The 125284-nt window shown below is 44.9% G+C and overlaps 1 protein-coding gene across 11 annotated transcripts; it reads left to right on the forward strand.

The window, feature by feature from the left end:
• Positions 1–14767: 14767 nt before the first annotated feature.
• Positions 14768–106432, forward strand: LRRC9 (leucine rich repeat containing 9). Of its 11 annotated transcripts, none has more exons than XR_014788038.1 (33): positions 14768–14829; positions 17151–17245; positions 21264–21482; positions 23314–23454; positions 24224–24287; positions 25379–25449; positions 27048–27230; positions 35256–35411; positions 37238–37446; positions 39155–39286; positions 44078–44254; positions 45843–45954; positions 47128–47251; positions 48386–48562; positions 52716–52843; positions 55320–55532; positions 57348–57467; positions 60929–61120; positions 62633–62758; positions 64526–64657; positions 69875–70052; positions 71582–71802; positions 72571–72693; positions 75317–75447; positions 76807–76915; positions 77219–77630; positions 88118–88254; positions 89771–89988; positions 90876–90944; positions 93747–93872; positions 100467–100650; positions 101805–101978; positions 103992–104204. XR_014788038.1 is itself a non-coding variant. In XM_084836161.1 (33 exons), exons 2-32 carry the CDS (start codon positions 17189–17191, stop codon positions 101948–101950), a joined length of 4515 nt encoding a protein of 1504 aa, XP_084692287.1. In that variant the 5' UTR covers positions 14768–14829; positions 17151–17188; the 3' UTR covers positions 101951–101978; positions 103992–106432. The 11 variants fall into 11 exon arrangements, 10 of the variants coding, with proteins under 10 accessions (XP_084692287.1, XP_084692297.1, XP_084692306.1 ...); XM_084836161.1 differs by having other exon boundaries at positions 77491–77630; positions 103992–106432; XM_084836171.1 differs by lacking the exon at positions 72571–72693 and having other exon boundaries at positions 77491–77630; positions 103992–106432.
• Positions 106433–125284: the final 18852 nt, after the last annotated feature.

The following is a 125284-nucleotide window of genomic DNA, read 5'->3' on the forward strand; positions in this document are numbered from 1 at the left end:
TTGCTCTTTAGGGAGGTGAGGTGAAACAGACGAAAGGGCTCCTGCACCTTTAATAGTTGCGCAGGAGAGAGAATTTTAGCAGGTGTAGATTGCAGAATACAGCTATTAAAGGTGCAGGAGCCCTGTTCTCTTTTGCATCCAGCTACCCTTGATGGTATGCCATTGCCCGCATATATGAGCCCTAGGTATATAAACCTGAAGTTTTGTGTTGCTGTCCATTTAAATATTTATGCTCTTAACAGCTGAGCAAAGAAACAAAAACATGCAGCTGATCTGTGTCTTAATTTATGCTAAGAGCCACTAAAACAGCCTTTTCAGTTAGGGCTAATCCATTATCTGGTTTTTAAAATGGAGCTATTGTACTATTCCGTTAGATCCCATCGTTATCTAGTAAAGTACATCAAGGCTGAAGACTAAAAAGTTATCTCACAGCAGTGATAGTAAACAAAGTTGATTTTCATTGATCCATAGTCACAAATTGCTCCCATCCCCTTCAATAAAATTATATTCGTAACAAAGATATGAATTCACAGAGCAATGTAATGGGCTTGGTAGTACCAAGGTCTGAGGATGTGGAATGTTGGTGAGAGGGGTTGGGGTTGTAGTCATGTAGTTGATGTAGTCATATACAGTCAGGGCCAGAAATATTGGAACAAGGATAACTGTTTTGGCAGTTGGCCTCTGTACAACACCACATTGAAGTTGAAAGGAAACACACCCAGATGGGAGCGAAGTCAGGACTTTCAGCTGTAATTCAAGGGGTGTGACAAAAGTGGGGCACTAACCATTCAGGAAGTACAGCCAGTGGCATACACACACACCCATCGTTGGTGGCTCATAAGTAATGGAATGAATGGCTGACAAGCAGCTCTGCATGGCCAGGTGTGGCCTGTTTCCTGGGGATCCCATGACCAATCAATCAGATAAAAGGCCTGGAGGTGGTTCTGAGTGTTACATTTGCATTTGGTAGCTGTTCACTGGAACTCCCAACATGGGGTCCAAAGAGGTGTCCATGTGAGTGAAGGAGGCCATCATTAGGCTGAGGAAACAACATAGGCTCATCAGAGAGATAGCAAAAACAGTGGGAGTGGCCAACACAACGGTTTGGAACATCCTGAAAAAGAGGGAATTAACTGGCAAGCTCAGCAACAGCAAAAGGCCTGGCAGACCACGGAAGACAACTACATTTATTTATTTATTAAAGTGGATGACTGCAGAATGCTGCTCATGGTGAAGAGGAACCCTTTCACAACATCTAGCCAGGTCAAGAACACTCTTGAGGAGGTAGGCATGTCATTGTCAACTTCTGCCTGGGCATGGTAATGGACTGGATGAGGGCTAATAAACTGAAACTCAATCCAGACAAGATGGAGGTACTGTTAGTGGGTGGTTCGTCTGCCCGGCTAGGTGATATTCAACCTGTTCTGGAGGGGGTTGCACTCCCCCTAAAGGATCAGGTTCGTAGTTTGGGGGTGCTCTAGGATCCAGAACTGTCACTTGAGGCACAGGTGAACTCAGTGGCACGGAGCACTTTTTATCAGCTTAGGCTGGTATACCAACTACACCCTTATCTGGACATTATATGTGGCCTAGCTACAGTTATCCATGCTCCGATAACTTCTTGTCTGGATTACTGCAATGCGTTATACGTGGGGCTGCCTTTGAAAACGGTCCGGAAACTTTAGCTGGTCCAAAATAGGGCAGCAAGATTTTTAACAGGGACTGGCCTGCGAGCTCATATTACGCCAGTACTTTTCCAGCTGCACTGGCTGCCAGTCCATTTCCGGGCCCGATTCAAAGTGCTGGTGTTAACATTCAAAGCCCTTAACGGCTTGGGACCAGGTTACCTGAAGGATCTCCTCCTCCCATATGTGCCTGCCTGGACCTTAAGATCATCATCAGCGGCCCTTCTCCATGAGCCCCTGCCAAAGGAAGTGAGGCGAGTGGCTACTAGGAGGAGGGCTTTTTCTGTTGTGGCACCCCAGCTCTGGAATGAGCTCCCTAGTGAGGTTCGCCTGGCGCCTACATTGTACTCCTTTAGGCACCAGGTGAAGACCTTTTTGTTTTCCCAGGCATTTTAGCATTCTAAATTTTTATCTTTGCTGTTTTAAATCTGTATTTTAAACTCCTGTACTGCTGCTAGGTTTTATTGTGGTTGTATTGTTATATTGTGGTTTTAATGTTCTATATATTTTAAATTGTTTTATTGTGTGTTGTTTGGTTTTAATTTTTGTGAACCGCCCAGAGAGCTTCGGCTATTGGGCGGTATAGCTATTGCTAATAGCAATAGCTATTCGGTTATTGGGCAGTATAGAAATAAATAAATAAATAAATAAATAAATTCTACAGTCAAGAGACGGCTATATGAATGTAAATACAGAAGCTTCACAACAAGGTGCAAACCACTGGTAACGCTCAAGAACAGACAGGCCAGATTAGCCTTCTCCAGCGAAAACCTTAGAAAGCCTGCCCAGTTCTGGAATAAGGTTCTTTGGACTGATGAAACCAAGTTTAACTTTTACCAGAATGATGGGAAGAGAAAAGTATGGAGAAGGAAAGGAACAGCTCATGAGCCAAAGCATACCACATCATCTGTCAAACATGGTGGAGGCAGTGTTATGGCATGGGCATGTATGGCTGCCAATGGAACCGGGTCACTGGTGCTTATTGATGACCTGACTGCTGATCAAAGCAGCAGGATGAATTCTGAAGTATATAGGGCTATACTTTCTGCACAGATTCAGCCGAATGCTGCCAAACTGATAGGATGCCGCTTCATATTGCAGATGGATAATGACCCCAAACATACAGCAAAAGCTACCCAAGAGTTTCTCAAGGCAAAGAAGTGGGATGTTCTTCAATGGCCAAGTCAGTCACCTGATCTCCACCCAATAGAGCATGCTTTTCACTTACTGAAGACAAGACTGAAGGCAGAAAGACCCACAAACAAGCAGCAGCTGAAGGCAGCAGCAGTAAAGGCCTGGCAAAGCATCTCGAGGGAGGAAACACAGCATTTGGTCATTTCCATGGGTTCTAGACTTCAGGCAGTCATTGACTGCAAAGGATTTTCATCCAGGTATTAAAGGCGATCCTTAAGTTTGAAATGATGTTGGTTTGTTCCATTACTTATGAGCCACCAACGATGGGGGTGTGTGTATGCCACTGGCTGTCCTTCCTGAATGGTTAGTGCCCCACTTTTGTCAAACCCCTTGCATTACATCTGAAAGTCCTGACTTCGCTCCTATCTGGGTATGTTTCCGTTCAACTTCCATGTGGTGGTGTACAGAGGCCAACTGACAAAACAGTTATCCTTGCTCCAATATTTCTGGCCCTGACTGTAGTTGGTTACCAACTTCTTTTTCTGGCAAGGCTCCATCACTTCTGACAGCTGCCTGATATGAGGAAATGTTAGCAGAGGAAGCATCTCTCACTGCTGTATCTCCATGTGAGAAAAAGCTTCACCTGCTGTCTGCATGTAAACCAGCTGCTAAAACCAACAATTGGTGGTTGGGGAAAAGGGGCTGGAGCCGGGGGAAGAGGGTAGAGCCAGGGAAGGGGTGGGGCCATCTGTAGACCCCTGGAAGGCCAGATTGGGACCCCAGGAGGGCCAGCTTTTGCCCATGGGCCTGATGTTCAACACCACTGGTATAGGACATCCCTGCTGCAGCTGGCAAAGACAGCAGCATTACAGTATTAATCACAAGCTCGAATGGTCATGAAGCAGGAATGACCCCAATCTGTCGCCTTTAGATTCCGCAGGTTTACATCAGCTTTGCAAAGGAGTCCACAAAAGTTACTAGCTCAGAATCATTTTTACTTGCCAGCCTGCCCACATATGTGTTAGTCATTCACACCATATTGATAGTCAACGTTTTTTATTTATTTATCCTTTATTTTAAAAATCCGAACCCACCTTTCATCCTGATGGATTCCAGGGCAGTGTAGTATACTATTTAATAAAAATAATGCAGCACAACACATCAACTGGCATATAATGGTAAGACTGAGAAGCAATAAGGCCATAAACATGGCAAGTAATGGCAAGAGTGTTGGACTGGGAGCTGGGAGATCCAGGTTCTAGTCCTCACTCGGCCATGGAAGCTCACTGGGTGACTTTGGTCCAGTCACACACCTTCAGCCCAACCCACCTCACAGGGTTGTTGTTGTGAGGATAAAATGGAGAGGAGGAGGATAATGTAAGCCGCCTTGGGTGCCTTGCAAGAGAAAAAAAGGCGGGATATAAATGCAATAATAAATAAATAAACATACAAAACTAAACCCGAGGCAAGACAGCCAACTTAAAATGCCTGGGCAACTAGAAATACTTTGACCTGGCACAAAAAAAGATTATATGGCTGGTACCAAAGCAGCTTCCTTAGGGAGGGTGTTAAAATTTTAACAGAATCAGGTCGCTTCCAATTGACAAAAGTGTCACAGCTTAGTCACCTGGAAGCTATTTCTACTCACCATTGGCGATCAGATGAGCAGCTATTTACAAACCTAGTTTATCGCACTTAAGCTGCAATCCTAAACAGACCTACTAGGGAGTAAGCCTAACTGGACACAGGGGGACTTACCTCTGAGTGAACTTGCATAGGGTTGTGCTGTTATGGAATAGTGCCATACCAGCTGAGGCTGCTGGCTCCACGTTTGGTAGAAAAAATACCAGGAAGGAAAAGATCCCAAAGCGCTGAGTATGCTCTATAATAATTGTTCAATTCATTGTGCAAATCTCTAAAATGTTCTCTATGCATTTCGAGATGAAGTCTCTTCTTCAGGAGCAATTCATTCAAAATATATAAAATACATATTTTTGTTGTATGGTAAAATTAACATGCACAATTCCTAAAAATCTAAAAAGCTGATTCTCAAACAAGATATTTAGAGCTCCCCCCCAACACATACACTTAATAAAAACCATACTTGTACCATGTAATAATAGGGAGTGGGACATTTAATATTTACAAACATAACAAATCCTTACTGTACTGACTAGTTTATGCAAATTGTGCTGTTTAACACATTTGTTTCTTGCTGTGTTTTTAAACTATCAATATTTTGCTAGATTTTATTTCCAAACAAACTTATAATATACCATATGTATGCTATATTAACAAAAAAGAAAATCAAATTAGCCTTTGTCAAATTGTCTTCTATGATTGTAAAACTTGTCTTTGACAACACCTGTGAATTATCCAATTAAGAGTGAGCTTTTTTTAATAAAATATCTTATTTGAAATAATGCTATCTTATTTGAAATCTAAAGGAGCTATCAAAGGTACTGTATCCTAGCCCCAAAATAGGTTCAGCAACTTGGATAGTTTCTTTAGAGTTCTGACTGGTTCTGACTAAAACTCAGGAAGGGTTCACAGCCCCACTGAAATTGGAGCCACCAGCCTCCACTGTTCTGTACACAACTGTAGCAGTAGCTTACTACACAAAAGCTGCAGCAGAGATAAGCAATCTTTTTGGGCCGTGGGCACATTTGGCAATTTGAGAGAGTGCTGTGGGCACCACTACAAAATGGTTGCCATGGGAGGCGTGGCAAAGGACCAGTCACCTGCCTTAAAGGCTGAGTACAAACCACAGGTGGGCTCTGAGTCACAATACACTAAACAACTCCTTTGAGCCTATAGTTTTCAGCACCAACAGAAACCTATTTCACAGCAATCCCACCTGCTGGTAAAAAAAAGACGCCTTCTCTTTCTCTCCGTCCTAATACTAGAATTTGGGGTCACCCAAGTTGATTGGCATTAGCAGCAGGTTCAAGGGCAAATAAAAGGAAGCACTTTTTGACTCAGTCCATAATTAACTTAGGGGATTGCTTGCACCAAGTGTGCTGATGGTCACTAGCTTAGATACGCTTTTAAAACAGGATTGGAGAAATTCAGCAAGGATAGCTCTAGCTGTTAGCCATACAGCTAAATGGAGCCCCCCACACAGAGTGAGAGAATAACTCTGAGAGCCAGATGATGGGGACAGAAGAAAATGAGAAGCACCCACTTCATATGTTGCTTGTGAGTCTCCAGAAGCACCTGGCTGAGCAGTAGAGTTGCTGGGTTTTTTTAATGCAGGAGTCCCCAAACTTTTGGGCTGGTGGGCACTTCTGGAATTTTGAGAGTGTCATGGGTGCTTTCACAAAATGACTGCCATGGAGGGGTGTGTGCGCTTGCCCATTCACAACACGGCTGTCATGGTGGGGGTCCTGTATGCCCCGGCTGTGGGCTGCCAAGATTTTGAGGTGCCGAGAAAGTGATAAGTCAGATCCAGGTTTACTTACAAGGAGACTATTGAGTACTTAGTGCACAGACATACCCAATGATTGGATCAGACAGCTTCTCTGAACCAAGAGCTGTAGTGCATGATGGGTTTTATATCCTACATGTTATCCAGGCATAGCAGTGAGGCAGTATGACAGGAGCAAGAGTTAATTAGGGTTCATCTACAACTTTCTCAGCATAGCCTAACATTGCTTAGTAACATATGTGGCAGAAGCAGGGCTTTCATAATATTCCCAGCACAGCCACCTGTAGCTTTAAGATAAACATAGCTTCCCTTCTCAGGCACATCCAAGACTCTGATAAGATAAACATACCAGAGCTTGTTAGCATGGAATGTGCTGCGGGGGTGGTATCGACCTTTGATTCATCTTAGAAGCCAAGAGTCCCACCTGCAAGGGAAATGCAACTAATAATGAACCAAAGCAGAGAGCATTATGGATCTCTAAGCCTCTCTAAACTATTAGCTTGCTTACAGGCCTGGGGCCTTACAGGTCCCCAGTCACAAAATGCCATTTCGCAGAAGGCAAAGCGGTGATGCTTAGAGAGCAGCACACACTGCCAATCCCAGCATAGGCAAAACACTGCCTCTGTGCTCCCTCTAGCCCCTTAGGGCAGGGATGGCAAACCTCTTTCAGCCAGAGGGCCAAATTCCATTTTAGAGAGGTTAGCAGGGGCTGCAAGCAGGGGCTGCATGCGGGGGACGGGGGACGGGGCAGAGTCTGAAGGCAAAAGGGTCAGGGCCAAAATACCAGCGTATTTTAACATAAAGCTTTCACTGCCAGTAAGTAAGCCTCAGGAGAGGCATTTCAACCTTTCAGAGCAGGGGAAACCCACGTGTAACACCTTTCTTCTGGGGTTCGAAAGAGACTCACAGCAAAGGCCTTGTACAGGGACAATTAACATATCATTTTAATATCTTAATTAAAAGCAATAATAATGCACATGTAATAATTTTACATGCATAACAATACACTTATCACCAAAACAATACAACAGAGCACAGCCGTCCCAAAGTTCTGTCTTTCAGCTTGAGTCCACAACAAAAATATAAATAAAACTTCTCTCTGAAGCTTGATTTTTCTGCTGGCTGAAGAAGGAAAAGAGTCTCTTCACAGTTTACTCCAGCTCTGCAGCAATCTTCTCAAAAATGGATCAGGATCCAGCAACACAGGAACAACTTTGTAAACAGCCCCTTATATAATATAAATGACCATAAACAAGGAACTCATAGTGTTTGTAAAAAAAAATCATGACTTTTTAAAAAAAAATTCAAAAGGAAACCTCCGTACTACCCTGTCTCAAGGGTTCAGGGTCTTACAGAGAAGAGAAAGCAAGCTCCTTCCACACTGCATTTTGGTAACTGCCTAAAATGGCCACTCCCTATCTCATTCCTTTACTGAGCATGTGCAGGAATATTCCCACTCAAAATTCTTCAAGAAAAATATACCAGTGCGTTACACATGCAAAAATTGGAAAACCACCCAATGATCGGTGGTCGGGGGAAAGGGGTGTGGCCATCGGGGGAAACCTGTAGAGCTCGATTAGGACTCCAAGAGGGCCGGATTTGGCCCATGGGCCTGAGGGTCTCCACTCCTGCCTGGCTCCCTGTTGATGTTCCCTACCATCCTACAGCTTATTCTTGGGAATAAAGATGGTGCTGCAGGCCAGCAGCCCACTTTGAAGCATACGAGCCTCCCAGGTTTTAAAAAAAACAAACTTAAAAATTAAAAATGAATCAGGAGGGGCAGGGAGCCAGGCAGACACCAATGGAGCAGTCTGCGGGCACCACGTAGCAGACCCCAGATTTAAGAGCAGTGCTTCATTGGCAGATATTCACGAGTTAGCATTTCTCTCTCCATACCATTAAAAGCTACATCTGCTGGTTCTTTTGCAGATCAAGGTGCTGCTAAACACATAAACGTAGGCCAGGCTATGCTTTTGAGGGGGGGCAGGCGTATTTGATCAGTTGTCAATTTTGTGGGACAGTGATGAAATCAGCATTAATTTTGGTCTGACCCAGCAAGGTAATTCTTACGTTCATATGTCTGCTTCTTTATCAGGGAAGTTTTGGGGTTTTTTTTAATATTCTGTATTGATATAAAGAACACTTCCAGAGTTCTGGAGAAGGCAATCATTTGCATTCTGTTGGGGACATCCTGCTCCAATCCCGCTAAAAGCATCTTTTATGGACTAATGGGAAACTCATTTTCCAAGTGTGGATTATACAGCCAAAATGGCATCACACACACACAAGGGGGAGGTATGAATAGGTTTGGAAGAACCCCAAGATTTGCAGAAGTACACAAAATCTTTAGTGGGGGGCTGGGGGGGGACCCTAAGGGAATGAAACCTGCAAGGAGGACTGAGCATGCTCAGAGGCCACAGAAAGCTGGTAGAGTGCTGTGATGGGGGACTCAGGAAATGTGGGTGGGCAGGAGTTAATGGAATGGCATATCCAGAAAGAAGGCCTGGCTGGCTGGAACCCAGAACAGGAGCACAGGGCTTCTGTGTCTTTAACTGTTGTGAAACAGAAGTTAGATGGCATTTCTCCCAACAAAAAGATGCAGTGATGGCAGCACAGGAGGAGACCTTCTAGAACAAAAGTTGACAACCCTACAGCTGCCTGTCTCCTAAATTCTTTCTCCCAACAAGGATTGCCAACTTGGTTGCCCTTTGCTTCAGTGCCTTTAACAGTAGTATGGTGGTCTGCAGATATTCACAGATCTAATGTCATGACACTGTTATGTTTTGTGACACTGCCACAAAAGCTTATGCCAGAATAAATTCGTTAGTCTTTAAGGTGCCACAAGACTCTTTGCTTCAACAGACTAACATGGCCACCCCTCTGGAAATTATTCCAATAGAAGGCATCAAATTTAGCAGCATGGAGTGGAAATCCATTGACCTCATGGCCAATTTGAGGTTAACACTTCATCATGCATCTGATGAAGAGGACAGTGTCCACAAAAACGTATGCCAGAAAAAAATCGTTAATCTTTAAGGTGCCACAAGACTCTGTGTTGTTTATTGTATGAAAAGCTTTTCCTGTTAAATTCTGTAGTTAAAAATCCTGCCAGCCTTGGAGATAGGGGTTCAGGTGGAAATTCTCTTCCCCAGTGCCCACACTTCTGGCCCTCTTCCCAAACTTTCATGCTGCCCGAGGAAATCACCAGCAGCATTTTATTCATTATTTATTACATTATTTATTTATATACTCCATCTTTCTATCCCTTAGGATCCGTAAGGCAGTACAAGGTTATTATTAAAAGCACAACAAAAATGACACCATAAAAATAGCGAGAGAGAAAGAGAAAGACGCAACAGACAGGATAAATCGAGACCTGATTATCCACCCACTTCACCTCTAAGGTAGCAGTCTGCAGATGAATGTTGCACTCACTGTTGGCATGCACCCCCACCCCACCCCCAGACCTCCGCCAAGACAGTGGAGCCTGGCGCAGGTGTGATGTTGGGGGCCCTGCTGCTGCCCCCTAGAAGGACCTATGCACATGTTTACAAAGTTTCCTCTTTTAATGAAAACTGTAAATAAAATACCAAGAATTCTGGTGAGCAATGTGGCAGCATCAGGACAGGGGCCAACGGTACGGACAGAACTGAGGCGCGGGGGGGAACCTTGCTGGGGAAAATTGCCCCAGCCCCCCCACCACACACACACACACATTCTGGGCAGCCCTGCAGCTTTGCAGTGTTACTAAGTCACATGGCTTGTGTATGGCAAATGTTATCAAAGTTGAAATTGAAAAAGAAAATACTTTAAAGCTAACTGAAGATCATTTTTGTATTTAGTACCCAGAGAAGCTGTAGAACCTTGAAGGAAAGGTTACAGACACTTGCTTTTGCTACCGTAGTTCACTACAGACAGTACATTAAAAAAAACCCAACAGCCTTGGCTCCCCCTTCAGCTCAGCTGGGCTCCCCCTCAGCTCAGTGCCTCAGGCAACCGCCCGCCCCTAAAGCTGGCCCTGCTGATAAGCGGGGGATACAGGAACCCGCTAGAAAAATCTTTAATGGCCTTTTTAAAACTGGATGGGAGATGCAACATGGGAATAACAGTGACACCTGGTGACGTGTAAGAGCAGTGCCGTGCCATGAAAGAGTTTCGTGTTGGTTAGCATTGCATCATACACCTGAATGAAAGGGAAGTCCAAGGGGCTCTTCGTAGCCCTGATGGGCTGTTTTGTTACTGGGACATTTTGAGAAGGGAATGGTGGCTTACGGCCAAGTTTAATTTTCATTGATGCTTCTCACGCATACCCCGTTTTATCTCTGCCGTTAGATGGTCAGATTAAGTTTGGGGCTGCCAGCTACTAACCCCTATTTTATAAGCTCAAGGAAGAGGGTAGTGGAGACTTACACTGTCTTTCTAATAATTTGCTTATTTACAAATGCACAGGTTCAGTGAACTGCGGAGTGGGGAGTGTAGCAATGAATAAATAGGTAATTAAAGGAAATTATGCTCTTCCTTAAATATTCTCTAAAAGAAACCTATTGTCAGGATGGAAACTGAGCCGATAGAACCCCAGAGCAGTTCTGATTCTGAGGAGGAACAGCAATCCGTGGGAGAGGAGTGCGCTCATCTCTCACAGGCACAGCAGCTGGCAGAGATTCCTCCTGCCAGCATTCCTGGGATAGATAATGACCCTGGCAGCGAGAGAGTGCAGGAGGGGGGCTTGCTGGACGCTCGACGCCGGGAGTGACGACAGCTGGAGGGTGCGGAAAGGAGTCGTAGCGCTCGTTTGGTGCGCAAGCAACGGTCGCGTCCCGAGGACCCAAGGGAAAGAGGGAGGATCTCTCCCTAGCCCGTAAGTTCAGGGTCTTCCCATAATTCTCCTTCAGTTGGGGACCAACTGCCTAACCTGGAGCATAGGCTACTCTCCTGTTCCTTGCTTAGTCCCTGGTGATTAGCATCTGAAAGAGTCATTAATTAATGACTTAATTTTTGTGAACCGCCCAGAGAGCTTCGGCCATTGGGTGGTATAGAAATGAAATAAATAAATAAAATTAAGTTGTAAAAGGATTAAAGCCTTGAAAAGAATCCTTTTGTCTGTGTCTTGAGTTAGCTATTGGAGTAGACTGACAGAGGCCGCCAGGGTGCTCCTGACACCTGTATTGAGAGTTTTGATAATAGACAAATCAGTTTGGCTGATGGCTGCCACAGCCTGACTCACAATGACTAATCCACATTACAGGATCTTGAGTATGTGCCTCCTAAACAGACACGTTACAGTAGCCAGGTTAAAATATGTGAAATATCAGAAAATGAAGGAAATTCCACAGTTGAGGGAATGGTTAGTCAAATTATGAGATCTTGCAATTACTTAGATTACTTAATACAGCCATACTAAATATGGGGAAATATTGAATAGTTTGGGGGAGGAATAGAAACAGTAGTGTTCCAAACTACTGTGCTAAGTAAAATGTAATAGTGGGTAATCCATTTCCTCTCTCACAACTGTTCCTAATATTATAGATTTTGCATTCTATCTGCCTTTTGCGACTTCTCGTTATCTATCGGTTTTATTATGTGTTCACTTTCTATTGATCAGTAGTATACTGATTTATTAACTGTTTTATTATTTTTGTTGATAATGATTAATATATTGAGTTAATGTGTTCGTATGTTACATTAAATATCTTTACATAACTGATCTATTAGTTGAAATGTTTGGCTATCATTTAACTATTTTTGTCATGGATAGTGCATAGGTTTAATAAACTTTACTTTAGTTTTAAAAAGCAGGTCACATTTTGTTCTTCTGAATCTTTAAAACTGGAATGGGGAACGTGTGTGTACAGTATTGTGGTAGGTGAATTACATGTTGGGAGTTGCAGTAGAAGTATGAAAAGGAGCAGCGATGAAGAAGTGAATGGGAGAATAAATCAGCATTTCAGTAAGCTGTCTCTGGTGTCTTGCAATGCTTGCAATAGAACTGTGTGTTCCTCCAGATGTTGCTGGACTGCAACTCGTATCATCCCTCACCATTGGCTTTGCTGCTTAGGACTGATGGGAGTTGCAGTCCAATAACAGCCGAGGACCCTCCCATTCCAAAGGTTTAAAAGAATGTTAATGTTTGTTTTAGTAAGGCAGACAAAACAAAATATTGATGGAGGGTTGATATTCCACACCCCGCCCCATATTTGAGGTATCTGTCTTTTCTGTATAGAGCCTGACCCTATGCATGGTTACTTAGAATTAAAGCCAATTAAATTCAATGGGACCTGCTCTCAGGTAAGAAGTTAATGTTTCAGCCTTACAGTCCAAACCTATCCATGCTTTTGTTGTTGTTGTTCAGTCATTAAGTCGGGGCCGACTCTTCGTGACCCCTTGGACCATAGCACGCCAGGCCTTCCCGTCCTCCGCTCTCTCCTGGAGCGTGCTCAAGTTCATATTCATTGCATCGGTGATGCTATCTAGCCATCTCATCCTCGGCCGTCCCCTTCTCCTTTTGCCTTCAGTCTTTCCCAGCATCAGGGTCTTTTCCAGGGAGTTTTCTCTTCGCGTTAGGTGGCCAAAATATTTGAGCTTCAGCTTCAGTATCTGTCCTTCCAATGAGCACTTAGGGTTGATTTTGTTTAGGATGGTTTGACCTCCTTGCAGTCCAGGGGACTCATAAGTCTTCTCCAGCACCACAGTTCGAAAGCATCAGTTCTTTGGTGCTCAGCCTTCTAGTCCAGCTCTCACAGCCATACGTTATTACTGGGAAAACCATAGCTTTGATTATACGAACCTTTGTCAGCAAGGTGATGTCTCTGCTTCTCACTATGCTGTCTAGGTTTGCCATAGCTTTCCTCCCAAGGAGCAAGCGTCTCTTAATTTCATGGCTACAGTCACTCTCTGCGGTGATCTTGGAGCCCAAGAAAATAAAATCTGTCACTGCTTCCATTTCTTCCCCTTCTATATGCCAGGAAGTGATGGGGCCACATGCCATGATCGTAGTTTTTTTTTAATGTTGAGTTTCAAACCAGCTTTTGCACTCTCCACTTCCACCCTCAACAAGAGGCTCTTTAGATCCTCTTCGCTTTCTGCCATTAGGGTGGAATCATCTGCGTATCTGAGGTTGTTGATAATTCTCCCGGCAATCTTAATTCCAACCTGTGATTCATCCAACCCGGTGTTTCTCGTGATGTACTCTGCATATAAGTTAAATAAGGAGGGTGACAATATGCAGCCTTGTCATACTCCTTTCCCAATTTTGAACCAATCGGTTGTTCCATGTCCGGTTCTTACTGTTGCTTCTTGACCCTCGTACAGGTTTCTCAGGAAGTAAACCCCACTGAGTGAAATGGGACTTAATCCCAAGTAAATGTGCAAAGAACTATATAGCATGCAGACATTTTCTTGGCATACATTTACCCACCACCTTGAGAGAGCTCCACCCTTAAAGGTGGCTTAAAATAATTTTAGATACATATACAATCTCAAAGGTCCATCTAATCAAAGCTATGGTTTTCCCAGTAGCAACGTATGGCTGTGAGAGCTGGACTGTAAGGAAGGCTGAGCGCCGAAGAATTGATGCTTTCGGACTGTGGTGCTGGAGAAGTCTCTTACGAGTCCCCTGGACTGCAAGGAGGTCAAATCAGTCCATCCTAAAGGAAATCAACCCTGAGTGCTCCTTGGAAGGACAGATACGGAAGCTGAAGCTCAAATATTTTGGCCACCTAATGCGAAGAGAAAACTCCCTGGAAAAGACCCTGATGCTGGGAAAGACCGAAGGCAAAAGGAGAAGGGGACGGCAGAGGATGAGATGGCTAGATAGCATCACGGATGCAATGAATATGAACTTGAGCACGCTCCGGGAGAGAGCGCAGGACAGGAAGGCCTGGCGTGCTATGGTCCATGGGGTCACGAAGAGTCGGACACGACTGAACAACAAATACAACCTCACTGAAATCAATGGGCCCTTCTTCCTTCCATACATATGCACGGAGCTACAATACTGCACACACCTGCCTGGATCTCAGTTCTATTGAACACACGCTGCCTGGGGGATGGTGGGAGTTGTAATCCAACACAGCTGGAGAAGCCCAGGCTGGGGAAGGCTGAACTAGGGAGCTCTGTGACCACCATCATAGGGGACACCATGGCTGGGGGATCGTGGGAGTTGTAGTCCAACTCAGCCGGAGGGCCCCAGGTTAGGGAAGGCCGAACCAGGGAGCCCTGGGACCGCAACGGGGCCTGCCACCCAGCCATTGTGACGCACCTCGCGTCATCACGCTCGGGCTGCGCTGAAAGGCTTCGCCTTTCAGCGCAGCCCGAGCGTGATGACGCGAGGTGCGTCACAATGGCTGGGTGGCAGGCCCCGTTGCGGTCCCAGGCGAGTTCAGGTCGCCGGAGAGCCCCGCCCAGCGCCCGCGCCCTGTTCAATTAGCGCCCGCGGCACCGCGTCACGTGCCGCCGCCTCCGCCTCCCCCTGCGCTGTTTGGCTGCCGCTTGGCAGGGGGCGGGAAGCGGCGGTTTCCTAGGCGACGACAGGGGCTGCTGCTGTACGCAGCCTGGGCCTTGCTTGGCCAGCTCCTCAGGCGCCAGGTAGGTGAGCGGCCGCCCGGATGGAGGGGTCACCTGCGGTTGCCTGGGAACCGCGCCTTGCCTCCCCTCTCCCTGTCTGTGGCATCCATCGCATCCTCACCTTGCCCCTCCCTTCCACAGGGACGGGGGGGAAACTACCCCGCTTTTATCCGCTTCCAAAGAAGAGTACCCACCTTCCCACTCCTTTGCCCCCTTCGTGGGGGATCTGCCGCCCACCGGCATTCCTGCCTACAGAAAAGCGGTGGTGGTTGTGTTGTGTTTCGTTTTGGTTTTTTTTGCGCTCAGGGGTTCATGCTCAAAGCCACTTAACTCGGATTAGTTACCCTGCTTCAGCCGCTCTTTCCTGTTTGGAATCACCGATGCTGGAGTGGTAGAAAGAGGGGCCGTTATTGCACGCTTGCCTGTGAGCGTGGGGTGCACGGGCAAGGCCCCTCAACACGGATTATTTATCCCTTTAAAGGTGTTTAGCAGCCACAAAATAAAAATAAACCTTTCACGTTTGAGGTAGCTCAAAAGTGGCGGAGGGGCGTGGAATGAATGAAGACTCTGACCTGTGTTGGTGACTATGAGCACGGAACTGTGGACTGTTGTTCTGGAATGCTGCTTACCTTGGCCGGCTTTAATGGGAGTTCTTTTGGAATATAGTGATTTTAATGTTCTTACCAGGTCTGCCTTTAGTTCTCATATACTGCAGTTATTATTTTATTATTAAGAACATACGGGCCATGCTGGATCAGACCAAAGGCCTATCTAGTCCTACTAACTCAGGAACTAGTAGAGCCATTGATAGCCTTCTCCTCCATGAATTTGTATAACTCCCTTTTAAAGCCATCCAAATTGGTGGCCATCACTATGTGGTAGCAAATTCCATAGTTCAACTATGCACTGTGTAAAGAAGTACTTGTATCTGCCCTGAATCTCCCACCAATCAACTTCATGGGATGACCCCAATGGGTTCTAGAATTAGGGGGTGGATGAACTTTTCCCTATCCACTTTCTCCACACCATGCATAATGGCACACCGCTGTTGCTTACCTTTTTCTAAGCTAAAAACACTTTGTGTTGTGTGTTCAAAGCATTTTTCCCTTACATGATCTCATTTCTATAACAGCCAGTAAGATAGGCTGATATCCCTGTATTGCAACCAGAAGGCTGAGCAAATGCCTGGTGGTCACCTGGTGATTTGGGGGCAGATGTAAGTTTTCAGTGGGGAACTTCACATTTCACAATCTCAGCCACTGTGCTTATGTGTTTTGCAGGGTTTTCTTTGAAACCTATCCTGCTTTTTATTGTTTTTTTTTTTGTTTGTATGCTGCTTTGGGAGCCAAGGAGTCCTCAAAGCAGTGAGCAACTTATTAAAATAGAATAAAAACATAAGAATAAAACAGAATCCAATTGTCTCTCAAAATCTCCAATATATAATAGCAAGGTCACAAAATAAGGAGACATACATAACAAGAAAAAGCAATATGAAAAAGAGTCATCTTTACTGATCATCAAAAGGCAGAGAGGGAAGGGCCAGGTGTTCTTCACGAGGCAGGGAATTTCAGATACTGGGCACTGCTATGGAGAAGGTCCTGTCCTGCATACTTACCAGCCTAAAATAGCTTAGATTTGCCACCTTTTCCTTCTTCTGTTAGGGCTCTTTTACCTTTAAAACCTCATCAGAATCATTAAAGTCTTAGGGGGATAGCATACTTACTCCTAAGTATGCTATACATACTTAGGAGTAAGTTAAGTCTAGAAGTAAGTTCCATTAAATTCAGTGGGACTTACTTCTTAGTAGACATGCATAGGGTTGGGCATTTAGTGCCTTACAGGCTAGGCTATTGTAATGCACTATACATGGGGCTTTAACTGAAAAGTGTTTGGAAAGGAAACCTCAGCTACTGCAATATGCTACCACCAGATAATCTGTGGGTGTGTGGAAGTTGCCTGATCAGATCATATTACTCTGGTTTTCTTTTATTTGAACTGGCTACTTATATATTTCAGGGCTCAATTTAAGGGCTTGTTTGGACTTTTAGAGCCCTAAACTGGAAGTGAAACCAAGTTAATGGAGGGAAACCAATTGGTGGTGCTGGGGAGGCATTTGTAGGGGAGTGCCCCTCCAAGCCATGGATTCCCTTTGCCAATTCTCTCCTTGCCCCCATAGTGTATATTTCCTCCCTTGGTTCTACATGCTGTTCCATGTGGGCTTCTGAAGCCTGCAGAAGTTACACAGTTTAGAATTGCCTTCCCAGTTTATTCCAAGGTCACTGGCTTTGAAATCATGTGTCTGGTTTCCTAGCGGATAAGTATATTGCCATTCTCCTCTCTAGGTCCTGTACTATGTCTATTAAGCTGAAATGCTCAGAAAATGATCCAAAGTGAGACTCAAAACCAAGTCCCTTCCGATGAAATAATTAAAGAGCTGGTAAGTTTTACTGTGCCTATGAAACCATCTTTGATAACCTAAATACCTGGAAATATATACAGTCATAAGGAAGCCATCTTAAGAAATGCAGAAGTGTGAAATGCTGGGAACTCTAGTCAGGGCTAAATTCATATAGTACAGGTCTATCAGTGGCCACTAGTCATGATGGCTATATGGAACCTGCACATTCAGAGGTAGTATGCCTCTGAATACCAGTTGCTGGGGAGCTACAATGAGCTGTTGCACTCCTCCCCAACCTGGTGCCCTCCAGATGTTTTGGACTTCAACTTCCATCAGTACCAGCTAGCATGGACAATGGTCGGGAATGCTGGGAGTTGAAGTCCAAAGCATCTGGAAGGCACTAGGTTTGGAAAGGCTGGGCTATAGCCTTCATGTTTTGCTTGTGGCCTTCCCAGAGGCATCTAGCTGGTCACAGTTGGAAGCAGGATGCTAGACTAGATGGACTTTTGGTTTTATCCAGTAGGGCTGCTCTTACATTAGAGAGCTATAATGTTCTCTCTGCATTATAGCTCACCCCACTGTCCCACCCACCCTGCAACTAGCATTCAGAAGTATACTGCCTCTAAACCCAGAGCTTCCACTGAGCTATCCTAGCTAACAACTGTTGATTGGCCTAACCTCCGTTAATTAATCAGTGCCCTCCCTTTAAAGCTCCAGCTGTTTCAGCTTAAAAGGGAAGGTACTACCATCGAAACACCAAGGCTCATTCCTGGGATCTTTGGCTGCTTACATATGATGTGGGGTGCCCAGCAGGTGGCAGTACAGGCCCCTAAGTCATGCTTACCCAGCTTTGGTTTCCTTTAGTAGGTAGTCACTGGAGTCCTTTGGTGTTTTGTAAGGAGAGACAAGAAGGCCTTCTTAAATGAACAATGCAAAGAAATCGAGGAAAACAACAGAATGGGAAAGACTAGAGATCTCTTCAAGAAAATTGGAGATCTCAAGGGAACGTTTTGTGCAAAGACGGGCATGATAAAGGACAAAGAAGGCAGGGACCTAACAGAAGCAGATGAGATTAAGAAGAGGTGGCAAGAATACACAGAAGAACTATACAGGAAAGATCTGAATGTCCCTGATAGCCATGATAGTGCGGTCACTGAACTTGAGCCGGACATCCTAGAGAGTGAAGTCAAGTGGGCCTTAGGAAGCATTAGTAACAACAAAGCTAGCGGAGATGACAGTATTCCAGCCGAGCTATTTAAAATCCTAAAAGATGATGCTGTTAAAGTGCTGCTTTCAATATGCCAACAAATCTGGAACACTCAACAGTGGCCACAAGACTGGAAAAGGTCAGTTTACATTCCAATTCCAAAGAAGGGCAACGCCAAAGAGTGTTCAAACTACCGCACAATTGCGCTCATTTCACATGCCAGCAAGGTGATGCTCAAAATCCTACAAGCTAGGCTTCAGCAGTATGCGAACCGAGAACTCCCGGAAGTACAAGCTGGGTTTAGAAGAGGCAGAGGAACTAGAGATCAAATCGCCAACATTCGCTGCATCATGGAGAAAGCAAGAGAATTCCAGAAAAACGTCTATTTCTGCTTCATTGACTACGCTAAAGCCTTTGATTGTGTGGATCACAACAAACTGTGGCAAATTCTGAAAGTGATGGGAGTACCAGACCACCTTACCTGTCTCCTGAGAAACCTGTACGAGGGTCAAGAAGCAACAGTAAGAACCAGAGATGGAACAACCGATTGGTTCAAAATTGGGAAAGGAGTACGACAAGGCTGCATATTGTCACCCTGCTTATTTAACTTATATGCAGAGTACATCATGAGAAATGCCGGGTTGGATGAATCACAGGTCGGAATTAAGATTGCCGGGAGAATTATCAACAACCTCCGATATGCAGACGATACCACCCTAATGGCAGAAAGCGAAGAGGATCTCAAGAGCCTCTTGTTGAGGGTGAAAGAGGAGAGTGCAAAAGCTGGTTTGAAACTCAACATTAAAAAAACTAAGATCTTGTCATCTGGCCCTATCACTTCCTGGCATATAGAAGGGGAAGAAATGGAAGCAGTGACAGATTTTACTTTCTTGGGCTCCAAGATCACTGCAGACGGTGACTGTAGCCATGAAATTAAAAGACGCTTGCTCCTTGGGAGGAAAGCTATGGCCAACCTAGACAGCATAGTAAGAAGCAGAGACATCACCTTGCCGACAAAGGTCCGTCTAATCAAAGCTATGGTTTTCCCAGTAGTAATGTATGGCTGTGAGAGCTGGACTATAAGGAAGACTGAGCGCCGAAGAATTGATGCTTTCGAACTGTGGTGCTGGAGAAGACTCTTACGAGTCCCCTGGACTGCAAGGAGGTCAAATCAGTCCATCCTAAAGGAAATCAACCCTGAGTGCTCATTGGAAGGACAGATAATGAAGCTGAAGCTCCAATATTTTGGCCACCTAATGCGAAGAGAAAACTCCCTGGAAAAGACCCTGATGCTGGGAAAGACTGAAGGCAAAAGGAGAAGGGGACGGCAGAGGATGAGATGGCTAGATAGCATCACGGATGCAATGAATATGAACTTGAGCACGCTCCGGGAGAGAGCGCAGGACAGGAAGGCCTGGCGTGCTCTGGTCCATGGGGTCACGAAGAGTCGGACACGACTGAACGACTGAACAACAACAACAATATTTGAGTTTATTTGCAAATATACAGGCTGAACACAGATCAGGCACAGCTTAAGCACTCCAACTGCCTGCGAAATCCACTGCCTCCACAGAGAGGCAGCTTCCCAAAAAGGCTTTCTGTCTGTGCTTGCAGAGCTCCCAAACTCCAGACTCCCTGTCTCATGCAAAAAGTGCAGACTGTTTTTTCCCCTTTCGCAGCCACCCGTGTTGCCCCCCTCCCTCTAGCAGCAGGGCAGGAGTGAACAACCATTTTGTCCCCCAGAATCACTTTCAGTGCTGGATGGCAGGTCAGGGGTTGGACACATACGCAAAAATACACACATGCACAAACATGCGTATGCCTGTGCACATGCGTACCTCATCCCCATCCCAGCAATTCTTCTCAAGTTTGCAGGAGTTCAGGGTCAAAGACTGCTTTGGGGTTGCTGAGGGAGGGAGGGAGGGGCTAAAGCTCCCTCCCTGCCACAGCAACCCCAGTCAGGATTGCTGCTTCCTACCCTCTGTTAGCAGTGTGGAAGCAGCAATCCCGGCTGCTCCAAGGTTGCTGAGGGAGGGGGAGCCTTTTGCCTCCTGCTCTACCCAGCAACCCTGATTGGGATTGCTGATTGGGATCACTGTGTTCTTTTCAGCTGGACTGGAACGAAAAGTGGGCGTGGCTCTCCCAGGCTCCTCAGGCCACGGGTTGTGCACTCCTGCTGTAGGGGCTGGTGGTAAGGATGAGATAACTTCCCCAACTATCTCTTATCCTTCCTGGGAAATTTAGCTGTAATTTCCCTTACAGAAAATGCACCTAGCAGCTTTGCCACACACAGAACATTTTCAGTCATTCTGGCCCCTTTAGGGTGCAATCTTATGCACGCTTAGACAGAAAAATATCCTACAATTCCCAGCATTCCCCAGCCAGCTATGCTGGCTGGGACTGCTGGGAATTGTAGGACATTTTTCTGTCTAAGCATGCATAGGATTGCACCCTTAATCCTTTCCTGTCCAAACCCCAGTCTTACAATATTATAAATAACAATTTTTCCAATTATGTATTACTTTGCTTATGTATTACTTGTATACTGCTTAATATAACATCTTTAAGCAGTTAACATAAAAAATATTAAAAGACTCTGTTAAAATACACTAGTAATAAACAATTTCAGCAGTTCTGATGCCTTTTATTGTAATAGTTCATTGAAACGACCCTTTAAAAAAAGTGCATCTGATGAAGTGGTCTATAGTCCATAAAAGCTTATGCCAGAGCCAGTGTGGTGTAGTGGTTAGGCTGGGAGTCCGTGTCTGCCCCAAAGTCAGACTGTTTGGGTTTGTTTGTTTTGAACATGTAGAAAAAGAGTGATAGTGGTTGTATTTTGTTTTCTTTCAGTGCACCTGCAATGGACTGTCTTATGACAGAATTGAGCAAGAAGGATCCTCAGCAAAAAGCCTGGAGATGTTTTTTTCAGGCTACCCCAAAATAGTAGGCCTGTCACATTTCCCCAATTTAACGAGGCTGACTCTTGTTAGACAGAGCATCCAACAGATTTCTGACCTGGAGAATTGTCCGCTACTTAAAGAGCTATGGGTGGCTGAGTGCTGCTTGACAGTAAGTGAATTTACTCCAGTTTGGCTTGGAACAACCCATTCTTCCTCAACCTTGTGTTTTTAAAGCAGAGGTGTTGAACCTCTGGCCCACATAACAAATCCGGCCTGCATCAGGTCCCAGTCTGGCTCTTGGGTTCCCCAGATAGACATGTCTCCTCCCACTGACTACCCCATTTCCTCCAGCCACTGATCATTTGGTGGTTTCCTGGCTTTTGTGCAGTTTTTTCCCCATTCTAAACGTTTGAAATACCTCTCCTAAGGCTTAGTCGCTGGCAGAAAAAGTTTTCAGCTAAAATGTGCTGGTGTCTTTGGGATTTTGGCCCTGCCTCCTTTTGTGCATCATGGCTGGCTGAGGAATGCTGGGAGTTGTAGGACTTCTTTCTGTCTAAACATGCATAGGATTGCACCCTTAGTGCCTTCAGTTTTGTAAAGTAAAATAATATTGATGTAGCATTTTCTACTTCAACACTGAAGATCTGGATTCCAATCAGCTGATCCTTGATGCTAATATAAAATGGGACTGCTAGGAACACCACCAAACAGGAGCGCGTGAAGATAATTAAATAATGGTTGTAAAGTGACACTCAGATACAAAACATTTTTTAAGGCACAATCCCTTGCATGTTTAGACAGAGAAAAGGCCTACAACTCCCAGCATTCCCCAGTCAGCAAGGCTGGCTGGAGAAAGCTGCAAATTGTAGGCCTTTTTTTCTGTCTAAACACACATGGGATTGCACCTGAAGTGCACAATCCTATCTAGATAGGCGGCCGCTTCCGAACTCAAGAGGCGAGCCGCCTATCCAAAGCAGGGTAGGAGAAGCGCAGGGGGGATTGTTCCCTCCACGCTTCTCCTGCCTGCATTTTCAGCTAGACAGCCGATTGCAGCTGTCTAGCTGTGGGAGGGCTGAGCAGGGAAGGAGGTTGCTGTACGACACATTGGATGTGTCGTACAGGCATTTCCGCCCTCCCTACCCCGGAACGCCCCCAGCCCCGCCCCTTTTCGGCTGCTCTGCACTCCTCTTGCCAGTGCGGAGGACAGGGCTGTTCCATGCTGCCTCTGAGGCAGCATGGAAGTGGGGGGAGGTCGGTTCTCTGGGAACCAACCTCAGAGCGCGGGCTCCAAGGTCAGTTCCTGGGAAACACAATATTCTGTGGCTGTCCACCACTGTCTAGCGGCCATAGGATTGCTCCCTAAAAGACAGTTCCTATAAATTAAACCAGTTGCTTCTTAACCAGCCCTCCGTGAACAAATTATTGAACAAATCTCTCTCTTCTGTCTTCATGCTACATGTTTTATAGATCTAAGACATGTAATCCACTTAGGGCACAACCCTATGCATGCTTAGATAGAAAAAAGTCCTACAATTTGCAGCTTTCTCCAGCCAGCCAAGCTGGCTGGGGAATGCTGGGAGTTGTAGGACATTTTTCTGTCTAAACATGCATAAGATTGTGCCCTCATGCACTTTCCAAATATTCATTGGGAGGAGCTACAGCAGTTATTTTGCAAGTAGATAAATAGGTACTGCTTTGGTGGGAAAGGTAGCAGCGTTCCATGCACCTCGGTGTTCAGTCATGCCAGCCACATGACCATGGAAGTGTCTTCGGACAGCGCTGGCTCTTCAGATTAGAAATGGAGATGAGCACCGCCCCCGAGAGTCGGACATGACTGGTTGGGGACACCTTTACCTTTTTACAGCAGTTATTAGTCTTTTGTGGGCCTGAGCTTAGCGGGATTTTTTCTGCCAAGGTTATTCTGTTTTTTTCTTTCAAGGTTGAGTAGAGAGTTCACTTTCATAGGTTGCTTAAAAATATGCATTTTCCCTTCTTTGCAGAAAATTGATGGTTTGCAAAAATGTGTACTTTTGCAAAAGCTTTACCTCTATTGCAATATGATTTTGGCTATTGAAAATCTGGAGAAGCTAACAAAACTGGAAGTTGTTTGGCTTAATGGGAACCAGATTAAAGAAATAGAGGTAAGGTTTTTTGGGTGACAGGAATGGGAGACATTTGGCTATTCGTTCCTGTCTGTCTCGTCTGTTTGAGGGGAGGGGAAGTTCCTATTTAAGGGTGCAATCCAATGCATGTTTAGACAGAAAAAAGTCCTACAATTCCCATGCTGGCTGGGGAATGCTGGGAGTTGTAGGACTTTTTCTGTCTAAACATGTGTTGGATTGCGCCTTAAACCTTTCAAACTGCTGCTGGTCAGGGTGCAACAGCCTGTTGCACCATAGTGTGGTGCATATTGTGGCATCTTGTTTAACTGATTGTAAGTTGCTCCGAGAGCCTTTTTGCCTGAGGAGTAGGATAAAAATATTTTAAATAAATAATAAATAACAATTTAAGCCTGAGAAACCCTGTTGTAGTTGGATGTGAACCGCTGGAGAACTAGAAAACTGTCAGAACTTATCTGATAACTTTCAGAGGGGTAACCCCATATTACTCTTCAGGGTGCCACAAAACAAGTTTACACTGCAATCCTATATGCATTTACCAGGGAGTAAGCCTCACTGAACACAGTTTGTCTTACTTCTAACGAAACATGAATAGGGTTGCACTGTTATTGTGGCATACTTGATGTGCAGTTTGATTTAGCAACACTTTCCTGTCTGAAGCACTGAAGTTAACTAATAAAAGCCTGATTATTCTTCAGCCAAGTCTGCCATCCTCCAGGAATAACCCTACATTTATTAAAGGTTTGTGATATTTCATGACCCTAAAGTCAGAATTGTATAATGTTTACAGGGGCTGAACACACTGCAAAAGTTGAAGGAGCTCAATCTTGCCGGGAATTTCATTAGTAAAATTGGTAGGTGGTACTACAAGATGTCAAGCGACGTTTCTGCACCAGGGTTGTTTTTTTTTAACAATTGTGTAAAGTATAGTGAAGACAACTTGTGGAGGAGCATTGGTAGTTTTCAGTGATGTAACATGAGATTGGGAAAAATGGGAACCATTGTGCTCTAGGTCCATTGAGGCAAAAATAAGAAGAGGCTAGAGACTCTCCAAAACCCTAGCCTGAGCATTTTCTGAAGGCAGCTCTCTGGCTTTCACTGCTCATGGTTAAGCTGGAATGAAGGGGCTTTAGTTTCTTTCAGTATGTACAGATTTTAAAAGGCTGTGTAATATTCTGCTTTTTAAAAAAATCTTAAGAGGTTGGGCAGCTGGTGAGCAAGGAGCACTTAATGTGCAAGAGGGAGGAAGAAGAGGAAGGGGAGCATGTCCTCCTCCCTTTCATGCGTCCCGTGACTCAGTCTCCCATGTCTGCTACTCACACCAGGAGCAGGAGTAGCTCTACAGATGGATCTCTGTTGCTCCAGCAGAGTTTATATTCATCAGGCACTAACGGGTGGCAGATAAGAGAGGAAATAAATTGGGGCACCCTCTGCCCTTCTTCCCCCCACAATTCTCTGTGCTTGCTGGTTTCATGTCCAGTGCGTGTGGAACTTCCGTGCCCCACCTTTTGAATACAGAAGGGCTGGATTGCAAGGCAGGATGCTTCTGGATATTAGTTGCAGAGGGACGAGAGTGGGAGAGGGCTACTGCCCTTATGTCCTGCTGGTGGGCTTTCCAGAGGCATCTGGTTAGGCATTGTAGGAGAGAGGATGCAGGCCTAGGGCTCCTTTGGTCTGATCCAGCATTCACAGGCATTCACACACTTAAGGTGAAGTCTTGTGTATGGCTGGCTAGGGAATGCTGGGAGTTGTAGGATTTCTTCTGTCTAAACGTGTATGGGATTGCACCCTTATTCTCCCATAGGTATTGTTCCATTGGATCAGGACAGGCCTTCATGTAGTGTTGTATTGTAACTGGCTGTAAGCCCTTGGAATAAAGCAGGGAAGAAAGTACATGAACAGAAACACATGCTGTTCACCACATTATTTCCCTCTTGTGTTTTAGGAAATCGTTTGGATCCCAGCAGTAAAATAGAAAAATTAAACCTGTCGGGTAACAGAATATGCTTCTTCAAGGTAAATGCTGGGTTCTCAGTGTCCTGGCTGCTGTGGCTGGTTCTCTTGCCGTTTCCTCCTTTGACCAGCTCTGGCTGGCTTTCCACAGGCTAAATCTCTCCCTGACATCCCTGGGGTCACCAGCTGAGACCTACCACAGGCTCAGCTGTTGATACTTGCTGTGGCAACTAATAGCAAACCTGTGAATAAGCCCACCACAGCCTCCAGGTGTATATTTAACGTTTAACATGCATCTGTCTTGCCTGTGTTGTAGCTCATTTCAGACTCGCTTGCATTGGAAACATGGGAATTATTAGGTGTGATGGATCATAGGAAGCTGCCTTACATCAGACTATTTGTCTACCTAGTACAGTTGCCCTAAACTGAGTCCTGGCTTTTGCTAGTCAGTCCAGGAAGTAAACAATAGAGTGGTCAATTAAGTGGGCCAGTGGTCAGATGCAGGCAAGTAGCCAGATACATGGGGTCAGGCTAAGGCAGCAGTGGTCAAAAGAGCAGGTACAGGCCAAAACACAGTGAGCAGTCAGATAATTCACACAGTCCAAGCGTCCAAGCGTATCATGGAGAATTATCACAGGGCAAGGTGTAAGACCCTGGAGCTGCTGAAACGATGTTGTTTCCAACACTGGGTTGCGTACACACTGAAGGGTTTTAACAGTAGAGCCTACTGCCCCACCCAGGGCTCAGCTGCAGTGCATTAGAGCTCTCTGGTCAAAGCCCTACTCATGAGGAGTCCTGTTGGTCCCGAATAGACCTCTGCTGCAGCCTGGCACATCGTGGAAGTTCTCTGAGGGGGGCCTGTTTCCTCTGGTGCTGTTGCTCCCTGGGACTTGTGGGGTACTCAGCCTCTCCCTCTGAAGCAGGAACCCCTGCTTCCTGAGCAGCTGGGGCCTCAGCAGGCTCCTCCATGGACTCAGGTCCCTGTTGCGGTGCAGGCCCTGGCAGGAACTGGGCATCATCCTCTGTTAGGGCCTGTAACTCTTCCTCCTCAGAGGAGGACAAGGGGCATGACAACATTATTGTTCACTTTGAGTGGGAGCAGCTCTCTGGGTTCTTAGGCAGGAGTCTTCCCAAGCTCCTGCGACCTGACCCTTTTTAACTGGAGATTCCAGGGATTGAACCTGCGGCCTTCTGCATGCAAAGCAGGTGACCTGTCACTGAGCTGAGGTCTCTCCACCACATTGCTGTGGTGAAAAATGTTCTTGATTGAGAAGATTTAATATGGAAGGGTTTTTTTCTTCCTTTCTTCAAGCTTTCTCTGAATGGTAAAAGAGAGAACAAAAGAGAGGGCCATCTTTATGGTGGCACCTCAGTTTTAGAAAGCTCTTCCAAGAGTGATAGGATTGGGACTGATTCTCTTTTGTTTTCAGTGCCAAATCCAGATGTTCCTGTTTGTTCAGGCATTTTTTTTTTATTGATTGATTGATAGTTTTCATGTCTCTTATCTTTTATTTTTTTATCATTGTTTTATCGTTTTATAATGTTATGTATACCATCCTGGGATCACATGTGGATGAAAGGTGGTTTATACATTTTTAAAATAAAGAAATATTTCTGGAAATTAAAATGTGGTATTGTTTCCCTCCACTTTTTCTTAAAAGGAAATTACCAATTTGGCAAGGCTACCTCATTTAACAGACCTGTGCCTGAATGACCCGCAATATGACGTCAACCCAGTTTGTCTTCTTTGCAATTATGCCACACATGTGCTCTATCATATTCCTCGGCTTCAAAGGCTTGACACTTACGATGTGTCCTCTAAACAGATCAAGGAGCTGGCAGAGGTGAGCACAAACATTGAACCATACAGTTGGGAGGGATATCAGTATAACGGATATATATAAGCAGGACCTGATTAAAGACGCCTTGGCCAATTTACTGTGTGAATGTGAATCAATTAATCATATGAATAAAAACAATCCTGAAGAAAAAAGCATGCTTCCTTTGTTTTTAGATTATGAATTCCTGTGTCATACCAGGTGCCACACGAAAAGAGGCATTCTCTCTTGCATGTGAGAAGAGAAGAAGGGGAATGCTTCTTCCAACATGGTGCCAGCTGCCCACTTTTTAAAGTGCTCTTATTAAAAATAATATAATTTTAAAATCTGAAGCCCAGTTAAAAAAAAGATAGATATATTTTTAAAGTGCCCCATTAATCATTAATATCGCTGATAAACTGATGGACAGAGCAATCCCAACTGCTGCTGAAGGTTAGTTGATGGGGAGTTAGCATGGGATGGAAGAGCCCCTCGGTCTGCTGAGAGCTCTGCTGGCAGGGCGTCCTGTCCACTCTGGAGGCCCTCAGTACTTCCGCAGAAAACTTTTTGTATGAGAACTGCCAGCAGTAGAGGCGAGATTGGGGTATTTGCAGGGTGGCCTTGGATATACCGGATCCAAAGCCCCCTTGCTTTCCTAGCATGGCCCTTAATTGGGCCCACAGTGTATGCCAATGTTGAGCTGGCAGAGGTATTCCCCCTTGCCCCCCACCATGGACCCAATGGGAGTGAAATGTTTAAAAATCAAAAACCATTTCGGTTTTTGTAATAGGAACAAAAACCAGTAAAAGGAACAAATGTGTGCCCTCCCCGCACCTCTTGCCCTGGTTGGTGCAAGCCAGCAAGGCTTTGGAAATGGTGGATCATCTGCCACCCACTCCTCTCCCCCGCCGCCTGCTTAGGATTGCTCTGAGGAACAGAAGGGGAGGTGGGGTTGCACTATATGTTAAAAGTACATATCTCTGCACAGAAATACAGGAGGATGAGCTTGGTAGCCCCATCAAAGGCATCTGGGTTAAAACAAATGTAGCAAAGAATACAAGGAACTTGGTGGTCGGAGTCTACTACTGGCCACATAATCAAGGAGAAGACGAGGATGAAATTTTTGAAAAGCAAATAGCCAATGGAATCATGATGTAGTAGTCATTTGTAGTTGTTCAGTCGTTAAGTCATGTCCGACTCTTCGTGACCCCATGGACCATAGCACGCCAGGCCTTCCTGTCCTCCGCTCTCTCCCAGAGTGTGCTCAAGTTCATATTCATTGCATCAGGGATGCTATCTAGCCATCTCATCCTCTGCCATCCCCTTCTCCTTTTGCCTTCAATCTTTCCCAGCATCAGGGTCTTTTCCAGGGAGTTTTGTCTTTGCATTAGGTGGCCAAACTATTTGAGCTTCAGCTTCAGTATCTGTCCTTCCAATGAGCAGTCAGGGTTGATTTCCTTTAGGATGGACTGATTTGACCTCCTTGCAGTCTAGGGGACTCGTAAGAGTCTTCTCCAGCACCACAGTTCAAAAGCATCAATTCTTCGGTGCTCAGCCTTCCTTATAGTCCAGCTCTCACAGCCATACGTTGCTACTGGGAAAACCATAGCTTTGATTATATGAATCTTTGTCGGCAAGGTGATGTCTCTGCTTCTTACTATGCTGTCTAGGTATGCCATAGCTTTCCTCCCAAGGAGCAAGCATCTTTTAATTTCATGGCTACAGTCACCGTCTGCGGTGATCTTGGAGCCCAAGAAAAAATCTGCCACTGCTTCCATTTCTTCCCCTTCTATATGCCAGGAAGTGATGGGGCCACATGCCATGATCGTAGTTTTTTTTTAATGTTGAGTTTCAAACCAGCTTTTGCACTCTCCACTTTCACCCTCAACAGAAGGCTCTTTAGATCCTCTTCGCTTTCTGCCATTAGGGTGGTATCGTCTGCATATCTGAGGTTGTTGATAATTCACCCGGCAATCTTAATTCTGATTTGTGATTCATCCTACCTGGCGTTTCTCATGATGTACTCTACATATAGGTTAAATAAGCAGAGCGACAATATACAGCCTTGTCGTACTCCTTTCCCAATTTTGAATCAATCGGTTGTTCCATGTCCGGTTCTTACTGTTGCTTCTTGTCCCTCGTACAGGTTTCTCAGGAGACAGGTAAGGTGGTCTGGTACTCCCATCTCCTTAAGAATTTGCCAGAGTTTGTTGTGATACACACAATCAAAGGCTTTAGTGTAGTCAATGAAGCAGAAATATACGCTTTTCTGGAATTCTCTTGCTTTCTCCATGATCCAGCGAATGTTGGCGATTTGATCTCTAGTTCCTCTGCCTCTTTGAAACCCAGCTTGTACTTCCGGTAGTTCTCGGTTCACATGCTGCTGAAGCCTAGCTTGTAGGATTTTGAGCATCACCTTGCTGGCATGTAAAATGAGCGCAGTTGTACGGTAGTTTGAACACTCTTTGGTGTTGCCCTTCTTTGGAATTGGAATGCAAACTGACCTTTTCCAGTCTTGTGGCCACTGTTGAGTGTTCCAAATTTGTTGGCATACTGAGCGCAACACTTTAACAGCATCATCTTTTAGGATCTTGAATAGCTCAGCTGGAATACTGTCATCTCCGCTAGCTTTGTTGTTAGTCATGCTTCCTAAGGCCCACTTGACTTCACTCTTGAGGATGTCCGGCTCAAGTTCAGTGACTGCACTACCATGGCTATCAGGGACATTCAGATCTTTCCTGTATAGTTCTTCTGTGTATTCTTGACACCTCTTCTTAATCTCATCTGCTTCTGTTAGGTCCCTGCCTTCTTTGTCCTATATCATGCCCGTCTTTGCACAAAACGTTCTCTTGAGATCTCCAATTTTCTTGAAGAGATCTCTAGTCTTTCCCATTCTGTTGTTTTCCTCGATTTCTTTGCATTGTTCATTTAAGAAGGCCTTCTTGTCTCTCCTTGCTATTCTCTGGAAGTCTGCATTCAGTTGGCTATATCTTCCCCTTTCTCCCTTGCTTTTTGCTTCCCTTCTTTCCTCAGCTACTTGTAAAGCCTCCTCAGACAGCCACTTGGCTTTCTTGCATTTCTTTTTCTTTGGGATGGATTGAGTTGCTGCCTCCTGAACATTGTTACGGACCTCCGTCCATAGTTCCTCAGGCACTCTGTCTATCAGATCTAATCCCTGAAATCTATTCATCACCTCCACTGTATATTCATAAGGGATACGATTTAGGTCATACCTGAATGGTTTAGTGGTTTTCCCTACGTTCTTCAATTTAAGCCGGAATTTTGCAAGAAGCAGCTCATGATCTGAGCCACAGTCAGCTCCAGGTCTTGTTTTTACTGACTGTATGGAGCTTCTCCATCTTTGACTGCAAAGGACATAATCAATCTGATTTCGATATTGACCATCTGGTGATGTGCATGTGTAGAGTCGCCTCTTGTGCTGTTGGAAAAGAGTGTTTGCTATGATCAGCGTGTTCTCTTGACAAAACTCTATTAGCCTTTGTCCTGCTTCATTTTGTACACCAAGGCCATGCTTGCCTGTTATCCCGGTGATTTCTTGACTTCCTACTTTAGCATTCCAATCCCCTATGATGAAGAGGACATCTTTTTTTGGTGTTAGTTCTAGAAGGTGTTGTAGATCTTCATAGAACCGATCAACCTCAGCTTCTTCAGCCTCAGTGGTTGGGGCATAGACTTGAATTACTGTGATGTTGAATGGTTTGCCTTGGATTCGTACTGAGATCATTCTGTCGTTTTTGAGATTGTACCCCAGTACTGCTTTTCCCACCCTTTTTTTTGACTATGAGTGCTACTCCATTTCTTCTACGGGATTCTTGCCCACAGTAGTAGATGTAATGGTTACTTGAATTAAATTTGCCCATGCATGTCCATTTTAGTTCGCTGATTCTCAAGATGTCGATGTTCAATCTTGGCATCTCATGTTTGACCACCTCCAGCTTACCTTGATTCAAGGTACCTGATTATACCTGATTACATTCCTGTAATATTCCTTACCTGATTACATTCCAGGTTCCTAAACAATATTGTTCTTTCCAGCATCGGACTTTCTTTTCACCACCAGACACGTCCACAGCTGAGTGTCCTTTCGGCTTTGGCCCAGCCGCTTCACTCTTTCTGGCGCTACTTGGAAATTCCCTCTGCTCTTCCCCAGTAGTATACTGGACACCTTCTGACCTGAGGGGCTCATCTTCCGGCGTCATATCTTTTAGCCTTGTGATACGTTCCATGGGGTTTTCTTGGCAAGAATACTGGAGTGGACCTTCTCCAGTGGACCACATTTTGTCAGAACTCTCTGCCATGACTTGTCCATCTTGGGTGGCCCTGCACGGCATAGCTTATGGCTTCACTGAGTTACGCAAGCCCATTCGCCACAACAAGGCAGTGATCCATGAAGGGGGTAGTAGTCATGGGGGACTTCAATTTCCCCGATATTTGTTGGGAGACAAATTCTGCAAAACATGGCCCCTCCAGGAAATTCCTGACTTGTGTGGTGGATAACTTCCTCCTACAGAAAGTAGAGGAAGGAACTAGAGGATTGACTATCCTTGACTTGATCCTAACCAACAGATACTTGAGTTCTTGGTTCTAAGGGAAGTAAAAGCCGAGTGTAGTCAAACGCATACCCTGGATTTTAGGAAAGCTGATTTTAATAAACTCAGAACAATGATAAGAATAGTCCCATGGCAAGCGACTCTAATGAGAAAAGGAGTCCAAGATGGGTGGGAGCTTTTAAAAAAGGAAATCCCCAGAGCACAATTAAGAACAATTCCAACAAGAAGAAAAGGTGGAAGACAACAGAAGAAGCCAATGTGGCTTTACAAAAAGCGTAGCGATGATCTGAAAACAAAAAAGGACACATATAGGAAGTGGAAGGAAGGCCAAGCGACAAAGGAAGAGTACAGGCAGTTAGCACAGAATTGCAGGGATGGCGTCAGGAAGGCTAAAGCTGTGAACGAGCTGAGGTTAGCGAGATGCTAAAAGCAACAAAAAGGCTTTCTTCAGCTACATTCATAGTAAAAGGCAGAGGAAAGAAATGGTGGTTCAGCTATTAAATAAGGATGGCAAAATGATAACAGATGACAAAGAAAAGGCAGAGGTGCTCAATTCCTACTTTCAGTCTTCTCCCAAAAGAGGGTCTATGAGCCCCCTGGCAAAGGCGAAGTACAGGCTGAAGGGGCAGGATTGCAGCTTGAGATCGATAGGCATATGGTCAAGGAACACCTAATGACTTTGAATGAGTTCACATCTCCAGGGCCAGATGAACTTCATCTTCAAGTAATAAAGGAACTGGCAGAAGAACTCTCAGAACCGCTGTCTATTCTCTTTGAGCAATCATGGAGGACAGGTGAAGTGCCAGATGACTGGAGGAGGGCTAACGTTGTCCCTATCTTCAAAAAGGGTAAAAAGGAGGAACCTGGCAACTACAGACCAGTCAGTCTGACATCAATCCCTGGGGAAATTCTGGAGCAGATGATAAAGCAATCAATCTGGAAGCACCTTGAAAACAATGCAGTGATTACTCAAAGCCAACATGGACTTGTCAAGAACAAATCCTGCCACACGAATCTGATCTCATTTTTTGATCAGGTAACCTTCCTTGTGGACTGTGGGAATGCTGTAGACATCATATACCTCGACTTCAGCAAAGCTTTCGACAAAGTGCCCCATGATATCCCGATGAGCAAACTAGCTAAAGTGGGCTAGATGAAACAACAATCCGGTGGATCCACAGTTGGCTACAGAATCGGACTCCAAGAGTGCTTATCAATGGGACCTTCTCAAACAGGGGAGAGGTAATGAGTGGGGTACCGCAGGGCTCAATCCTGGGCCCAGTGCTCTTCAACATTTTTATTAATGACTTGGAGGAGGAGGTGCAGGGAATGCTGATCAGATTTTCAGATGACACAAAATTGAGCGGAATAGCTAATACTTTGGAAGACAGAAACAAAATTCAAAGGGATCTGGATAGACTGGAGCTCTGGGCTGAAAACCACAGAATGAAATTTAATAGGGATAAATGCCAAGTTCTGCACCTAGGAAAAAGAAACCAAATGCACGATTACAAGTTGGGGGATACATGGCTCAACAACACTACAAGTGAGAAGGATCTTGGAATTGTTGTAGTTCACAAGCTGAATATGAGCCAACAATGTGATGTGGCTGCAAAAAAGGCCAATGCTCTTTTGGGCTGCATTAATAGAAGCATAGCTTCCAAATCCTGGGAAGTACTAGTTCCCCTCTACTCAGCACTGATTAGGCCTCATCTGGAGTACTGTGTCCAGTTCTGGGCACCACATTTTAAGATGTATGCAGACAAACTGGACAGGATTCAGAGGAGGTCAACAAAGATGATCAGGGGACTGGAAACAAAACATTGGCCCTATGAAGAGAGATTGAAAGAACTGGGCGTGTTTAGCCTTGAGAAGAGAAGACTGAGGGGAGATGTGATAGCGCTCTTCAAGTACTTGAAAGGTTGTCCCAGAGAGGAAGGCCAGGATCTCTTCTCGATCATCCCAGAGTGTAGGACACGGAATAATGGGCTCAAGTGACAGGAAGCCAGATTCCGGCTGAACATCAGGAGAAACTTCCTGACTGTTAGAGCAATACGACAATGGAACCAATGACCTAGGGAGGTGGTGGGCTCTCCCACCCTGGAGATATTCAAGATGAGGCTTTATAGCCATCTGTCAGGGATACTCTGACTTAGATTGAGTAGGGGATTGGACTCGATTTTCCAACCCTACTACTGAGCAGGGCGTTGGACTCGATGTTCCAACCCCACTATTCTATGATTCTATGATGATAAACCTTAGCTTACCATCTAATTAACAGTTTTTAAAAAACACACACCCAAGGAAGAAGAAACTGCAAAAAGTATCTTTGAAACTTGCGCAAAACATCAGCTGTCATTAGCTTCGCATCTTTGTGAGTGTATGGGTCATATCAAATAACCTAGAGAGCATTAGCTTTGCCATTTCTGTGTCTTTTCTTTAAATGGCCCTATTATACATCTCACTGAAATAGAAGGGACTTTTTATGTTAAACCAGAAGGAGGCTCACCTCCATGCTGACTGCCCCACTCATCTTCAAGAGCCCAGGAGCCTGTTCCTCTTCTAGCCTTCTATGTGCAGCTGTTCCCTGTAGAAGTGGGAGCAGAGCAGTGCATTCGAGGGGGAGTGGGCAGTTTGTACAAGAGAGCAGGTTGGTTAGTCCAGCAGGACACTGTTTTTAGTTGGGGGCCAGATTGCTCCTCACCAGGCCTGCTGCAGGCCGGATGAGGGCAGGGGTGTGTGTCCCGTCCCCTGATGTCATTCCCCCCATTTTTTTTATCTCTCAGTCCTGGGAGAGGCACAGAGTTCCATGCCTCCGCCCAGCACAGAGAAAGGAACCCGACTGGCACTGCCAAGTTCCCCGTTTTGTGTAGCACCAGGTGTCCACAGAGGTGTTGGGTGCTGTGCGAAGCTAGTCAGCCAGCACCAGGGAGAGTGGCTGCTCTTCCCACCACAGGCAGAGTCCCTGTCTTTGCCCGGTGCTCCTGTAGGCTATTTGGCCCATGCCAGGGAGACCAGCTGCTCTTCCCAGCATGGGCCGAGTCCCACTGCCCCTCCTCCCCACTGTTATCTCCAATCTCAGATAGGAGGTAACAGCGGGGATGCCCTCAGAGGGAATTCTTCCAGGGGGTGGGTCTCAGAGGCTAAATCCCTGGAGGAACTGTGGGAGGCTCTGTAGGCCAGATTGAGGTGCCTCATGGGACAGAGGTTCCCTCTGGCTTACGGAGAAGCATCTCACTCAATATGACAGCACCTCACTGAATGCATAAACTCTGTGGTGGCATAGGAGAAGGGGAGTTTACCCTGCCTTCCTGTGAGTGGCTGTCCCATTCTCCACAGCCTCAGCATCTACCACAGCCCAAGCATCTCCTTTAGTACGAGGGCATTTTTGAATTGCCACGATTTTATCACGTCATGTAATAACTGCTAATGTTTGGCTTCGTTCACATTTCCCCTTTGTTTTTCCTTTTGACCTTGGAAGACAACGGTGATGAAAAAAGTGATGTACTACAACATGCGTATCAAGAGTGCTCACAGACACCTTAACGAGGAGCTTGAAAAGCTGAAAGAAAGGAAGTGCAAGTTGCAGAAGTTGCCGGAAGATCGCATTAAGCATTTCAGCTGCAACATCAAGCACGTAAGCAAGGCGGCTCACAGCATCAGCTGAGTAAATTCTGACCAGGTCCCGGTGCTGGCGGGTCTCCAGGTCGTCTCCAGTTAACCCTGGTCCTGCAAGTGCCTGCTAACGTTCCCCTCTTACATTTCCAGGGATGGAGCTTCTCAGCTCCTCAGCTGTGCTAGTGATTGTGCTGGAGCCTTCTTTGTTAAACGGTTGTCACTCGGTGGGAGAGCACATGCATCGCATGTGGAAAGTCCCAGGTTCAGTCCCCGGCATCTTCAGTTAGAGGGACTGGCAAGGAGAGGGACAGGGGGAGCGTGACCTGATTTCTCAGCGGTTTTTGAGATCATCGCCCATGGTATTCTCCTGGACCGGCTCCATGAGGTTGGATTAGGGGGCACAGTGTTGCAGTGCTTCCGTTCCCACCCGCAGGGTCTGTTCCAGAGAGTGGCACTGGGAGATTGTGTCTTGGCGTCCTGGTAGTTGCGCTGTGGGGTGCCCCGGGTTTCAGTCCTGTCACCAGTGCTTTTTAACACCTATATGAAGGAGCTGAAAGCAGTCATTAGGGGATTTGGGGCATGGTGTCATCAATATGCAGATGACACCAAGCTCTGTTTCTCTGTTACATCTGAGTCAGGTGTGGCTGTGCATGACCTGGACCGGTTCTTGGATGCAGTGGTGGGCTGAATGAGGGCCAACCAACTGAGATTTAATCCTGGTAAGATGGAGGCTCGGTGGGTCCTGGGTCCAGGGGTTGGGTGACTTACCAGTCTTGGATGGGGTTGCACTTCCCCTACAGGGACAGGTATATAGGGGTGCTCTTGGATTCATCTCTGCCACTTGAAATCCAAAGTGGCTTTGGTGGCAAAGAGCACCTGTTACCAGCTTCTGCCGGTACGACAGCTACCACCATTCCTGGACAGCGATAGCCTGGCCATAGTGATCCATGCATTGACTGGACTGTTGTAATGCACTTTATGTGGGGCTGCCCTTGAGACTGGTCTGGAAGCTGCAGCTAGTGCAGAATGTGGCGAAGAGATTGCTCAGTGGAGTTTCTAACCATGCACATAGGCCCTTGCTCCTGGGCAGAAGGGCCCTCTGGCAGACAGATGGGTGCTCCAACAGCAGCTCCCACCTGGTCTGCTGGTGCTCGTGCTCTGGAGAGCCAGGATGAGGGAGGGGTGTTGGGAAGCCAGGCTGTGGGTCGAAGGGGTTCTTTGTGGCCTCAGGTGAGGCATCCCTGCAACAGGACTCCTCCAGTTGCCCTACATTGCCTGCGGGACTGGGGTTTGCTGTGGGATCCCAAAGCTCCTCCTCTGAAGTGTTCTTCCCTGGGCTTGGGGCAGCTGGGAGCATGACAAAAGGGTCAAACTGCATGTTACCTTAAGCATGCGATATTTGATGCAGGCTTAGCACCGGCCCTTTAATGTTTCAGAAGAAGCAGCCACATGGGCTGCAATTTAGATTAAGACTGCAGCACACAAGGAGAGGGGGGTGGGCCTCCCCACACTCTGTTCCCACTGAAGCACCCTTCCCCATTACAGTTTGCTTTCAAATGGTGTGGGGAGGAAAGATTAAACCCCTCTCCCTGTGGATGGTCATCCCAAGCCAGATCAGGGCCTCATGGTTTGCTTTTTCTGAAAAAAATTAAGTGGCCAGTGCGAAGTACCCTTTTTAAAAAGCTTGCTTAACTTAACATGTATTTTGGCCCGAAGTATTGAAATGTTTATACCTTTTGATTTTATTCATTCCAGTTGTATCCCCACCTTTTCATACAATATGTCCAAATTCTGTTTTGTAAGTTGTGGCTGGGCCTCAGTGCGTTTTGTCATTTTGTTTAAAAGCTGGAACGTGAACTCGCAGAACTGCAAGCATCCAGCAAAATACACGCTAGCAAAGCTGTTTCGAGCCGAAACCTTGAATGCGAAAAATCAGATGGGGAAGCTGAGAGTCCAGATGAGGCCCTGGAGGAATCCAGTCCTGAGCAGCAGTTTCAGCATAAATTGGATTCCCTCAAAAGGAGGATAAATTTCTGGAATAAAAAACTGGACGAGTATGTAAATTTTGTGAAATAGCTCAGTGTTGATTTGATTGCTGTAAATTAGACATTCAAGATTTTAGGGGAGGAGTGGAACAGGGAACTGGAATGTCCTATACATGCATAACAATGGAAAGCCGCCTTAGCTTGCATATGTTTTGCCTCCAAATTTACGACTGAGTCAACAAAAAATGATGTTTCGTGTCTACTGGACACCTCAGCGTCTTTTTAGGAAGAACAGGGTAGGTTCGGCTAAATGCTAGCGCTGACAGTACTTCACTGGTTCGTAGGATGTAGGCCCTGGGGTGGCACCCTTTTGGTTGGAAGGTATCTTAATGCATTAATTTTGTTTTACAAAATTAATTGAAGTTGTTCATGAGTTTTAAATTACATCCCTATGGTATGGAAGTTAATGTCAGTAGTTTCAGATCTGTCAATGGCAAGCAGCTTCTTAAGTGAGGCATTCCTTCTTCTCTCATGCACGGAAGTGAATGCCTCTTTTGAAATGGTTTCTGCCGTGAAACAAGCGTGCATCATTGAACAACACAGACAGGATGTCCTTTTCTTCCAAACTATTGTTTTATTCATGAGAACATACGCAATTGATGAATTAATAGCTTATAACTCATAGAAGTTATAAGCTGTCCTTTTTGGCAGGGAGAGACATTTATTCCGGCAGGCCTTTGGCAAAAAAGATGTTCTGCTGCTGAAGTGTTTTTTAAAATTGTTTGATGCTGCTTATTTATTTGATTGTGGTGTTTTTAATTGTGTCTTTACTTTATTTGTTTTTATGTTCTTTAATGAAGGTTTTGTTTTAATTCAGTTTCTATTGTAAGCTGCCTTGAGTGCCATTCTTTGGAACAAAGGCAGGACATAAATTGAATAAATAAAATTAATTGACCGAGGCGGCATTCCTGTATGCAGTTACGTGAGAGTAAGTCTGATCGCAGACTGCGCTGGAACTTACTTCTGAATAGACATGCGTAGGATTTCTTTAATTGAATGGCGGCCTTAATTTTTTTAATAAAATGTCAGAAAGAAGGGCCTCATGCTTATCATATATTACAGCACCTTTGCACCCGTTGGCCCAAACATTGGAAGGCAGGTGCAGGTTTACCTTCTATTGAGCAATTCAGTAGAAACTGAATATTGGCTGCATGCTTTCCAAATCTCTGTCAAATCTCTTCAAATAAAAGAGGATAGAAACTTAGGGTGTAATCTGATGCTTGTTTAGACTGTCTAAACAGGCATGGGATTGCACCTTTAGGACAGTATCCAACGCTGTATTGCGCTAATGAGAACAACCGCTAGTACAATGGGAAGCCAGCTGAAATTACTGTTTCCAGAATGGGACAACTCAGCGCAGCTCCCAGAAAGGAGTCCACTGACTTGTCCTGTTCTGGAAACACTAGTTTCAGCTGGTGTCCTGGATTGCACTAGTGGTCATCCCTACTAGCACAATGCGTTTAGCATGGGCAGATTGCCAGCATTGGATACTGCCATTTTTCTTTCGATGAAAGCTGAAAATTCAGGACGAAATTCAGGATTTTCCTGGGCTGCAGGCCAGCCCCCCACCTCAACCCCACACACACTGGTGACCCTGGCCCTGGGCCCCAGTAGGTGCACAAAGCTTGACATATGGCCCTTCAGATCAGTGCTGTTTCCTATGCTTTGTGATGGTTATTAATTATGGACCTTCCAACTGAGACATAACCTGTTGCAGGGTTGAAGCAATTTATCAAGTAGAAGTGAAGAAGAAGAAGAAAAACAGCAATTTGGCAGTGCAGTTTTTGCTTACTGAGCTGGAAACAGTGGGAAACACGCGCTTCGAAGAAGGCTCACCGAGCGATGTCTGGTACGGCTGCTTTGAGACATTTGGAAACATTAATATGTAGCATGTTGGTCTTTCTCCTCCATTTATTTTAATAGGTATATTACCCAAATATGGCATATCCAGTCTTATACTGTTAACAATGGTTTGCAATCGCGGTTTGTGGTGATCACACAAACCAGGATTGGAGGGGCTGTAGCTCAGTGGCTCAGTGCATTGCATGTGTTTTTCCATGTGTTTGAGAGGCGGAGACTGTGGCGAGCTTCAAACATCTCTTGTAAACGCCTCTGTTCACTCAAGCATTCCCTGACGTGTAATCAATCATGACACTGCTCTGTTTTGCTGCTTTTGTTGTAAGGTTTTAAGGTATTTATTGGTTTATACTGTTTTCATATTGGTTTTATATACCCTATGGTATGCGTTTTATGTAAACTGCTTGGAGTTCCTGTGAAGTGGTATAGAAGCAGCTTAAATAGTAAAATGAGGGCACCATCCTCTGCATGTTTAAACAGAAAAAATTCCTACAATTCCCAGCATTCTGGGAATTGTAGGACTTTTTTCTGTCTAAACATGCATAGGAGGGCACCCTAAAGATCCCAGATTTAATCCTCCCATCTCCAGGTAGGGCTGGCAAAGATCCCTGACTGAAACCCTGGCAATCCATCACCAGTTAGACTATGCTAAACCCGATGGACCAGGGGTCTGACTCCATATAAGGTGTAGCGATGGCCACCAATTTGGATGGCTTTAAAAGAGGGTTAGACAGATTCCTGGAGGAGAAGGCTACCGATGGCTCCTAGTCTGGGTGGTTATGTCCTACTTCCAGTATCAGAGGCAATAAGCCTATGTACACCAGTTGCTGGGGAACATGGGTGAGAGGGTGCTGTTGGACTCGTGTCCTGCTTGTGGATTTCCTGTCGACAGCCGGTTTACCAATGTCGAATCAGAATGCTGGACTACATGGACCCTTGGTCTGATCCAGCATGGCTCTTCTTAGGTTCTTATGTTGAAACAGAGGGAGATGAGAGAGGAAGCAGGGCCGTTCTACCAGCCCTGCTAAAAGACGATTTCATTTTTTCCCTCTTCCCTACCCATCCCTTTTTCCTTGTGTGTCACATGTTTTTAGATTTTATGGCTACGGGCAGGGACTGTCTTGTTTAACTGATCGTTTGCATGTTACTCCAAGAGTCTTTTTGGCTGAAGAGCAGGATAAAAATATTTTAAATACTTAATAAATAACAATTTTAACATGAGAAACCATGTTGTATTCTATGTCAAGAAGGGATGGTATGATCCTATATAGCTTCCATTGCTTGTTACAATCCGTCAAGCCAAACACAGCCATGTACAGAGGCCCATGAGGGACTCAAATCAAGCTCCTGTTTTGCTTCCTGCCCAGGCAAAACTACAAAAACCAGAGGAGTTGGCTGCTGTGGTATGGCTGGTCCTGAGTTGTGCAGGTCAGAATGGTCCGAGGCACATGACACAGTTCTTCTGTCCGAACTGGATCCAATGTACATATTTGCGAGCCATAGGATGAGCATTGTGTCATATTCAAAATAAGGGAATACAATTTTTTAACACTGAAAGGGAGCGAAGCCAATCCAATGAAGATTGAGGTTTCTGGTTCCTTCTGCTGCCACACTCCCCCGCCCCCCCCATTGCTTTTAGGGCAGGGGTACAGAACCTCTTTCTGCCCAAGGGCTGAATTCCTTTTCGGAGATTTCAGGGGCTGTATTCAAGTATCTTGGGAATCAGCAAACTAAAATGGACAAGCATGGGCGAATTTAATTCAGGTGACGATTATATCTACTACTGTGGGCAAGAATCCCTTAGAAGAAATGGAGTAGCACTCATAGTCAATAAAAGGGTGGGAAAAGCAGTACTGTGGTACAATCTCAAAAACGACAGTATGATCTCAGTACGAATCCAAGGCAAACCATTCAACATCACAGTAATTCAAGTCTATGCCCCAGGCACTGAGGCCGAAGAAGCTGAGGTTGATTGGTTCTATGAAGACCTACAACACCTTCTAGAACTAACACCAAAAAAAGATCTCTTTTTCATCATAGGGGATTGGAATGCTAAAGTAGGAAGTCAAGAAATCACCGGGATAACAGGCAAGCATGGCCTTGGTGTACAAAATGAAGCAGGACAAAGGCTAATAGAGTTTTGTCAAGAGAACACACTGATCATAGCAAACACTGTTTTCCAACAGCACAAGAGGTGACTCTACACATGGACATCACCAGATGGTCAATATTGAAATCAGATTGATTATGTACTTTGCAGCCAAAGATGGAAAAGCTCTTTTTACAGTCAGTAAAAAACAAGACCTGGAGCTGGCTCAGATCATGAGCTTCTTGTTGCAAAATTCCGGCTTAAATTGAAGAAAGTAGGGAAAACCACTCAACCATTCAGGTATGACCTAAATCATATCCCTTAAAGTAGAGGTGATGAATAGATTTAAGGGATTAGACCTGATAGACAGAGTGCCTGAGGAACTATGGACGGAGGTCCGTAACATTGTTCAGGAGGCAGCAACTCAATCCATCCCAAAGAAAAAGAAATGCAAGAAAGCAAAGTGGCTGTCTGATGAGGCCTTACAAGTAGCTGAAGAAAGAAGGGAAGCGAAGAGCAAGGGAGAAATGGGAAGATATATCCAACTGAGTGCAGAGTTCCAGAGAATAGCAAGGAGAGACAAGAAGGCCTTCTTAAATGAACAATGCAAAGAAATCAAGGAAAACCATAGAATGGGAAAGACTAGAGATCTTTTCAAGAAAATCGGAGATATCAAGGGAACATTTTGTGCAAAGACGAGCATGATAAAGGACAAAGAAGGCAGGGACCTAACAGAAGCAGATGAGATTAAGAAGAGGTGGAAAGAATACACAGAAGAACTATACAGGAAAGATCTGAATGTCCCTGATAGCCACGACAGTGCAGTCACTGAACTTGAGCTGGACATCCTAGAGAGTGAAGTCAAGTGGGCCTTAGGAAGCATGACTAACAACAAAGCTAGCGGAGATGACAGTATTCCAGCTGAGCTATTCAAGATCCTAAAAGATGATGCTGTTAAAGTGCTGCACTCAATATGCCAACAAATTTGGAACACTCAACAGTGGCCACAAGACTGGAAAAGGTCAGTTTACATTCCAGTTCCAAAGAAGGGCAACGCCAAAGAGTGTTCAAACTACCGTACAATTGCGCTCATTTTACATGCCAGCAAGGTGATGCTCAAAATCCTACAAGCTAGGCTTCAGCAGCATGTGAACCGAGAACTACCAGAAGTACAAGCTGGGTTTCGAAGAGGCAGAGGAACTAGAGATCAAATCGCCAACATTCGCTGGATCATGGAGAAAGCAAGAGAACTCCAGAAAAACATCTAATTCTGCTTCATTGACTATGCTAAAGCCTTTGATTGTGTGTATCACAACAAACTCTGGCAAATTCTTAAGGAGATGGGAGTACCAGACCACCTTACCTGTCTCCTGAGAAACCTGTACGAGGGTCAAGAAGCAACAGTAAGAACCGGACATGGAACAACCGATTGATTCAAAATTGGGAAACGAGTATGACAAGGCTGTTTATTGTCGCCCTGCTTATTTAATTTATATGCAGAGTACATCATGAGAAATGCCAGGTTGGATGAATCACAGGTCGGAATTAAAATTGCCGGGAGAATTATCAACAACCTCCGATATGCAGACGATACCACCCTAATGGCAGAAAGCGAAGAGGATCTAAAGAGCCTCTTGTTGAGGGTGAAAGTGGAGAATGCAAAAGCTGGTTTGAAACTCAACATTAACAAAACTCAGATCATGGCATGTGGCCCCATCACTTCCTGGCATATAGAAGGGGAAGAAATGGAAGCAGTGACAAATTTTATTTTCTTGGGCTCCAAGATCACCGCAGACGGTGACTGTAGCCATGAAATTAAAAGACACTTGCTCCTTGGGGGGAAAGCTATGGCAAACCTAGACAGCATAGTAAGAAGCAGAGACATCACCTTGCCGACAAAGGTCCATCTAATCAAAGCTATGGTTTTCCCAGTAGTACCGTATGGCTGTGAGAGCTGGACTATAAGGAAGGCTGAGCACCGAAGAATTGATGCTTTTGAACTGTGGTGCTGGAGAGGACTCTTACGAGTCCCCTAGACTGCAAGGAGGTCAGATCAGTCAATCCTAAAGGAAATCAACCCTGACTGCTCCTTCGAAGGACAGATACTGAAGCTGAAGCTCCAATATTTTGGCCACATAATGCGAAGAGAAAACTCCCTGGAAAAGACCCTGATGCTGGGAAGGACTGAAGGCAACAGGAGAAGGGGACGGCAGAGGATGAGATGGCTAGATAGCATCCCCGATGCAATGAATATGAACTTGAGCACACTCCGGGAGAGAGCGCAGGACAGGAAGGCCTGGCGTGCTATGGTCCATGGGGTCACGAAGAGTCGGACACGACTTAACGACTGAACAACAAATTCAAGTAGTGGGCGTGGCAGAACACAAAATGGGTGGGGCCAAAAACAAACAGTACCACCATATTTTAGCTTAAAGCTCTTCCTGCCAGTAACTCTGCTTTAGGAGAGGCATTTCAACCTTTTAGAACAGGGGAAAAACTGCACAAAAGCTGCAAAACCACCCAGCAATTGGTGGTTGGGGGAAAGCGGTGTGGCCTTCTAGAGAACCCCAGAGAGCCTGATTTGGACTCCTGGAGGGCTGGATTTCTCCCGTAGGTCTGAGGTTCTGCACCCCTGTTTTAGGTGGGAAAGGGGGAATCTTATTGACTCAAAGTCCTCTGTTTTCCTGACCACAGGTTTAATTCTTGCTATGAGTTAATTCTATCCCGATTTTGTGCCTGGGACTTCAAACCATATGGCATCACAGGAGTGAAAGTAAATCGTGTCATTAGGGTGCACAACCGGATTTTGAGGCTGAAATTCGAGGAGAAGTTCCAAATGTTTTTGGACAAGGAAGATTTAAATGAGTCAACGTAAGTGAGTGGATTTTAAAGAATATTCATGGAAGAATGATACGACAGCAAGATAATGGGTTGGATCCAGACTTAGAGGTGACCCATTGAAATCAATGGGACTTAAGTTAGTTATAACTAATTTCAGTTCCATTGATTTTAATAGGGTTACTCCAAGTCTGGATCCCAGCCACTGAACTTTGCAAAATGCAAACCAAGATTGCCCTTGTTAACCAGGGTTTGAACCAGAGTTTGAACTTCAGAAATCATGGCAGAACATTTCACTATGGTTAAAGCAAACCATGAAAAGGAAGGGAAATTTGCACAGGAGAAGGAGAGGGAGGGAATGAATGTGTAAGCCCGCTGCACATCCAGTTCTGCTCTTCTCACTACAGAATATACTTATCTGGCTATACTTAGCTGACAAGGGAGACACCATGGTCATGAAGGTGGTTTTCCCAGAGTGAGGCTCTGGGAAATTGCTGACCCCAGGAGTGCTGACCTGTGTGATTTCCCCAGATGCAGGAAACTCAGCTGCATAATTTGTCATACATATTCTTTAGTATAAAGTGGTTTGTATAGTTTGTACCGGTCCATTTATGTAGAACGGTTTTGCATATTTTGTTGTGTATGTTTGCACTTTCCTAAATACACTTTGGTATGATGTTGTGTCTTGTTACGATTGTTTGAGCTGTGGAGTGCCTTTTTGTTCAGCTGACTCAGTATAAGGCAGTTTCTTATGTTCCTATGGTGTCTGGAAGACATTTGCGTAGGCACTAGGTGGGCCTCTCTAGGAAGAGTCTTCCAAAGCTGGGGCATCACCACTGAAAAGGGCCTTTCCCTGGTAAGCTTCTGCCATCCCTCCGTTGGTGGGGGAACATGAAGAAAGGCCTCTGGGGTTGATTCCCAAGAAAGAATGCTTATGTGTCACATGCAAGCTTTTGTGATGGGGTTTAAAGAAGAAAAGAAAAAAGCTTTGGGAAGGGACAATATTGAGCAGAGCAGTGGTGGGGAAAGGGAGTGCTTGACCCTTTCCCCACGTGCTAAGCATCCCCCCAAGAGGCTTCTCCCTGATTCTGAGGGCTCCAGTTGTATGTTTGCTGTATTTTGAACTGCTGGAGGGGGGAGGGAGAGTGGGATCCATTTGGTGGGGGCAAGTTTGAGTGGAGAGATGATGGGTAGAGATGCTAGAGAAAACACCCACCTGCTGTTTCTCTGCTTGAAATCATCCCCTTCCAAAGTTGTTTTTAAAACAAAAAACAACACCTACATACAGAGTGTTCATGTTCAGTTATACATCTTTCCACATATGGACCTTGCTCTTCATTTAACTTATGGAATACGCTACCACAAGATGTGGTGCAGTTATCATGGCTATTAGCCATGATAACGAATAGTAACCTCAGGTTCAGATTAGTATAACTTTAGAGTACCAGATGCTGAGAACAAATAAGAGGGAAGGCCCTCAGGTGTGAGTTACTCAGGGGATCTGACTGTCCCCTGTTGGAGACAGGGTGGTGGGTTAGATGGACCTTGGTCCGATCCAGCATGATAATTCTTATGAGGCAGGGAATCCATACTAAAGTTACTTCTTTTTCTCTCTTTCCAGAAACTACAAGAAGATGCTGGACTATCTTTTCTATGTATCTCCTCCAGAAGTGTCCTTGAAGAAAAAACAATTGATCCAAATGCTAGAGGAAGGCTTCCAGGAAGCAAAAAAGGTAACTGGAAGCTTAAAAGTGACCTTTTCCTGCTTTTGACATCTTTGAGCATTTTGTCTGAATTATGATCTTCTTATTCAGGAATGTTCCATGGTATAGTGCTCCTAGGACTGTACTACTTCCTAATGCAGGTGAGGGGATCTCATGATTTGAGCCCCCGCCATGTTAAAAACAAAGCATCTCCCTGCATGCAGAAAACAGTCACCATAAATGTTATCCCTAACATGCTTGCTAGCAGCATTCCATGGGCAGAAGGCGGGTGTTTATTATTTGTTTGCTTTTAAACATTTAAATCTTGAAATCCCCCACCTACACTTTGAAGTGGTACAGTCCTAGGAAGGCTATGCCATATTATCTATGCATAAATTTCTAGGGGCTGCATGTATTCTGCACTACAAAAATTAAAGTTATGCACCAGGGCAATTCACCTACTGTGCTAAGAAAAGCTGAATTCTGTGAACTGTATACATTATGCAAATCAAGTACAAAATGTTACTGTTTTCCATAACTATGTTTAAGGAGGGTCAAGGAGCTGTGCAGGGCATTGAAGCGCTCCTCCCCTCTAACAACCACTGGAAGTCTTATTCAGCCATCCCTGCAATTGCCTCAGGCATATTTTCAGTTATAAGGGCTAGAAACCTGCACCTTTAAAATGGGGAAGAAAGAAAAAAAGCTGATTCTAAGGTAGCTAAATTCTGTGGCCAGGAACGCATCCCATGCTTTTCTTTGTTCCTACAGAACTGTGAAATGAACACAGAAAGGTCACTGCCCTAATGAAATCTCCAATATAAAATTTCTGATACTTTCCCTTCTCAGTGCTCCTTCCCATGTGCCCCACACTTGCATATTGTCAAACTATTTATTATATTTTATTTAAAGGTTTTTAGCTACCTGTTAGGGTAAACCCTTACAAGGCGGTATACAGCAAAATTTAATGCCACAAAACACAATAAAATGATTAAATATAATAAAATTAACAATTAAAACCAGATAGTACCATAAATGCAATGGTACCTGATAAGATCCTAACCCAGTTATAGGCCAAGGTAAAGAGGTATGTCCTTAGGGCTCACTTGAAGACCTGTCATGATGGGGCCTGGCATTTAGAGAGTGCCTTACGGGCCGGTGAATCTGCTCAACACATTCAGACTTGATTTTTTTTGTTCTTTTTAGGTATCTGGAGGCAAAGAAGCCATTCTGCTCTCAAACAGCTTAAGTATCTGTGAATGTCCAAGAATTGAATATTTGCAAAAACAAGCCAGAAGCAAAGGGGACTCTGAGGAGCCTTTCAGGCGTGGTAAAGAGAAGCTGCTCTAAGCACTCATGAATAGTTTTAAGAATCATTTTGCTAGTCAAGCAAAAGCATTCTCAGCTACAAAAGCAACAGGTTTGGCATATATAAATTGGTATGAGGGGTGCACAGGTTGATACTAGCGGAGTGTATTCCTGGTGGGAGGAATGGGATCCATTGCCAAGCCAAACTCTGAAGTAGGTGGGTTCTGTCTGTCAGGCTGGTGGTAGCTGAAGCTGAAATCTGTAGAGGATTTCTCTAATAAGGCAAGGAAGACGGGTTAAGGAAGGAAGACAGGTTAAGAAAGCCAAGTGCTAATAGCCATGCAGCCCAGTAGTCATTTTTGGTGGCACAGCAAGGGCTTGGTAAGCCTTCTGTTTTTGCTGCCTGTGTTGGGATAGTCAGAAAACCCAGCAACAACCAACATAAAAACCAGAGTGGGAGCTGACAGGCCATAATACATGACTGGCCATGCCGTGATCAGCTTGGTGGGTAGCATGTTGTACATGCAGGCTGATGCGTTCCAGCTGCCCCTATCCTTTGTAAGTCACCCTGTTGTCTCTACCCCAGGTCTGTAGAAGTTAAATCTCTGAGGATGACAGGGGACAGTTGGAGAATGTATCTTCTCTCTGGTGCACATGTTTGTGTAAATGCACTAATGCGCCAGGCAGTGAATGGCTGGCCATTTCGCACACTGCAGGCTGCTGAGGTATATTTTGAACTGTTGTAGGACAGTGACTCAGGGTGCCAGCACAGAAAAAGCCCTTTCCCTGGTCGCCACCCACCTAACCTCAGACTGGGTGGCACTCAGAGAAGGGCTTCTCATCATGACCTTAACACATGAGAAGATTCACACGGGAGTAGATGATCCTTTAGACCAGGGGTGGACTGAACGTAGATCTCCAGATGTTTTGGACCAACTCCCAGGAGCCCTTGCCAGAATGGCCAGTGGTCTGGAATTCTGGGAGTTAACATCCAAAACATCTGAAGTTCTACTTTCTGCCCAGCCCTGCTTCGTGTGTGTGTGACTTAGTGTGTGTGTGACTTCATTAGCTTGAGTTATCTGGAACTATCTGCTGGTGCTTAACTGGGATTTCAGTGTGTTGCATTTTTAAACAAGAGCCTCTTTTCCTTTCTCAGGGAAACTCATACTTGCTAAAGTCTTTCTTGGACACAGCGCTCAAGCTCATGAGATGGATCTGATCATCCAAAGCAAGTATCCTGGGGTCAATTCCATTTACAAGCCATGCAGGGCCTCCCAAAACGCTTCCTGCATAGCCAGCCCTGGAGCTCTGGATCAGCAAGAGAAACCAAAACGTGAGTTAGTGGCTCCAACTGGAGTTCCTTCTTTCATACTTCTAGACCTTTATCAGGGAAATTTGATCCTGGGAATTTAAGGAAACAAAACCAAAATGTGTTATTTATTTATTACATTTCTATACTGCCCCATAGCTAAAGTTCTCTGGGCAGTTACCATTGTTATCTCCCTGCAAGCACATCCACACGTGAATAAGTGGCAAGCGGGTACTTGCAAGTATTTCTGTGGGTGATCTCTGCATGTGTAGATGCAAACACACAAAGCTGTGAAGTAATATTGGGAAGGAAGGAAGGAAGGAAGGAAGGGAGAGAAAGAAAGAAAGAAAGAAAGAAAGAAAGAAAGAAAGAAAGAAAAGCGGTGCTAGTGCAGACACACCTTAGCTGTATATAATAAATTTGGGAGGAGTTGCTAGAAAAAAAAATGTGGCATAGTGGGGGACAGGCCAACGTTCTTCACTTTCACAAAATACCTTAACTTTCATTTAACCCACCCCACTCCCTGCACACACACACACACACACACGTACGAGCCATAATGGGCACTAAGATAGCCTTAAAAGCATGTGGATAAAGTTTGGGCTCAGTAAGATCTCCCTCCAGTGGCTTGCATTTGGTGTCTTCCATAGCCCTTTCTCCTTTGCATGACTGGCAGAAGTAGAACAAGGGGTGCTTCCAGATGGAGGGCTCCTTGTGCTAACAATCAACATACGTTGTGCAGTTATTCCATCTTTTCCTCTTTAATGGATTTTCTGTAGAAAGAAACAAGATATAAGAAACAGTGGGGAAACAGGGGAGTGTTACAAATGGAAGACAACAATGTCTGGACCCTCCCCCCCACCCCGCGTAAAATTCCATGCATGTGGCAGGATGATTGCACAACAGAAGATTTGTCTGGAAGCTCCTCAGATTATGCCAGATAAGAGAAATGTATTTAAATGTCTTAATTTGTACAGGTTACAGAACTCAGCTTTTATTGGTGCAGAATTAAGGTTACATACAGCTTTGCCTCTCACTGACCTGCTTTGCACTACATGATAACCCACCTACCACTCTGCCATGAAATCTGCGCATTTTTAGCTATCTGCCTCACTGCTCTCCCATTAAATTTGTGTTATTTTCCTCTCAGCTAGTTTTATCGATCTGCCTCACTGCTCTGTAACCCTTACCTATATCTGGCAGCTAACAACGGAGACCAGCGGAGGGAAGTGACAAGCACGAAGGAGGGTTGGGGGGAGCTGAAAGCAGCCAGCAGCTGCACGAGAAGGAGCTTTCGGGATGGGTGTAATTACTGCGGGAATATGTGTTTGCTAGCAAAGGAAGCACCTAAGGGAGAATGAATTGCCAGGGGGATATCAGTATACTGGACTAAATAGCGGACCAGCGGTCTGGCACTCTTGCGTACTTGTGCAAGACCCCTAGAAATATATTTTTTAAGGTTGCAAACGTGTTCCTGCATTCATAAGTACTTAAAATTATTTCCATTTGGTGATCTGATGCGGGGGGCGGAGGAGGGGAGTTACCCTTGGAATCCAGCAAGCTCAACAAACCTGTTGCAGAATGGGTGCTGACATAGGGAATGAGGAAACAAGTTCTGCTGCAAAACGCCTGGGATACATACCAGGAGTGTGGAAGGAGAATGAGGGGAAAAGCTCTGGCGAGCCACAGAAAGCCCGATCGTCTGTCAGGAGTAATATAGGTGAGCAAGTGAACAACCAAGCCATGGTGGCTTATTCTCAGGGTGGCTTAGTGTGATGTAGAAACTCACCCACTAAGTTCAAACCTGGAATTCAGTTGAGAGTATGTGTTTCCCTGCTTTCTGTCCCTCTCAGGTGGGCGTCGGTGAAGAACCGCAGGCATGTGCGCTAAAAGGATAAGATGGCATGAAGAGCACACCAGATCCCTGAAATCAGTCCTATGTTCTTCATGCACTTAGAGCAGGGGTGGGGAACCTTTTTCAGCCAGAGGGCCAAATTCCAGTCTGGGAGAGGTCTCAGGGGGGTGGGGGTCTATCTGTGGGCATGCCAAAGGCAAAGTGGGTAGGGCCAAAAGCAGAGTAGCTGGGCTGAAATGAAATTATTACTGATTTTAAGTCTAGCCAGAAGTAAGTAGAACAAGGCTTCTGCATGTCTACTCAGACGTAAGGAGGACTGAATCCCCCAGCAGCACTTACAAATAGCATCCCAAGTACCAAGTCCCTGGATGTCTGCTCAGAAGTAAGCATGAGCAGCACATCTACTCACAAGTAAGCAGGAGAACATGGCACAGAAGTAAGCAAGACTGATCATCCAACAGCTTCGTCCCCTCTCCTCTGCAGGGAAAATCTCTTATCTCTGTTCAGCAGCTGATCAGAGATAAGAGCTGGGAGAGGGCGCAAATGCTGGGGAAGAAGCTGATGGACTGGATGGGGAACTCTCACAGATTATATTTGGCCCATGCGCTGGAGGTTCCTCATCAACTACTGGATTTTATATTTTCAAAAATGCGGGCATCAAGCATTATATTTGTCCCAGCAGTTGTAAGTGTAATGTGAAACCAGCAAGACACCTAGTAGAGTCTATGATAAGTCTGTGTCTCATCCTCCATCCTCACTTAAGACTCTGTCCATTCAGACTTTATGACTTCAAAATCAAGTCAGTCAGGTTTTTTCTCCCTCCCACTCCCACTCTCCCTGCTTTTTGTAATAGTTTGCCTGATGAAGAGAACTGGACATCTCAAAAGCTTGCCCACAATTTTGTGCGTATTTGATTGCTTCTAATAAAGATTGCCTCGCCATGGATTTTTGAGTGTTTCATATGGACCAGCACAGTTTGCTTTGTTTTATGTGTAACTCTCCTACAGTTTCCCAGTTCTGATAGTAATAGATAACTCTTCCTCTGCTTGCCAGCTTCTGCACTTGGTTGTTAAAGACTTATTATCACAAGAATCTTGAGAACATCACTTGTATCACTACAAGTCTTAAATTCCCTGGAGACTCCAGTGCAGACATTTGCTTAAGCATAGAAAAGAGAACTTTTCCCCCACCCCAAAAGAAAGTAGCCACTAGAGGGAGCTCCAGTCACACACATGGAGCCTATTGCTCAAACCCTTGTGTTGGGAAAACTGCTGTTTCTCAGTTTGTGTGCATAAGGTTCTGTCCTGATGCTCCAGAAACTGGAAGGAGGGGAACTTAATACCACAAAAGCTAGAGTTTTTGCAGGCTGGCATATCCCAGGAGTAAGATCTGCCCCAGTCAGTGTCTGTATCAATGGACCCAGGGCTGGCCCTACCATCTGGCAGGGTTTAGGTGGATAGATGAAGGCAGGAGTTGATGTCTCAGTTGTGCAGCAGCACTTTTGAAAGTATTGGGCCTAGCATGGCATGGGGGGCAGACGTTTGGTTCTCCTCTTCAGGCAGCAAAATGTCTTGGGCTGGCCCTAGATGAACCTTCAGTGGCCAGATGCATCAGAGCTCCTCTTATGTTCTGGGTACTTCTTTTGATGATTTTCAGTGGATTGGCAAGGGGTTCTGACTCCCTAGTATTTAATGACAACTACAACAAAAAGGTGGGGATTTTCTGTAAACTAGGCTGCTGAAATGGAGCAGCAGTGGGCATCTTTGGGATCTCCGGGGCCCATTTTCATTCCCCCCAGCCCCCCCCATGGGTGCCAAAAGTTATTTCTTACTTAAATAAACAAAAAACCCGAAAATGGCATCTGTAGCCGCTACATGGTCCCTGAAGAGTCAAAAGTAGCTTGCAAACAAGCTAATTTTGACCCTTGTATCATTCTGTAGCAGCTCCAGATGCCATTTTGTTTGCCAAAAAATTAAAATAAATGGGGAAAGGCTTGAACTTCAGAGGGTGTCGGGGCTGTGGGGGCCACATGTTGCCTACACCTGGCTTAGGGGAAAATCAGGACTAGATTTATGTGATAAAGGACTATAAGCTCCATTTTGGTACTAAATCAAATTCCTAGGCTAAGCATGTGCTCAGAGGCACCCTGTTCCTTAATTCTAAGTGTATGTTCCCCACCAGCCACTATTTTGCACCCAGGGGTCTAGTAAAAAAACTAGTAGATCTAGGAATCCTGAAGTCTGCCCACCCGTGTTCTGCATTATGTTATCCACATCAGAGTAAACTCAATCAGAGAATCAGCATTCTTGTCCTTTTCTTTAGCTTCAGAAGTCTGTTCTTCCGCGGAGTCCAAGAACTGTGACTGCAGCCTCCGACAGTGTGAGTGGTTTGTGTTTGATCACGAGCTGGTCTTGCCAGAGTACGTCGTTGAGTTTGAGTACATCACATTGGTACGAACTTCCTGTTCGCTAGCAGCACGTTCAGTGCTAACAGCTCACGTAGACATTCACTTTTCCATTGCACTAACTGTGGCTTCACTTGTAGGGCTAGCCCGAGCCCAGCAGTGACGGCACATCAGCCGTTCAGATGAAACAGAGGTGCGGGGGGGGAACGTGCTACCAGGGGTCCTTGCCTTGGTGCTGGGGAAAATCACATTCACCCCTTCAAACTAAGAAGGGAATATTGATGATCTCCAAGGCTGGAGTCAGACCATAGTTTATTCAGAGCGCTGAAGGTGCTATGGCCAAAGCAACATTGCTCATGGTGTGAATACCCTTCCTGCTATCATCTATATCATAGGTTTTCAGGTTTTGTTGTCGTGCTTTAAAAACCTACAAAACCTGTTTGACCGGAGATGACCCATGTACAAGAGTAAAAAAAATATCTGTGGCAAAGGACACTGCTTCCATACCCCCCTCAACTATTTCAGGGGTGAGCAATTTCTGGTCTTCCAGATGTTTTGGCCTACAACTCCCATTAGCACAAGCCAGCATAGCTAATGATGTTTGGCCTACAAGTCCCAGCACCCCACATCTTTAGCTATGCTGGCTAGTGCTGATGGAAGTTGTAGGCCAAAACGTGGGGAGGGGCACAAGTTGCCCATCCCTGAACTATCTCTTAGAGACAGTAGTCTGCTTCCAGCTTAAAAACTTTATTGTTTGTATGATTTGTTTATTATTACTTTTATTATTACTGTTATTATTTCTTTTCTCAATTTATCTCTCGGCTTTTAAAATGCAAACTCAGGGCCACAAACAAGATCAAAGCAACAGCAAAACCACACATTTGGGTAGTTTTGTAGTGAATGGTTACTACGTGGTTAGTGGTGGCCTGGCATAAAGCCGTAGCTCAGTGACGGAGCACATCTTGCAAGCGGAAGGTCCCAGGTTCAATCCCCAGCAACTCCAGGTAGGGCTAGGAAGGACTCCTGCCTGAAACCCTGGAGAGCCGCTGCTGCCAGGCAGCGTCAGCCATACTGGACTAGATAGACCCAGGGCCTGACTCAGTGTGATGCAGCTTCCTGTGTTCCTATCCACCCTATGAGAATCCAAGCCCTGCACCAAAGGGAGATGCTGATTCTTGGCTTTTGATTTATAGGGCATTTGCAACTGTGTGGTTATAAATGGGCGGGAGGGGGGAAGAGAGAAATGAGCCACAAGGGTAGAAGAAAATCTGTCCTATGTAAAGCCAAGGTTGCATGGTTGAAAAAAGATGCTGGACTATTCAGGCTTCCCCAACCTGGCCTGCTCCAGATGTGTTGGGAGTGCAAGTCCCATCATTCCCAGCCAGTGAGAAGCTCCAGCTGCTGCCATCTTAATTTCCCATGAATGTCTCTGGGCCACATGTGGGGCTGAGAGACATTCTTAGGAAATAAAGATGATGGGCGGCTGTACATGGTGTCACAGCGGCGGCTCAGCTGGACTTTCAAGGACCACACTGACACGGCCTGCACTCGCAAAAGCTTTATTCAAGACAGAGCATTGACATCGCGATGGGTCACTCCTCTACAATTGGGTGACCCCGAGTGGAGCTTCCAGCTCCCTAATACAGGCAGTGGCAAATAACTTATGCCAAACTACATTCTTCCATGCTCCCCCCACCTGTATTTGCTATTCATCATTGTGGTTTCTCATAGAAGGCAATAATGTGTTATGCTTCTCTACTTGCAGCGTAGACATAAATTCATAATGGTCACAATGACAGACAGGACAATGCTAGCTTGACCACAAGCTCTATAGGAAACTGCAGAAGCCCACAAACTACATCTTGTTATTGTCTAACTTCTCTCGAAAAAGGGACTTTAAATGGCAGGGTCAAATGAGTGGTTAAATGCGTTGGGGCTCAGACCCCACCTGGGGCACAGTGCTCAGTCTTTGGGACAGGTTACCTGTCTTTTGTGATCAGCCGTGCCTCCCACTGCAGCCACAGTGTGGTAGTGCCCAGGACAGTTTCTCAAATTGCCAAATGTGCCTACAGGCCCCCAAAAGTGGCCTACCTCAGGCATAGTGGTTTGAAAATGCAGAATTAGGTATGTTCATATTAAAATGTGAACTGAACCATTTCTCCCCCATCCATAGCACTTCATACCCCAACAGCCAGAGAAGGGAAAGGGAAGGAAGAGGTGACAGTCATGGAAGAGCCAGCCAGCAACTGTAGCATAACAGCACTGGATTTGCTGCTGTGTTACAGACACATATACGTTAAAAGAGGGTTCAAAATGCCTTCATGGCATCTCTTTTTGGTGCACATCTGCCTTCGCCTTAAGCTAATTTGTGAACGGCTGCCCCGTCAAAAGTAAATCCAGGGTTTTTGATCCTGCTCAGTGTTGCAATGAAATATGCTTTTGATTTTTGTCTCTCATTCTATTTTAACAAACTATTGGGCGGGGTGGTGGATGGGGGAAATGTCCCTGGGTCTTCTGTGTAGGTCAAAGTGGAGGCTCTCTTCTCCTCACTCAGCAATGTGATCGGGGAGGAAGGAAGGAGAAACGTGGCAGGTTTTGTGTTGTCTCGGGATCTGCAACGCGATGATGAAGTTTTAAGCATGGAGCCTACAATTAAGCCCAAGCCCAAAATTGTTTGTTTGGATGAAAAAACTGTCTTAGCGGTTGCAAAGGCCAACATTTACAGTCAGATAATGGTGAGTAACTCCTCTTATGTGTTGTTATTACAGAATCAATGCAACGTAGTGCTGAGTGCCAAGGAAGTGACAAATTAATCTCGTCCCTTGAAGTTTGGCAAACTTGTTGGGGTGTTGTTGTTGTTTTTGCCTTGTCACATCGCAATTCATTTTGCCATAGTGGGAAAGACTGTGGCCAGGTGACCTGTGTGCCTGCTCAATCCGCTGTCCAGGTGCTCACTGTGGATGGGCAGGTTCACGGCCCCAGCAGCTCTTCCTGCCGATGGTTCAACCAGACTTGGACTGGACAGCCCTTCGAACAGAGGACACGTTCAAATGGAGGAATGTCCTCTGACAGCCCTCCAAAATAGGACTGGCCTCTGTGAAGCAGGACATCTGGCCACTCTAAACAGGGTGTGCCAGCGCCATGCTAGCGGTCGGCACAGAGATGCCACATCAAGACCCTTTCTTTCCCTGACATGCCCCAGAAGCCTGGGGCTGGCATAGGTAATTTCCTCCCATTATAGTCAGTGAACTCGGTCACACCATCGCTGCAGTGCACCGTGGCTTATTGAAGCCGCAGTGGGTTGTGGTGCCTGGTTGCTGATTCAAGCCCCTGCTGTGGCTTCTTATGTCGTCTGAACCCGGCGAGGGTGGCTTGTTGGTGTGGTTAACGAACCACCCTACAACAGGCCATGGGTTCTGGGTGGTTTGTTAACCACCCCAACAAGCCACCCTTGCCGGGCTCGGACAACATGAGAAGCCACACCCAGCGAGGATAATTAGGGCCGGCACGCGACCAGCATGTGCAGAGGAGGTTAAGATGCTACAGTGCCTTATTAACCACCCTCATGTTGTGTGAACTGGCCCAACAGGAGGGAGAAATAAAAAGCTGCACCCGCCCCCAATGTCCTGCACTGCCTACAGAGAAATGGCAAAGCACAGGATGTGGCAGTTGCATTGCAAGTAGGTGCAACTTGCAAGTAGGTGCAACTGCCCCACCACACTACTAGTATAAGGTCAGATTGCTCTGTGATTAACTGGGGACACCTTTTTATCTGATTGAAAGGTTTGTAATCCATTACTCTAAGCATTCAGTTGATTAAACATTGCAGCCTGGTTTTCACTGAAGTTCTTGTAAGAAGGAACTTGGAAGACAATTTCAGTCTACATTTGAGAAGTAAATGATATATATTTTCTGCTTTTTACTCTTTATGACTGCTGCTGTTTTTACAGATTGTTTTTTCTTCTTTTAGGGGGTTCTGCTTGTGTGTCCCCCCACCCTCAGTTTAATAGTTTTATTTATCTGCGCCTCTTGCTGTCTGGAATAGTTACGGGTGTTTTTTTTTAATTATTTATTGCATTTATATCCCGCCTTTTTTCCTCTTGCAAGGAACCCAAGGCGGCTTACATTATCCTCTTCCTCCTCTCCATTTTATCCTCACAACAACAACCCTGTGAGGTAGGTTGGGCTGAGAGTCTGTGACTGGGCCAAAGTCACCCAGTGAGCTTCCATGGCTGAGTGGGGACTAGAACCCAGATCTCCCGCCTTCCAGTCCAACACTCTCACCACTACACCACACTGGCTTCTGCATTGATACATCATAATTCTAAACAGATTTTAATGAACTTTCATATTTGGGGGGTGCATTTTATTTAATGAATGGTAGTGTTGTATTTGTATTTGAATGGTAGTGTTGTATCCCTAGAGTCGGACACGACTGGTTGGGGACACCTTTACCTTTAACGTTGTATTTTATGTTGTCCGTCTGTTCAGAGAGTTGACTCATAAATACTATGGACAAATGAGTGACCCCCACTTGTCTTTCAACATAGGTTCTGAACCTGCATGGGAATAGGCTGAGCAAACTCCGAGACATTTCCAAGCTTACTGGGCTTCGCAAGCTTATCATCAGTTTTAATGAATTCACTTGTTTAGACGATGTTTACCACTTGGTAAGTGAAGTACATCCATGTTTTGCTCTTTGGGAGGAGTACGTTCATGAAAAATAAATGTAAGGCTGAGCTGAAATGGCCCCACCCTCCATATTCATGGGTGGCAAAATGGATGGAACATTTCAACAAGTTTGCGGGGGGAAAGTGGGGGGCAAATTGAAGGACCTTACCAGTGGTAAGAGAAACGCGACCTTGTTTTGCTCTTTGGGCGAATAAATTTATGAAAATTTTAAGGTTGAGCTGAAATCCCCCTCCCCTTCCTGGCCACTATTCATCGTTGGCAAAATGGGCAGGGCATTTCAGTGTGTGTACTTTTTTTACGTGGGGGCAAACCTTACTAGTGGTGGTGGTGGAAACAGCAGCAAGGAACGTTCTCTGCAACAGCTCACTCCAAAATTCCATTGAGAATGCCACTACATCATCATGAAGCATCATTCCCATGTGACCTCTGGAGGAAAAAGAGTTGGTGACTAAGAAAGGCAGTTCTTGCCACTACTGTGAAACTGAAGGTGGAGGTGGCAGTGTTCAAAAATAAGAAGAAAGGTGAAGCATTTTGACCCCCATTTCACTCACACACACCTTCACGCCTCCCATTTCGAGCTGAAAGTTCGTCCTGTTGAATGTTCGGCTCAGCCGTAAAAATAGCTCTTTTGTTTCCTTCTAGAGTGCTTAGTTCTTTATAGTCCACCTTATGCAAAGAACTCAGGCTGGCTGGCATGTGCAAAATGAGGAAGGCAGGGAAAAAGATCTGAAAGGAGGTCTTTGTTGGTGGAGCATGGTAACTAGGTGGATGCACATCTTTTTTTACAAAAAGAAGAGCAGACTTTAAAATCCTCATAAAGGTAGAGGAAAAGACACAGGATCTTGGCTAGGAGAGAAAGGTAGTGAAATATTTGCCCAAACAGCTGCTGCTTGTGATGAAGGATATCGTGGTAAAGTTTTGCAAGGTGCTAATTTTAGGGGGGGGGGAGCGTTAAAGAAAAGGAGTAAGGCCTAAGGCTGGGTAAGAGCATCATGTTTGATGAAGGCAGCTCAAGGACTCGTGGTATGACAAAAACAAACCTAGCAAAAAAAAATGGCAGGAGTGGAACTACACTTTCAGGACTAGCTTTTCTCATTACAGAGCATAACAAGTTTTTAGTTGCATGCCTAATTCTTCATCAGATGCTCCATATAAGCCTATCAAGGCTACTAGTCCTGATGGCTTTATGCTACCTCCAGCTTCAGCTTCTGTGTACCAATTGCTGGGGAACACAGGTGGGAGGATTCTGTTGCACTCATGTCCTATTTGTAGGCTTCTCACAGATATCTGGTTAGCCACTGTGGGAACAGCATGCTGGATTAGATGGATCCTTGGTCTGTTCCAGCATGGCTCTTCTTATGTTCTTAAGTTACTCAAGCTCCTATACTTCTCCATAGCTCAATAGCAACAGAGCCAGTAAAAGTAACAGAACTTTATAATTCCTCTTTTAGTTTTTCTCTGTGAGAATTCCCAGCATAGCTCATTCATAGGGAGGGTTAGCACATGCCACTAAATCATGATTTAGCATTGTGGGGACAAGCTGCAGTGAGCCTCGGTCTTACCTGCTGCCCCCTCCTCTTTCTGTGCAGCTGCGGCGAGTTCGGAAACTTCCGCTTCCATTTTAGATTAACCACAGCGTACTGTGTCATTTGAACCTGGAGAATCTTGGTTTGGTTAGTGGAAACAAGCCAGCTTCATAAACCAGTTGACTGACTGACTGACTGACTGACTTATTTATTTATCGATCGCCCATCTGGCTGGTCACCCAGCCACTCTGGGTGATATACAACAAAAGAACAGTTTAAAACAATAAAATACTACATTAAAAACATATTTCTAAAAATACCCTAACCCACCCCAAATGTCTACCTGAACAACCATGTTTTTAATGCATGGCAAAAGCTCATTGAAGAGGGAGCATGGCGGAGTTCCCTAGGGAGGGAGTTCCACAGAGTGGGGGCCACCACAGAGAAGCCCCTCTCCCTCATCCTCACCAGCCTAGATGTCCCGGCTGATGGGACAGAGAGAAGGCCATCTGAGGCTGATCTTGTTGAGTGGCCTATCTGGTGTTGCTGGAGGCGCTCCTTGAGGTAGGCTGGAACCGTATAGGGTTTTAAAGGTCAAAACCAACACCTTGAATTTGGCCCGGAAAACAACTGGTAACCAGTGCAACTCCTTCAGCACTGTAGTGATGTGATCTCACCGGCAGCTGCCTTTAATCAGGTGAGCCACCGCGTTCTGTACCAGCTGCAGCTTCCAAACTGTCTTCAAGGGTAACCCCACATAGAGCGCATAACAGTAGTCTAAATGAGAGGAGACCAGGGCATGTACTACCGATGGGAGCAGATGGTCGGGAAGGTAGGGGTGCAGCCGCCATATCAGATGGAGTTGGTACAGCGCTGTCTGGCTCACAGCTGACACCGGAGCCTCCATGGACAGCTGGGAGTCCAAAATGACCTCCAGGCTGCGGACCTGGTCTTTCAAGGGTAGCCGTACCCCATTCAACACCAGGTCAACATCCCCCAGCCTCTTCTTGTCTCCCACCAAAAGTACCTCAGTCTTGTCAGGGTTCAGCTTCAGCTTATTCCTCCCCATCCAGCCACTCATCGTCTCCAGACATCTGGACAGGGATTCTACAGCCAGCCTTGGTGAGGATTTGAACAAGAGGTAGAGCTGCGTGTCAACTGCATGTTGATGATACTGCACCCCAAACGTCCTGATGATAGCCCCCAGCGGCTTCACATAGATGTTAAATAGCATCAGGTTGAGGCTGGAACCCTGTGGCACCCCACAAGTGAGCGGCCACGGGTCCGAAACCTCCTCTCCCAGTGCTACCCTCTGGAACCTGCTGGAGAGGAAGGACCGGAACCACCGCAATATGGTGTCTCCAATGCCCAACCCCTCTAGGCAGTCCAGAAGGATACAGTGGTCAACGGTATCAAAAGCCGCTGAGAGGTCGAGGAGAACAAGGAAGGAGCATTCGCCTCTCTCCAGAGCCCTCCTTGTTGCTACTAACCATAGGTAAGATTAACCACAGTTTGTCTGGGCTTGGATGATGTGGCAAACTGTGGTTAATCTAAAACCGAAGCTGACATGTCTGAACTCTTTGTGGTCATCCCAGAGGAAGAGTGGGGAGCACGCACCCTCAAGGTCTGCCTAGGCTCCTTCTCATAACACTAAGTTATGGTGCATTGTTAGGCCCAAACCAGCCCATAGAAGCCAACAAACCACTAAATTGTATAAAATGAATAATGCTATAACGATTTCCTCATGGGGAAACCTATGGAGGCGAAACCCTGCTGCACAGGAGGAATTGGGACTCATGGCTATAATCGTTCACCTTTTTAATACAGTTTCATGGTAATCCATAGTGTTCCAGATAATCTCTGCTGTCGCTTTTGTAAAAAAATTCACTCTCACATTTGATCTTGCATTGCAGCCAAACCTGGAATATTTTGATGCCAGCCATAACCATGTCATCACCCTAGAGGGCATTAGGGGACTAAACAAACTGAAGCATTTGGACTTGAGCTGGAATCAGTTGAAAAAGGCGGGGGAAGAAATCAACGTCTTACGGAAGCACACCCCAACAGTGCTCAGTTTGGATGTCAGACATAACCCATGGCATAAGGTACATCTCCAGCTGACCTTTAAAGGAAAAGGTTCATTTAAAAAAATGTTCTTGTCAACCTTCAAGTAAGCTGCTGCTGCTGCTCTTACTACTGCCATCAGTATACTTATTTTTCTGTTATTATATAGTCCAAGGCACCCAAAAAACAAAGGTACCCATGTTGACCATAAGAAAAATTCCTTATTAGCGTAATGCCTGTATTAGACCAAAGAAAAGATCACAAAAATGTGCAAGCTTTCCAGATCTCCAGATCTCTTCATCAGGCAAGATGGTACATAAGCTGGTAGCTCTACCACTTCTTGTACCACTGCCCCACTTCTACAACTACTATTACTACATACTACTACCACCACCACCAGCAACACTTAACTACCAATCCTGGGCCTGCTGTTTCTACAAGTAATAGGTATGGTGTGAAATGGACTACAAAAGGGCAATCTTTTGTAATCAGGAGTGGCCTGACTCCACCAGTGACCCAGGGGTGGCAATATCTTTGTGCATGCTCAGGAAGAGGCACAGAATCCCAGCATGCTTTGCAACATCGCCAAGGATTCTGAGTTCTTGCCTCTTGGGCACTTGGACAATGTCTTGAACCGGCCCTACCTGTGCTCTTATCGTGCCTTTGTACATTTATTTGCATCATATATAGGTTGCTTTTCCAGTGGAATTGCCCAAAGAGCCATACACTGTAAAATATATAAATGAATAAGAACAAAAAACTAAAACCAATATAAAGCTAATGCAGGGTTAAAAACAATCTCTTTCACACAATCACTGTGGCTTAAACAAGCCATGGTGGCTTGTTTAAGCCTCGGTGCTTGCAGGCACGTGCCGGGGGCCATTGGCTGTTGCTGGGTTATTTCAGGTTGCTTATTTTGTTGACCACTGTCTGTTATCTTAGAACCATGGAGTTGGAAGGGGTTATTTAGGCCATCGCATCCAACCCCCTGCTCAGTGCAGAAATCCAGTTTAAGGCGTCCCTGACAGGTGGCTCTCCAGTCTGTATTTGAATATCTCTAGCGACAGAGAGCCCACCACCTCCCTAGGCAGTTGGTTCCACTGTCAGACTACTCTGACAGTTAGAGTGTTTTTCTTGATGTTCCACCGAAATCTGCCTTCCCATAACAGAAGCCTGTTTATTGTGTCCTACAGTCTTGAATGACAGAACAGTTTGTGTCCCTCTTCTGTGCGACAACCCTTTAGGTACTTGAAAAGTGCTATCCTATCCCCCCTCACTCTTCTCTTCTCAAGGCTAAACATACCCAATTCCTTCAATCTTTCCTCATAGGACTTAGTTTCTAGTCCCCTGATCATCTTCGTTGTCCTCTGAATTCGTTCCAATTTATCTAAATCTTTCATAAAGTATGGTATCCAGAATTGGACACAGTATTCGAGGTGAGGTCTGACCAGCGCAGAGTGGAGTGGAACTATTACTTCCCATGATTTTGAAACTATACTTTTATTGATGCAACCTAAAATTGCATCACCCCATTCTGTTTTCCTCTCCCCAAGCCAGCCTCCGTGCGTTTAAGTGTAATAGGCCAGCTGAAGGCTCTGACGCACCTTGATGGAATTTTGATCACCGAAGACGAGGCAGCAGCAGCGATTCAGTATATGATGAACTCCAAAATCACTCAGGTTTGATGGTCTGGGTTCATTTTGTTTCTTAAGATGATGGTTTTACATTGATCGTGTATATGTGTTAAGGCAATTTGAAATCCACTCTCAGGTGTATCATTAGCGTTGCTGCTTTAAAAAAACACACGGTCTTTTTCCTGACTTCCTGGGAAACTTCACATACTGTAGTTGGAGCTACACCTTGTCAAGTAGCAGTTATATGCCATACCTTCCTTTGTCAGCATTGTTCGAAGGAGTTCATTTGTATCTCATCTTTCATTATTCTGTTATTCATTAAGAGCAGGATTGTTGAACCTCTTTGAGCCCGAGTGCTAAATTCAAGTTCGGAGAAGATTTTTGGGGGGCCCATTACAGTGGTGAGTGGGGCCGAAGGTAAAAACGACGGGGCCAGAAATACCAGCATATTGTATCTTAAAGCTCTTTCTGCTAGCAATTAAGCCTTAGACAAGGCATTGCTACCTTTTAGAATGGGAAAAGAACTGTACAAAAGCTGGGAATCCATAAAAAAAGATAGGTGGTTAGGGGAAAGGGGGTGGGGCCAGTGGAAGAGGGAGTAGCTATCTCAGGAACATTGGCGGGCTGGATTGGGGCCCCAAGCAGGAAGGATTTGGCCCACAGTCCTGAAGTTGCACAGTCCTTATCAAGAGGGAGTCACTCACATCACTTGTACAAGAAAGATTATTTAGGTAAGTTACTGTTTTATGGACAATCATGGAACTCTTATTGGAAGCTTGGGAAAGTGGCTGTGCTCAAGGCAGTGGCCCCTTTCAGACAATTAACATCCTCCCGCCACAATTTATTTATTCAAATGTCTTTTAGGAAGGCTTTTAGGGATTAGCCCTTGAGGCAGTTTCCATAAAAGCACTGAAACATAACACATAATCATAAAATCCAAAATCACAGTTTGCCAAAAGCCACCAGTTAAACAGCAGTATAGTTCAGTTACAAACAATAATATAACATCGGTAACAGGCCAGCATTATGCCATTAAAATCAGCTTAAAACACTTTAAAACCATTTCAGCATCATTTCAACCAGCAGCACTTTTTAAAGAGAAAGTGACATGGAATAATTGGATCTTTAAAGCCTGCTTAAGGGCCTGTATTGATGGGGCCATAGAATTCCACCAACATGGGGTGGCTGCCAAGAAGGCCCCGTGACTCATGCCTCCCAACTGAATTGATCTCATTGGCAGGCAGACATGCAAGACCTCCAAAGCTGTTCTTGGAGTACGAGCAGGTTTGGAGGGGTGAAGGCTGCCAGCAGGCTCGTGACTATGCAGGGGTTATATGAACTGGCAGTTCTATTTGGGCTCTATACACTTGACTGTCATGATTTGTGCAATCCCCAAACTCTGACCTACTCTATTATAGATTGCAGCAACCCTTTGAAATAACGAGAACTGGAACAATGGAGGGGTGAAGACGGCCCATAAAGCGAATACAGGAGAAATGAAAACAGCAATCAGTTCTGCAGAGGGCATTCTTTTAAGTAGAGTCTTATGGGTGGAGAGACATCCTTCTTCCACTTCTTGGATACTGTAGAAAGAAGAGTATTCCTTTGCACAGTTATTGCTAGGCAGTAATGGATGAAATGAGTGCACTCATTTCATGCATTACCGGATAGGGGTTTACATAAAGGGGTCTCTTTTCTCCTGACACAAATTACAAAATGTCTCCATGAACCATTTGATTGGGTTGTGATGTACAAAATGTACCTTCATTTGTAACGGTTGTGCTGTTTAATCTGGTGGTTTTGTTTCTCTAGGTATCTCTGGTGGAGCATTCTCGGACAGACCAAGAGAAGCTGCGCATACTTAGCGTCCTGCCATATGCCAAAATCCTGAGCCAGATTAGCAAGAACAAAGTGGATGTATTTCAGAACAACTGGTTTTCCTGGGTAAGGAGGGACCTCATCAAATACTGTCTGCTCATTTTTAAATTAGCATGCGTCACTTCTCAGTTTCATTGTGATAGCCTTGTGGGTGGTGTTTCCATAAACTTCTGGGCAATTCTTCTGCAACTTTTATCACTTGGGAGTATTTTGCACCTCCCCCACATCCTGGAAGCATCTGATTGGCCACTATGGGAAGTGGGAAGCTGAGTTAGATCCAGTAGGACTCTTCTTGTGATGGCCACCCATTTTTGCCTGCACCTTCATGTATATCCCAACCTTCCTCCAAGAAGCTCAGGGTAGTGTACATGGTTCATCCCTCCCCTTCCCCATTTTTATTCTCACAACAATCCTGTGAGGTAGATTAGGCTAAGATATGGTGAATAGCCCAGGGCTACCCAGTGGTTTTTATGGCTGAATGGGGATTTGCACCCAAGACTCTCTAGTCCTAGTCCAGCGTACTAATTACTACACCACACTGGCTGTTGTCTGCTCCTCCTCCTCTTCCTCTCATTTCCCTCCCTCCCTCGCTCAGCCCTGGCTCTTGATCCCCTCCTTCCTGCCCCACCCGCTGCCCTGTTCTGCGTGCCTGTCAGAGCTTCTCTACATAGGGCTTATATTGTGTGATCAAGATTGGTTGCTCATGGAAGTTTGCAGGTCCTTTACATGATGTTGTCAACCTCCAGGGCCCCTCCCATGGTTTATGACCTATATCCCGCTTTTTAAAAGATTGGAGATAACGCAGTAAGGGAAATTAATCTGATCTATCGACACGACTGAACGACTGAACAACAACAACAAATCGGCTGTGTGTAATGGTGGCATTTCGCTATAATCACAGCACCATCTAGTGGCTGTAAAATGATACATATAGAAACATAAAGAGCTTCCTGAGAAAGGAAGTTCTCGATTCAAAGCACGTGTCCGCCCGTGTAAAGGAGCTGATCTTAATCCCACAAAGAATCCAGAAGCAGAAAGCCCTGGTGCGGATGTGGGATTTCAGCCTTGTGTGATGAAGCCCAAAGATGCTGCTGCTTTTCTGCATCATCAAGCAACCTAGCCAGCATCCATCAGTTACCAGCTGCTTCCTTCTGTTAGCCCAGGGGCAAGTAATCATTTTGGGCCAGAAGGCCCTGGGGGGGTCACATTCCAGAGGTAGGCGGGGCTGAAAGTGAAGGGGCAGAGCTACTCTTACAGTGGGTGGAGGCAAAGGAGATAAGGGGTGCAAGTGGATAGGAAGAGTCTGCCTGACCAACAGGTCCAAGGAGCAGACGGCCAGGAGGGTCCAGACTGCTGCACCATGAGAGCTCTTGGGACACCATGGGGGCCTGGCACAAACTCCTCTTGCCCGGTGGCTTCAGGGAGCTGGCAGGCAGGAGGACCCATCATCCCTCCTCCCTGCCCCATTGTGCTCAACCCTGGGATCAGCTGAGCACACAGGCATTCTTGGCCTTGCAGAAAACGGTAGGGGGTTTCCCCAAGAGGAAAAGCTTACAACATTGGGGCATTTTAGTTTAAAAATAAAGGCGACTAAAGGGATTTAAGAGATGTATGCAACTATGCATGGTGTGTGGAGAGAGTGAGAGAGAGAAGATGTGGGGTAACTAATGAAGCTGTCTGGCAGGAGAGTCTGGACAGAGAGAGGGAAGTCCTTCACATAGTCCATAATTAATGAAATTACTGCCAGAAGACGTGGTGCTGGCTCATGGTTTAAAAGGGCATTCGATAACTTTATAGAGGAGAAGTGGGCCAGCGGTTACTAGTCATGATGGGTATGTGCAGCTTCCAGGTTCAGAGGCAGTGTGCTCCAAGCAGGGATGTGCGAGGATTTTGTTTGATCCGCATTTCGAATCCACCCCACCCTGTGTGATGCACATGGGCAACATTCATGGCCGTTGTCTGAAAGGGACCACTCACAATTTCTACTGCTTCCATAAAATAAGCCCATTGAACAACACAATCCAGAGAGATCCTCAGGCACCCTGACCTGTCATAATCCATGTTGTGACCCATCATCCAGAATCATGTTAATCTGCCAAGAAGAAAAGGTTAAAAGCTCCTCTGTCAGTTCGATTTGTAGTGTGGCGCAGAGCATAGCTAGAGGAAAACACATTTGCACAGATGAGCATAGCATTCTGCTCTTTGTACATTAAGAGAAGCACATTTATGGAAACCGCCAAGAGAAGCAAACATCTCAGCCAATGGTGTCAACATGACACTGTGTGACATCAATGCCAAAGGTGATTCTATTGAGTTAGGACATCGTTTTATAGGAACAAAGCTGCATCAAAGCAAGAGGCAAAAGGAGAAACCTTTGTGCAAGTCTTTGTGATTTTGTGATTTGTTTTGTAGAGAGGTGGGTTCAAACCCCACCACAGTTACCTGTTTACTGGATAATCTTTGCAAGTCACTGCCTCTCAGTCTCCACCCCTATAAAATGGGAATTCTGGAAAGGATTGCCATGTTAATTGAGGGAGAAATACTGAAAGCAGCTAACAAAATATAATTCAGCATCGCAACACTACATGTGACAGTAATTTTTTTAATGCAAACAATTTAAAAACACCAGCAGTCAATCAAAGTTTAAAACAGATAGTAGCCTCTGCACACTTATTATAACACAGCACCTAATACCACCCCCACCTCCCAACTGAAATCAGAATATACTCATATTTGTTGTTTGGAGCGAGGTAGCCTGTGCAGTATATAGAATATGCACTGATGACTCTCTTGCTTAAGACTTTGGCTTCATTATTCAGCATAGGTAGACAAAATACCCTCTGGTCATTTCCTCATAAACCTTTTTATTTATTTATTTTGAATTTTTATAAGTGCTTTTTAGGGAAAAACCTCCCAAGACAATGTAAAAAATTTAAAAACACAAAACACAATAAAACAATGATAAAAAATAACATTAACCATTGAAACCAACATTAGAAGAGATCAGCACAGGTTTCTGGAAGATTAAGTGCTCTGACTCCAGAGTACCAGTAGCCCACAATCCCCATATTCAAGAGGCAATTCCCATTCTGGATGGTGCTAGTCCACGTGGACTAGCAAGATTGGAATGGGAGACGGGGCTACCATCCTGCCAACATGGGAATGGCAGCACTGAACCTCCACAACAAGAAATGCCTCTTTAGTGTATTTCTTCCTGTTTGCTCACTATCGTTGCCAAGAAGAATACTGTGTAGAAGCACCATATGGATATATCAAAACATCCCCTAAAGCTGTCTAGGGCTGGTGGAGGCTGAAGACCAAAACATCTGGAGGGCCACCCTGATGGCTCATGTTTTAAACCATAAACCATGAGCCCATCCCTGCCCTAAAGAGTCCTGGAAATTCTCTGTTAGAGAGCTTTCCCTGTTCCCCGCCCCCAAAACTACAGTTGGCAGAGTTACTTCAGGAGAGGGGGAAAGGCCCCATGTTTTCAGATGTCCAGGCTCACATGTTATAAAAACATATTGCAATAACTATTCAGGATATTATTGCTAAACTAGTTCCTCTAACAGAGAGATCAGCAACCTAGTTGGGTCATCTACAGTCTTTCTCTTGTGCTGGCAATCCCAGGGGAAACTGCATTGTACAAAGGCTACATGGGGACAGTGGAAGCTGCCTTATATCAAGTTGGATTATTTGCCTAGTTAGCTCAGTGTTGTCTCCTCTGATTAGCAGCAGCTCTTAAGGGTCTTGGGCAGAGAGAGGTTCACTCTGATCACTTGCTACCTGATCACTTTTTAACCAAAGATGGCAGGGCAAGGATTGAACCTGGGGCCTTCTGCACGTGTTCTGTCACTGATAGTGAGCCAGCACAAATTTATCAAGCAGGTAAATATCAGGTTGGCTGCACTGGTTTTGGTTCACGGTCCCACTTAGGGATGTCAGAGAATTTTGCCACGAATCTCGAAATCGGTGGCGGAACGGTCTGCCACCCCCCCACCCCCTCCCGGGACGGGACTTACCTTGGGCAGATCTTCCTGGCGGCGGCGGCGGCTCCAGCGGCGGTTCGGCGGCACCGGCTACCGCCGCCGCCATTTCCAGTTAAAAAACAAAAATTTGATGGGCTATGTAAAGATTTACATGGGCGCCGCCATTTGCGTTCCTTATTTTGGCACGTCTTAGTCTACGTAAACATTTATGTAGACTAAGACGGTGAAAATAAGGGGAATGCAAATAGCGTAGCGTCTACGCTATTTGCGTTCCCCTTATTTTCGCCGTCTTAGTCTACGTAAACATTTATGTAGACTAAGACGGTGAAAATAAGGGGAATGCAAATAGCGTAGCGTCTACGCTATTTGCGTTCCCCTTATTTTTGCTATCTTAGTCTACATAAATGTTTACGTAGGCTAAGACGTGCCAAAATAAGGAACGCAAGTGGCGGCGCCCATGGGTGCCACCATTTGCGTATGCGCGCTTTTTTTTCTTTTAAATCAGCCGTGATAGGTTACGTAAACATTTATGTAGCCTATCACGGCTGACTGCAGGGACGCTACGGCTGCCGCCATTTGCGTCTCTGCTAGCCAGTGGCCGGATGTCCAGCCGTTGGCGGAGCCGGCCGGCGGCTCCGCAGAATCCCTGCAGAGCGGAGCCAGCCGGCCAGAATTTCGGGGGGGAGGGACGGAGCGCCTCCCCCCCGGCCAGAATTTCGGGGGGAGGGACGGAGCGCCTCCCCCCCCCTCGAATCAATTTCGCTAAAAGGTAAGTGACTTTCGTACATCCCTAGTCCCACTACGCTTTAAACCAGACCTGCACAATTTGTGACGCACCAAGCCATACACATGTCACCATCCTCCCCCTCTGTTTTTGCAGTCCCAGTCACACTCAGAAACAGGAGGAGTCTTGAGCCGTGCTAGGTTTCTGGACGCATTTGGCCAGATGGGTCACAGTTACGCAGGGCTGTTGTTAGGCCTTTCCCCAAGCTTTGTGCAGCATCTCATGGTGGGGAGCAAGCCATAGGTATTCATCTCTTCCTGTATCCCCAACCTGAAGCCCTCCAGATGTGTTGGACTACAACTCTCAGCAACCCCAGCCAGCCGTTTTGGGGAAGGCTGGCCTAGGCATTCCTACAGGCAGGAGTTTGAATCCCTTTATGCAATGGTAGGAGCATGCTGGGAATTGTAGTCCAACACATCTGGAGGGCACCAGGGTGGGGGAGGCTGGTGTATTGTATCTGCTGAATGTTAATAACAGTGGGGGGTGGGGGTTGTTTCCCCTCTCCGACAGATCACGGTGTTAGATCTGGATGGACAACATCTCTGCAAAATCAGCGGTCTGGAAAAACTGGAGAGTTTGCGGTGGGCGTCATTTAGCAACAATAATCTCACTAAAATAGAAGGGCTGGACCATTGCCGTAGTCTGGAGGAGCTGTCGCTAGATGGAAACTGCATTGCAACCCTCGATGGTAACGTATTTGCATGCTCCGTTCCCAATATTTGCAGCTTGGGGGTGCTCCTGGACCTGCCTGTGCCCCTAGGCGGTTGTGGCCAGGAGTACTTTTCTGCAGCTGCAAACTGCAGATGATACAAAAGGTGGCAGCTGGATTGTTTTCAGGGGCCCATTGTAAGGATCGTGTCACTCCATTGCTATTTCATCTGGGCTGGCTTCTGATTTGTTTCTGGGTACCATTCAAAGTCCTGGTGATTTACCTTTAAAGCCCTTTATTAGGAGTGCAGAGCTACCTTTAAAGCCCTTTATTAGGAGTGCAGAGCTACCTTTAAAGCCCTTTATTAGGAGTGCAGATCCTCAGGTCTGGGGGCCAAATCCAGCTCTCTGAGGTTCCCAGTCCAGCCCTCCAGGTGTCCCCCAGAAAGCCATACCGCCTTCCCTTGGCCCCACCTGCTTCTGCCCAACCACTGGTCGTTTTGTGGTTTCCTGGCTTTAGTGCCATTCTTTCCCCATTCTAAAGGGTTAAAATGCCTCTACTAAGCATTAGTTACGGGCAGTAAGAGCCTTAGGCCAAAAAAATGCTGGTATTTTGGCCCCGCCCCCTTTCCTTTGGCTCCACCCACCACTGGAACGCAGCGCCAAGAGCTTCTCTGAAATTGAATTTGTCCCTGGACAGAAAGGTATTCTGCACCCCTGCCCTATATGATTTGGACTCAGAGTATCTTAAGGACCACCTTCTCCCCTATGAACCTGCCTGTATATTGAGATCATCCTGCCAGCATTAGAGGAGGTGTGGTTGGCAATGACTTGGTGTTGTGTTCAGAGGCCTACGATTCTTAGAAATAAGACTCTGCATTCAGACTAAGCTGAACAGATGCAGAGTCTGACCACATCGTTCCATCCTTCCTTGCATACAGCCAGGCGTAAGCTCCTGTTCTTCCTTCCAGAATCCCCTTTGCTCTGCCAAGCTAGTGGACTCCTGGGGTGGACTAACGTGCAATTAACCCGGGGCATTGCGAAAACTGGCCTGCATCAAGCAATGGATCTGCCACAGACATTACATTCTTGACATGGGGTCTTTTCAGTAGTGGCACCCAGATTGTGAAACTCCCTCTCCCTAGAAGTTCATATAGGCCTCATACTGTGAGTCTTTCACTGAGCTGTAAAGGCTGTACTATTTTGTCGGTCATGTTGGCTTTGAATGATTTTTCCTGCCTGGTTCTTTATTATGGTTTTGTATTGCTGTATTGTATTTTGCAAAGATATCTTGCTGCTCTTTGTTTTCGTTTTACATTTTTATAGTGTATTATTGTGGGGTGGGTTTTATTTTTTTGCAGGGCAGGGTTACATGTTTTTAGTCTGTAAGCCACTTTGAAGGCTTTTGGCCTGTAAATAGAAGTAGAAAACAAGCAAGCATGTGCATTAATTGACCAACCTGCAGCAGCAGAATCAATGACTTGTAGTGGCAAGCCTGCACGATCCTATGCTTTTGCTTCGTGGTTCCTTGCCTATTCCTCATACGTGTTCTTACTTCATTTTCCCCAGGAGTTTCAAAACTCTCCAAACTCATGCGACTGAGCGCCAACAGCAATCACCTCACCAGCCTGGAGAGAAATGTTTTCGATAACCTAACGCACCTCCATTATCTCTCTCTTGAGAACAACCGGATCACATCACTGGTAGGCTTGCAAAAAGCCTATGCACTTGTTGAGCTGTACATAAGCAACAACTATGTGTCCTCCAACCAAGAAATATATCAACTAAAGGTAGGCATGGGGGTATGTTGCTGCTTTAAAAGCTTGAACAAAATCACTTGAGTGTAAAGTAATGCCTGATAAGAGATGGAGTGTTGAGCCAGGAGGAAGACCTGCCTGTGCACTCAGTGGAATCTAAATCTCCAAGCAGAGCAGTTCTGCCTACCTGGGCAAGGAAGAATCCATGGTGCCCTTTCCTTTTTCCTTTTCCCCCATCCTTTTGCTTTTCAGTAATTAAGACAGGGAACTTAACACACGTCAGTGACCTGAAGGGAAGGGGGTCGAGGGAGGGAAACCTGGGAAATGGAGGGTTGTTGTTATATGCCTTGTATCATCAAATGTGTAATTGAGAAGGAGGGTTCATGTTGCTATGAACCTGTCTGGTTATTAAAATCTACACGAAAAACCCTTTTCATCACACCATTGCTCGCAGAGGCCCATTTATGGCATACTTATGAAAGTGCTTTTCACTGTATCACCCCCAAATTGTGGAATTCTCTCCTTTTAGATTGTTTCCCACTCTGCTTTTTGGAAAGAAGTTAAGACACATCTTTTCAATTTGACCGTTTAAAGTGCTTGTAGCGATTTTAATGTTATTTGAATATGGTTTTATTGTTGATTTTTATGTTTTTATGTTACTGTTTTATTTGATTTGTTGTACACCACCTTGGTGAAAAGAAGTATAGAAATATTGCAAATTAATAAATTACCCAAGGATTTTGCTCTCTCTTTTTCTTAATTGTCAGTGTAACTAAGAGTTGGCTGTGTGTTGTTTACTAGGGGCTGAATAATCTGGTCATCCTGGACATGTATGGGAATCTGATTGTTTGGAAGCAAGAAAACTACCGGCTCTTTGTCATTTTCCATATCCCGTCTCTGAAAGCCTTGGATGGTGTGGCCGTAGTAAGCTCTGTCCTACAGATAGGCTTAAAAAAAAGTTTCTTTTTTAAGGAAAGGAGATGACTTGTGCCAAACAGAGAGTACAAAAACACTGCCAGATGTTCAGCACCCCAACATCATTAGTCACAGCAAATTCCAAACTGGGAATGTCACCGTAACTCTTAGGCTGTATCCATAGCAGCATTTCTTCTCCACCCACTTCATTTTCCCTTTGCGCTCTTAGCCCCAGTAAATTCTTGCTCTGTTCCTTGGGGTTTTGAAGTCCATGCTGCAAAGAGCAGCACAGAAATAACTTGTGCGTAAGTGTCTGAGCCTGCAGAAACAAGTGGCAGGCTGAAACGTTTACTCAAGTAGATAGGCTTGGGAGGGTTCTGGCCTGCAACTTGATAAAACAGGCTGGAATTAGGGATGTACGAAAGTGACTTACCTTTTGCGGATTATGTTGATGGTGGGGGGGGAGGCGTTCCGTCCCTCCCCCCGGAATCCTCGATGGGGGGGGAGGCGATCCGTTCCTCCCCCCCGGAATCTTCAAACGGCCGGCTGTGCTCCACGGTGGCTCCGCGGAGCAGCCGGCCAGGCCCAGTCAGGCCAGAGCCGTCCGCAGCCGGATTTCCGGCCGCGGAGGGCTCTGGGGGGAAAAAAACACCCGCGTACACAAATGACGGTGGCTACGGCTGCCGCCATTTGCGTTCCTTATTTTTGCCGTCTTAATCTACGTAAATATTTACGTAGACTACGACGGCGAAAATAAAGGGGAACGCAAATAGCGTAGCGGGTGCTATTTGCGTCCCCTTTTGATTCGCCGTTTTAGCCTACATAAAGATTTATGTAGGCTAAAATGGTGAATCAAAAAGGGACGCAAATAGCGCCTGTTACGCTATTTGCGTTCCCTTTTATTTTCGCCGTCGTAGTCTACGTAAATATTTACGTAGATTAAGAGAGCAAAAATAAGGAATGCAAATGGTGGCGGCCGTAGCCGCTGCCATTTGCGTATGCGTGTGTGTGTGTTTTTTAAACCCACCCAGCCATGACAGGCTACATAAATCTTTACGTAGCCTATCACATCTTTTTTTTTTTTAACCAAGACTGGAAATGGCGGCGGTGGCAGCCGGTTGGAAGACCAGCCGCAGCCGCCGCCACCCGGAAGATCCGCCCCAGGTAAGTCTCGTCCCGGGGGGGATCTGCGGGGGGGCAGGGGGGTGGCAGGCCGTTCCACGATGGAGTTCGGGGGGCTGAATGCGCTGACATTCGGCCTCACTGAGATCCGTGGCGGAATTCTCTGACATCCCTAGCTGGAATGCTTCTTGGCAAGCAAATGGTCTAGTCCAGCTTTCCCCAACCTGGTGCCTTCTAGATGTGTTGGGCTACAACTCCCAGCATATCTCATCCAGCGTGGCGCAGTTCCACTTCTAAGATGGGGAAGGAAGTAGAGATCAAGAGAAGCAAGTGTCTGCCATGAGCTGATTTACTCACAGGTGAGCAGCCCAGCCTGCTGCTTCAAACAGCAAACTTAGCTGGAAGCAACTCCTCCTGTGATGTCTGCCCGGACATAGCAAAGAAGTACACCGCTGTATTTGGAGGGAGGGCCGAACTGAGCATAATTTCCCGGCACCTTTTTTAAAACTTGAAAGCAGCTGGTCGTGCGTAAATTAACTTGGGACAATTTCACTGGAGAAGTGGGGACTTGACCCTTTCTCTTGCACCATTTTCCTTGTTCAAAATCACCCCTCCCAGCTGCTAATAGCCCCTTTTCAAAAAAAGACAGGTACAATACAGATACTTTTCTTCCCTCCCCCCACACCAGCAAAGCAAATAGTAGCAGGGGAGGGGCAATTTTGAGCAGAAAAATAATATGGGGAAAAGGTTCACCCTCTCCTCCAATGACCTATACCAATTTGTTTGTCCCCCTGCCCCCATTTTTAAGTTTTTAAAAAGATGTTGAGTTCTGATCACAAAACTCTTGCATGACATGTAGTTTGGACCTTGCTTTCCTGGGAGGCAGTGGAGGACTGCGGGGACCTTTAGAAGTGGAGCCCTATGACCACTGGGATAGGATGCAGAGTACCAGCTGATCCTGGGCCATATCCAGGAAAATACAGCTGGTTCAGAATGCCTCTGCGCCTCTGTAGGCTTTTAGCCAATAAAAGCTTTACATTTGCTTAACTGATGTGAGAGATGCAAATCATAATTTAAAGCCTCATGTATGAAGATGCTTGGCCACAGGTATTTTTCCAGACCAAACAAACTGGTTTTAGATCTTCCAAGCATGTGACTGTCAAGGTGGGATTGTCAGCTACCAGACTCCACCATGCTCCAGACAAGGGAACATCTCTACAGTTGGACAGGGCAGGACAGCTTATGACACCTCCGTTTCTTTTGATTGATCTCAATATTCTATTTTTGTATCCATTCTTATGACTTGGGGCCAAACCATATGTTACATATGTGTGTGTCTTCTGTTTTAAACAGCAGTCATGGGGTGGGGGCACGATTGCTAGGGTTTGGTTTTTTTATTCCGTGGTCAGTATTTAAAAGCATAACAGACACACACATATACATGCAAATACACCTGTGATGTAATATGTAGTTTGCCTCTCAGCTGACTTTTAAAATGTCCTCAATGTAGGAAGCAACTGAAGTTGAAAATGCTAAAGATTTATTTGGTGGCAAACTTAATGCTGATATGGTTGCGGAAAGGTTGGGACATTCAAACTTCAGCAAAATGCAAGAATTAAACTGGACAGCATCTATGATCAGGTCAGTAATTTTCTAACATTAAGGGTGCAATCCCATGCATATTTAGACAGAAAGACGTCCTACAATGCCCAGCATTCCCAAGCAAGCATGTTGTTGTTTGTTGTCCTGTTGTTTGTGTCAGCAGAGTTCCTAAAATCACACATCAGCTCTTAATGTAATAGATTCTAAAACTTCCCAGGAAAACATTTCCCATCGTCTTTGTGTTCTTTGGATGTGTTGACACCACCCAGTTATTTGTATGAATGGGACTTTTTTTTCTTAACCTAATTGCCATGCCGGCGAGGGGTGTATGTGTGTTCAGGGAACAGAATCAACCCTTCCCTCCCCATGCACTGCAGTCCCTCCTGAAACTCAACCCCCCCCCCCCCCCGGGGAAGTGAGAAGGGAGGCTGCAGTGGCTCAGTGGTAGAGCACAAACTGTCAAGTCTCGAGCCCTCCTGGTGTCTTTGTAGTCAAACAGAGAAGTTGATCTACAAGTAAGTAGGCTTTATTATGTGAATCAACCAGTCTAACAGCAATTCAGGTTACAGACCTGGTTGTCTTCTGGCAACCTAATGTTAAGATCCCTGGTTAAGCTGGCACAACACTGATTAGCTTACCTTTGAGGGATGCACAACAGTAGAAGAGAAAGTTGTCGCAAATCTCACACTATAGTCTGCAGCACAGAACCTGAAAGGCTTTCTCAGTCCTGCCCTCAGGGAGGCTTTTTCCCTGGAGACCTCTGGTGATGGGCCAACCTTGTAGAATGCCTTACTTCCTTACACTGCTCCTCCCTCTTGACCTTAAGTCTGATCGGTGCATCTGTCATGCCTACCTCCTCCCTCTGTGAGTTACTGTGTCTCCACAGAAGGAGAGGTTATGGTTGGGCTTTGATCTGACTGATTAGTCTGCACCTGGGAAGATTTTCCCCTGTCTCCGTCTCCTTGAGGCTCGGGATCCTCCCCTCCCCCTATGCACCGTTCTTCCTCAGTCTCGGAGCCCTCTTCCATGGCCTCTGCTGAGAGCCTGGGTCCAATCCTGATACGAGCTTTGCGTACAGAAGGCCCCAGGTTCCCAGCATCTCCAGTAAGTAAGTGAAAGTGATCTGCCGGGGACTTTGGAGAGCCACTGCCAGTCAGGGGTAGCCAATCCTGGGCTAGATGGGGAAGTTGTCTGACCCAGCAGGAGGCCCCTTCCTATGTTCCTTAACTAAAGCACTATGTTACATCTGCTAAAAAGAAAATAAGGGCAGGGACGGGGGGAGAAGCTTTATGTAGGTGCTTCCCTAGAGCCTGCCTCAGGGGGAAAAAAGTCGTCATGTTTAATTTACCATCCACTGAACCATCTTTCTCCTCTAAATGCCTTTTTTCTCTGACTCAGAATGGTAGATCTTGTGCCAGCAGACCAGTTTAAAAATATCACCAATGTAAATTTGCAGAACAATAATCTCACCTCTTTCAGTGGTTTGGTCTTCCTCCCCAATGTCAAGGTGAGTTGTTTTCTCATGTTTTCTCCTTTCCCATCATGCATAGCGAGTGTACTTGTAGTGCTGATATGGATGACTCTAGGATGTGTGAGGGCTGTTTCAGACTTATCCTTATTATTGTTACATCTTACTATTAATATGTTTTATTCATGTGTATAGTTGTAATGCTACATGGAGGGGGCAGGGAGGGGGAGAGACCCACCGAGGGAGCTCAAGCCTCCATGGGCCAGATGGGGAACCTGTGTGAGCTGATTTAGGCCCACGGGCCAGCGGTTCCTCACTCCTGATCTGTATCCTGATTTTCAGCCAAGAGCGGCTCCCAAAGCAGTTTTCAGTTCAAATCCACGAAAAGGCACATGGACTGGAGATAAGTGGAAGAGTTCATGGCACTTGCTTCTGGCTGTTGATGACACAGTCCAGTTTCCAGGCTTTTCTTTCCAGACCTCGGAGGCTGCCACCATGGGCTTAAATGGGCCAGAACCATGGATTCCCATTTCCACCACTTAAGACTCAGTAGATGTAGCTACTGGTCCTTTGGAGAATTCACTTGATGACCTCCAGCTCACTTGGTTATGCAGGTTCTGTGCCTAAACTACAATCACATTGAGTCGATCGTCCCCAGACAAAAGCCTCCAAACCACTTAACGAACAGGCAGCTGCTGTACCAGAAAGTGACATCCAGCGGCTACGGACAGCAAGGAGCTTCCAAAGGCAACAGGTACATATAATCTAATTCCAGCATGAACTGATTAAAGAGGAAGACAGACGTTGTGTCTGGAGAGTCAGGAGGCCAGTCTGGGAGCACCCTCACTCTGTTTAATTCCAACCTACCTTTTCTCAAGCTCAGAGGTGGCAGGATGGTTGTGCTACTATGTAGCAGAAGGTGGCTGTATGTAGCTCTGATTGGCTGGTCCTCATAATGTCTTCAAGAACATTCCTCCGCCCCTTCCTTCCCTGGAGCAGTATTATTCATTGTGTTTTATTGCATTTATATCAGGCACTTCCTCCAAGGAGGTCAGGGCGACATATATGTGTCAGGAGTGCCCTAGCTGCCTCTTGCAGTACCCACCAATAGCCAACTCAGGACACAGACGACGAGGAATTCTTTCCGAGACTTTATTCCTTTATTACTTTATGACTCTTTCAGAATACTAGTAGCTAGCACCAAAGCAAGGAACAGCACTGGGGAAAGATAGCTGAGTAGCCTAAGCTCCAGGTAAGGCAGTTGGTCCCCGTTTGAAGGAGAACCACGGGAAGACCCTGAACTTATGGGCTAAGGAGAGATCCTCCCTCTTTCCCCTGGGTCCTTGGGACGCGACCGTTGCTTGCGTGCCAAACGAGTGCTACGCCTCCTTTCCGTGCCCTCCATCTGTCGTCGCTCTGCGGTGAGCATCCAGCAAGCCCCCCTCCAGCGCTCTCTCACTGCCAGGGTCACCATCTATCCCAGGAATGCTGGCAGGAGGAATCTCTGCCAGCTGCTGTGCTTGTGAGTGATGAGTGAGCTCCTCTCCCACGGATTGCTGTTCCTCCTCAGAATCAGAACTGCTCTGGGACCTTATTGGCTCATAGAATCATAGAATAGTAGGGTTGGAAGGGGCCTACAAGGCCATCGAGTCCAACCCCCCGCTCAATGCAGGAACCCAAGTCAGAGCATCCCTGACAAATGGCTGTCCAGCCTCGTCTTGAAGGCCTCCAGTGTGGGAGAGCCCACCACCTCCCCAGGTAATTGGTTCCATTGCCGTATTGCTCTGACACTCAGGAAGTTTTTCCTGATGTTCAGTCGGAATCTGGCTTCCTGTAACTTGAGCCCATTATTCCGTGTCCTGCACTCTGGGATGATCGAGAAGAGATCCTGGCCTTCTTCTCTGTGACAACCTTTCAAGTACTTGAAGAGTGCTATCATATCTCCCCTCAGTCTTCTCTTCTCAAGGCTAAACATGCCCAGTTCTTTCAGTCTCTCTTCATAGGGCTTTGTTTCCAGTCCCCTGATCATCTTTGTTGCCCTCCTTTGAACCCTCTCCAGTTTGTCTGCATCCTTCTTAAAGTGTGGTGCCCAGAACTGGACACAGTACTCCAGATGAGGCCTAACCAGTGCTGAGTAGAGGGGAACTAGTACTTCCCGGGATTTGGAAGCGATGCTTCTATGAATGCAGCCCAAAATAGCATTTGCCTTTTTTGCAGCCACATCACATTGTTGGCTCATATTCAGCTTGTGATCGACGACAATTCCAAGATCCTTCTCGCTCGTAGTGTGGTTGAGCCACGTATCCCCCATCTTGTAACTGTGCATTTGGTTTCTTTTTCCTAGGTGCAGAACTTGGCATTTGTCCCTATTAAATGCCATTCTGTTGTTTTCTGCCCAGCACTCCAGTCTATCCAGATCACTTTGAATTTTGTTTCTGTCTTCCAAAGTATTAGCTATCCCTCCCAATTTTGTGTCATCTGCAAATTTGATCAGCATTCCCTGCACCTCCTCCTCCAAGTCATTAATAAAAATATTGAAGAGCACTGGGCCCAGGACTGAGCCCTGCGGTACCCCACTCGTTACCTCTCCCCAGCTTGAGAAGGTCCCATTGATAAGCACTCTTTGAGTCCGATTCTGTAGCCAACTGTGGATCCACCGGATCGTTGTTTCATCTAGCCCACTTCGAGCTAGTTTGCTCATCAGGATATCATGGGGCACTTTGTCGAAAGCTTTGCTGAAGTCGAGGTATATGATGTCTACAGCATTCCCACGGTCTACAAGGGAGGTGACTTGATCAAAAAATGAGATCAGATTTGTCTGGCAGGACTTGTTTTTGACAAATCCATGTTGGCTTCGAGTAATCACGGCATTGTTGTCAAGGTGCTTCCAGATGGATTCCTTTATCATCTGCTCCAGAATTTTCCCAGGGATTGATGTCAGACTGACTGGTCTGTAGTTCCCAGGTTCCTCCTTTTTACCCTTTTTGAAGATAGGGACAACGTTAGCCCTCCTCCAGTCATCTGGCACTTCCCCGGTCCTCCATGATTTCTCAAAGAGAATAGACAGCGGTTCTGAGAGTTCTTCTGCCAGTTCCTTTATGACTCTAGGATGCAGTTCATCTGGCCCTGGAGATTTGAACTCATTCAAAGTAATGAGGTGTTCCTTGACCATATGCCTGTCGATCTCAAGCTGCAATCCTGCCCCTTCAGCCTGTACTTCGCCTTTGCCAGGGGGGTCATAGACCCTCTTTTGGGAGAAGACTGAGCCAAAGTAGGAATTGAGCACCTCTGCCTTTTCTTTGTCCTCTGTTATCATTTTGCCATCCTTATTTAATAGCTGAACAACCATTTCTTTCCTCTGCCTTTTACTATGCACGTAGCTGAAGAAACCCTTTTTGTTGTTTTTAGCATCCCTCGCTAACCTCACCTCGTTGTCCGCTTTAGCCTTCCTGACGCCATCCCTGCAATTCTGTGCTACCTGCCTGTACTCTTCCTTTGTTACTTGGCCTTCTTTCCACTTCCTATATGTGTCCTTTTTTGTTTTCAGGTCATCCCTAAGCTTTTTGTGAAGCCACATTGGCTTCTTCTGTTGTCTTCCACCTTTTCTTCTTGTTGGAATTGTTTGTGATTGTGCCTTGAGAATTTCCTTTTTTAAAAGTTCCCACCCATCTTGGACTCCTTTTCTCGCTAGCATTGCTTGCCATGGGACCTTACTGATCATTGTTCTGAGTTTATTAAAATCAGCTTTCCTAAAATCCAGGGTACGCGTTTGAGTACACTCGGCTTTTGCTTCCCTTAGAACCAAGAACTCAAGTACAACATGGTCGCTTTCCCCCAGAGTTCCTGTAACTGCTACTTTATCCACTAAGTCATCTCTGTTGGTTAGGATCAAGTCAAGGATAGCCGATCCTCTAGTTCCTTCCTCTACTTTCTGTAGGAGGAAGTTATCCGCCACACAAGTCAGGAATTTCCTGGAGGGGCCATGTTTTGCAGAATTTGTCTCCCAACAAATATCGGGGAAATTGAAGTCCCCCATTACTACTACATCATGCTTCCTTAAAACATTGGCTATTTGCTTTTCAAAAGTTTCATCCTTGTCTTCTCCTTGATTGGGTGGCCGGTAGTAGACTCCGACCACCAGGTTCCTTTTATTCTTTGCTCCATTTATTTCAACCCAGATGCTCTCGATGGGGCTACCAAGCTCCTCCTCCTGTATTTCTGTGCAGAGATATGTATTTTTCACATACAGTGCAACCCCGCCTCCCTTTCTGTTCCTCCTGTTCTTTTTGAACAAGTTATATCCTTCAATTGCTGTATTCCAGTCATGAGAGTCATCCCACCAAGTCTCAGTTATACCTATCAAGTCATAATTTCCCTCCTGTATTAAGAGTTCAAGTTCGTTCTGTTTGTTTCCCATACTCTGGGCATTAGTATATAGACATCGAAGACCATGTGCTTCATAGTCTGGCTTTCTTCCTACCTGTGTCTGAAGACTATTATTGGACGCTATCAGAGCTGTTCTCTCCATTGCAGTGCATGCGCCTACGTCCATTGTTACCCCCAACATTACATCTCCCTTCCCCGTAGGATTCAGTTTAAAGCCCTCCTGATGAAGTTCTTCATGCTGTGGCCAAACACATTCTTCCCAGCCTTTGTGAGGTGCAACCCATCCCTAGCCAACAGCCCATCTTCCAGGAAGTATAGCCCGTGGTCCCAGAATCCAAATCTCTCTCGTCGGCACCACCTTCGTAGCCAGTCATTCACCCGGAGTATTTTTCGTTCCCTTTCTATCCCTCTTCTAACTACTGGAAGGATGGATGAGAAAACTATCTGGGCCCCAAAGTTCTTGAGTTTCCTTCCCAAAGCTTCAAAGTCTGACGTGATCTCTTCGTAGCTCCGCTTGGCGGTATCATTTGTTCCCACATGGATGAGAAGAAAGGGATACCTGTCAGTGGGCTTTATGAGTGCAGGCAACCTTTCAGTCACGTCTCTAATCTGTCCTCCCGGGAGACAACATACCTGGCGAGTCCACGGGTCTTCGCGACATACTTGGGTCTCGATCCCACGCAGCAAGGAGTCTCCCACTACTACCACTCTTCTCTTCTTCTTCTTGTAGGCCTGGGTTTCATCGCCTCTGTTTGACTGACCTTTAGCCTCTTGCTCACTCTCATGCAGGTTCCCCTGTGATTCTTCCTCTGCAGGCTGTCCTCCAGTCTCATCTGCAAGTACCTGGAATCGGTTCCACAGCTCCACCGCTTCCACTGGTGCAGAGTGGCGTCTAGTTCTTCTTCTCCTAACTGTCACCGTTTTCCAAGGAGTATCCTCTACTCCATTTTTTTTCACCTCAGCATTTCCCACTGCCTCATCTTGCTGTTGCTCTTCAAGCTTCTGGTCTGCCCTTTGCTGTTGTAGTTCTCCCATTCTGTCCAAGAACTCTTCGTGTTCTCTTATTCCCTGGAGGGTTGACAGTCGCCGCTCCAGTCCACTTACTTTCTCTTCCAGCAGCGTGATCAACTTGCACTTGTTGCAGGTGTAGGCCATGTTGTTCTCAGGCAAGAAAACAAACATTGCACACACCTTGCAGGTCACCACCACTGGAGAGTCTTGTTCTTCCATTGCCTCTTTTCCCTTTTTGTGTCTAGCTTTGTGATTGTTCTAGACTAGCCTGTGCCTGCTCCTCTACTCAGTAGAGGTTAAAAGCAGAGTCCCACTGGTGTGGAAGTGTGTGTTACAAGACAAATAAATGAAAAAAAGTTAGTAAAAAAAAAAAAAAATGTTAGGGGCCTCCCCCTTGACCTCCCCTGCCGAACTCCCCTGGCCAACTCCTGTTTGCTCCCCCTGTTTGCTCCCCCTGTTCGCTCCCCCTGTTCGCTCGCTCTCTGGGAGCTTGCCTGCTTCTGTAGTCCCTGGACCAGCTGGAGCAGCTTGCTCTGCTCTGCTCTGCTCTGCTCAGCTGGGAGGCGGGAAACAGACTCAGTTTCCACCCTGACAATATGGTTCCCCAAACTCCATTTTATCCTCTCAGCAACCTTGTGAGGTAGGTTAAGTGTGAGAGAGGTAGTGACTGACTCAAAGCCTTCGCAGCTGTGTGGACAGTTCAGCTTGCTTCTCCTTGGCCTTGTCCTGACATCCTAACCACTGCATCACACTGGTTTCTGTTTAATTAACAAGCTAATGAATGGATAAATGCCTTAAAATTCATGTTGTGCAGCACTTTAAGAAAAGAAATTTAAAAGTTAGACTGTCCACCTGAAGACTTGAAAAAGCTCCACCCTTAAAGGTGGCCCAAAAGTTAAATAACTAAATAAATAAGCCAGCCAGGCAGCAAGCGTGCATGTGGGGAGGCGGAGCAAGTCTGGAAGGAGCCAGCATTTGGTTCACTGATACGTATATCAGATTCCTGTTGTAAAGCTGGGCTTGCACAGCAGCAGCTGAAGAACTGGCTGTCAGTTCTGCTTTTATATTATGTTTGTCTTTGCCTGAAGAGGGGTCTTGAGACAAGTGGAAATGGAAAGATGCTGTTGGAGTTAAAAACCAATGAGAAGCCAGCTGTGAGCCCTCTTTCCTTCCACATTCTAATCTAAACTGTCCCCTGGACATCTCCACACATACAGGTCCTCCCCCTGTGCTTCCATCCCCACTTCTTTCCCCATGCCCCCCAGGCTGCCATTTTTGCCCACTGCCCATTGCTTGCACCCAGCACACACCTAAGAGTTACTACAAACTGCCCTGGGAATTTTTAAATTGAAGGTTGGGATAGAAATGTAACTTTTTGGTAAGCCACATTGGGAACCAGATGAAGGGTGGGGTATAAATAAAATAAACTCTTTAAATGAATTAATACCCTCTCCCTGTAAAACTAATTGTTTGAGTTTCCATCTTGATTTTCTATTTTCTTCCTTTGATTCTTTCCTTTCTTGTAGGTTTAATCATTCTACAGCTTTTACTTTGGCTCTTTTTGCCTCCTTGTCTTCCCCTGCTTTTCAGTGTCTCCCCCTTTTTCCATCTGAGTCCTCTCTCCTTTTGTCTCATGTATTTTAGACTGTGGGTACTTCCAGAGAGAGTTCTCTTAGTGCTAACAGTCAAAAGTGCAGATATTCTGTCTTTTCTTCCTTAATGGATTTATTCTGGTAAGAAAAAAGACAGGATAAGCAGTGGGAAAACACAGGAGGTTGCAAACGTAAGATGATGATATCTGACCTGCAAAATTTCATCAATGAGGTAGTGTGGTTGCACAATAAAAGTGTTGTCTGTGAACAGAGATTTCTTCATTTTTGTTTAGCACCTAGAACTTACCCAATTTTGCACTTTTGAACCAATGCGTGAACTGAAATTCAGTTATCCTTCAAAATTCGCATTTCTATGAATTTCACAGTGAAGTTCAATCAAGAAATGTGTACAAAAATGTGTATATTAGTTAAAATAATAGTGAGTAATATTCAAAATGCATTGTGTTAGGAAAATTGCTTGCAAAAATGTATACATTTGGCAAAATCGCATACAAAAATCCATGTATAAGGAGAAATGCAAGCAAAAATGTGTAGGCATTTTCATGTGAACTTCTAAAAAATCATCCCAACGTTTGGGACAACTCAAAGATTGGAAAAATGCTCAACATTTGGGATGAACCGATGTAAGAGTGAGAAACGAAAATGGAGAGATTTGCCCATCCTGACTCAGACCTAGCCTTTGTGCAGACCAGGAAGATTGTTTTTCCTGGCCATTGAGAGGCCTCTCAACCAGCTAACCCGCCTTGTCTCTCTTCCTGGAATGTTTTGCCGCTGCTGTTTCCAGCTGCGTTTTGCACCCGAAAAGAGTAGCAGGCCAGGCTCCATAATCATGAATAGAAGGGCTTTGACACCCCACTTCGAACTGAGCTCTCCCCAACCAACAGGTCTGTTGCTGCTCCTGACTGGAATGCAAGTCTTTTGGCTGGGGAGGATCCCATTTCAAGCAGGATGCTGGTGCCCTCCCAGCAGAAGATTTACTGGAGACTCAGTACCAAAGAGTATTTGCTCCAGTCTGTTGCTTGAAATGGAGACATTCCCAGAAGGCAGATCTATCTTTATAAACAGGCACAGCAGATCTGTCATCTGGAATGGTCTCCCTTTCAACTAGCAAGCAGAATCCCTTTCAGCGGCTAGATGTTCCTGCATTGTCTGTTCACATGTGGTGAGGAAGAGATGCTCTTCTTTAAAGAGGAATTGACTTCCCCACAATCAAACCACGGTGGTTGGTGGCTCCATCTAGAATCTGGAGACACGTCCCGAAGATGGGAGAGAAGCTGGTATGTCTGAATCCACCCAGATTGATAAATGAAGGCCGGGAGATAAACAGAGGCCAAGCACAAGCTGCTGGCAGAAATGTAAAAACCCAAGAGCTCCCTTCCTACTCATTCCTTTGCTCCAGACACACGACCTCTTGATAGCTTCTTAGTCTATGAAAGTCAGGCTTAGCTGCCCAGCCTTTCCCCCCACTCATTGGGTCCAGGTGCGCTGTGGGGCTTTTGTGCTTTCCACCAGCACATCTGGCAGAGATGACATGTGGTTGTGTAGGGCTCATATCTTTGAAGGACCCCAAACAGGCCAATCAGTCGGAGTATTAAGTCCTTGAGCCCTTTAATTAATTAAAAACTTTTTAATTCCATTGTCTGATACCCAGAACATAAGTATGATCTCCCCCATGCCCACCCCACCCCCTTTTAAAGCAATTAACGACTCCCTTTGAGCCTGCTTTAAGGCCTCTTCCGTGTGTGGGTATTTTCGTAACAACCACCACTGCAAATGTTTGTTCTGTGCACTTCATACTGAATTGCATTACAATTAAGGCTGCTGAGAGATGATAGTCTTTTCAAAGGATCATCCATGTTGTGCACATCATCTTATCTCTCCTATGAGCATCTCTGATCAAACAGGTTTTTGAAGTATGCCAAAAATGTGGAATCCTTGATTAGCCAGAGATAATAGGGGGTCAGGGGAAAAAATAGGAGTGTGTATTTATGTTTTATGCTGTACTTGTGGTTTTAGTTTTTGTGAACTGTCCAGAGAGCTTCAGATATTGGGTGGTATAGAAATGTAATAAAATAAAATATCCAGGGATGAAGGGAATTGTTGTCCAAACATGTCTAGGGGACACTAGGTTGGGGGATGCTGGTGTATACCATGACGTTGATAGAAGGATATCATACCACCCACTCATAATAAAAATGACTGACGGTATGAATTTCCCCTATACTGAGTTGGAACAATGGCTGCTAGCCCCGATGGCTATCTGCTACCTTCAGTATCAGAGGCAGCATGCCTATGTACACCAGTTGCTGGGGAACATGGGCAGAAGGGTGCTGTTGCACTCATGTCCTGCTTGTGGGTTTCCCATGGGCAGCTGGATGGCCACTGCGTGAACAGAACACTGGACTAGATGGACACTTGGTCTGATCCAGCAGGGGTCTTCTTATGTTCTTATGGACTGTTTGTCCATTTAGCCTGGCCTTCCCCGACCTGGTGCTCTCCAGATGTTTGGGCCCATTGGCCATGCTGGATAGGGCTGATGGGAGTTCAAGTCCAATACATCTGGAGGGCAGGAGGATGGGGAAGGCTGATTTCATCATTCATTCATTGCATTTATATCCCACCTTTTTTCCTCTTGCAAGGAACCCAAGGCAGCTTACGTTATCCTCCCGTCTCCATTTTATCCACAACAACCCTGTGAGGTAGGTTGGGCTGAGAGTCTGTGACTGGCCCAAAGTCACCCAGTGAGTTCCATGGCCAAGTGGCCAGATCTCTCAGCTCCCAGTCCAACACTCCCACCACTACACCACACTGGCTATTCAGTGTGGCTATTCACCACACTTGCTATCTATTCAGATTGACTGCAGCTCTCCAGGGTCTGGTGCAGGGCTTTCCCCCATCTCTGCTCCCTGAGATCTTCCAGCTGGAAGTGCCAGAGATTGAACATGGCACTCCTGGCATGCAAATCATCTGACCTGCCATGGTGTAGGGCTGGGAAACACCTGCTTGAGGATCCTGGAAAGCCACTGGCCAATCAAGGTACATATTACTGGGACATATGGACCCATGATTGGGCTCAGCATAAGGCAGTGTCATATGTTCATATGTAAAAGTGAACACATATGGAGGTTTTGCAGAGTGGGAAGTAAAATAACTCAATCACAAAGCAGATACTTTTGTGTTAAAAGTATGCTTCAGTTAAAAGGATGCCAGATATCTCAACTGGGAAATAGCCTTGCCCAGGGGAGGCTGGTGGCTGATGCAGAGCACCTTGGATAGCTCCTTTAGCGTTCTGACCAAAACTTAGAGTGGATTCACTGCTCCACTCACATCAGAGCCACGAGCCTCCACTGGGCTTGCCTGAGAGCTGACTCCGGCCAGTGCCAGCTGTACTGAGCTAGGTGGACCAAATGTTTGCCTACAGAGAGAGGTGACAGCCTACAGCTCCCCAGCTCAAGGACATGCAGTGAACCATCCATGCAGCTGCTTCTGATGAGACAGTGTGCACTGCATGTACACACGGGGCCCATTGTTAATCTGTTATGTGTTAAGCAGCGAGCAGGCAGGGATCAGCATTGGCTGAAGACCATTATGCTTTTTCAGTGCATTCATGCCTATTATGTTTCATGTGTACCGTTTAGAATGTGGTGTAGGAATTTGATGAATTTACAAACACGTGTGTCATCCCAGGCACGCTTGTTAAGTGGCCAGGACAGGCTGCAGCTTCCCGTTGAGTGTCTACTAGGAACATGCCTAGATGTGCTGCTGCCTACTGTGTGAAATAGCCCTGACATACCTGGCTTGCCTGGCATGGCTGGACTGCAAAGATCACATGGGCAGAACCCTCAGAATGACCTGCATTTGGCTGAGCCTTGAGTCTTCATTTGCAAATGGCAGAAGTATTGCATTCTGATGTCTTGTTTTGCTTTGCCCTGCAGCATATGGCTCTTGCCAAGGGGTCATCATAAAACTTTTACTAAATGGAAACAAACAGCGGTTTCCAGCTGTTCCCTTTTTCCCATCAGGCATTCTGGTGGGGAAAGAGTGGATTTCCATGTTTCTGCTTGAGGTCCATAGTGTAGAATCCAGTTCTGTCTATGTTCCAGAAGCGTAGCGTTGTGTCCCCCCACCCCTTTAAAACTCTACAAAGCTCGGGAAAAGCTTGTGGAAATTTCTTTACGTGGCAGTTTGTTGCTGAGTCCTGCCAAAGTTTATATTCCTGTTTTGGTTTTAGGGATATGGGATTCAGCGAAACTTTGCCTCCGATAATGGAGAGTTTAGAAGTTCTCCATTTGGGCTACAATGGAATTACCAATTTGGCTTTGCTGCAGATTAGCAGGCTAAAAAATCTGAAGTTTCTGTTTTTGCAGGGTAAGTAACAACAGTTACGATAGCATCGTCATTGTTCATATGCCACTTCCAGGGGGGAAACTGAGAACAGGGAGATAGGGGGCCAGGGGTGGATGGAATGGAGTATCCTAAAATAAAGCATGGCTGGCTGGAACCCTGAACAGGAGCACTCCACTCCGCAAGTTTTTGTTGCAGGTCCCACCTATACGATATCTCACCCCAAACCAAATTCTGCTCCCCACCAGCAACCCTTAAACAAGACCAGAGTGAGAGCAATGGCGTCACCATCCCAGAGGGTGTATGGCAGGTAGCCTCTTGCCTGCTGCTAGTCAAGCATGCGTGCACAGGCAGAAGCATCTCCTGCTTCCACTTAGGAAGAAGCCTCCACCCTGCAAGTTATTGTGCAGTTTTCTCCCCTGCCTCCTCCCTGAATGATGGGAAGTTAAAGGCACCCTTTACAGGGAGAGTTTCCTTTGTAACAGAGAAAAGTGGAAATGTGTGCTTGGATGCTAAGGTACATTCACTTAAGCAAGCTCACAGAAGGAAAGTTTCCCATCCCCACCCCCCCCTGCAGCCATTTGCGTCCCAGCAACATGCCTCTAGAGGGGCACGGGGTGGTCAGATATTGCCTTTGTTGCTCATTTATTTTGTATAAATATACAAAATTTATTTTGTATAATCCCACTACCATCTCTGATCCAAATCAGCACTGCAGGTTTTCAAGGCAAAACCTTGCAAACCTGTGAACAGAGACAGGAGTGGGATGAGGGCACATAGTATGGCCAATGTTGCTTTCCCCTCCAAGCCTAGTAGCAGTTTTAGAGAAGATGACTTAAGTTGGAGTATCAATGTTAGGGTCTGCACCATGGCCGTGATCCAACCCCCCACCCCATGGCCTCCTGTGTCCAGAGGAGGTTGCATTGCTGTCCTTGGACTCTGATGACTCCAGCCATGAAGACACCAGCACCACACAGCCACCCCTGTGTCATCGCAGCCTGAGTAAAACAGAGAGAAGGCCTTAGTGTGGAGGTGGGGCTCAACAGCCTAAAGGAAACCAAAACCATTCATGAGGCTTTGTCACGGATCTGCTGCTTGTTAGAGTAAGACAGGCAAGCTTGCCTGGCTTCCAGCGCCTCGTGGAGCTCTCCTTGGTGCTGTCCTGTTCCTGCCTCCCTGGGAACCCTGACTCCCACTTGGTCAAAACTGAATTCAGCCTGGCTCGCCCAAGACCTTGTGTGAATCAGTTCCATAGCAGACACCCTGTAACCCAGACTTCACCAGTGCCCAGTGATGCTAAGCCCTCACTGGGACAGAGGCAGAACAGAACACGTAGACAGGAAAAGTTCCATGCAGTGTCTATTGGAGTTGGGGTTGTCCAGTCTCAAGACTGGATCTTCACTGGTATGTAACTGGGAGGGTCAAAGAGTCACAGCTACTACAAAGGTAGGCTTCTACGTGTTTGCTTTTAGTTTGTTTAACTTGTCAGTTGCATCCCACCCGGTCCTTTTCCATTCATTTTTGCTCTTGGTGTTAACAGGCAATGAGATTGGCCAGATCGAAGGACTTGATGGTCTGCAGCTGCTCCAGGAATTGGTGCTGGATCATAACAGAGTTAAAATGATCAATGAGAATTCATTTGCCAAACAGAGTTCCCTGGTGGCTCTTCACCTGGAGGAAAACCGGCTGCGAGAACTGAACAATTTACAACCCTTGGGGAAACTTCAGAAGCTTTTCCTTGGTCTCAATAGAATTCAGGTACAGTGGATCTGATTTGATAGTGTAGATGCAAAAGCCTCCACTGTTGAATTCTTCATTCTTGCTTCTATAGCAGTGGATCTTGTGTTTCTTTCTCTTTGGATCAGTCAAGAACCAACCAATGAGTAGCTTTCAGAAAGTTTTGTTCTTCTGCTGTGGGTGTAGAATCATAGAGTTGGAATGAACTATAACAGGGGTGTTGAATCTCTTTCAACCCGAGGGCCAAATTCAGTTTTGGATAAGCTCTCACTGTCTGCATTCCAGTGGTGGGCAGGGCTGAAGGCAAAAGGGGCAGGGCCAAAAATACCAGCCTATTGTAGCTTAAAGTTCTCACTGCCAGTGACTAAGCCTTAGCAAAGGCATTTCAACCTTTCAGAACAAGAAAAAAACTGCACAAAGGCCGGGAAACCATCAAACGATCCGCTGTTGGGAAAAAGAAGATGGGGCTAGGGGAAGGGGGTATGGCCATCTGGGAACCCCAAGGTCTAGATTGGGACCGCAGGTGGGCTGGGTTTGGCCCACAGGCCTGAGGGTCGTCACCCTTGGACTAGAAGGTTATTTAGACCTGAGATGACCAACCAGTGCTCCACGGCCTACATCTGGCCCACATCACAATTCCCCTGCAACCCTAATCCTGTTTGGAAGTAGCATGTGAGTCTCTTGCATGGCTTCTACACTGGCAAGCATCTCACCCAGCTTGAAAAGAGATCATGTCCAGGGGTCTCTGGGGTGACCTCTCTGTTCATGGTGGGGAGGCTACTTCATATTCTAAACCAACTTCCGTCAGTACAGCGCTTACCTTCTCTAAGAACTGCATATGCCTTCTGGGGGCGGGGGGAGCTTTAAAAGACCCTTGAATACAACTCCATTTTTTAATCTTGGAACAGGATTTCTCAGAACTTGAAAAGCTCGATTGTCTTCCTTGCATTAAAGAGCTCTCGATATATGGAAATCCTGTGAGTATATTATTTTGCAGGACTTCATGCATTAAGTTTATGTTTCCTGCTATCTCGTTCAGTCTAATTGTTCATAATCTCTCTACGTAGTAAGGGCATTTCCACATGAGGCTTTTATCCCACACCTTTACCAAGGCTTCTGCTTCTGGATTCTTTGTGGGATTAAAATCGTCTCTTTTACGTGTGCTTTTTCCAGGGGGTTTCTTTCTCTGCCTTTCTTTGTTTCATTATACAACCACTAGATGGTGGTGTGGTATAGCGGTATTGTGCAGTTACACAAGACTCTCATTCCGCCATTTCTAAATAATACCAGACTTCCCTTGTTAGAAAAAAAAACCCCGTGATAACGGTTGCAAAGCACAGGAGAGCCCTAGGGGGTGACAATGTTGTGTAAAGGACACGCAAACTATTTGTGTGAACAATTGTGAGCACACAATACAAGCCTCATGTAGAAAGGCTCTAAGTCCGATGCAGTATGCTACATTAAGACTGAAGTGCTCACAAAGATGGCTTTCGATGCTTAACATCTTGTTGTGGAGTCGTCTGAACTCACAGTTGTGATATTTAGCACAGCATTTGTGTTTTCTTCGTATCTGAAACTGGCTGCATCTTTGGGCTGCCAACATAAGTTTGAGATAACTTGGGAATGTTTTGTATATTCCTGTAGTGGCAGAATAGTAGAGAAATGCTTCCTATGTTGGGATTCAGGAAAGGATGAAGCTCTGAAAGTTGGGCCCAGATATTTAAGCCGGAATTAGAGATTGTGATATACGTGTGGCCACTGATGAAAATGGCAGCTGTGTGGGAAACCACATCTTCAACAGAGGCCCTTCTCTGAGTGCCTCTGCCTTTTAAAGTGAGGCAGGTGTCTACTGGGGCAAGAGCCTTTTTAGTGGTGGCACCCCATCTGTGGAACACCCTTCCCAGATTCACCTGGTACCCTCGCTATTAGGTTTTAGGTGCCAGTTTAAGACTTTTCTGGCTTCCCAGGCATATTAGTGATTTGTATTTATTCAACAGGAACTGGATGCTTTTATATTCAATTGTTTTTTTTCTCCTCTGTTTTATTGGGTATTTGTTTTATGTTGCTTCTGTGTGTTTTTGGTTTTTTAGCTGTTTTAATCCAATGCTTTTGTGATACTGTTGTTTGTGTATCTTATTTAAACTGTTTACAGTTTTTGCTTACATTGGTTTTTTTTATAATTTTAATTGTTAGCCACTTGGAAATGTTATGTCAATTGAAGATTGGGTTATAAATACTCAAAATACATGAATTAATATACTAAATGAAACACTTTGGAACTTGGTTTCAGAGAGAAGGTGGGCTAAATTAAATCCCAGAGCTGGGATTTCTCCCATCCTGTCACCGCTTCTTTTGCGGAACACTCTGCATTACCCCAGACCTGGAACCCTATCCAAAAGAGTCCATCACTTAATGCTGGGTCCTGATGGCAGCAGTCTCAGCCCAGAGTCAGAAGACATAAAGTGTTTCTCCTTTTCTTTGCTTCAGGCAGAGTTATAAGCAAGCTTTGGAATTTGAAGCTCTCTTTTCCAGAAAACACTGCAGAGAAAAGCAAGCTTTGTGGTTACTCGTAGAGCATGGCCAAAGTATTCAGCCCAGGGACTTTATCATTGCTTTTGGAGTGGGAGGGTTGGGGCAAAAATGGCCCCTGAAGATTCAAATAATCGAATCTTCAGGGGCCAATCGCTATTGTTGTTTTTTGGGCGGGGCGGGGGAGTGGTGGCTTACCATTAAAGAAGCAGCAGCTGAGGGCTACTCCTTTTATGTTTCAGTACAAAAAGGCTTTGCCACCATCTGAAGTTGCAAAATTTGAATTTGAAACTGAATGCCACATTTTTGGGGGTGGGGCAGCAGCAGGCAGAAGATGGCTATTCCCACTGGCCAAATGGTGCTGTGAAAGTTGGGGAGAGGATTCATCCTGACAGTAGTTACTGTAGCAGAACCCTTCGCTGCCCGTATCTCACATTGGCACGCTGCTTATAGAATTTATTCAGGGTACACCAAAAGCAATAGATCATCTGCTCCCTTTCATGCTTATCTCCGTGTCTTACCTGCTTTGCTGCTGGGAATAATAACACAAATTTGCACTGCTGTTCTCTTGTGTTAGGGGGACTTGGTACTCATCACATGAGGCAGAGCAGAATTCTGTGCCGCTTGTGCCTTCGGGGTGAAGACAGATCTAACATTTTAAGTATGCTGGAGATGATTTGAAAATGCTTTTTTTGTCCTGAAATTTCAGGTGCATTTTAAGATCCTGGAGCAAACTCTGGAAAAGAAAGTGGCTCTTGGGGAACCAAGTAGTATCTTCAGGAAAAGCCAGCTGTGGTTGGCTGGTACCCATGATGTTACTTTACCAAAGTACACGTATACACACACACACACATACACACACACACATCACCAGAGCAGCTTTGCAACTGTTTCTAAAATGTTGATATTTTTTTGAAAGAATGAAAATATATGTGTGTGTGATACATGTATACACACACACACACACACACACACACTTAGATATGGAGAACTACATGTCTGCCTTTAAAAAATATATATATATATTGTAGAAAGCATAAGACTAGGGCCAAAATTGAAAGCTGATCCAGAGTTGACTAGACATTTCTATGTGCGTATGGGAAGTTGTGAAGCCAGGTTCCCTCTGTGGGTGACTGCTGTTACATTTGTTCCATCAGTCTTCCCCTTTCGCTTATCCTGGGGCCTAAACCAGATGTGAACAAAATGAATGGGATGATTTAACTACCAGCCTCTTTCTCTCCATCTCCCAGGTGTCCCGCAAGATTTGCCACCGTCCACTTCTTGTATTCCGCTTACCTAACCTTCAGGTGTTGGACGGAGTAACAGTCAGCCCAGAAGAGAGGGCGAGGGCCGAAGTCCATTTGCTAGAACAGCAAGTAAAGCACAATTATTATAATTAAGTTTTGTTTAGGCCTCTTTACCATTTTTGGGAGGACTGAGATGGACGTCATTCTGCCTGCTCAGATGTTACCGCTGGTGTGTTCTTTTCCTGTTCCTTCCTTCCTTCTGAAATTCAGCATGTTTTTGACATGCGTTTCAGGGGCAGCCATGTTTGTCATGAGGTTCGTGTCGGCATCCATGACACTTCAGTAATGAGCACTGTTTAGCTCCACTCAATGGCACTCCCATCTTGAGCTATCCTTAAGTCCCAAAGGTGGCATATGCCCCCCTGGGTCCTTGTTACCTGCTCAAATGATCATCTGTATGCACCCATAGAACCGAAATAACACTTTCTGACAGGGCTTGCAAGGTCAGCTTGCTTCTTTTTCTTTTACCTTCCTACAGCACCAAATGACTTTGAATGTATACTTGCGATTTGCTTTTTAATCTGGGGGAACTCATCCCCCATGCCACCCTAGTCATCCAAAAAGCCAAATTAGTTCCCACAGGCCTTATTTGATAGCTAGCAGAGTAGAACAAGAAGTGATAATTGTGGGGGAAGAATAGCATATGGCTGGGGCTAGGAAGCAGAAGGGTGAGAGGCTGGGTTATGGGATTAGATGGGTGAAGCTTTGAGAGACAAAGAGGCAAGAATGAACAAGAGAGGAATGAGAGCTTGTCCTTGTCACTTTTTGCGTAAAATCAAATTCTCACATTGTTCCTGCAGGCTCGTATTTGTTTATTAAAACATGTGTACGCTATAACTTTTTTTTAATGCTGATAATGCATCAGGACGTCCATGCAGTCTAATTGCACCTTCCTGTCCAGGGCCCTGTGCGTGCTGTGCATGTGGGGGTTATCTTTACATGTACACAAGGGGCTGTATATGTGTGAGCTTCCTTGTTCCCTTTTCCCCACTGTTGACCTGTGGGACGATCACACTGGAACCTCACACATGCAAAGGATTGCTGTATTAGAGTGGCAAGCTGTAAAGGGCCGTTGCTCAGTGAGAGCCACCCCATTTCATCAAAACCTTGCTGAAGCTAAGATGGCTTAGGTCTGGTCAGCGTCTGGATTGGAAACTGCCTTGAGTGTCATCCTGGAAGAAAGGTAGATACAATTTAATAAATAAAATAATTACACCAAACTGTATATTCCATAATTCTCCACAATCACAGCATTTGGTGCCAGGTGTCAAATTCAGCATCCTAAGAACCTCAGCATCTCTTTCTTTTTGTCGTGAGTCACGTTGCTAGCCCTTATGACTTTCAGACATAGGTGTGTAAGTGTGTGCACAATACCTGGTAGCTAGATAAAGCTGACCAGAATTTCCAATGATCAGGGATGCACCCATAGAACCAAAATAACATTTTCTGACGGGGCTTGTAATTGGATCCATTGCAGTGAATAGCTACTAGCTCCCCTCTGCTATTAGGAGAAGCAAAATGAAGTAAACAAAGTAACCAACTGATTACTTTGCTAGATTTCCATCATGGATCCAGGCTGCAGGGTTTGTTTTTTTTCTGGAGCAGACTTTGGGTCATCTAGGCAGATAATATTTTGTTGTTGTTTTAAATTGCCATAGGGAAAAGGCCATTCCACACATGTGTGTGTACGTAATTTGGCCTTTACAATATTGTAAGAAAGGTGTATGTTGCAATCAACAGCCTTTTTAGATTTGGAGGAGTCTCTTTGGTTAGACCCCACTCCCAGTCTCTAGCTTATGTCAGAACCCATTCAGTGGCCTGGTTTGCACATAACACTAAGCCATGGTGTACTTTAATACATTTGGCTTGCCATTGTGTCCAAACCTATCCCTGCAAACAAACCATAGTTTGTTAACCAGCTATAAACCACAAATAGAAGTCATGGTTTGTTGGTTTATGAAGCCTGCCTTGTTTAAACCATGGCTTCTCGTAATGTTTGAACCCAGAACTGTGGCTTATCCTTGACCCTGCCTTGTTTGCATTGCTATCTGCCCTGAAACAGAGACACTCATCAAGAGCAGCCTGAAAACAAAACCACTCTGAAGGCTGGCAAAATGGGCAGGAGAGAAACAAACTAGAAATAGGGAAAACAAGTCACAATTTGTTTGGTTGTTTGCTGGACAATTCATAGCTAAAGCAACGAACCATGGTTAACATAAACCATGCACTATGTGAGAAGCTGTTTGTGATGCCTTAAGCCCCAGTCCCACAAACACACGCTAAGCAAAATCTTTGCCACATTTATAGTAGCTGAGGCAGCCACATATTTCCATAGCACCAACTCCTCAGTGGGTTACTGCGCAAAAACCAGCGTGTTTTTGCCACTCGAAGATGCAGTGCTTTGTATACAAGATGTCTAAGTGCTTGTGGATTGAATCGCTGCATGTTGTAAATGCTTTATTTCCAAACTGACCTGTGCTTCTGTATGTTGGACATCACTTAAAAATAAAAAACATGGCAATGTTAGTGCAGCTGGGAAAAGAATGTGAAAGCTCCCCTCTCTTTAGAGAGATCTCCTGTTTTTCAGAAAGCTTCAGTGAAGATGCTCTACCTCGTTATCTGGAACAGAACTGAAGCATTATTTCATTAGGCCACCGAAGTGGAACAACAAATGATTTCTCGGTTTTCTTCATGACATCCAAGCTATTCTTCCCTAAGTGCTTGTTAGAAAGTTAAGAAGCAAGATCTTATATCGTCCCTTTTAAAAAAAGAAAAAAAGCTTTTGGTGAAATGCCATGAGAAATCTCACACTGAAGAAAGTAGCTTAATTAGCACCTTGTTTTCGACCAAAGCTATCAGAGACCCAGAGACATTTTAGAACTTAAGGCAGAAATCCCCCTCCAAAGTGGTAAAAATATCATCATAAACAAAACCATGTACAGATTGTTCCCTTTTTAATGGTTTCCCCAAATCTGTGGCTATCCATTTCATCCTTCCTGGAAGACAGCTGCCCTGGAATACCATCTTCCCTTGGTGTCCAATTCATTGCTGTATCCATTTCTGAAATGTTTGCCCTAGACCCACATTGCACTTTTGTGAGAGGGAGCATCCCTAGTTCCTGGCACCCTCTGGAGAAGCAAGGACAGGCTGGCAAGAGGGGTGGGACCTGATGGCATCGCACGGTAGAATATCGCTGTGGTGCTGCATTCCTTGTGCAGGTTGCTGATAGGATATTGACGTGAGGAGATGCTCACAGCCAGTTTGAGCGTTGGGCTGGAGTTCGAGTCATAGCTGGTTCCCCAGCCGCAACAAACTGCTCTTGCAAGCCAGTGCTCAAGGACAAGGTCCTTTCCCACAATTCTGCGTTGCCTACTGTGTTTCCGTTGGTCCTTCAGCCATATCTTTCTGGGATACGGGCAGAACCTTTTTCACAGAGGAAGTTTAGATTTCAGAGAGTGTTTAAAAAGGTATCAGCAAGAAGAGTGAGAACCACTTTTAACTGCACCACTGAAGATAGAGCTATCTTCAAATACTATGAAGATAAACTGACACCAGTTTAAAAAGAGATGCTGTCAAAGTTCCCCAGGCTTAGGCCTAGAAAGAAGCTTTAGGTGCTCAGTAATGCTCACCTCAAAGGCGAGGCAAGCGTTAGAAGCCCCCAAATATGTTATGGCTTACCCCTGCTCTGAAAGGCCATATCCAGGAGAACTGCTTCTGGGGGCAGACACCCACCCCCAACGGGACACTTTTGCCCCAAGAATGATCCCCCATCTGTTTGTATAGGGGATGCTTTTAAAGGTCACACCCAGAAAATATTAGCATGTTCATATTGGTTTGGAAATGAGCCGAACTATTTCCTGATTTGGAGGAATAACTCTGCTTATTCCCAAGCCAATGCGGTGCGAGCTGGGGGGAGCTCACCTGTCTCCATATAAGAGATAGGTGAGCTCTATCTATATTGCTTTTGTTCCAGTTCTCAAATCTCCTATCAGTTTGTGGGGGTGGTATTTAACCCACATGCATTGGTTCTAAAAAATATACACAGACTTGTTTGTGGGGCATTTTACTACCCCAAGACATTTTCCAATGTATCCTGGGGCGGTAAAATGCCCCCACAAACAAACATGTGTCTGTGTTGTCAGAAGAAGCATGTTATAAACTCAGAATATTAGAAAACTATCATAAACTGTCAAGATAAAACTTTAGGTAAAACATTTATTACTAAGAATAAATAATTCTTCTCTTTGAGAATAAGAATTATTTGGGGGTGTTGTGAGGTACTTTTCTACCCCCATAACAAAATGGTCTCTGGTGAGGTGAATGTTCCCCCTTTGAAATGCCCTGCTTGTGCCACCCTACAGATACCAAGACCATGTAAACCTGCTTCCCTAGACCAGTTTACTTTGGGGGGAAAGCCTGGGGGCATTTTTACACTCCAGTGCATTGCTTGTGTTTGGGGCATAAAGATATCCCAATGGCAAAATCAATAGGTTATTGGGATCTTTTATGCCCCAGGTGTGTTTTTGTTTCCAGAAAGAAAACATGAGGACATTATGCCTTGTGACAGCATGCAACAATATCATGGGAGGACTATGTTGTAGTTCTTCTTCTGAATAAGTCCTGCAATGTAAAGTGCACTTTGGGTAGGTTTGCCACCCTAAGTGATGAGGGTTCAACTGGGTTTAGCTATTTTAGATCTCAGTCATCCTGGGTTCAGACTGTCAAATCTCACAATTAATGGCAGACCATGATGGGAATTCTGGTTTCTATGGTGAGTGGTGCCCAACCAAACCAAACGTAATCCACTTAACTTCGGAGTGGACTCCCACGAGAAAAGGCAAAACATGCTGGGAACTGCATTTTTACTGTGGCACGGAAGCACCAAGATTGGGGTGGACAACTTGTGGCCTTCCGGATTTATTGATTTGTTTGTTTCATTTCTATGCTGCTCAGTAGCTGGAGCTCTCTGGGCAGTTCCCAGAAATATGTCTTGACTGACAACTCCTGTGATCCCTTACCATTGGCTATACCGGCTAGGGCTGATGGGAGTTGTAGGTCCAAACATCTGGAGGGCCACGAGTTGCCCAGCCCTGCCCTGGAGCAAGTGCTTAGGCCACTGCATGATGAACTAATCATTTCAAAACTTGGAAATGGAAACAAAAGGCTTCATAGTATTAAAAAAAAAAATCTTCAAAATACCCATTTGAAGCACATTGTGATTTTAATATCTGTTCCAATCTATTTAAAAATAAACTCCAGTTTTTATAATATATTCTGACGTATTAGCTTCTTCCCTATGTGGAATCCAACCCATCCCATATTGTTTTTATCCAGCCCTCTAAGAAAACACCTTCAAGATCTTTCTATTTCTTAGCAATTTCTACTCTAGCTGGTAGAATTAAGTTGTTAATCATCTCTTGATGCTTTGAATGTACAATATCTTCCATATACCCAATAGAAATCTTACTGAAGTCAGTGCATAAGTGGTTATGTTCCTAATAACCCCTGCCCCACATTTTTGCAGAGCTCCACCACATGTGACTATCAGTTCTAGGAAATACATGTCACCAGCAAACATCTAATGACTGTCTGTTACATTTCTTTTTTTCTTCAGTGGTCAGGAAACCTGGGAGATGAAATCCAAAACAACTACTACCTACTTTCTGCCCGCCCCTGGTGTAAGATACCAGCTATAAAGAACTTTATAATGATTCTCCCTCAGCCCAGTAGATAATTATCTATCTACTCTTATTAATAAAAACAGCATTCCAAATATATTCTGTCTGTCCCTCTCAACCTTGTTGACTGCACATAGTTAGAAACTGAGTTGTTTGTTTTAAAATGCTGGATTTATAAGATGTTACAATACTGGCCAAATACTATACGTTGGTAGGCAAATCTTAAAAATCAGGTTTACCAGACTCGCAGCACAAGATTCTAGTAATTCATTTACATAGAACCTTGTACAAAAAGGGGCCTATATTTTAACTCAAACAGTAGGGATGAAATAGTAAGTTGTATATCCTAGCCTGAGATATCCCCCAAATTAGCAATCATTTAGCCAAAGTTAAGCATTTTTTAGCCCCTTTGATTTAAATATGCTTAACTTTCCCTCTGCAAACAGTGTGACTTCAAAGTGTTGAAATTTGGCTGGGTTGTTTCCATGGTTTTGTTAGTTTGTTTTTGGAGCTACTGTGACAAACCAGAAAGAATTCATTTTGAAATTTGACAAAACAAATTCATTTGTTTTCTTTATATAAATGCGCATTTTTTTCAGCATGATGAGATTTAAGGATGCTTTATTCCTAACAGACATGATGCTAAGCATATAACTACCACTGAAAATGGCAACTGCACATTCCTCTTCCTGTCCATAATGTTTAGTGTGTCCTGACATCACAACATTCTGTTTCTTGGTGTTGCTCCACATCATTGACTGTTGCTCAAGGAGTGGGGAGGAGTGGTAAACACGGAATGTTATGATGTCATGACCCAGGTTTAGTTGTCCTAAATGTTATGGAAGGGGGGACATAGTTGCACAGCTGCCATTTTCAATGGCCGCTGTGGATTTTTCTCCCTAGGTGAGTAGCCTTTTTTTTCCTTACGGCATTTCCAAGAGTGAGAGATGAGGCTTACTTATTTGCCTCTTATCTCACCGTGTAGGTCTTTCCTCCTGCTAACTCTCCAATAGACTGTGGATTCCCCGGACTGCAAACTACTTTCCCCAAACCATGTGCCATGAGGATAACCAACATGAACTTGATTGGAGGTGTGAACCACTTATATGGGGCTGACTTTTTCTTTCCTCATACCATTGATGAGGTGTTTGGGAGCGAAACTAACAAAAGTGAGTGTAAATTGACCACTGTGCTCTTTATTTCAAGCTAAATACATGTCAGAAGAGTTTGCCCTCATCTGGTCACTTCTCTGGATGTGGGTGATCCACTGTGACGCTGTTGGATGGCCTTGAACTGTGCAACGGGAACACCCAAGGAGAGCAAACGCTCTCAGGTGGTGGACAGTCAGTTGGTTCAAATACCTCCTCAGACCTACCCCTCCAGGCTTAGGTCTAAGTGGTCTCTCACCAAACAGCCTTTGGCCAAGCAGCCCCCAGCTAAGTACCTGGAGCATGGAAGGGGCAAACACAAACTCCATTGTAGGCAGCAATTCCCCAGGTGTCTCCACTCGAAGCCTACCTCACCAAACCCAAAAACTGTGGCCACGTTTTAATCCAGGACCGCTGTCCGTCTCTTTTTTGCCAACCACAGGGAGCCTATGTGGGTCGTAATGTGTGGTTTGCGATTCGTTGAAAACTTGAGCACCTTTAGAATTAGTCGAAGTAATACTAATATTAAAACTATTATCATCAAGAACTTGCTGCTGCATAGTGATTGAGTTTTTAAAAAAGAACAAACTGCCTGCAAGCTTACAAATTAAAAAGGAGAAGACCATAAGGAAAGGGGAAGGGCTACCAAAGGAGAAGGAGAGACAGGGATCTGACTCATCTGAGGCAGAAAGCCCAGTAAGAAGATACATGTTTTCCGACGCTGTTTGAACAAACAAGGGAGGAGCAGAGCACATGTTGAATGTGAGGCAGGCAGTGAGTGTAAGCGAAAAGTGGTAGCAGCAAGATGGGAAGGATGGAGGTGTGAATCCCAAGAAGTAACCAGAAATTTAGTTAAGAAGAGTGATAAGAGGGAGAATAAATTCAACAGCCATGTCTCCTTTACAAGACAGACAAATGTATTATATTTCCAGCAGTGTGTTGGGGGACCTATGGACATCAACCTTACATTATCCTTTCCAAAAATACTGAGGAGCAGCTCTGAGTTCCGACATGTGGATGCGAGAATTTATTTACTTATTTGGCAAAAATAAGTAAAAATCCTGAATCGGTTAGCTGTCTGTAATCCACATACTTTTCATATGCTGGCCTTCTTTTGCATAGTCTAAAAAAAACAATAAGTTTGGAGAGTGCCAATTTTACAGTTTGACTTTCAGGTAAGAAATCAAAGAACACAGCAGTAGGAACATGTAATCCTAGGAGCATCCATGCAGAAGTAGCCATCAGGCAAACCAGAGGTGCATCAGCAGCTAACCTTCCAAGCCATGGGACATCACAGAGTGGCCCCTCCCGAACAACGTAAGCTTACCACTCCAGCGAGGAATATGAAGGTATGTGAGAGTTTATACAGCAGTATCTTCTCATTCTTTTTCTCTTGGGATTTTGTTTACATTTTGGAGACCCTTGCATGTTGCTCCTCAAACTGAAGATATGAACCAAATGTAGCACACAGGAATATATACAGCTATCTGGGTGAGAAGACTGTTAAAAGCCAAAGTGATTCGGCAGCTTGCCAGTTTTTAGGTTATTTTTATCCCACTTTTCTTCCAAGGAACTCAGCATGGCATATGTGGCTATTCCATGGAGGATAAGGCTGTCAATGGCTACTAGTCAAGGCTGGCATCAAGGATAGGCATGGTTGGGCACCTGCTGAGGTCCACACCCCAGCAGGGATGACTGACCAGAGCCCATGGAGTTGCTCCTCCTCGTCACCATTGCAGCCTGCATGTTCCCCTGCCTCTCACTCTGGCCCAGACGGCGGTGGTGGACAAGCAGGACGAAGGACGAGCAGCAGGAGATTCCATGGCCGGCTTGCCCCCTGGCTCTGTGCCTGTAAAGCAAGCAGGTGGTGTCAGTGATGAGGAACGAGCGGGGTACCGCAGGGCTCAGTCCTGGGGCCAGTGCTCTTCAACATTTTTATTAATGACTTGGAGGAGGAGGTGCAGGGAATGCTGATCAGATTTGCAGATGACACAAAATTGGGCGAGATAGCTAATACTTTGGAAGACAGAAACAAAATTCAAAGGGATCTGGAGCGCTGGGCAGAAAACAACAGAATGGCATTTAATAGGGATAAATGCCAAGTTCTGCACCTAGGAAAAAGAAACCAAATGCACAGTTACAAGATGGGGGATACGTGGCTCAACAATACTACAAGCGAGAAGGATCTTGGAATTGTTGTAGATCACAGGCTGAATATGAGCCAACCATGTGATGTGGCTGCAAAAAAGGCCAATGCTCTTTTGGGCTGCATTAATAGAAGCATAGCTTCCAAATCCCGGGACGTACTAGTTCCCCTCTACTCAGCACCAGTTAGGCCTCATCTGGAGTACTGTGTCCAGTTCTGGGCACCACATTTTAAGAAGGATGCAGACAAACTGGAGAGGGTTCAGAGGAGGGCAACAAAGATGATCAGGGGACTGGAAACAAAGCCCTATGAGGAGAGACTGAAAGAACTGGGCATGTTTAGCCTTGAGAAGAGAAGACTGAGGGGAGATATGATAGCGCTCTTCAAGTACTTGAAAGGTTGTCACAGAGAGGAAGGCCAGGATCTCTTCTCGATCATCCCAGAGTGCAGGACATGGAAGAAAGGGGTCAAGTTATAGGAAGCCAGATTCTGGCTAAACATCAGGAAAAACTTCCTGACTGTCAGAGCAACACGACAATGGAACCAATGACCTAGGGAGGTGGTGGGCTCTCCCACACTGGAGGCGTTCAAGACGAGGCTGGACAGCCACCTGCCAGGGATGCTCTGACCTGGATTCCTGCATTGAGCAGGGGGTTGGACTCGATGGCCTTGTAGGCCCCTTCCAGCCCTACTCTTCTATGATTCTAAGAAAGAGGAGGAGGAGCAAGAGCAGCTGGTGACAAGGGCAGAGAATCATAGAATCAGAATAGTAGGGTTGGAAGGGGCCTATAAGACCCAGAGAAAAGGACTCAGCCAGGGCTTACAGAAGTCAGCACCTGCAAGCCCCGGCCAAGTTGAGCTACTTCACGCGCCACTCGCATCTCGAGCAGGGCGCGAGTGATGCAGAAAGTGGTGCAGCGGAATCCCCAGCTTCTCTCTGATCAGAGTTAACAAAGGGCGCCACTCGCCCTCAGGGTGTGGGTCTTGAGGAGGGTGCTCAACCTCCGTGGGCTGGATTGGGCCCAAGGCATGCCAGAGGTTGCCCTCTCTTGCCATATGCACTGCTTGGAGTTCCACAATGGAAGAAAAATAGGGTATAAATATACTAAATAATTAACTCCGTTGTTTAGCATCTGTGCCACAGACACTGCTGCAGCGGGCCTGGTTTGAATTGATCTTCTCATCTGACCCTCTTCCTCTTTTCTTTTTCTTGCAGAAAACTGGGCAACAGCACTTCCTGATCAAATGCCATGTAAATAGCTGTAGGAGCAAATGGACACAAGTTTTAATGTTGATCTAAAATGTTAGCCAGGTTGTCACTCCGCCAGCTTGAGTTACACCAGAGAAGAATTTGTTCCCGAACTTCACATTTATATATTTATATCTTAGATCACAGATGAAAATGAACTAATGAAGCTTCTTAATGTTGACAAAATGTGCTTTTTTTCTGATCCAGAACTGAACAAGGTATGCTTACCCAAGTGCCACTCTTAGGGTGGTATCTAATGTTAGTCTAACTGAAGTTCCATTCATTTCAATAGGACTAACATTGGGTACAACTCTTAGGGTCATTCTACATGTGACAATCTGTAGTGTGATTATTTTCCCCAGGTTTTGTTTGCTTGTTTTGGTATCAGTGCAAAGCAAATGCAAAGCATTGGAGTTTTAATGTAAAGCAAGCAGCTGAGAGCAGGAAGAATGCCATTTGTCTGCTGAAAATTGCCCCTCTCCCCAAGCTGTTTCCACACCCATGTGGGGAAAAGATGTGGGTTCCCCATATCTTTTTCACCACAGGGAGAAAAACATCTTCAGGAGGGCAACTTCGATAGCTAAACACTGGGAAGCCTCTGCCCTGCTTCCCTACCATTTGTTTGCCCAGGCTGCTTTGGAATTCATGTAGAAGAAAATAACAAAGTCCTGTCATACCTTAAAGATGAACAAATTTATTATGGCATAAACTTTCGTGGATTAGAGCCCACTTCATCAGATGCATGAAGACATAGAATCATAGGACCATAAAACAGTAGGGCTGGAAGGGGCCTATAAGACCGAGTCCAACCCCCTGCTCAGTGCAGGAATCCAAGTCAGAGCATCCCTGACAGGTGGCTCTCCAGCCTCATCTTGAATGCCTCCAGTGTGGGAGAGCCCACCACCTCCCTGGGTCATTGGTTCCATTGTCGTATTGCTCTAATGGTCAGGAAGTTTTTTCTGATGTTCAGCCGGAATCTGGCTTCCTGTCACTTGAGCCCATTATTCCGTGTCCTGCATTCTGGGATGATCGAGAAGAGATCCTGGCCTTCCTCTCTGTGACAACCTGTGGGCAAGGTGCTTGAGCGGGTGGTTGTAGGACAGCTCCAGGCACTCTTGAATGAAACGGATTATCTAGATCCATTTCAATCGGGCTTCAGGCCTGGTTTTGGAACGGAAACTGCCTTGGTCGCCCTGTGGGATGACCTCTGCCGGGAGAGGGACAGGGGGAGTGCGACCCTGTTGATTCTCCTGGACCTCTCAGCGGCTTTCGATACCATCGACCATGGTATCCTTCTGGATAGGTTGTCTGGGTTGGGAGTTGGAGGCACTGCACTACAGTGGTTCCGCTCCTACTGCGATGGCCGATTCCAGAAGGTGGTGCTGGGGGATTATTGCTCTGTGCCATGGCAATTGTGCGATGGGGTTCCACAGGGCTCTATTCTATCCCCCATGCTGTTTAACATCTACATGAAACCGCTGGGGGAGGTTATCCGGAGGTGTGGGCTGAGGTGCCATCAATATGCGGATGACACCCAGCTCTACCTCTCTTTCTCATCAAAACCAGGTGAGGCAGTGGCTGTTCTGAACCAGTGCCTGGGCACGGTAATGGACTGGATAAGGGCTAATAAACTGAAACTCAATCCAGACAAGACGGAGGTACTGTTAGTGGGTGGTTCGTCTGCCCGGCTAGGTGATATTCAACCTGTTCTGGAGGGGGTTGCACTCCCCCTAAAGGATCAGGTTCGTAGTTTGGGGGTGCTCTTGGATCCAGAACTGTCACTTGAGGCACAGGTGAACTCAGTGGCACGGAGCACTTTTTATCAGCTTAGGCTGGTATACCAACTACGCCCTTATCTGGACAGAGATAGCCTTGCTACAGTTATCCATGCTCTGATAACTTCTCGTCTGGATTACTGCAATGCGTTATACGTGGGGCTGCCTTTGAAAACGGTCCGGAAACTTCAGCTGGTCCAAAATAGGGCAGCAAGATTGTTAACAGGGACTGGCCTGCGAGCTCATATTACGCCAGTACTTTTCCAGCTGCACTGGCTGCCAGTCCATTTCCGGGCCCGATTCAAAGTGCTGGTGTTAACATTCAAAGCCCTTAACGACTTGGGGCCAGGTTACCTGAAGGATCGCCTCCTCCCATATGTGCCTGCCCGGACCTTAAGATCATCATCAGCGGCCCTTCTCCGTGAGCCCCTGCCAAAGGAAGTGAGGCGGGTGGCTACTAGGAGGAGGGCTTTTTCTGTTGTGGCACCCCGGCTCTGGAATGAGCTCCCTAGTGAGGTTCACCTGGCACCTACATTGTACTCCTTTCGGCGCCAGGTGAAGACCTTTTTATTTTCCCAGGCATTTTAGCTTTCTAAATTTTTATCTTTGCTTTTTTAAATCTGTATTTTAAACTCCTGTAGTGCTGCTAGGTTTTATTGTGGTTGTTTTGTTATATTGTGGTTTTAATGTTCTATATATTTTAAATTGTTTTATTGTGTGTTGTTTGGTTTTAGTTTTTGTGAACCGCCCAGAGAGCTTCGGCTATTGGGCGGTATAGAAATGAAATAAATAAATAAATAAATAAATAAACAAACCTTTCAAGGACTTGAAGAGCGCTATCACATCTCCCCTCAGTCTTCTCTTCTCAAGGCTAAACATGCCCAGTTCTTTCAGTCTCTCTTCATAGGGCTTTGTTTCCAGTTCCCTGATCATCTTTGTTGCCCTCCTCTGAACCCTTTCCAGTTTGTCTGCATCCTTCTTCAAGTGGGGTGCCCAGAACTGGACACAGTACTCCAGATGAGGCCTAACCAGTGCTGAGTAGAGGGGAACTAGTACTTCCCGGATTTGGAAGCTATGCTTCATTTTCAGCTTGTGATCTTCCACAATTCCAAGATCCTTCTCGCTTGTAGTATTGTTGAGCCAGCTATCTCCCATCTTGTAACTGTGCATTTGGTTTCTTTTTCCTAGATGCAGAACTTGGCATTTTTCCCTGTTAAATGTCATTCTCTTGTTTTCTGCCCAGCGCTCCAGTCTATCAAGATCACTTTGAATTTTGTTTCTGTCTTCCAAAGTATTAGCTATCCCGCCCAATTTTGTGTCATCTGCAGATTTGATAAGCATTTCCTGCACCTTGTCATCCAAGTCATTAATAAAAACATTGAAGAGCACTGGGCCCGGGGCTAAGCCCTGTCGTACCCTGCTCATTACCTCTCCCCAGTTTGAGAAGATCCCATTGATAAGCACTCTGTAGGAATTAGGAAGTAGGAATTGAGCACTTCTGCCTTTTCTTTGTCATCTGTTATCATTTTGCCATCCTTATTGAATAGCTGAACCACCATTTCTTTCCTCCGTCTTTTACTATACACATATTTGAAGAAAGCCTTTTTGACGTACTATGCATGTATTTGAAGAAAGCGTTTGAGCTGCAAAATGAAATGTAGAAAGCACATTATCACTGTCTGCATGCACTTTCTGCATTCCATTTCCCCCTGATGTTGCTATTACTCTCCTATTTGGCTCAGGATAACACTTCAGGCATCTGATGAAGTGGACTCTCCTCCGTGAGTTATGCCATAATACATTTGTTAGAGTTTAAGATGCCACAAGACTCTTTGTTGTTCTTGCTGTGACAAACTAACACGTCTTCCCCTCTGGAAATCGTATATATGAAAAGAAGCACACAACGAATCTTTGCAGGTGTAGTTTAATCATCAGCCCACTATGTTTACTTATCAATGGAAAGGAAAAAATCCAGAAGTGCATGCTTACTCCAGATTGATTATTAGGCTCCTGCTGACAGAAGGCTTCTCTGTTGTCAATATTCTAGCATTTCCTCCCTCAGAGTTGCCTTATGCTGCTGTGCCCTGCTTTAATTAGACTTTGAGGGGAGGGGAGGTCACATATTACAATATGGTATGTGCTGAAAAGACCAATATAAAGGACAAAATATTAACCTAAAAGATCAGTGATAACGAGGACTAACCATTATGGCCACATAAGGATTTGCTGACAGAAAAATAAATGCTTTATTTTATTTTACAAGTACACTTTAACACTTTATTTTATTGTATTGTACACTTTATTTTATTTTACAAGTACACAAGTACACATCGTCATCATCATCATCATCATTTTGCTTTTGAGAAACCGTGACAAGTAATAAAAGAAAATTGCCATCCATTCCTATCACATGTCCTATTTAGGGATGTGCATGTCAGCAAAACCTGAGCTCGCTGAAGTTCCCTGAATTCCATCTTAAAGCTCGTTCTGACATGAGTCCTTATCAGAATGTGAGCTTTGGGTTTTTTCTTTTCACATGAAAATTCGTGTATATTTTCATGTGTATTTTTCCAAATGTACCCATTATTTGTGTGCATTTTTGAAACATACCCATTCTTCTCTCATTGATTAAAGTGTACTTGTGCACATTTTTCAAAAGTACACATTTTTTCATGCACAATTTTCAAATGTACGCATGCCGTCAAACACATTTTTGAGGGGGGTCTGTGAATCACATTGCAAACTCAGAAACGTATGGACTTCGACCACAGATTGTATCTGAGTCTATGTTCAATCCAGAGGGTGCAAACTAGGTAAAATCCTGATCAAAAACAAACTGAAACAAATTTCTCATACATCCCTAGTCTTGTTTAGAAGTTGGAAATCACATGGAGGACTGTCTATGTGATTAGATTCCCAAATGGGGGCTTGAATTAAAGTTATACAATCTGTGAACAGAAAATGTGGATGGGTGGCCTGACATAAGACTGCAACATCCCCAAACACACTGCCCCCAAACACATTAAAACCCTCTGGTGTTCCACAAAAGGAAAAATAAGTGCATCTGATTTAGGGGAACTGAACAAAGGGCTCACTTGTATACATCTGTGAGTGTGGGAGTTCCGGAATCGGACACGATTGCCCTCACGGAGAAGGACAGAGCATGGCAGCAAAGTGGGACAATAGAAGCTGGCAAGGGACACCACGTAAGTTGAATGTGTACGGCTGTTGTTATAGTAGAACGGGTGGGCAGAAGGTAGATCTCCAGATGTTTTGAACTCCCACAAGCCCCTGCCAGCATGGCCAATGGTCAGGAATGCTAGGAGCTGAAGCCCAAACAATTGGAGATCTACTTTCTGTCCACCCCTGCAGTAGAACGAGGCACTGGTGGTAGGCTTGGAGAGCCCTGTTTTATGGTCAATGACAGGCTGAGCCTCTACTAACTGCAGTTGGGTTGGGTGTTGCATAGGGGCAGGAGGATCCTGGGTTCTCTTGACCTGGTGTGCCTCTTGGGGCTATGGGGACTGTGCTTTGAGGTGCTGTTTTAAGGGGGGAGCTTTGTGGTGGGAACAGAGAATCCCACCACTAGCAAACTGCTTCCAAGGATGTGGTGGGGTCAGAGCAAGGTTGAGGCTGTGGGCAGCCATGCCTCCTGGATTCTGTGCACTCAGTCCAAGATCCCTGAGGGGCTGGAACCTGAAGTGCAGTACTTAGGAGTCATTGCTCTGCTGACTTGCACAAGTGCAAAAGGCCAGGCTCCTGGTATTTATACCAGGCCCAGCCAATCCAGAGTCTTCATACTGCCTGCCAATCAAAGAGGCTGATGTTGCATGTTGTTGTTCTCTGATCTTGAAGAGGATGCTGAGGCTTGAGCAGATACAGTCCCAGGAAGTTCATAGGCTCAACCACCTCAGTGGCTAATTCTACATTATGAACTAAAGTGTGTAAGAGAGGCCCAATGCTTTTTTTAAAAAAGAAGTTTGGGGGGGTGGCATTTTGAGTGGAGGAGCTACTGAGGTTCTTAACCCTCTCTCTGTCCACTGTTTCTCCACTCCATTCCTACAAGGAACTTTCCCACACAAAGGGTTTCAAATGCCCATTCCCCCACTGCTTCCTTTCCCTAAACTGTCCCATCCAAAAGGGCTTCTCTGTCTGCCTCTCCCACTCTTTCAAAAGTTGCAGTTTTGTTACACGTATTTAAAGTAAGCTAGAATAAAGAAGAGCTGTGCTCGATCAAATCCGAGGCCTATCCCATCCAGCAGTCTGTTCCCACAGTGGCTAATCACTGTGAGAAGCCCACAAATAGGACACGAGTACAATAGCACCCTCCCACTCGTGTTCCCGAGCAACAGACACATACTAATCGGGAACTGGTTAAAGAACAAAAAGTAGAGAGTAGTAATAAATGGTAAATTCTCCAAATGGAGGGATATAAACAGTGGGATCCTACAGGGATCTGTATTGGGACCAACGCTTTTCAACTTGATCATTAATGATCTGAAATTAGGAGTGAGCAGTGAGGTGGCCAAGTTTGCTGATGACATCAAATTATTTAGGGTGTTTAAAACAAAAAGAGACTGCGAAGAGCTCCAAAAGGATCTCTCCAAACTGGGAGAATAGGCATCCAAATGACAACTATGGTTCAATGTAAACCCATGATTATCCTATAGTGTCTGGGTTCTGGTGTCATGTAGCAACCTGCACTCAGTCCAATCAGGGGTTGAAGATTCAAAATGGCCGTGGACTGCACCCAGCATGCGCCACAGCCAATCAATAATTAGCCTATAACTTGCTGCCAGGTCAAAGCCTTGCTCTGAAAGATACATGCCTTACACTGCATGAAGAGCCAGGTGTCCATGCAAGCTTGTAGCCTATGCAGCACTACTTACAGGTTTGATATCATTGCCTGAAATAAGGGAGAAACAGTTATTCCCAAAGTTGCTAAAGACAAAGGGCAGTTTTTAATGTAACTTTGGAGAGTGACTATAATAAGACCTTGAAAGGATGTTGTTCAAACAGTCCACTAGCTAGAAGGAAAGCAAGCGAAGGCACTGCCATATGACATCTATCTTCCTTCCAGTGGCGTGTAGGAAACTCTTTCCTTGCATTTGTATCCATCCTTTGTTTTGGACACAATGAGGGGAGAAAGAATGGGTGAGACCCCAAACTATTATGTACATGTCTGTGTGCCAATGCAGATGTTTCAAAGATACCAATTCTGTGCAGTTTCCAGAAGCTTTTGTCTATAAAAAATGTTGTATGTTTCACCTGGCATTTAATTCTTCTAAATGGATGCTACTCTCCACCTATTATGGAAGCCCATTGCTTCCTTGAAACATTATTTGCATAAAATAAATTGAATAATTGATAGCAAAGCTGGCGCTTGGTAGAGATTTGCCCGTAATCACGCTGTGTTTAACACACAGCTCATAGCTTGTTTAATGGGATGGAAGCTGACAGATTTTTCTTGTACAGCTGCTATAGAACTCATAGCTTTCAAATGACCTCCATGTACTTAGCTTCTTTTCTTGTTAATCTTGCTGCTCTTTTTCTTCCATTAACGAGAGACTTCTTAAAGGAAAACATGCAATGTTCTGCATCCCTTCAAATAATGGATGGTTTGGCCCTGGAAGGTATTTTACATCTTCTATTTTTAAAAAAAAAATATTACAGAAGAAATCTTAATGCTAGAGCTGGAATAGTTCTGTTTGCAAATCTCAAGGTTTTTAACATTAATTACTTTGAAGGCCTCCAGCTGATGGATGGGATAATTTTGTTCCTTGTTTCCTTTCTCTGAAAGAAGGCTGTCAATTATCAAATTTATGTAACCATTTCAGGGATTTTAGATGTTTCAGCTTAGCAATGCTCTTGGCCAAACTAATTTTTCAGAAACACAGACATGAAAAAACAGAGCCCCATTTACTCAAGAATAGTTCTAATTCAGGTAAAGCCTGACAAATCCTACTAGAATCAGCGGTAGCTGCAACTGAACAACTGGACTGAGGATGGCTGCTGTTTTGTGTTAACAAGCAATGTAAAAATAAAATGTGCTAAAACACACACACCACACCCTCACATTAAAAATTATTAAGATTACTATGAGCATGTCTCAATCTGTCATTCAAAACATTTAAAGTGTTAAGGCCTTTTAACTGCTTAACTCACCAAGCACTTAAAATAGTTATTTTGTAAATATTTAATAAAGGTGTTGATTCTCTGCAAAACTAAAAGACGAAACAAAAGCTCCAAATAAGAATAGGAATTTGGAAAATAATTGTTTCAAACAATAAGCACTAGAGTAGTGAGAATGCTGTGGACCAGGAAGCCTCCAATTCAAATCTTCCCTCTGCCATTTTTTCTATAATTTGTACATATTTCTTCTGTAACAATACTCTGCTATTCAATCCAGTAGAATTCTCAGAGCGGCTAACAGTATATATTTAAAATCACATAGACTATGAAACCACAAACTATTCAAACAGTGAAACAGCACAGTGCGAGTGCATGCACCACTTGCTCCCGCCCCAGCATAGGACAGAGGTAAAATGACATCTAAAAAGCTTGGGAAAATAAAAAGGCCACTCAGTGCCAAAAGGTGGTCAGACTCCGCACCAGCCAAAACTCCCTGGGCAGGGCTGGCACAAGACATTTTGCTGAGGCAGAGTAGCAAATGGCAACACCCTCACCCCCTGCAAGTCACGGTGCATCGTACCCATAGCTGGTCAATGTATTTTGGTATCTGAGGCAGAAAATCCCACATGCCTCCACATTTTCCTGGCAGTAAAAATACAATAATAGTAACAATTTTCCGCCTTTTCATTATACCCTAAATCACGTGCCTGAGGCACCCATTTCAGCCTTCTCTCCAGTCACCACCCACCTCACTTCAGATAGTGGTGGGACTCAAGAGAAAAGCCCTCAGGGAAGCTCTTAATACTCAGGCAGGCACAATCTTCCATTACCAAGGTCCCAGGGCTAATTGATACCTGCACTTTTAATTGCACTTGGAAATGAACCAGTGCAGTTCTTTTATGATAGGTGAGAGATGTTAGTAGCCTAGCTGTTGGATTGTGCATCGACTACAGTTTCCGAAGAGTCTTCAGAGGCAGCCCCAAGAAAAATGCATTGCAGTAGTTTAAATGGGATGGTACCAGAGCTTGGCTAACCCAGCCTTCCCCAACTTGCTGCCCTCCAGATGTGTTGGAATATAACCCCCATCATCTCCAGCCAGCACATCTGTCTTCCTCTCTCTGTCCTGCTATATTGCAAAAACAACCTCACAGGGTGGTGCTGAAGCTTTTTGTGTGTGTTTTTTAAAGGATAATAAAAACACACTCCGCTTATGTATAAATGCAATAATATTCTCATACACCTCGTTAAACCTGGACGCCTGCCATAGCAGCCATCTAAATCCCATGCTGTAGTCCCACACTGCAGAATGAGCCAGTAGTTCCTTACACAATCTTTAGTGATATGGATGGATTTCGGAACATAGGAAGTTGCCTTATAATAGGCTATTTATCCATCTAGCCCAGTGTGTTCTATTCGGACTGGCAGTAGCTCAAGACAGAGACATCACCTGCTACCTAATCCATTTTTTAAACTGGAGATGACGGATTGTTTCACGTGCCAATTTGGTGGCAGATGGACATCAAAATTTCAGTGGAAGGGGATGAGATTTTCAGTAAAGAGTTAAAAGCCTGCACTCTGATCTATTCTGGATTCCATTTTTTAACTGTGTTAATTTAAGATTTAAGAGCATTTAGTGTAGTAGCTTTTTTAAAAGCTTCATAATAATGATAGCAAAGGTAACAATGCAGCTCCAAAAGGCAAACTTGGGTTTAAGCAAAGGAATCTGTACCTTTGCTATGGATATTTAGGATACTGGCCCATTGCATTGGTCATAACAAGACTGAGTGTAGATCCCGAAATGCCGCTGTTTCTGAGGAATAATACATGTTTGTTTGTTAATTTAATTAAGTAATTACAATTTTATTAGTCCAAACTCTGTGGGTGCTTCACAGGATAAAACTTAAAATCCTGAAATACAATAACATTGTAAAACCTAATACAAAACCATAAGTTTAAAACAGAATAAAACCAAAGTAGTAACCAAGATAAAAATCAGCAGCAGTGCAAAGCTCAAAAACATGCCATTTTTATTTATTTTTATGTATTTATTCAGTTTATAACCAAAGGGCTAAAAAGCCTGGGAAAATAAGAAAGTCTTCACCTGGCACCAGAAAGACCACAGTACAGGTGCCAGGCGAACCTCTCTGGGGAGGTCATTCCACAACCAGGGTGCCACAATTGAAACGGCTCTCGTATTAGTGGCCACTTGCCTCACCCTATTCAGTGGGGGCACCTGGAGAAGGGCCTCTGAGGATGATCTTAGGACCCAGGCAGGCATATATGGAAGGAGATGATCCTTAAAGTAACTTGGCCCCAAGCTGTTTAGGACTTCGTAAGTTAATACCAGGACTCTGAATTTGGCCCAGAAATGGACTGGCAGCCAGTATGCATCATAAAACACTGGCATAATATGATCTTATTGCAGTCTGACACGTGAAGGTGGTGGTGATGGGCTTCCCAACCTTTCCAAGATGCAGACAGCTGTACCTGAGATCAGCTGTTCTGCGTGGGCAGCTCCCGAAGGATTCAAAAATTAATGCCAAAAATCCATTGAACTGACTTCCAGGCACGGGGACACACATGAAATCATAGTGAACATAGGTTTGGGGTGGAGGGAAACCTGTGCAGATGGACAGAGGAGATGCGGAGATCTGCGCCCCATGCACAAAGTCTTGCGCATATGCAAGTAGTCCAAAAACAACACAGTTCGCTAGCGACAGCCAGGCTGGGAGGAGATAAGACTGGCTATTTAAACCAAACCTACATCTACGGCACAAGCCTCCCCCGATACTTTGATCCGTGCATTGTTTGATGAATGGCCTCAATTATCAGCAGGGCCCTTTCAAACATTACTGTGTCATGCAGCCAAGGTGGCTTTTTTATTCATTAATTTTTTTTTACAGCGATCTATCCTGGGCCACAGATAATATTTATTTTTACTCATTTAAAATATCTCACAGCCACTTTTCTGTTGGAACATCACACAAAACCACTTAGAAACAAAACAACAACAGGAGTCTCGCAACAACAGAGGCTTGCCTGGCGCCTATGTTGTGGTCTGTTTAAAGCCAGCTGAAGACCTGATTTTCACAGGCCGTTTAGTCTTTCAATTTCTGTTTTAAATCTGCTATTGTATTTTAAATCTTTGCACTGTGGCTACGTTTTATTTTGATTTTCATTTTATACTGTAGTTTTAACTTTTTATATTATATTTTATCATAAGATTTTATGGTTGTGATTGTTGTGAACCACCCAGACAGCTTCAGCTATTGGAGAGTATAGAAATGTAAAATAAATAAATAAGGAACAGATAAAGCAATAAATAAGGAAGATTTTTTAAACCCAAACCAGAGAGGATTGATAAAGTTCATATAAAATCAATATAGCAGCAACATTACTGAATAAGAAGAAAACCACTAAAAGCCTCCAGGTACAAGAAGAGCTTAACATGTCCTCTGAATTATAAAAATGTTGGTGCTTCCTTCACCTGCCTGGGAAGAACAATCCAGAAGCAGGGGACCACTACCAAAGACTCTTCTCGCTAGTTACCACCTGCCTAACCTCACGTACTCTCCACTGCAGATTTTAAATTCTGGGCAGGTTCATACTAATAGTGTTGTGAGCATCTACACCTCACATATATAGTATTTAAAATAAGAAGCCCCCAGAGTGTTTGGAAACATTGGGGTGTCTGTATTCCTTGTTTTGTGGAAAGAAGGAACCATGTCAGTTTTCTTCATGAGATGGCTGCGATTTTCAGTTTAATCACTCATCCTTTAGAAGCATTTGCTTGCTTTTAAGCTTTGTGTAATCCTTCGTGATATTTTTCTCCTTTTACAACAAGAGGCATTTTCCATATGTTGGCACAGATTTCCTTTACAAATCTCTTCACTGGTCGGAATTAGCTGCCTCTTCTGTGAGTTGGATGGTTTACAAATGAATTTCCCCTCTTACACACATGCTGAGGACCAGAAAGTCTGGATTGCTTTGAGCCTTAACAAAGAAAGAAGTTGTTACAGTTTTACAGTTCTATCTGTCTTCAGTCAGTTTCTTAGACTATCTCCATCATGGCCACAGATGTCTATGTCCTTTCAGTGAAGTAGGCTTATAAAACATAATAAAGTATAATTCCTTATAAAGTTGTCTTGAGGACCTGTTTGGTTGAAAGGTGACATAGACATTTACAGTACACTCTTATGCATGCCTACTCAGAGGTGTCCCATTACATTTGGTGGGACTTAATTCCAGATGTAGCCTTAAGAAACACAAGTGGGATCCGAAGAACTGTGCCACTCCACGTTAATGCCCATGCCCAGGGGTGGATGAATCTGTCAGTTTTGGTTTCTCCATTTCTGATTTTTCTAATTTTAAATGGTTTGTCCTTAACTTTGAGAATGTCTTCCATGTCCCATCTTAAATGCAGTTCATCCTGAATTTTGAGATTTATTTGTTTTAAAATGCATGAAAATTTGTACACATTATTTGTGCATTTCTCCTATACACATCTTTATATACATTTCTTAATTTGGAGAACTCTATTGAAAATTTGGAAAAGTGTGAATTTTGAAGGATAACTGAGTTATGGTTTGTGCATTGGTCCAAAAGTGCAAAATGTGAACCAGATGAATTTCTCCTTCATCCCTAGCTTCAGGCTTGTGTTTCTTGAACAGCATCTCTCTCTCTGCCCCCCCCCCGCCCCAAATGGCAACCTGTTTTGAGAACTAAGGAGACTTTCAAAAGCAGTTTTTGATATGCCAAGGTGAACTGCCCTGAGACAAAATTCTCACTGGGCATATCTAAAGTAGCTCTTTAAATCCAGGCCCATGGAGAAATAAAAACACAACACACTTTCTCAGACATTCTTACTACTTCTCAATCATCACTGTGTGTTTTAAAGAGCTATTTTAAAATGTTTTCAAGCAATACATTTAAAATGAAACATCCCACATCATTCATTAAAACTGGGAGAAAAGTATATATCTGTTACATGCATGTCAGAAATGTGGGGCATATTGATATTTAATCATAAATGTTAAGAATAAGTGTTTAAAGGCCCAGAGAAAAATGATAGAAAAATCTTCCACTCACCAGGAATTCTCAAACCTGATTCCCTGCCATTAACAAATTTATGTATTTATTATACCACACTTTTTTTTAACCAAAATTGGTTCCCTACCATCTTTTACCAAAAGATACTTTTAAAATTACACAAAAATACAATCCTATTTAAACAATAAAGTATAATATTCTAAAACATACCATTTAAAACAACCAGGCTAAGAAGACAAAAGCCAGATCCTTACCAGAAAGGACACTTTTCATGCTATTGGTGTGAGTGTCCAAAACAAACTGTATGACGCTAACATCTCTGTTATTTCCTACTGGTCTTCGTAAAGAAAAAACAATAAGGATTAAAGTTCTCCAGATTTATGACATTTACCATAGCATATCAACCACAGTCCATACGGTGCAGCAGTATTCCACAAAATCACCATAAAAATACAAAATAAAATCTAAATCCACTAATATACTTAGGCACCAGGTGTGATAATTGCTTCCTATTAACTTGTCGAGAGTTATATGCAAATATTTTGCAAGAATTATTTTGGTTTTAACAGAGAAGATGAACTAAAACTGCTAATCAGCCAATATTTATAGCATTTTCCTTGTTTCAAAACTGAATCTTGAAGATAAGGCGAGGATATTATTCAAAAGAATGAAAACATGTTTTTATTAAATGCCAGATGTGTTAAGTAATACAAGTATTTGTCTGGATTTTATTGGCTGAGGTCTTTTTATTTAAAGCAACTTGCTGAGTGCCCCAATTTTTTCACATTTCTGAAACGATGTTTTTACACACACATTCCCAATTTGTGCAAAAATAGGGAAACACATAAACACCTATCAATTGTGTTGTTAAGTTCCCAGTTCTTTCAGATTTCTTCCCACCAATTTGTCTGAAAAAAACAGGTATTTGCAAACATGGGTAGACTAATTTCTTGTGTCCTTTCATTTTTCATGAAGTGTTTTCAAAAGACTTCAATCAGCCTTAATGGTGCATTTTTAGTTAAGGAAACAGAATGGGAGAGAAGTCAATTTAAGCTCCCTGATGAACAAGTGTCTACAGAAGGGGGTGGGGGGTGGGTGAGTCATAAATGGGTTTTGAAAACACAGCCAAAACAAGCAATATGCCGTGAGCACAGCACTCAGGGAAGCTGGGATACAATGGAAGGAGTAAAATACTGCAGGGGCTTTTTAAACTACAGACAATTGGAACAATAGTCTAGGCCTAGACATCTGTGTTCAACTGTGCAGAGGAAGGTGAAAAGGAAGCTACAGTTCTTTAAAGGGGCCTTAAAAACATCAGAAGGAGGGCCAAATGAATGTGGGGTAGTTGACGGGGCTAGAAATCAAAATTGGCATATTTTGCCATTTAATTCACTTCGTAAGGGATTGCCTCCTCTCTCCTTTTTTAAGATACTAAGACATTATTTGGAATGGCTCCTTTTATCCCTTCCCTAGAATAAATAAGCCTATTTTTATAGCCCCTGTGGCGCTTCAAAAACCCAGAATTATTAGTCAATGTTGCTTTGCAGAAATGAAATTTTCGGGGCAAGGAAGCACATTTGGTGTTCTTGCTGCCCAAAGGATAACGACATGAGCATTAACAGGCTAAAAGCAAAAAGGACCCCATCCAACAAGGTCTCCTGCACAAGCTCTTGTGTATTTTGAGAAGTCTTATGCCCCAGAGTAATTAGAGTGTAGCCCAGAGTAATTTCTATCCAGTTAACAGATAAAACTAGTTTGCAGCCATCTGGTCCCAACTGCTCATATGAGCAGCACCAAGGGGCGGGTTTTGGCCTTCAGAGCACCAAATGGGACTCTGGGTCCAGGATATTTGAGAGAACATCTTCTTGGTGGTGGCTATGGAGCAACCTTCTGAAGGAAACCCACTGAATTTGTCCCCCTGCCCTTTTTTTTTTTTTAGGACAAAAGTAGATGTGATGGAGGCCACCACATTTTTTGTGCATATGGCAAGGGATTGGGGGGGGGGTCCTCTAATTTTACCTTCAAAAGGAAGAGTTGCCAGACTTCCCTGTTGCCAACACTGATTTTTCCCTTAGCCTGGCTCCAGTAGATATAGTAAGCCAGGCTGAGAGAAAAGTGCCTGAGATGAAGAAGCATGGAATCTAAGGAGAGTTAAGGGGGGGGGGGGATTTAATCTCTCATCTTCTTGGTGTTTTTGTGGGCTGCTTGATGGCAAGATAATCCTATTATATGGCTATTGTGGTATTGCTTTATTGTACGTACATAATTGGACTGTTAAGACAAATAGAAGACCCATCAGATCTTTCCAATCTTCTCTGCATTCGTTCTACTTTAGTGCTTTTATTTTCCCCCTTTACTTTTTCATATGTACTGCCCCTTCTGAAGTAAAAAAAAACAAGCGGGGGACAACTCACACTATATGAGAATGGTGCGCAATAAAACAGGGACTGCCTCCACCAGAATCCGTCTTGTCTTTTGGAAGACCATTCTTCTTTCTTTACTGTTGATACTGGCTTACTAAACTTACTGTTTTACTCTTGCTGTATTTTGCTTTAGAAACTAAAAATGGAAACTGCCCTATGAATGGAAATAATAAATAAAAAACCAGTTCCTGTACAGGGTCTTTTCAATGGTTTCCATGTGTGAACTGTTGTATTGGGTTAACCCATGCTTTCTTCCCTGCGTAGAGTTCACTGCAATCATTTTTAAAGGACATAAGGAGCCATCCCTCTGCACTGGCTTAATGCAAATATGTCATAAAGTGCACAAGGAAAGGGGAGCATTAAAACCAACAAACACAGCCCTCGTTCTTTTAATGTGGATGTCAGCAAGAGGAGGAATTAAAAGCGAAAATCATTCTAACACCAAAAGAACATCTGATTCACTTCTACAGAGGCCATTTTTCTCTCTCTTCGTCCTCTGCATGATCCGTAAAGGAGGATTTCCCCCACAACAATTAATTTGGTTGTCCAAACCCTTCTTAAAACTAAGGAGATTTAAAAGGGCGGGGGGAGGGAATAAAAAACCCCCCTCTCATCTTGGTGTCTTTGTAGGCAACCTGATTGCAAGATAAGTCCACCATATGCCTGTTGTGTTAACTGCTATGTGGTACATAATTGGACTGTTAAGACAAAACAGAAGACACAGCAAATCTCCCCCATCTTCTTTGCCTTAATTCTACCACCTTCATGCTTTTATTTTTCTCTCATTACTTTCTCCCCCAAAACACCATACAATTTATTTTATTTTTAAATAGATTATTTAGGTGTTGGGGTTGTTGTTGTTCAGTTGTTAAGTCGTGTCCGACTCTTTGTGACCCCATGGAGCATAGCACGCCAGGCCTTCCTGTCCTCCACTCTCTCCCGGAGTGTGCTCAAGTTCATATTCATTGCATCGGTGATGCTATCTCGCCAGCTCATCCTCTACCGTCCCCTTCTCCTTTTGCCTTCAATCTTTCCCAGCATCAGGGTCTTTTCCAGGGAGTTTTGTCTTCGCATTCGGTGGCCAAAATATTTGAGCTTCAGCTTCAGTATCTGTCCTTCCAATGAGCAGTCAGGCTTGATTTCCTTTAGGATTGACTGATTTGACCTCCTTGCAGTCTAGGGGACTCGTAAGAGTCCTCTCCAGCACCACAGCTCGAAGCATCGATTCTTCGGTGCTCAGCCTTCCTTATAGTCCAGCTCTCACAGCCATACATTACTAACATAGCTTTGATTAGACGGACCTTTGTCGGCAAGGTGATGTCTCTGATTCTTACTATGCTGTCTAGGTTTGCCATAGCTTTCCTCCCAAGGAGCAAGCGTCTTTTAATTTCATGGCTACAGTCACAGTCTGTGGTGATCATGGAGCCCAAGAAAATAAAATCTGTCACTGCTTCCATTTCTTCCCCTTCTATATGCCAGGAAGTGATGGGGCCAGATGCCATGATCTTCGTTTTTTTAATGTTGAGTTTCAAACCAGCTTTTGCACTCTCCTCTTTCACCCTCAACAAGAGGCTCTTTAGATCCTCTTCGCTTTCTGCCATTAGGGTGGTATCGTCTGCATATCTGAGGTTGTTGATAATTCTCCCGGCAATCTGAATTCCGACCTGTGATTCATCCAACCCGGCGTTTCTCATGATGTACTCTGGATCATGGAGAAAGCAGGAGAATTCCAGAAAAATGTCTATTTCTGCTTCATTGACTACTCTAAAGCCTTTGATTGTGTGGATCACAACAAACTCTGGCAAATTCTGAATGAGATGGGAGTAGCTGACCACCTTACCAGTCTCCTGAGAAACCTGTACAAGGGTCAAGAAGCAACAGTAAGAACCGGACATGGAACAACTGATTGGTTCAAAATTGGGAAAGGAGTATGACAAGGCTGCATATTGTCGCCCTGCTTATTTAACTTATATGCAGAGTACATCATGAGAAACCATAAAATACAGCACAATAAAACATAACATTTTTTAAACTTAAAACTACAGTATAAAATCAAAGTAAAAACCAGTAGAAGTGAAAATTTAAAAACAACACATTTTAAAACAGCAAAAACTAAAAAAACCAAAATGCCTGGAAGAATAAGGTTTTCACCTGGTGTTGAAAAGACCACAACATAGGTGCCAGGTGAGCCCCTCCTGGGAGCACATTCCAAAACTGGGGTGCCACTGGGGCGTTACATCATCTAGACCCCTCACAAACATCTGTGAGGCAGAGCAATGGCATCACAAAAGCCTCCTCTGGAAGCACCGTGATGTTGGGGCTATATACCACCGCAGGCAGATAAGAGACCTTGGTTCCATGCAGCACTAATTCATAGTTATAATGATAAATGAGCATAGAGCAAGAACTCTATTGCTGCAGTACAGAATCTGAAATATAAACCATAGAATTTGTCTTCTGCATAGTAGATACTAGCCGTTAGCAGTGCAGAAGCACACTAGTACACGTTTTGTAATTCAAGCCTCTTCCTGGGTTTTTTTTTTTCAGTCTTCTGCAAAGCTTGTAATAACACTATAATGGGGATACACACAAAAACTGCCCAAGTCTTTCTAAGACAATCTTCCAGACTCATCAGCATAGACAATCACTCATGCTGTAAAAGGAAGATTTTAAGCAATACCTTTTGATTGGAGTGGGGAGAGAAAAGAAAGAAAAAACCCACCATGCCTTAGCTGGGAGCCTTATTTGAAATGCAACGAGGCTGAGAAATGGGAAGTGCAATTTCTCATGTGGGGTTGTTGGGGGAAAGAATGAGGCACTTGTTCCAGTTTTCTTAATTGTCCCTGATTGCTGTTTGTGTAGGCCTTTCACTTTTCAAGCCTGAAAATCACCTTCAAGGGTTTCTCTGGTTTCTTTCCCCCCCAACTGTTCTGTTCTACACAGAGAGAGAGAGTGAATTATTTGACCAATACAACACCAGGGGGGCTTTGTGTGTTATTTGGCCTTTAAAATTTGGTTTAATTTACCTTAAAGTGTATTTAAATAACAGCTGGAGGAGGGGCACGTTAAGTGGTACAGGGAACATGGTCCTGATTATGGTGATAGTCTTTACCTGGCAGTTAATATGTTCCTGGCAATTGTTTTTCAGCAATGACTTTTGGGAAAACGGGCGCTCATTTTCCAGTAATATAAGAGCTTGATGATTCAGTCTGTGGTCTTTTAGTCACATTGGCTGAGGTCCTTAAAATGCTCACTGGAGAGCAGTTTCAACCAACACCACAAGACTGCACCCCACATTAAATGGGCTGGAAGAAAGCAGCAGCCATGGTCTTAGACTGTTTCTTGGCTCTGCTCTCAGACAGATGGGGAAGAGCGGTTGTCTTGTGTCATGTTCCAAAATCCAATCTCAGCAGGTGGATTCTCAAGTGTGATTTTATTTTTGCAGAAGATCTGAGTCAACAGAGTCCTGGAAGCAGAAGCAAAAGTCTTGTGTGGGTTACAGTAAGATAGCAACATTCCCCCTAGAAGCATGGGCTCCACATAGAATTGGCTCACAGGCATCCATGCCTATTGTGGGAAGTGGGTGGGTGTGAGAATCTCAGAAAGAGAGATTGGTGTAAAACGGCACAACAGCAAACAACAAGGAGGCTCCGGATCCACTGTGGATACAAGCACACACATTACTCATTTGCACAAAATGCTTTGCTCAGCTAAGCAAATGCTGAGGTGCCCTCACTGAAAAGGCCCCCTTTGCCAGTTGGCACCTGCTGCTGCACCTCAAATAGCGAGGAACCTGGAGGACTTCTGAGAATCAGAGAGTAGCGGCAAACCACATGTGGAAATGGGGCACATGTAAATACAGGGCCATACCAAGACATTTTGATACTCAAGGTGAAGAACAAGGCGGCTTTCCTCCAAGTCTAGGTACAAAAGCCATCTGGACTGGGAATTGAACCGTACTCTGACACTAGGGATAGGACAGCCTCTTCCAGACCACACCTGAATGCAGTAAGCTATTTTAGAGGGTGTGGGACAGGTTGCATGACATACAGCTCTGCCCTCCAGCACCGTATCAACGCTCCCTGACTCCCAGCACCTTTGGCTTGAGGCAAAGTAACAAAAATATTAAAGTATTTTATCCCATTCCTCAGCCAAAAAAGGCTCCTGGAGTGACTTATAATCAATCAGTAAACAAAACAGTTCCTACCCACAGGCATACAATCTAAAAAAGACACGACACACAAGGAAAAGGGGATGGGGAGGGAAGAAGAAAAAAATTAAGTAGAATGTCAGCAGTATCCATGTATATAATCTCCATGCAAGTATTCACATGACATCAAGTAAGCCTGATGCTCCCACTATTTCATGGATAGACAAGGCTGAAGCAATTCACCCTGTTGTAGTTCTGAAAGTCCTTTGAGTGTGGCCTGCTGCCTCTCTCTCACCACATTAGGAATAAAAAGTGGGTCCCTTAGATGATCGGAGCTAAACATCTGCCCTGGTGTATGGTAAGCATCATTCAGCTGTTCATACTGCAAATCGTGCATTGAGGGTCTAGTCATAGGCAAAAATAGAGAGATCTCTGCCCCTCAGAGCTTACAGTCTAAAATAGGCAATAGGGAAAATGACAGAGGAAGAACAGGGATGAATATGGGCAAAGGCAGTTAAATATATTTAATCCCTTGTTCCCAACTATAGCCACATTTTAAGGAGAGAATCCAAAAGCCATGCAGAAAAGATAAGTTTTGAGGAGAGACTTAAAAGGGATGACGCTGGCTAAATAAATGTTGGCTAAATGTTATTTGTAGAATAACAAGAACAGATTTGTGTGTGCTCTTGTGGTATATAAGATCTTTATTGAAAAAAATAACCAAAAATGCTGGTAACAAGACAGAAAGAAACACGCTGCTGGTTTTGCTGGGGAGAAGTGAAGAAAGGCAAAAACAGTCAATGAAGTGGCAGATTTGGCCTCACGAGGGCACTGCGAGGCAGTTTAAATCAAACCTCTGCTGAGCAAGCATCTCTGGTAACAGCATGGGCAAGGAAGAGATTGTTACAATAATCATTAAAAATAATCCCATAGCAACAGGCTCTTCCCTGTGCTTTCTCTGCCCTCTTGATGACAAAAGCTGCATTTCCTTCCAATTAAAAATAAATAAATCTCTTTTGCCTTTGAAAACACACCGTAAGATTAAGACATATTAACTTGGTCGGGATTTCTTAATACCTTTTAAGATTTCTTTAGTGCCAGTTCTTTCCTTAGAGATTTGTTAACACCGGATATGGCATTTTGCTGGCAGAGCAGGGAGCAGGAGGACAGCTGGGAAATTGCTTCTTAGTGTTTTCTGGGTCTGGATAATAAATTACAGGCTGCAACCAGCAAGCACCGTGCCCATATTCCACAAACAAGTACAGAAATTGGTGTTGGGAAGCAGTGCCAGCTCCAGATTTTGGAGGGCCCTTGGGCAAGACACCCCCAGTGGGCCTCCTCCTCGAGTCAGTCTACCTTCTTACCAATGTTGTCACCAGCTGCTGCTGCTGCTCATTGCTACCACCTCTTTGCTTGCCAGGCAGAGAGCCAATGAGAAAATAGGCAATGGCATCTACAGCGCTTCCCAAACACCACCACTGTTGCAAAACAGTGAAGAGGAAGAGAAGGTCCAGGGGACATTTCTCAGTAGCCCCCTGCTGGGGTGTGGGCCCTTGGCGGCTGCCTGACCATGCCGGTCCTTGACCCCGGGCCTTTTGGCAAATGTGCTGGACAAAAGCCTGTGACCCTCCATGTTGTGGAGTGGACTTGTTCATGTGCCAAGGCAAGGTCGAGTGAGACAGGCCATGCTCTGAGATGTTGCTCCCCTCCCATGAAAAGGAACCCCCTCCC

This window comes from Heloderma suspectum, chromosome 1, assembly GCF_057233095.1.
Source record: "Heloderma suspectum isolate Gila_16-S chromosome 1, 16-S_ref, whole genome shotgun sequence".
In the NCBI taxonomy this organism is placed as follows: domain Eukaryota; kingdom Metazoa; phylum Chordata; class Lepidosauria; order Squamata; family Helodermatidae; genus Heloderma; species Heloderma suspectum.

What these genes read in the sequence shown, in the direction of transcription:
- LRRC9 (XM_084836161.1), top strand. Translation starts at nt 17,189, where the DNA reads ATGATCCAAAGTGAGACTCAAAACCAAGTCCCTTCCGATGAAATAATT. An exon ending in GACATAACCCATGGCATAAG is followed by an intron (nt 61,121 to 62,632) that starts GTACATCTCCAG and finishes CCTCTCCCCAAG; the next exon opens with CCAGCCTCCGTGCGTTTAAG. An exon ending in TGGGAGCGAAACTAACAAAA is followed by an intron (nt 100,651 to 101,804) that starts GTGAGTGTAAAT and finishes TTTGACTTTCAG; the next exon opens with GTAAGAAATCAAAGAACACA.